Source organism: Aotus nancymaae, unplaced genomic scaffold, assembly GCF_030222135.1.
Source record: "Aotus nancymaae isolate 86718 unplaced genomic scaffold, 86718_ANA_hifiasm-v0.15.2.pri h1tg000051l, whole genome shotgun sequence".
NCBI lineage: Eukaryota > Metazoa > Chordata > Mammalia > Primates > Aotidae > Aotus > Aotus nancymaae.
The window spans coordinates 14,370,950-14,478,125 of record NW_026988465.1 but is presented as its reverse complement, the minus strand read 5'-3'; the positions used below and the strand labels follow the sequence as shown (position 1 = coordinate 14,478,125).

At 39.1% G+C, this 107,176-nt stretch overlaps 2 protein-coding genes, 1 long non-coding RNA gene and 1 pseudogene across 8 annotated transcripts; 1 reads left to right on the top strand and 3 right to left on the bottom strand.

Annotated features, from left to right (window-relative positions):
* The first annotated feature begins 11,918 nt into the window (after positions 1–11,918).
* NUP153 (nucleoporin 153) lies at positions 11,919–91,796 on the top strand. Of its 6 annotated transcripts, XM_064363020.1 has the most exons (23): positions 12,460–12,570; positions 25,370–25,592; positions 36,631–36,879; positions 37,030–37,169; positions 37,360–37,488; positions 43,241–43,357; positions 43,447–43,491; positions 43,753–43,806; positions 47,130–47,276; positions 50,595–50,647; positions 50,893–51,019; positions 61,235–61,327; positions 63,252–63,389; positions 64,332–64,430; positions 65,742–65,829; positions 68,098–68,223; positions 70,821–71,438; positions 75,414–75,608; positions 78,182–79,063; positions 81,633–81,989; positions 82,682–82,951; positions 90,178–90,343; positions 90,654–91,275. In XM_064363020.1, the coding sequence occupies exons 1-23, from the start codon at positions 12,460–12,462 to the stop codon at positions 90,736–90,738; spliced, it is 4,512 nt and encodes a 1,503-aa protein (XP_064219090.1). In that variant the 3' UTR covers positions 90,739–91,275. The 6 variants fall into 6 exon arrangements, with proteins under 6 accessions (XP_012331957.2, XP_064219090.1, XP_012331958.2 ...); XM_012476534.2 differs by lacking the exon at positions 61,235–61,327 and having other exon boundaries at positions 11,919–12,570; positions 90,654–91,796; XM_012476535.3 differs by lacking the exon at positions 61,235–61,327 and having other exon boundaries at positions 75,480–75,608.
* On the bottom strand, positions 62,946–72,257 carry LOC135269225 (uncharacterized). Its single transcript, XR_010337549.1, has 2 exons — positions 69,627–72,257; positions 62,946–63,182 (listed from the first exon to the last, which is right to left on the bottom strand). It is a non-coding gene; the product is annotated as an uncharacterized LOC135269225 (long non-coding RNA).
* Positions 87,924–88,023, bottom strand: LOC135269331 (U6 spliceosomal RNA; annotated as a pseudogene).
* A 2,347-nt stretch (positions 91,797–94,143) lies between the features above and the next one.
* FAM8A1 (family with sequence similarity 8 member A1) lies at positions 94,144–105,250 on the bottom strand. The gene is made up of 5 exons (XM_012476592.2): positions 104,433–105,250; positions 102,868–102,988; positions 100,332–100,455; positions 99,366–99,505; positions 94,144–97,614 (listed from the first exon to the last, which is right to left on the bottom strand). Exons 1-5 carry the CDS (start codon positions 105,142–105,144, stop codon positions 97,470–97,472), a joined length of 1,242 nt encoding a protein of 413 aa, XP_012332015.2. The 5' UTR covers positions 105,145–105,250; the 3' UTR covers positions 94,144–97,469.
* Positions 105,251–107,176: the final 1,926 nt, after the last annotated feature.

Genomic DNA, 107,176 nt, shown 5'->3' with positions numbered 1-107,176 from the left:
GCCTTTTGTACAGAAGAATTTATTTCATCTAAAAAAGGAGGCCAGGTGCAGTGGCTCACACCTGTAGTATCAGTGCTTTGGGAGGCTGAGGCAGGAGGAGCACTTGAGCTCAGGAGTTAGAAACCAGCCTGGTCACATACCAAGACCCATCTCTACAAAAAAAGTCAAATAATTAGTTGGGCATGGTGGTATGCACCTGTGGTCCCAGCTACTCAGGAGGCTAAGGTGGGAAGATCCTTTAAGCCAAGGAGTTCAAGGCTGCAGTGAGCTATGATTCTACCATTGCACTCCAGCCTGGGCGACAGAGTGAGACCCTGTCTTTAAATAAATAAATAGGCCAGGTGCAGTGACTCACGCCTGTAATCCCAGCACTTTGGGAGGCCAAGGCAGGTGAATCACTTGAGACAGGAGTTTGAAACAGCCTGGCCAACATGGTGAAAACCCATCTCTACTAAAAATACAAAAATTAGCTGGGTGTAGTGGTGCTCGCCTGTGGTCCCGGCTACTTGGGAAGCTGAGGCAGGAGAATTGCTTGAAACTGGGCAGTGGAGGTTGCAGTGAGCAGAGATTGTACCACTGCACTCCAGCCTGGACAACAGAGTGAGACTCTATCTCTAAATAAATAAATAAATAGCATTCTCTGCTAAAGAATCACTAAATGGTACTCACATTCTCTAAATTGAGTGTCCTGACTCCAAGCCCACCAAGTTGAGGAGGGGAAACCGTGACAGCTAATCTGAAGCTTTTATTCTGTAAATTGTTTAAAATGCTATGCAACAAATATTTCCAAAAGGAAATTTATCTTCATACATATTTACTCAAAATACTTAAAAGTATGACCACTTCTGGCCGGGCATGGTGGCTCACGCCTGTAATCCCAGCACTTTGGGAGACCTAGGTGGGTGCATCACCTGAGGTCAGGTGTCAAGACCAGTCTGGCCAACATGGCAAAACCCTGTCTTTACTAAAAGTACAAAAATTAGCCAGGTGTGGTAGCAGGTGCCTGTAGTCCCAGCTACTCAAGAGGCTGAGGCAGGAGAATGGCTTGAACCTGGGAGGCGGAGGTTGCAGTGAGCCGAGATCGTGCCACTGCACTCTAGCCTGGGCAACAAGAGCAAGACTCAGTCTCAAAAAAACAAAAAAAAGTACGACCGCTTCCACTTGTCCCTAAATGGCAGGACACATCCCATTATCATGTTTCCATCTGCAGAACACATAGCCTTATATAATTGTTGAATGCTATTTTCTGTACATATGTATTTATTAGAAACTGGGTCTCACTCTGCCAGGTAGCAGTGCAGTGGCACAATCATAGCTCACCGCAGACTCGAACTCCTGGATTCAAGTGATTCTTTTTCTCAGCCTCCTGAGTAGCTAGTATGACAGGTGCATGCCAACACCCCTGGCTATTTAAAAACTGTTTTTGGAGAAATGAGGGTCTTGCTATATTGCCCAAGCTGGTCTCAACTTCCTGGCCTCATGTAATCTTCCCACCTCAGCCTCCTAAAGTGATGGGATTATGGGCATGAGCCACTGTGCCTGACCTGAATGAATATCTGGGTTTTTTTGTTTTTTTTTTTTGCTTTTTGTTTTTTTGTTTGTTTGTTTTGTTTTGTTTTGTTTTGTTTTGTTTTTTGAGATGGAGTCTTGCTCTGTTGCCCTAGCTGGAGTGCAATGGCACTATCTCGGCTCACTGCAACCTCCACCTCCTGGGCTCAAGTGATTCTCCTGCCTCAGCCTTCCAAATAGCTGGAACTACAGGTGAGCATCACCATGCCTGGCTAATTTTTGTATTTTTAGTAGAGATGGGGTTTCACCATGTTGGTCAGGCCGGTCTAGAACTCCTGACCTCAGGTGATCTGCCCACCTTGACCTCCCAAATTGCTGGGATTACAGGTGTGAGCCATCACGCCTGGCGAAGGTCTGTTTTGAAAGTGCACATCCTTCTCTCTTCAGGTCACATCCTATTTTGGCATAATCCCTCACAGAAAGCACCATCTTGATCTGAGTCCATAAAAGTAATTTTTCTGTTGACCTCTGACACTGCAAATAATACATGGTTTCAGGTAAATTGTGCTTAAAAGCAAAGGGGAGATTACTAGTGTTCTAACAATAAAAGATTGTTTTAACAAGTTTCATTTTAAAGTATTCTTTTCCAAACACTGAAAACATTTGCATAACATCAAAGTTGTTAAGGAATTGTGAAACCTCCCATAAATATCCATTCATGCACTCAATAAATATTTATTCAATTTGTGCCTGGCCTTATGGATACAAAAGGTTAGGAAAATATGAAGTGACAATGACGAGGGTCTTTTCTTTCCCATGTTTTATTTATTAGTCCTTCATTATTTATGACGCCAGTAAGTGACACTCTGGGCTTCGGTAACACCATTTCTGCAAGGTATCACTCATCTTCGCTTCGTTTTTTAACAGCTTTTGAATTTAGGTCAACAAGGAGCCAATTTGGACCCAAAAGTCTGCCTTATAGAGGGAAGATACACCAAGGGTGAGTTCAGCTTGGCCGTGAACCTAGCAGAATGTTTGATGGTATTTTCAGGCATGTCTAGTGGTGACTATTTGCCAGAATTTAAAATTTGCCCTCCCTCCTTGCTCATCTCTGCCTCCCTCTCTTCTGTCTGACCTCATTCCTTAAACATTTCCCCTTTTCTTTTTCTATATTGCTTCCATATATAGGAAGTTTTCAGTGGAAAATTGCTGGAGAAATTTAAACAAGTGATCTGACCTGTCTTGTTTGGATCTGACGTAGAGCTAACCATTGCATTTTTCCTGTTCTTTTCTTTAACTTGAAATTAGGATACCCCTGCCTCTACTAAAAAATAGAAAACTTAGCCAGAAATTTTGGTGGCAGGTGCCTGTAGTCCAAGCGACTCGGGAGGCTGAGGCAGGAGAATCGCTTGAACCCTGGAGTCAGAGGTTGCAGTGAGCGGAGATCTCGCCACTGCACTCCAGCCTGGGTGACAGAGAGAGACACCATCTCAAAAGAAAAGAAAAGAAAAGAAATTAGGACAGAAGCCTTCTCAGAACTCTTGCATTTTTTCCCTCCATCTCAGTTTTGGATACTTTTTCTTTTTCTTTTTGAAATGGAGTCATGCTCTGCCGCCCAAGCTGAGAGTGCAGTGGCATGATCTCGGATCACTGTAACCTCCGCCTCCCGGGTTCAAATGATTCTCCTGCCTCAGTCTCCCGTTTAGCTGGGACTACAGGCGCATGCCACCACGCCCGGCTAATTTTTTGTATTTTCAGTAGAGACGGAATTTCACCGTGTTAGGCAGGCTGGTCTCGATCTCCCAACCTCGTGATCCGCCCACCTCCGCTTCCAAAAGTACTGGGATTACAGGCGTAAGCCAGTGTGCCTGGCCCTCAGTTTTGGATACTTTTCAAAGGACCCTATTGTAAAGTTAGTGATGAAGGGAAAATATCAGTTCCTCTTTGTAAACCAAAACCAAAACAAAAGGCTCTGCTGGTATGGGAGGAGGCATAGTTGCAAAGCCTGGGCCCTTATCATGAGGAGTCAAAGAGGCAGAGCTACAGTGGACAATAGTAAAAAGAGAAAAATGGGATTTCCTTCCCAGTTGTCTACTCCTGATGCCACTCTGTGGATTTGCCTCCTCCCTGCACAGCAGCAGACCATTCTTTGCAGAGTAACTGCTGGCTGGCATGGATATTCAGTGTGAGAGAGACAAGTGATTAAATTCAAGCATCAGCAAGGATGAAGCTAAAATCAATCCTGGGACTCAGCACTTCAGCTGGAAGGGATGGGCCTAAAGGCAGGTGCTTCTTGTAGGAAGTGCTTCTGAGCCACTGCTGACTCATCAAAGGGGCAAGATTTTATGTCCAAACAAGTAAAAAAGAAAATTTAACTGTTACTAACTTAAAAGCATTTAAGTTATGGCTTGGGTTTAATTGCGGCTGGTAGATGTTGCTTGTCTGTGGCCTCTTTGAAGAACTATGGTCTGCTTTGATGCTTTTATTCTGCACATCGTGTGCGTATATAGTGGAAGCCACGTCTTCATGGGGAGAGTGTTCTGTAGTTGGGGGTGGTTGTTTAAGTAGGTTTTGCTCAGCGTCTGCAAAGTTGCCTTCGATTTGTTTGGTGATACTGCCTTTTTAATACTGACTGTAGAATAATATAACCTCAGTCATCTTTGCTTTGGAGGATGTTTGAAGAGTTTTTTTTACTGGGATTTTTTGTTTGTTTGTTTTAAAGCCTGTTTTGGGTAGCTCATGATATCCTACTGTCGTTATAATGGATTCAAACAAGGTAAGCTATGTTGAAGTCACTGGCCATGGATTATAGGTATTGGCTTGGCATCATCTTAACTAACCATTATGCTTGTGTAATTGCTCTGTTAAATCAGCTCTGCTACCTGTGATGATACAGAATTAGAATGTGCTAAATCCAGATTTTCATTTCAGCGAATAGCCTAGCTTCCTTTGGAAAAAGAAGCTAATGAAAATAACAATTAAAAAATGGTTCATTTCATTTTTGCTCACTTTGTGGTAAAAGTGAAAGGTACTGAATGGTAAATAAGAGAAAAAACAGCTACATGATCAATAAGCTGTTGGCTCATCAGTTCTGACGTAAATTGTTGGTTGTTATAGATTAATAAGGAATAGAAATTCCTAAGCCTGCTCTTTATGGAAACTTCAGTTACCTCATTATCTTGCCTTGATGTTTAACTGTTCACATGAGCAAACAGCCTTCTATTTGGCCTAAACAAGGGGTGATGAATGTGAGTCTTAAATATGATTTTTCACATTTTGTATTGGACGGCTTTTTAGGCTTTCTCTATTGCAGGAGTCAAGAAGAACAGTAGGCACGTTGTGGAAAAAATACTTTTGATGACTTGCTTCTGGAAATTTCTAGACTAAGATGTCCATTATTGTTATCAAAATGAACATTTCCAGCAGTAATGTTTGGAGAAAATACAGTGTCCGATTATTGTCTTAGCTTCATAGCAGCTATTTAAGAGGTCAAGCTACTAGAAGTAGGTGATCTAATTGTTTTTATGATTTGTCAAGTAGAAAACTGCTATCATTCCTGCCTATACAGTTTAGAAAAATTACAGTTTATTCCAAGTTGCCTGAATTCTCATCTACCATTCCAGATATTAGATGCTAATCTAAGCCCAAGAATATTCCCTCCTAGAGTGCCTGCTTGTCTACCTTAAAAATGATTTTGTGACTACAACAGAAAGAGAAAAGTCATAGCAATTCTAAGGAACTAGCCTGATATTTCTCTCTGCTCATAACTTCTTGGATTAGGGTTTACGTTACTTCCGTGTTTTTTGTTTTTAATGAATTAATTCTAAAATAAAATTATTCTTTTTTCTTTTGCAACCAACCAATCATCAGTGACTAAAATAAAATTTGTACAAGAAAAGAATACATGGGAATTAGCAAGGGGTTCTGAAATATCTATGCTTAAGTATATTTCATAACTAATGCTCAGTTTTAGACCCTTAACATTTATGTTAATAACTTCTACTAGATGACCTTTTTCCTTCAGAAAAACGTTAGTGAAAATAATTCAAAAATGGTTCATTTCATTGCTGCTCACTTTGTGGTAAAGGAGAAAGGTACAGAATGAAAAATAAGGAAAACATCTACATGCTGTATAAGCTGTTGGTTCATCAACTCTTAAATTGTTGATTGTTGTAGATTAGTAAGGAACAGAAATTCCTAAACCTGCTCTTTATGGGAACTTAAGGTACCTCATTATCTTGCCTTCAAAGTTCATCTAATTTCAGATTAGCAACTTCTGTGGCATGGTTAACTTTTAAAACAATGCTTCTAGAATGTGATGTGTATGTAATTCACCTGGTGATCTTGTTAAAATGCAGATTCTGATTGTGTTGGCCTGGGACAGCAGAGCTGCTTTATTCTAGCAAGCTGCCGGGGGTTGCTGATGCTGCTTGCTGGTCAGAGAGTAGCAGTAAGAGGCCAAAAGTCACTGTTTAAACTGGGTAGTTCGTGCTTGTCTGGTGATGGTGGTAGGGTGATGTGTATGTTAGGGTTGTTTGTGTGTGAACTGGTTTGCATGCTTTTGAAAAGAAATGCCTTAATAAGTTAGGGTCTAATAAACTTACGTATTCTCTACAGATGCTTTTAAAAAATAATGAACCTTAGTGTTAGCAAACTAAGGTTTGCAAATGTTATAGTTTTACAGACTGTAACTTAATAAGTCCAGTTTTGCAATGTAACTGATGAATTATATTAATAAACAAAACTAAACCAATTGATTTCTCTTTTTTTTGAGATGGAGTCTCACTCTGTTGCCCAGGCTAGAGTGTAGTGGCTCAATCTTGGCTAACTGCAACCTCCACCTCTTGGGTTCAAGGGATTCTCCTGCCTCAGCCTCCTAAGTAGCTGAGATTACAGGCACACGCCACCATGCCCAGCTAATTTTCATATTTTTAGTAGAGACAGCGTTTCACCACGTTGCTCAGGCTGGTCTTGAACTCCTGACCTTGTGATTCACCTGTCTTGGCCTCCCAAAGTGCTGAGATTACAGGTGTGAGCCACCGTGCCCAGCTGCAACCAATTGATTTCTTGTATAGGATAGATTCAACATCATGTGTCTAGAATTTAGAGTGTAGTTTTGTTTTGTTTTGTTTTGAGACAGAGCCTCACTCAGTTGCCTAGGCTGGAGTGCAGTGGCATGATCTCGGCTCACTGCAACCTCTGCCTCCCAAGTTCAAGCAATTCTTCTGCCTCAGTCTCCCAAGTAGCTAGGACTACAGGCACGTGCCACTTCACCCAGCTAATTTTTGTAATTTTTCAGTAGAGACAGGGTTTCACCATGTTGGCCAGGCTGGTCTCGAACTCTTGACCTCAGGTGATCTGCCTGCGTCAGCCTCCCAAACTGCTGGATTACAGGCATGAACCACTGTGTCCAGCCTGGGTGTAGTATTTTTAAGGTGAATTATCAGTGTTAAGTGCTAATGGTTAGGCCGGGCGCGGTGGCTCACGCCTGTAATCCCAGCACTTTGGGAGGCCGAGGCGGGTGGATCACGAGGTCAGCAGTTGGAGAGTAGCCTGGCCAAGATGGTGAAAACCCATCTCTCTTAAAAATACAAAAATTAGCAGGGCATGGTAGCAGGCGCCTGTAATCCCAGCTACTCAGGAGGCTGAAACAGAGAATTGCTTGAACCCAGGCGGTGGAGGTTGCAGTGAGCTGAGATAGTACCACTGCACTCTAGCCTGGGCAACAGAGCGAGACTCTTGTCTCAAAAAAAAAAAAAAAAAAAGGATAGGGTCTCACTCTGTTACCTCGGCTGGACAGCAGTGGTGAGATCATACATAGCTCACTGCAGCTTTAGAGTCCTGGGTTCAAGCGATCCTCCTGCCTCAGCCTTACTAGTAGCTGGGACTACAGGTGCACACCACTATGTCCAACTAATGTTTTTTTCTTTTTTTTGCCCAACGAATATTTTAACTTATTTGTAGAGAAGGGGTCTCATTATGCTGCCCAGGCTGGTTTCAAACTCCTAGGCTCAAATGATCCTCCTGCCTTGGCCTCCCAAAGTGTTGGGATTATAGGTGTGAGCCACATGCCTGGCCAGGAATACACTTTAAAATAATATGGTATCAACAAGAATTGGAAGGAGTGCCTGTTTAAAAAAAGAAGAAGGTATAGTAAATACATAAACCAGTAACAGCCACTCATTTTGAAGGATTCTGTACTGTACATAATTGTACTGCTCTACTTTTACACAAATGGCAACACGGTAGGTTTGTTTATACCAGCATAACTGCAAACACATGAGTCATGTGTTGCAATAAGATCTTAGGACAGCGACAGTATCAATAGGCAAAAGGAATTTTTCAGCTCCATTATAATCTTATGGGGACCACCATTGTATATTGGGTCTGTAGTTGATTGAAACATTGTCATGCTGTGCATGACTGTGATAATTTGTTTTAATAGACATCATAGCAGTTAGCTCATTTTGTTTTGGTAGAATGAAATAGCTACATAAAACTTCCCAACTTCTGTACTTGTCATTTTTAAATATTCCTTTGGCCAGAATTGTATTATTACCTTCTGAAGAATGCATGATGGCTCTCTTTCAATCTGGGTTGGGCTTAGACTAAATTGTATTTCATTTTTAATTAGTGGATACTCTTTATCTATTAGAGATGGGTCAGCAGCCTATTTGCTGATTTATAATTGGCAGCTGGTTAAAAAAAATATATATATATTTGTTGTTTTTATTTTTTTGAGATGGAGTCTCACTCTGTGGCCCAGGCTGGAGTGCAGTGGCCCGATCTCAACTCACGACAACCTCTGCCTCTGTGGTTGAAGCGATTCTCCTGCCTCAGCCTCCTGAGTAGCTGAGACTACAGGCACCCAACACCATGCCCAGCTAATTTTTTTTTGTGACAGAGTCTCGCTCTGTCACCCAGGCTGGAGTGCAGTCCTGCGATCTCAGCTCACTGCAACCTCCACCTTCTGGGATCAAGTAATTCTCCTGCCTCAGCCCTCTGAGTGCTGGGGACTACAGGCACCCGCCATCACGCCCAGCTAATTTTTTTGTATTTTTAGTAGAGACAGGATTTCACCGTGTTAGCCAGGATGATCTCGATCTCCTGACCTCATTATCCACCTCAGTTGGCCTCCCAAAGTGCTGGGATTACAGGCATGAGCCACCATGTCTGGCTTGTTGTTTTTAAAAATGGGGTCTCACCATGTTGCCCAGGCTAGTCTCCAATTCCTGGACTCAAGCAATCCTCCCACCTCAGCCTCCCAAAGTGCTGGGATTACTGGTGTGAGCCACCATGCCTGGCCACTTTTTACTATACGGGAAAAAAATAAGACGTTTCTTGGCGGAAGACGACTATTGTAGCAACAAGCTTTTCATGAATTGTAGTGTCTCCCAATATGCCATTTGTTTTGGCTGAAAAAACCAGGTCCAGGTTGAATGCAGATTTCCTCCTCTTATTCCTTTTCTGCCCTCAAGCCTGACACAGCTTCCAATGACTCAATCACATGACTGTGAGATTAATGTATTATAGTTCCCTCAAATACTATTTTACTTCCAAGAAATAAAAGAATTGTGGAAGTAGGTAAAAAATTGAGAGCAAGGGTAAAAGGAATGTGGGTGTTCCCATATCTCCTCAAGTTCTACCAATTGTCTATTTCTGAAGCGCTGTCTACATTTGGCCCAATTCTTTCCTGTGTCTCTTCCTTTCAAAGGTTGGCTGTGGGGCCAGGTGCGGTGGCTCATGCCTGTAACCCCAGTACTTTGGGAGGCTGAGGGGGCGTGGATCACAGAGTTAGAAGTTCAAGACCAGCCTGGCTAAGATGGTGAAATCCCGTCTCTACTAAAAATACAAAAATTAGCTTGGTGTGGTGGTGGGTGCCTGTAATCCCAGCTACTTGGGAGGCTGAGGCGGAGAATTGCTAGAACCCGGGAGGTGGAGGTTACAGTGAGCTGAGATTGCACCTGGGCATGCAGCCTGGGAGACAGAGCGAGCCTCTGTCTCTAAATAAATAAATAAATGACTGTGAACGGTGTCTAGTATGTCAAATAATAGCCTCCAAGAAAGGAGTGACCTTTGATTCCAGTCAGTCCTCTGTTCTGTGCTGGAAACTCTGAGTCTGATAGAGTAAAGAGGCAGATGGGATGTGGCTGCAGTTTAATCTCTTCTATACATAACCCAATTCAAGACTGAGGTACAGATCCTCCCTATGAGTTAGCTTATCAGGAATTACTTTACTTGGCTGTCAAATATCTAGCTAGGAGGAAGATAGCACCTGAGAGAAACAATTATCTTTAAGAAGGACCAAGTGGGCTTCAGGAGGAAGAGCAGGCATACCTGGAGAATTTAGTGGGTAGTTAGTGGTGGAAGGAGGCATGAAGCTAGGACAGGAGAGCAGAAAAGAAAATAGATTAATCATATTTGGAAACTTGTCTTGATCTTTCAAAGGTTGGCTGTGGGGCCAGGTGCAGTGGCTCATGCCTGTAACCCCAGTACTTTGGGAGGCTAAGGGGGTGTGGATCACAAGGTCAGGAGTTCAAGACCAGCTTGGGTAAGACAGTGAAACCCCGTCTCTACTAACAATATAAAAATTAGCTGGGCTTGGTGGCACACGCTTGTAATCCCAGCTACTTGGGAGACTGAGGCAGGAGAATCGCTTGAACCCGGGAGGCGGAGGTTGCAGTGAGCCAAGATCATGCCACCACTGCACTCCAGCCTGGGTGATAGAGCAAGACTGTCTCCGGGTGGGGCGGGAGGAGGCCGGGGGCGGTGGCTTAAGCATGTAATCCCAGCACTACTATGGGAGGCTGAGGCAGGCGGGTAACCTGAAGTCAGGAATTTGAGACCAGCCTGGCCAACATATAGTGAAACGCTGTCTTTACTAAAAAATAAAAAAATTAGCTGGGCATGCCTGTAGTCCCAGCTACTTGGGAAACGGAGGCAGGAGAATCGCTTGAACCTGGAGGTGGAGGTTGCAATGAGCCGAGATAGCACTAATGCACTCCAGCTTGGGCTACAGAGCAAGACTCTGTCTCTCTCTCAAAAAAAAAAAAAAAAAAAAAAGATTTATAGTACGGCTAAAATTTTTCACAACAGATGTTTTCCTCCCTAATCATTTGGCTATTTGTCTTTAACTCTTACAGAAAAGTTGGGTCATAGTCCTGGTTTTGATTACCCATCTCAGTGTCATTGATTGTGCCACCTAAATTTTTCTGAACCTTTTGTTGGTTGAATGAGAGGGTTGGATTATGTGATCACCAGGACCTTTCTAATCGTCAACTCCTAGAATATACATTTTGTGGATTCAGTCTTTGAGTCTAGCCCACTTACTCGGTTTCCTAAATATAATGCCTTTTTTTTTTTTTTTTTTGAGACGGAGTTTCGCTCTTGTTACCCAGGCTGGAGTGCAATGGTGTGATCTCGGCTCACCGCAACCTCCGCCTCCTGGGTTCAAGCAATTCTCCTGCCTCAGCCTCCCGAGTAGCTGGGACTACAGGCGTGTGCCACCATGCCTAGCTAATTTTTGTATTTTTAGTAGAGACGGGGTTTCACCATGTTGACCAGGATGGTCTCGATCTCTTGACCTCGTGATCCACCTGTCTCGGCCTCCCAAAGTGCTGGGATTATAGGCGTGAGCCACCACGCCCGGTACAATATAATGCCTTCTATTTGGAGCAAATATGGTATACTTTTATTACTAAGAATATATCACTTACTCCTAATGTGAGCTGACTGCATAGGTTATAATTGTAATCGTTCATTGCATTTCTCGTCTATTTGCAAATATACGTGCTCTCCATAGATAATCACGTCTGCTCCTCACAACAGCTTTATAAGGTGGATTTTAAAGCTCCCATTTTATGGAGGAGGAAGCTAAGGCTCACACGGTTTTGATTCATCCAAGGTCAAATAGGTAGAGTGGCGGAACCAGAATTCCAGCCCTGTGTGTCTGGCAACAAAGCCTTTATGTTTAAAAAAACATTAATGAAGCCGTATATATTTTCTAATTCTAAGGATCATGGACATTTTTTTTCAACCATAGATTTTTTTCCCCCTTTCTTAAATCATTAGCTCTTGTCTTTGATTTTACTATCTGCTTACTTCCTGCCCACTTAACCAATCGACAGGGAAGAGAGTAGGAAGAGGTTACTGTTTTTATGTTAAGTGCCTTTTCAGAGTCTAATTTACAGCCAATAACAGCAAAAAGACCCCTTGGCTTTGTGCCTCTGCGGCGCTCTGGAGACCTCCCTCGTCCCTCTTCCTTTCCGAGAAGCCCCCTTCCGTCGTTGAACTACGTTTCCTAGCGTGCCGCGCGGCCGAGAGCGTGGGCTCGGCCAATCCTTCCTCTTTGCCTATCAGCTCGTCGCAGCGTGATGATGCAAATGCGTCGGGCGTTGGTGAGTGACGACATTCTGGCTCGCGACCGCCGCCGCCGCCGCCGCTGCCGTTGCGCCTATTACCGCCGCTAAGGCGGCGGCTGCAGAGACGACGACGACGACGGCAGGGCGGGCGCTGTGCGCACAGGGGAGGGGTAGGCGGGCGGCGCCAGCGGCTTCAACTGCGGCAGCCACGGCTAGGGCGACGGAAGAACCCCCCACCAGCCGGCGGTCGAGTTAGGCCTTAGCAGCGCCGGGAGCTGTTCGCGCTGTCCTCTGCGGGAGATCTCCATAGAGACCGTGACATACACAGAGGCGGGGGTCCGCAGAGGCGGCCGGACCGGAGCCAGCTCCTTGGCCTCTGCGGCCGCCACCCCCTTCCCGGCTGCCAGCACTCACCCTCTCTCCGCTCCTGCTCTCAACCTCGCGGTTCCTGGGGTGCCTGTGCCCACTGTGTGGACAGCGCGGGCAGACTTTTGGGCCGGGGCCGGGCGGGGGGGCGCTCAAAAGCCTCCGCCTCTGCCTCTCCCGCCCCCTTACCCGCCCCGGAGCGGGAAGCGGCGGAGGCTCCGCCATGGCCTCAGGAGCCGGAGGAGTCGGAGGGGGCGGTGGCGGCAAGATCCGGGCGCGGCGTTGCCATCAGGGGCCAATTAAGCCTTACCAGCAGGGGCGACAACAGCACCAGGTATGGGACCCGACGACGTGGTGGCCTGGCGGGTAGGGAACTCGGCAGGAGGGGACAGGCGGTTCGAGGCCCCGGCGCCCCACGTGGAGCAGACAGGAGGGCCTGAGGAAAGGCCCGAGTGAGGCTCCGGGGGAGCTCAAGCCATTGGGGGTGGTGACGGGAAGTGGGCTGAAACAGGCCCAGCCTTGCGGCGCGCACGTGTGGTTTGGGCCGCCTTTCCCCCAACTCTCTGGGCCAGGGGCTTTCCCAGGCAGGCTCTGGGCGGGAAAAGAAATTGTAGGCCTAGGGTGCGCGCGTTTCTTTTTTGGCGGGGATTGGGAGTTTCAGGGTATTACGTCCTTTCGAGGGAGAAAGGAAAAGATGTGATTGACGGCCCTTATGCTTACTGTTTTCTAGTGTCTCTCCTTTAGTGTGTGTGGGGAGGGGGGTAGCCCCGAAGAATCTTAACTCTGGGGCAGACGGGGAGTTGTTGGGGGCGCTGTTATATGGAAAGTGGAATAACTTAATCTCAGCCTCTGAATTAATTCTCTGTTTCCCCTCGTTTTGAGAACATTGGCTTATATTTTCCTAACCGGGTTATAGTTAACCGTGGCACTGGGGCATTTTGAAAGTCCCTCTCCACCCTTACGTCTTTTCTCTGCTGCGCGACTCCCCCCCTCTTATTTTGGAGGCTGGAATTGGCCGTTCTCCACAGTTGACCGGGACTCCAGCTCTGATCTCATACACAAAATATGTTAATATTATGGGGCGTATTTTAGAAGTTTAGTTACTTTCGACATTCCAGGAATGTTGATGATCTTATAGTTTAACCACTGTATGCACTCTTGGATATTTAAAATATAAAAAAAGGTGATCCTAATTGTAAATGGGATCGTTGATTCCGAGAAAATTCCATTTTTAAAATACTCCTTGTTAGAAGGATTAAAGAAATGTTACAACACCTACTTTAATAAAGCCACTTAAAAAACTTATCAATGATATAAGGTGGGAAGTGTGTGTCTTAAATTTGTTGAAAAACAAAAATATAGCAAAAGGATCTGATAACTTGTTGCCTACTGTTAAAAGGTAGACTTCCTAGATTGCTTTATTCTGGATGCTCATGAAGATTGCACACTTTCACATGTTTGATATTGTTAAATTGTGTCATTATCAACAGATTTTTAAAAGTAAAAATTTGAGGGATTTTTAAAATTTCGTTTTTTTCTTTTTTTTATTTTGAGGGAAATGTTTGAGTAGTAAAAATTGTGGTTCAGGTATTTTAAGTCGTTCTCTACTGATGGTTAGAAGGTTTGGCGTTGTTATTACTCCCACCAGTTTTCCCCCAGATATGTACATAAAGTGCTTGGTTTTCAAATTTGTGAAGCACAGGGGTATTTGCAAACAGATTTAAGATTATAATTCAGTTCACAAGCCTGGCCATTTAACCTAATCCTTCTGTAGAATGAAAGTTAGACATGCATGCTTTCTTTTCTCTTTTGAAGGTCTTTGAGTGCTTAGATTTTCTTGTATGACATACAGAAAAATGACATGTTTTAAATACAGGTCATTGGATGGTCTGGATAGAAGTTAGAAAGGAATTAATATTTGCCAGATGTCTGAAGTTAATCATGGCTTATTTTTAAATGTACTTAGATAAAATACAAATCTAATTTTGGGGAGATGATGCCTTAGCAGCATAACACCTATGATCCACGTTGTCTTAGAGTTGATGTGACTTCAGGCTGTTTAGTTTTGTTTTAAATCCTGATAATTTATCATTGCCTCCTGTCTAAACTACTTTTGCCTCTTGCTTCTAGCTATTAAAAAAGAAAACATATTTTAGCTTTTGAATTGGGAATTAAAGGTATTTAGGGGTTTCTTGATCAACACTGTAGGTGCTATTTGATATTGGCAGAAACTACCACTACCCAAGGAAATTATTCAGGTGTATTCAAAAGAATACTCTCCTTTTTTTTATTATTTAAAAAATAAGGACTTTCTTTAGTCCTTATTGGGACTTTGGTGGACCCGCTTGCTGTCAGCTATATCCTAGACTGTCAACTGGATGTTTTGCAGCAGCTGCTGAGTCATCATGAAGCAAGGAACTTCATGATGTGGGCATGTTTTATACTAATGTTATTTGATTAAGTGTCCAAGGGTTTCTGGGCAAAAATGAAGCTTTTGGTAGTATAGCAGAAAGTTGGAATAAGAAAGAATGAGAGGTCTGGAGCTGTTAGTTAATGGATGTTTGCCAGTGCCTGTCAGGCCCAGTACCTGTGATTTCTGTGTATGTTCATTTGACTTGTAATTTCCTGTTTTGACTTCTGGGTTTAGCTCTCCTGGGAAAAGCTGTAAATTTACCACTTTTCCTCTTTAACTTCTGATTTTTTCTTTTCTTTTTGAGACGGAGTCGCACTCTTTTGCCTAGGCTGGAGTGCAATGACGTGATCTCGGCTCACTGCAACCTCCTCTGCCTCCCGGGTTCAAGTGATTCTCCTGCCTCAGCCTCCCAAGTAGTTGGGTTTACAGGCGGCCACCACCATGCCCGGCTAATTTATTTATTTTTAGTAGAGATGGGGTTTTGTCCTGTTGGCCAGGCTGTTCTCAAACTCCAAACCTCAAGTGATCCGCCTGCCTCGGCTTCCGAAAGTGCTGGGATTACAGGTGTGAGCCACTGCACCCGGCCCAACTTCTGATCTTTAAAATGTCGTCTTGCTTGAAGTCATGCAGACAAATTCATTGTCTTGCTCAAATAACTGAAGGGTAATAACTCTTTTTTTTCTTCTTTTTATTCAACAGTGTTTCTCCATGATGGCCTAGGGTAATAACTCTTAAGAATTGTAGAAGCAAATATGAAGAACAGCCCTGAATAATGCAAGCTGATCATTTTCACTTACCTTCCCCCCTACCCTTTTACCTTTTTGTCCAGATGCATTTAGCAAATGGTGGTCATTTTTCTAGTTGGTATTGAATAGGTTACTGAAGAGAATGTGGTTAGTTCTTGTCTTCCTTTCCCATTTCCTTTTTGTGCAGATTGTCAGGCACAGAAAGTCAGCTTCTTTAGAGAGATCAAGCTGCTTGCTTTTAATATCCACTGCAAAAAACTTGAGCCCATGGGCAAACCAGAACCTTGCCTCTGGAAGAACTACTGCCACCTCCTGGTGAGAGGAAACCACTTATTTTTGCCCTTCTGGATGGGGATGGGGTGGGGTGGGGTGGGGCGTGTGCTTGGTTTGGAATCAAGGGACTCCACCTTTAATTCTCCTAGATATAACTTGTCTTACAAGTCAGTTCCTGCATTTAGCTTTTTCTCTCCTCATCTTCCCCACCAGACAAAGTCTTGCTCTTTTGCCCAGGCTGGAGTGTAGTTGCACGATCTCAGCTCACTGCAACCGCGGCCTCCCAGGTTCAAGCAATTCTGCCTCAGCCTCCTGAGCTCCTGAGTAGCTGGTATTACAGGCACACTATACCACACCTGGCTAATTTTTGTATTTTAGTAGAGAGTAGGTTTCACCGTGTTGGCCAGACTGGTCTCAAACTCCTGACCACGTGATCTGACCTCATTGGCCTCTCTAAGTGCTGGGATTACAGGTGCGAGCCAGCCACTGCGCCCAAGGCCTTTAGGTATTTTTTTTAAAAGGGGGAGGAAACCTCTTTAAGCTTAGATTTGGGGTCAGTAAACTTTTTCTGAAAGGGACACAGTAAATTTTTAGGCTCTACTCTGGCAAATTGTCCTTTGTTTTGTTTTTAACAATCCTTTAGCAAATGTAAAAACCATTCTTAGCTTGTGTAAAAATAGGCCAAGGTCTGAATTTGGCCCAGCCCACAGATCCTGGTTTGCTATACCATGGTTTATATAATAGTGTAGTTTTTATTTGTTTTGGTAGCTTCTTTGTGATACTTTGTCCCAAATAAGTATGTTCTACCTTGTATCTGATGAGTGTTCTCAGATTTGAAAAGGAGGGATATTTAGAGGCTGAATATTTAAATTATTCCAGAAGTCACCAAGTTTTTGACTTTTATTTTGTCCTTTGCTTTATCCTAGATGCTTAATACAGTCAGTGGGAATAGAAATGGAAACAGGAAAACAATATAGTGTAATGGAGTCAGCCTGAGTTTGAATCTGTTCTACCCTGACTTGGACAAGTTAATTTACTCATCTGTAAAGTGAAAATTGTTGTGGAGGTTAAATGAGAAATGTAAGGGAAGCTTTTAGAACAGGACCTGGGATATGTATATAAGTAAGGAGTTATTTAAAATTGAGTCCTTACTGTATATATGTCATTGAAATTTGAAATTAAATAGAACTATTTGATTTAGGGTCTCTTTTTTTGTGGGAAACTGGAGTTTGTTATTACTCAAATTAATCTCCTGATTTAGCATCTTTACGTTGTCTCTGAATTTTCCTGCCTTATTACAGGTTTTTTTCCTTTAGGTGACTAAGTTCAATACTTTCATGTATTTAATTGTTTAATGCAAAGTAGGGCTTTTGTTTGTGATAAGAGGTTTTGTGTGGTATTATATTAATTTACTTACGAATTTTTCTAATAAGTGATTTAAAAAGCCCACTTGCTGTATCCATTTTCTAGGAAGTACCTGACAAGGCAGTTATCATAGTTTGAAGTAAAATTAAAACTTTGGTCTGATGTCACTAATTAAAACCATTCTCTCTCTCTCTCTTTTTTTTGAGACAGAATCTAGCTCTGTCACCCAGGCTGGAGTGCTGTGGTGTGACCTTGGGCTCACTGCAGTCTCTGCTTCCCAAGTTCAAGTGATTCTCCTGCCTTAGCCTCCTGAGTAGCTGAGATTACAGGGGTGTGCCACCACTTTTGGCTATTTCTGTATTTTTAGTAGAGATGGGGTTTCACCATATTGGTCTGGTGGTCTCAAACTTCTAACCTCAACTGATCTGCCCGTCTTGGCTTCCCAAAGTGTTGGGATTACAGGCATGAGCCACTGTGCCCAGCCAAAACCATTTTTATTAGGCATAGAGTATTATTGCAAATATTGTAATTATCTCGTATTTTCTTTTCTTTTTCTTTTGACATGGAGTTTTGCCCTGTCACCCAGGCTGGAGTGCAATGGTGCGATCTCAGCTGACTTCAATCTTCGCCTCCCATGTTCAAGTGATTCTCCTGGCACAGCCTCCTGAGTAGCTGGGATTGCAGGCACCTGCCACCACGCCTGGCTAATTTTGTATATCTTTAGTAGAGACGGGGTTTCACCATGTTGGCCAGGCTGGTCTTGAGCTCCTGACCTCATGATCTGTCTGCCTTGGCCTCCCACAGTTCTGGGATGACAGGCGTGAGACACTGTGCTATTTTGTAATTTTTTTTTTTTTAAAGAAAATTTATTTGTAGCTATTTAGCTTATTTCATGGTCGTAATATATTTTAAAAAGATCTTGTGTTGGGAAGCCTGGTTTAAAGTCTTGCTGTCACATACAATTTATTGTTAGAAACAGGATGATAGGATGCCTTTTCTATCTATAGGTATTTCAGTTTGCTTGATTTTGCTTATCTTTTTCACAATGTAATTTAAGAAATAAACTCTTACTCCCAATTTTTAAACGTGTTGCATGAGAAAAAGTGTGATAGTATTTTGTAGGTAACTTTTAGTGAGTTGAACTACTGTGAGCTTTTATTGAGTTGTTTTTTTTTTTTTAAAGACAGTCTCGCTCTGTTGCCAGGCTGGAGTGCAATGGCGCGATCTCGGCTCACTGCAACCTTTGCCTCCCAGGTTCAAGTGATTCTCCTGCCTCAACCTCCCAAGTAGCTGACATTACAGGCATCTGCCACCACACTTGGCTAATTTTTCTATTTGTAGTAGAGATGGGGTTTCACCATGTTGGTCAGGCTGGTCTCGAAGTCTTAACCTCAGGCAACCTACCTGCCTTGGCCTCCAAAGTGCTGGGATTACAGGCATCAGCCACTGCGCCCAGCCTTATTTAGTTTTCTGTTGCTTGTTTGAAATGTCTTTTAGGGGCTCCTTTTCTTGTATTGGTTTAAGTACTGTTAACTATCTATTAATATCACCTCTACAGAGTGCATGACTAGAAATAGTAAGCCAGTTCATGTTTCTCCTTACTGCATTTGTGGCAGATAGTTTTGAAGGAAGTTGAAATTTGTAGCCAACTGTAGGTTTTTAATTCTTTAGCTAGAAAAATAGATTAAATGGCTAGAGGACTTGGGCTGATTGGATAGGGTAAACTTGGATGCTGAAGGACATGGGCTTATAAAATATAAACAATATCTTAGATTTGGATGTTAAATTCAGATGATTGAAACTAGATTCAGGGCCAGATATGGTGTCTCACGCCTGTAATCTCAGTGCTTTGGAGGCCAAGGTGGGCAGATTGCTTGAGTCCAGGAATGTGAGACCAGCCTGGGAACATGGTGAAACCCTGTCTCTACCAAGAAAATACAAAAATTAGCTGAATGTGGTGGTTTGCACCTGTGGTCCCAACTACTTGGATGGCTGAGGTGGGGAGATTGCTTCAGCCACAGGAGGTGGAGGTTGCAGTGAGCCATCACTGTACCACTGCACTCCAGCCTGGATGACAGAGAAAGGAGAAAAGAAACTAGATTCACTATGACTGCATTAGGATTTGAATACTTCATTACTTTTTTTGCCTCGTGGAAATAAGTGAGTGTTAAAATTATGACAGAGGATTTTTATTTTTTTTTAAATTTGAGAGGAGTCTTGCTCTGTCGCCCAGGCTGGAGTGCAGTGGCATGATCTTGGCTCACTGCAACCTCTGCCTCCCAGGTTCAGGTGATTCTTCTGCCTCTCCCCTTCCTAGTAGCTGGGATTACACGTGCCTGCCACTGCGCCCAGCTAAGTTTTGTATTTTTAGTAGAGATGGGGCTTCACTATGTTGGCCACTGGTCTTGAACTCCTAGATGCAACTGTGCCTGACCTGAGAAATTTTATTAAGAAATGTTAGATCAGATATAATTTTTAAAACTAGAAATAACTAAAAGGGAAGAATGACATGTGTTTTTACTACTATTTAGTTTTTAAGATGTTTTATAAGAAATAGGTGTGTTTTTTTTGTTTTTTGTTTTTTAATGGCCAGAAAAGCCATGGAAAGAAATAGGTATTTTTTAATCTCTGAGAGTTAAATGGGTAAGGAGATTGTGTATAGAACCTGGAAGAAAAGTAAGGGTCAGTGACTGGCTTCAGCACAATACGGGGAGCAGATAGAAATCCAGATAGCTGTGTGTTCTGGGAGAATAGGATTCCAGAACCTTTAAACTGATGATGGACTGTTTTTGATATTTATGGACAGTGAGATTATTTGAGAAAGGAGATTTTATAATCTGAATACTGCTATGGATAATGTGAAGAAAAGGCAGTTGAACAGAAGTGAAGTCAAGAAAACTAATAGGAAGAAAAGAGCTTTGTATATGAAGAAGAAAGGATATATAGAAATGACAAGGAGTTGGCCGTATTGAAAAGATACCTCTGGTTATTCATGTGAAAAGGTTTATAAGAAAAGAATGTTCTTAATTACAAATGAGTTCTGAGTTAGTGTTGCACAATAGCCTTCTCCCATCCCAGCTACCTTTCATTAATCCTTTTATTTTATTTTTTTTCTTTTTGAGATGGAGTCTTGCTCTGTAGTTCAGCCTGGAGTGCAGTGGCATGATCTTGGCTCACTACAACTTCTGCCTCCGGGGTTCAAGCAATTCTTCCTCCCTCAGCCTCCTGAGTAGCTGGGATTACAGGTGCCCGCCACCACGCCTGGCTAGTTTTTGTATTCTTAATGGGAACTGGGTTTTGCCGTGTTGTCCAGGCTGGTCTTGAACTCCTGACCTCACGTGATCTGCCTGCTTCGGTCTCCCAATGTTGGCTGGATTACAGGCATGAGCCACCACTCTCAACTCATTCATCCTTTAACTCAGGTTAAATACAATTTGAAAAGCTAACATATTCACTGTACCTTACACATTGAATGTTCTTATATGTATGTAGTATTGAATTTACTTTTAGTCCCCAAATTGGATTTTTAACTAGTCTAAATCTCAGTGACATTTTTGATATGTTTTGCCAAATGAAGAACCCTTCTTTCTTGGAGAGAGAAAACCCAGTGGATTTCGCCAGTTCACATTCTAAAATTCACTCCTTTAATCCTTGAATTTAAATTTATTATTTGTGATTATCTAGTGTAGACTTTGCTTTAAGGCTACAGAGAGCATTTTTAAAGTTTTTTTTGAGACAGAGTCTTGCTCTGTCACACAGGCTGGAGTGCAGTGGCATGATCTCAGCTCACTGCAACCTCCGCCTTCCAGGTTCAAACGATTGTCTTGCCTCAGCCTCCCAAGTAGCTGGGACTATAGGCGTGCACCACCATGCCTGGCTAATTTCTGTATTTTTAGGAGAGACGGGATTTCACCATGTTGGCCAGGATTGTCTCAGCTCCTGACCTCAAGTGATCTGCCCGCCTTGGCCTCCCAAAGAGCTGGGATTACAGGCGTGAGCCACTGTGCCCGACCTCAGCGGAAATATCTTTAAGAAGGGGTCTACTTATAGATACGCTAGTGGTTAATGGAATAAATACAGGATAGCAAGATACACAGAGACTAGTAATAGCAAAAGCTACTACCTTCTGTAGGACTAGAGGAATAAAGGGAAGAAATGCTGTAACTGGAATGGTAGTTTTGGAGATGGAGCAAGACTTAAGCAGGGAGGAGCACAGAAGAAAGACTCTCTTTACTCCCGTTCTCTAATACCTAGTGTTTGCTAATATCTCTCATGGGCCAGTCTCACCAGAAACCAGTTGGTTGTGCAGTCCATAGAAACAGCTTGTCAAAAATGGGCTGAGAGGACAAGTGGATACTAGCACAGCATCAAATCTGTGATTTTATAAGTTTATGTGTGTGTAGGAAAAAGCTAAATTTTAAGAAAAGTGAGTAGATTTAAAGAAAAACTTTAAATCCAAGTGAGTGGATTCAGAGAAAAACAGTACAGGGGAAAATCATGGCTAAAGTTTGGGAAACACTGGGAAAATAGTTTTATGAACTGTATCGTATTTAGCACAGTCTATGGTCTGTAAGATTTGTTTACCTGATTCACTTCAGAATATTTTCATTATAATCTTAAATATTGTCTGACGTGCTCCACATGTATATGTGTTCTAGACAACCGAAGATTAAGCCTTTCAAGAATGCACAATTTTATTCTCTGTTTTAGAGGGGCTTCTCTAAAATGTATCTTAATTTCCTGAAATGTATCTGATTTCCAATATTAGAATCACTTCAGAGGGCTTTATTAAACAGGTGGGAGCTACCTCTGGAGTTTATCTTTTAGTAGGGCTGGAGAAGGACCTGTGATGATGCTGATAATACTGCTAAAAAGGGATCACACTTTGAGGACTGCTCAATTATATTAAGCTTAATTTAACTTTTTCTTTTCTTTTTTCTTTTTTTTTTGAGACAGTCTCACACTGTTGCCAGGTGCCAGGCTGGAGTGCAGTGGTGCGATCTCGGCTTACTGCAACCTCTGCCTCCCAGGTTCAAGTGATTCTCCTGCCTCAGCCTTCTGAGTAGCTGGGACTACAGGTGCGCACCACCACACTCAGCTAATTTTTGTATTTTTTAGTGGAGACGGGGTTTCACCATATTGGCCAGGATGGTCTCAATCTCTTGACCTCGTGATCTGCCCGCCTTGGCCTCCCAAAGTGCTGAGATTACAGGCCTGAGCCACCTCGCCTGGCCTAATTTAGCTTTTGCTTAATGACCTAGGGTCATTTAACCTACGAAAGTATATTTGGCTATTGAAATGTAAGGATGTTTGTTCCTTCATACTGGTTCCAGTCAGTTTTATTTTTTTCCTTCCTTCTTCCTTTCCTCTCTGCTTTCTTTTTGTCCTGTCCTTTATTTGTTTTTGTTTTTAGAGACAGGGTGTCTGTCATCCAGGCTGGAGGGCAGTGGTACAATCATAGCTCACTGCAACCTTGAACCCCTAGGCTCAAGTGATTCTCCTGCCTCAGCCTCCCAAGTAGGTAAGACTACAGGCCTGTGCCACATTCCCACCTATGAAAATCTACATTCCTTTTTACTCTTCGTGCTGTCATTCACTGCACCACTGGTAATATCTCTGTCTCACTGCTCCTGTATTAAGCTCTTCTGGGCTGAGACTAGATAAGTTGGCTAAATTTTAGTATAGAAAAGAGGTCTGTAAGCAAAGTTTATGTATTTTAGTGAATGAGCTTTATTATATCCACTTTGACCAGTTTTGTTTTCTAATTATTTTTGAAGATACCTAATGCTGCCGCATAAGTGATCTGTGAGTGAGTATGGCGTCAATTTAAAGTTGTCCTGTTCTTGGCCTTAGATGGATAGGGATCACAGGAATGTCAGATACTTTTAGTAGCTAAACACCTTACCGAAAGTCCACAAACAAACTTTAAAAATCTACATTAAATTCTGTAATTGCCTTAGCTGGATGTGGTAGACGGCCTGTAGTCCTAGCTACTTGGAAGACTGACGCCAGAGGATTACTTGAGCCCAGGAGTTTGAGGCTGCAGTGAGCTATGATCATGTACCATTGCACTCTATCTGGTATGACACAGGTCTCTCAAGTCTTGAAGTATGGAAATGGGATAAGTAACTAGTATTAGGTGTGTTTTTACAAATATTAAATATTTTATGTAGGTATATAGTCTTTCTCTCCATAGTAACTAATACTGTGTAATATTAGCAAAGAAAAAGAGAACAATGAATTTGTGTTGTTCAGTAGTGAGTGTTCTAGAACTTGGCTTGATAGAGAGCTTGTGTTTGATAGAGAGCTTACCTTGTAGTTCTGTTGAAAATTTGGACAGTACATGGAAAAATAATTGCATGCGTCCCAGTTGTTATCTATACCTTTTCATATAGTAAGGAAATTACTATTCAAGTGCTTATATGAGAGTTGTCTTCCATTTTTTTCTGTTGGCAGGTTATTTTAAGGCCTCTGTCTTGAGTTTCCTTTCTAGGTAGATTTATATGTTCTGCCTTGACTTTATTGTTTTCCTTACCTACCGAGTCATTTTTTTTTCCCCTTCTTCGACTCTTTCTCTGAAACCCTACTAAATCTGCTTTGTGAAAGAAATTGTTGCCTAAAATTGATTACCTTACCCCAGTTTGTTTATTGCCAGCTTTTTTCCTTGTTAAAAAAGTCATCAGTATGTTTCTGTTACACCTTGTAAACTGATACATGCCTTCACATTACCTTATTTGATTTTCATTATAATTACTATAAATAATAGGTGGCAGTGTTATTCTTATTTTACCTAGAGTAAATCAAAGTACAGGGAGGTCCTCAAGTTTCATCTAGGTCCTGGCAATCTTAAAGTCCATACTTTTACTCTATCTTAGATATTCTGTGGTAATTGTGTTTGTACTTTTGGCAAGTTATTTAACTTCATTGTCTTTCTTTATCTGTAAAGTGCGAATATTAGGTGAGGATTAAACTGAACAATGTCTAAATTGCTTAGAATAGTGCCTAGCAATAGCCAAAATACAATAAATATAATACTGATAGCTATTATACCACATTACTTTCCCTTTCTCCCTTTAAAAGTTACCATTATAAAATTTATCTCTCAGATTTTCAGCCAACATTTTTTGTAGTGAAATTTCAACATCAGAAAATATCTTAGATTGTTTCTTTTTCTGTTTCTGTTTCTGTTTGTTTGTTTGTTTCTTTTTTTTTTTTTTTGAGACAGTCTCGCTCTGTTGCCAGGCTGGAGTGCAGAGCACAATCTCAGCTCACTGTAACCTCCACCTCCCAGGTTCAAGTGATTCTCCTGCCTTAGCCTCCTGAGTAGCTGGGACTACAAGCGTGCACCACCACACCCAGCTAATTTTTCGTATTTTTGGTAGAGACGGGATTTCTCTATGTTGGCCAGGATGGTCTCGATCTCTTGACCTCTGCCCACCTCGGCCTCCCAAAGTGCTGGGATTACAGGCATGAGCCACCACGCCGGCCTTAGATTGTTTCTTGAGTTTATTTTTGTTGGATTTTTTTGTTTTGTTTTGTTTTTGAGACAGAATTTTGCTCTTGTTGCCCAGGCTGGAGTGCTATGGCGCGATCTGGGCTAACCACAACCTCCGCCTCCCAGGTTCGAGTGATTCTCCTGCCTCAGCCTCCTGAGTAGCTGGAATTACAGGCATGTGCCACCACTCCCAGCTAATTTTTCATATTTTTAGTACAGACGGGGTTTCTCTATGTTGGTCAGGTTGGTCTTGAACTCCCGACCTCAGGTGATCTGCCCACCTAGGCCTCCCAAAGTGCTAGGATTACAGGTGTGAGCCACCACGCCCAGGTGGATTAATTGTTTTATTTCCTTTTTCTTTTTTTTTTAAAAAAAAGCCCCTCATATTTCTATTTATCTGAACTTTTATTTTTCTTAAAGAATGTACAGTAAAATAAGTGCTTAAGAAAGCTGTTGAAAGTACTGTTTATATTGTTTTAATATACTGGGAAAAAAAATGGATGCCTTTTCTCTGAGATTAAAATGTTTATTACATATTTTATTTGTAAATCTAACATCAATATTGCTTATTTGATGGCCTTTCAGGTTTTTTGAAGGATTAGAGTAATACAGCCATTTGGAACAATCACTGGCTTATGTATGCATATAGAAGAAAGAAAGAATTTCACATCCATAGAATTTGTAAAATACCGTTATGTCAGCAGTAACTTTAGAAACTGACTTTTAGCAAACTTGTTGGAAACCATTGTGTTTTGCTTGGCATGGCTTTCAGTAAGTAGGTACTTATTTTAAAAAGATAAATTTCTAAAACTGTCATAATGTGTTTTTTTCCCCCCAACAGGGCATTCTTAGCAGGGTTACAGAATCTGTTAAGAATATTGTGCCAGGGTGGCTACAAAGATACTTCAACAAGAATGAAGATGTGTGCAGCTATTCAACAGACACAAGTGAGATTCCACGCTGGCCAGAAAATAAAGAGGACCATCTGATATATGCCGATGAGGACAGCTCCAACATTACTGATGGGAGAATCACACCTGAGCCAGCAGTCAGTAATACAGAAGGTAAATACAGTGTGGCTATTTTGTCACAGGTTTTCATGCCCTAATTTTGAATACATTACCTTGTTATGGTAAACCTAATCAGGTGGTGCATAAACCATCTGGGAGGAGGGTGATAATCAGGTTCAAATTGGATGTCTTTTTTCATTTATCAGTGTATTATTTATTAAGGAAGGTTGATCAACTATATCAGTTAAGAGTGTAAGCTCTGATGTTGGATTTTGGGTTTTAATTTTCACATCACCAATGAGTCATGTGGCTTTTGGCAAAATACTAAATTTTCTTCTCTGTAATTATGAAGCCCTTAAAATAAATCCTAGTACTAAGGTAGCCTGTATAAATGTTAATCTTCCCCCACTCCCCAAAGACAGAGTCTTGCTCTGTTGCTCAGGCTGGAGTGCAGTGGCGTGATCTTGGCTCACTGCAACATCTGCCTCCTGGGTTCAAGCGATTCTTCCACCTCAGCCTTCTGAGTACCTGGGATTATAGGCACATGCGCCATGCCCACTAATTTTTGCATTTTTCGTAGAGATGGGGTTTCATCACGTTGGCCGGGCTAGTCTCGAACTCCTGACCTCAGGTGATCTACCTGCCTTGGCCTTCCAAAGTGCTGGGATTACAGGCCTGAGCCACTGCACCTGGCCTAATGTTAACTGTTAAATGAGACTGTGTTAGTGCCTCTCACAATTCATGAATTTGAGTATAACATAACTGTAATTGGCTCCTTCCCTTTTTGGAGCAAGCTCAACCGGGCTATTCATTAATCTTGCAGTTAAGTGACCCTAGACTTTAAAGGTTTGAACTTTTTAAAATCTACTTTCTCTTTGGCTTTGCTTATTCTGGACATTTCATTTTAATAAATAGACACATATGTGAGCTTTGTGACTGATTTTTTTTGCTTAGTACAGGGGTTCTCAACCCCTGGGTCACGTAACAGTATCTGTCCTTGACTTGCTGGAACTGGGTTGCACAGCAGGTTAGAGGAGGACTGGTGAGCAGCTTCATCTGTGTTTTCAGCTGCTCCCCATTGCTTGCTTTGCTGCCTGAACTTCGCCTCCTGTCAGATCGCCAGTGGCATTGGAGTCTCATAGGAGTGCAAACCCTGTTGTGAGCTGTGCATTCTAGGGATCTAAGTTTTGTGCTCCTTATTGCTCCTTGTGAGAATCTAATGCCTTATGATCTGTCACTGTCTCCCCTTACCCTCAGATGGGACCATCTAGTTGCAGTAAATGAAGCTCAGGGCTCTCCCTAATTTTACATTATGGCTAGTTGTATAATTATTTCGTTATCTATTACAATGTAGTAATAATAGAAATAAAGTGCACAGTAAATGTAAGGCGCTTGAATCATCCTGAAACCACCTCCCCTTCTCTGCGCCGTCCGTGGAAAAACTGTCTTTCACAAAACTGGTCCCTGGTGTCATAAAGGTTGGGGACTGCTGACTTATTACATTGTTTTCAAGGTTCATTCATATTTGTGTCAGAACTTCATTTTTTCCCTCTGGACAGTATTTCATTCTGTGGATAAACTACATTCCATTTATCCATCCATCAGTTGGACATTTGGGTTGTTTTCACTTTTAGACTATTAGGAATAATGCTGCTATGAATATTGGTGTTCAAGCTGTTTTTGAAATAGAGTAGCGTGTTCACAGCTCACTGCATCCTCAGCCTCCCCAGGCTCAGGTCATCCTTCAACCTCAGGCTCCTGAATAGCTGGGACTACAGGCATGCATCACCATATCCGACTAGTTTTTTTGTATTTTTTGTAGAGATGGGGTTTTGCAATGTTTCCCATGCTGGTCTCAAACTCCTGGGCTCAAGCATTCTGCCCACTTCGGGTTCCTAAAGTCTTGGGATTACAGGTGTTAACCTCTGTGCCTGGCAATGTGCATGCTTTTTTGTAGAGTAAAACTGGTGGGTCATATGATAAATCTGTTTAATGTTTTACCTTTCTCATTAGTGGTGCATGAAGGTCCTGATTTCTCTGTATCCTCACCAACACTTATTTTCTGTTTATTTTGATTTTATTTATTTTTTGAGATGGAGTCTTGCTCTGTCACCCAGGCTGGAGTGCAGTGGCATGATCTCTGCTCACTGCAACCTCTGCTTCACAGGTTCCAGCAATTCTCCTGCCTCAGCCTCCCAAATAGCTGGGATTACAGGCACCCAGCACCACGCCCAGCTAATTTTTTTTTTTTTTTATTAGAGACAAGGTTTCACCATGTGCTGCTCTCTCCCGATCTCAGGTGATCAGCCTACCTGTGCCTCCCAGAGTGCTAGGATTACAGACATGAGCCACCTGGCTGGCCTCCATTTATTTTGATTGTAGCTATCCTAGAGGGCCTAGTGGCCTCTCTTTGTGGTTTTGATTTGCATTTCTCTGACAACTAATGATGTTGAGCACCTTTTAATGTGCTTATTTTCCATGTGCATATCTTTTTGTGGGAGAGGAGTAGACAGGATCTTGCTCTGTTGCTGAGGCTGGAAGGAAGTGGTACAGTCATAGCTCACTGCAGCCTCAAACTCCTGAGCTCAGGCCATCCTCCCACCTCAGCCTCCTGAGTAGCTGGACTCCAGGCATGAACCCCACCATGCCTGGGTAATTTTAAAATTTTTTGTAGAGATGAGGTCCTGCTATGTTACCCAAGCTGGTCTTGAACTCCTGCCCTCAAGTGATCCTAAATCTTTGCCTCCCAAAGGGCTAGGATTACAAATATGAGCCATTGTACCCAGCCTTTTCCCATTTCTAATTGGGATACTTGTCTTTTTATTGTTGAATTGTAACAGATCTTTATATATTCTGGTTATAAGTCCCATATCAGTATATGATTTGTTAATATTTTCTCTAGGTTGTCTTTTTTTTTTTTGAGACAGAGTTTTTGCTCTTGTTGCCCATGCTGGAGTGCAGTGGTGAGATCTTGGCTCATTGAAACCTCTCTCTCCTGGGTTCAAGCAATTCTCCTGTCTGCCACCACGCCCAGCTAATTTTTTGTGTTTTTATTAGAGATGGGGTTTCGCCATGTTGGCCAGGCTGGTCTCAAACTCCTGACCTCAGGTAATCCACTTGCCTTGGCCTCCCGAAGTGCTGGGATTACTGGCATGAGCCAGTGTGCCCAGCCGATCCTATCGTTTAAAACACAAGTTTTTAATTTTGATGAAGCCCAACTTACCTTTCAGTGTATGTTTCTTTCAGTATATTTATTTTTTCTTTCACTACATATTTTGAAATATATGCTTACAAAACTTCTTGTAGCCCTATGTTAAAGTCTCAAAGTATTATTCATCTCAAGTAATACTATATCACAAATGACTTAACAGACATTTAATATAAATTTGTGAAAGAATAATAATTTTTGCAATAATAGAAACAAAGCATGATGTTGTGAAATGAATAACTTTTCTTCCAGTGTGAGAAATCAAATTGTTTGCAACCTTTTAATGAGATTGTTTGAGTCCAGTTGGGTAGAATTGTAAATCAGTGTCTGCATCTAGATGACCCATCACCTTGAAGGTCATCAGGAATGGTGACCTTTTAGCTGGTTTAGGAGGTTCAGCTCAAAGACGAACCCAGAAATGATGGAGAATTGATGTTAATTTTATAATCCAGCCTGGCTCAGTTAAATTCAGCTAATATCAGCCGAACTGCAGGTTACTTACAGATATGTGAGTGTAACATTGAATGTTTATTATTTTATCCACTGAGATCTTAGAATTATATGATATACAGAACTGTCACAGTGAAAACCTTTCTAATACGTGCATTAGTACTAGAGCTCTGGTCACCCAAGAGCTCTAATGAGATGTGCATGGAGATTAATGTTGTTCTCATGCTTGCTAATACAATGTCCTTCTGCAGCCATGGATCAAGGAGGCATTTTTGACTTTCTAGTCTTACTGTTTAAGAAATACCTTTCATATAGCTATCACTGTCAGTGTCATTCCTCAGATAGATCTGAGTAAATTGAAAACCTTTTGGAAAAGATTGACCATTCTAGATGACACTAAGAACCTTCGTTGAGTTTCAAGTCAAGGCTAATTGTGGGGAGAAAAACCATTTGTGATTTACAGGAGGAGGTCCAAATATTAACATGAATAGCAGTTTAGAGAAAATTGATTCCAATCCCCATGGATAACTTTGAGGGGTTCAGGACTTCAGTCTACAAATGTGGTGGAAATAGAAAGAGAACTAGAATTAGAAGTAGAGTCTGAAGATGTGACTGAATTACTGTAATATCTTATGGTCAAACTTGAATGGATGTGGAGTTGCATTTTATGGATGAACAAAGAAAGTGGTTTCTTGAGATGGAATCTACTCTTGGTAAAAATACTTTGCACATTTTTAAGATATAAAATAATTTAGAATATTACATAAACTTAGTTGATAAATCAGCAGCAAAATTTGAGAGGATTGACTCCAGTTTTGAAAATTCTGCAGTTAGAATACTATCAAAAACATTGCATGCCACAGAGAAATCTTTTGTTAAAGGAATAATCAGTTGATGAGGCAAACTTCATTGTTGTCTTATTTTAAGAAATTGCTACAACCACCCCAGCCTTCAGTACTCATCACCCTGATCAGTCAGTAGCCATCAACATTGAGGCAAAGACCTGTTAACCAGCTCAGAGATTATGATTTTCTGTAGGCTCAGCATATTATCATTTGTTAGCAGTTTTTTTTCCCCCCAAGACAGAGTCTTGCTCTGTTGCCCAGGCTGGAGTGCAGTGGCGAGATCTCGGCTCACTGTAACCACTACCTCCTGGGTTTAAGCGATTCTCCTGCCTTTGCCTCTGGAGTAACTGGGATTACAGGTGCACACCACCACGCCCAGCTGGCTTTTTTTTTTTTTTTTTTTTTTTAAAGTAGAGACAGGGTTTCGCCATGTTGGCCAGGCTAGTCTCAAACCCCTGACCTCGTAATCTACCCGCCTCGGGCTCCCAAAGTGCTGGGATTATAGGCATGAGCCACCGTGCCTGGTTAGCAATTATTTTTTTGATTAAAGTATGTACATTGTTTATTTTGTCATAATGCTAATGTACACTTAATAGGCTATAGTGTAGTGTAAACATAATTTTTGTCTGCACTGGGAGACCAAACACATGTGTGACTCACTTTACAGTCTCCTCCTGCCTCACCCTTCCAGGTAGCTGGGACTACAAGAGCGTGCTGCCATGCCTGGCTATGTTGTAAAAATTTTTAATAGAGATGAGGTGTCGCTATGTTGCTCAGGCTGGTCTTGAACTCCTGTTCTCAAGTGATTCTCCTACCTCAGCCTCCTAAAAGCATTGGGATTATAGGCATGAGCCACTGCACCTGGCCCATATTGGATTTCTTTTTCCTCTGTGGTTTCTGTATATACTAGACTTAGTTGACGTCTGCCAAGAGTTAGAAGATTATCATTATCACTTTTATCCTATAGGAGAAAGCGATGTAGTAGGGATGAGAGAATGGGATGAGTAAAAAGCATTCTCATAGTATAATATACTACAATACTGTTTGGAATACTTGCTACCCTGAGAAACATTTCAGCCTATGTGTATGTAAATCCTGATTGCAGAGAAATTGAAATATTTATAATGTTTAAATGCTAAGTGGTTTAAATACCTATACCAGTGGATTTCTGAGCCCCAGACAGTATCTCTGTTAACTTGAGCCTGCCTGATAAAAATTGTTATATATAAAACAAATTTAGATATTCTATCAGATTTTTTAAATGGGATTTTTAATAAATAATTATTTTAAAAATTCGTGGTCATTTTTAATGTGATGGAAACATTTGTTTTTGAATTGCAGTAAAATAGATGAAACATAATTTATGTTATTTTTCAGCATACAGTTCAGTGACATTAAGTATATTCCTATTGTTGGATAACCATTACCACCTTTCATCTCAGAATTTTTTTCATCCTAACTGAAAGTTTTTTTTCATTTAGCCGAAAGTCTATACCCACTGAACAATACCCCCTCATTTCCTCTCTCTCTCTCAGCCCTTGCCAGCCAGAGTTCTGTAGTACTGTCTCTCTTAAGTACCTCATGCTAATGAATCATACAGTTGCTTGTCTTTGTTATTGGCTTATTTCACTTAGCATAGTGTCTTCAAGGTTCTTCATGTTATAGCATGTGTCAGTTTCCTTTTTGAGGCAGAATAATATTATATTGAATGGATATATCACATTTGGATTGCATCTACCTGTTATCTCTTGTGAATGATGCTGCTGTGAACATGAGTGTACAAATCTCTTTGAGACCTTGCTTTCAGTCCTTTGGGTATATACCCAAGTGGAATTCCTAGATTATAAGGAAATTGTGTCCTTAACTTTTTGAGAAATTACTATTTCTGTAGTGGCTGCACTGTTTTATATTCCTACTGACAGTGTACAATTTCTTCACATCCTTGCAAACATTTATTTTCCCTTTTCCTGTTAGGAGCTTTCCTAATGGGTATGAAATGTTATCTCATTGTGGTTTTAATTTGCATTTTTCTGATGATTAGTGATGTTGAGCATCTTTTCATATACTTTTTGGCCATTTGTCTGCAATTTTAGAGAAATGCTTACTTTTGTTATTTGCCCACTTTTTAACCAGGTTCTTTTTTTGGAGGAAGGGGTTGTAGGAATTCTTTTTTATTTTTTGCTTAGATTTACCTTTTTTTTTTTAAAAAAAAGGTTTATGTTTAATTATTATGGATGCATATTTGTACCTATACAGAGAGTGCATGTAATATTTTGATATAAACATACAGTGTGTACTGATTAAATCAGGGTAATTGGGATATCCGTCACTCCTAGAATTTGTTGTTTATTTGTGTTAGCAACATTCTAATTCCACTCTTATTAGCTATTTTGAAATGGACAGTGAATTAGTTATATTTGCTATACTGTATGCTACCAAACACTAGCTATTACTCCTTATAACTGTATTTTTGTGTCCTCTGTTTATCTCCCCTTCCCCACCATCCTTCTGTCCTCTGGTAACCATCATTCTATTCTCTGTCTCCGTGAGTTCCTTTGAGTCCTTTGTTTTTTTAAAAAATTGAGACGGGGTTTCACCGTGTTGGCCAGGCTGGTCTTGGAACTGCTGACCTCAGGTGATTCGCCTGCCTTGGCCTCCCAAAGTGCTGGGATTACAGGTGTGAGCCACCGTACCCGGCCTGAGTCCTTTGTTTTTAGCTGCCTCATTTGAGAGCATGATATTTGTCCTTTTGTGCCTAGCTTATTTCACTTAATGTGATGTCCTCCAGTTCTATCTATATTGTTGCAAATGACGGGGTTCAGTTCTTTTTTTTTTTTTATGGCTGAATAATACTCCATTGTGTATATGTAGCACAGTTTTTTTTGTCCTATTTGTGGGTGGATACTTAGGTTAATTCCGTATCTTGGCTATTGTGAATAGTGCTGCAATAAACATGGGAGTGCAGATTATCTCTTTGATATACTAGTTTCCTTTATCTTGGATATATACCCAGCAGTGGGATTGTTGGATCATAATGTGGTTCTATTTTTAGTTTTTGTGAGAAACCTCAATGATGTTCTCCATAGTGTCTGTACTAATTGACATTCCCCCCAACAACAGTGTACAAGGATTTTCCTTTCTCCACATCCTTACCAGCATCCGTTATTGCCTTTTTGATAAAAACCATTTTAACTGGGGTTTTGAGTTCTTTTTATGTTTTGGATATGAATCCATTATCAGATATATGATTTGAGGATATTTTCTCCCATCCTGTACGTTGCCCTTTTACTCTGTTGATTACATCCTTCGACACATACAGGTTTTTACATTTGATATACTCCTGTTTGTGTATTTTTGCTTCTGTGGCCTGTGCTTTTAGTGTCATATCTAATAAATCATTATCAAATCTCATGTCCTGAAATTGTTTTATTCTAGAAGTTTTTTAGTTTTGGGTGTTACATTTTGATCTTTAATCCATTTAGAGTTAATTTTTGTATGTGATTCAAGATAAGGGTTCATTCTTTTCCATGTGGATATCCAGTTTTCCAAAACCATCTAATGAAGAAATTGTCCTTTCCCCATTGAGTAGTCTTGAAATCCTTGTTGAGGACTGTTTGATCACATATGATACTTTATCTCTGGGCCCTGTATTCACTTCCATGGTCTATATTGTCTGTCTTTATGATATGGTGGTATTGCCGACCACAGGCTCTTTGGTTCTCCATGTAATAGAAATTAACATGGAGCCAAGCAGATTTCCCAGACAGGTCTTTTATTTCAGGGCTTGTGCTTGAGCACAAGGGAGACAGTGAAGATGAGGCTCAAGGATCCTCTTCCTGGCTTCCTGGAAAAAGTCAGTACGAATTTTTTTTTAATTAAGCAAAGCTCAGGAATTGACATCAGGATAAGGTATGCAGGCTGGGCTGGGCAAAGCACCTGCAGGGTAGGGTATGCAAGGCAGCATATCTGGTTGCGATGATTATCTTGTGTAATGGACCACCTAGTGGTTTGGCCAGTGGCCACAAATGCTGTAAATCAGTTATTTAGCATTCCTTCCTGAGGTGGACTCTCTGCAACCTTGGTTTGATTTTGGATCTCATAAGACCAATTCCTGGAATTCTTTAAAAGGTACAGTTAAACATTATGAGAGCACAGAAGACTGGCTGTTTTCTTTGTGTGACTAAAGCCTCAGGGTTAGTATAGTGTGACATCAGCGAGGTAGCCTTCTGGGTTTTGTGAAGAGAAGAAAAAAATAATATATGAAGGAGAAACTGCATCTCACCTCCTGTTCTATCTCACCAGTGCCATATTGTTTTTATTACTGCACTTCTGTAATAAGTTTTAAAATAGGAAAGCATGAGACCTCCAACTTTGTTGTCCTTTTTAAATATTATTTTGGCATTTTGAGGTTCCTTGAGATTCCACATGAATTTTAGCATGGGTTTTCTGTTTTTGCAAAAAATGTCTTTGGGATTTAGATAGAGATTATATTGAATCTGTAGATTGCTCTGAATAGTATTGACATACTAACAATATTTAGTCTTCCAGTCCATGTACGTGGGATATTTTTCCATTTATTTATGTTTTCTTTAATTTCTTTTAGTACTATTTTGTAGTTTCCATGTGCACATCTTTTACTTTGGTTCATTCCTAAATCTTTTATTCTTTTTAATGCTACTATAAATTGTTTTCTTAATTTACTTTTCAGATTGTTCATTGTTAGTGCATAGAAACAATTACTTTGGTGTTGATTTTTGTATCCTATACTTGGCTGAATTTGTTCTAACAGCTTTTTTGCCTGAATCTTTACTGTTATTTACATGTAAGATTATATCATCTGCAAACATAATTTTTACTTTTTCCTTTTGAATTTAGATGTCATTCATTTATTTCTCTTCTCTTAATTAATGCTCGGACTGGAACTTACCATACTATGTTGAATAGAAGTGCGAAAAGTGAGAAGCTTTGCCTCTGGTCTTAGAGAAAAATCTTTATCATTGAGTATGTTAGTGTGTTTTTAGTATGATTTGGTATGTGGTAACAGTGGCTTCTCAATCATTGAGGAAAGGATGGCTTATTTAAGAGATTACCTTAGGTTATAAACAGGCTAACCATTTGGAAAACAGTGAAGATGAATCCCTCCTTTACTCCTGCCTTGTCACTAGTATCAGATGGGAGTCAAGATTAGACATTGAAATAAAAGCAACTATCAAAATGTGGGTAAAAGTTATTTTTTTTATTTTTTATAGTCTCAGAATGATAAGGCTCTAAATAAGGTACAAGTTATTTTCTGTATTACAAAATACACCATCAAAAAACTGAATGAGTTTATCAGCTGGAAAAGAATAGTTGTATTTCAACTATTGTATCGTATCACATCGCTCTTACTAATTTAAAAAAATTAGCTCTTATTAATCTTACTAAGAGAGACTACATCAATAACAGAAATATAAATGACCAATGCATATAGGGAAGGATGCTCAAAACCCATCTTATTTAAATACATGCAAATAAAAAACAGTGATGTCATTTGGCATATTAGATTGAATAGAAATCAGAAAAGGTTAATACCCAGTGTTGGAGATTGTGGGAGAAATGTATTTTGTCATCTGGAATATAACTTGGTCAGGAAATCCGTTGAATCACAATTTAATATCTGCCATAAGCAAAAATGAACATGCAGTTTGGCTGTGACAGAGCAATTCCACATATAACTGCTTCAGCTCATTTATGGGCCCAACTTCAGATGTACTGAATTATATTTTTTCTGGAAATAGCTCAGAAATATTTGTTTACTTTTCTCCTCATGATTCTCATACATAAAATGGAGAACTATAGATTTCTCTGAAAGAATATTCTTAAAAGTATGCACATGACAGTGCATGTATATTTGATGGGGTATTGGAAAAACAATTGAATAAATATTTACGAAGATATAATAGAATACAATGCAGTTTTGTTTCTTTAAGAGAAAGCATTTCACTATATTGCCTGGGCTGGAATGCAGTGGCTGTTCACAGATGTGATCATATTGCACTACAGCCCTTGACCTCCTTGGCTCAAGTGATCTTACCTCAGCTTCCCAAATAGCTGGGATTATAGATGTGTGCCACTGTGCCTGACACAGTGTTTTTAAAAGGAATGCTCTGAATGTAGAAACAAGACTATCTTGGTAAATGAAGAAACAAATCACAGAGCAGGATGCATAACATGATTGTTTTAGGGAAAATATGCATTCAGAAAACTGAGAGGATATACACATTAATTAGGGGTTATATCTGGAAGGACAGACTTATGCCTATTTTATGAGTTGCTTATGTGGCTTTTATTCTTTTATGGGCAGGTCATATAATCACTGTTCAAGTTGTATGTGATCTCTGAGCTATATTTTGACACAAGGTAAATTAATTTTAGTTAGTTGGAACCTTGTTTTGCCCAGGACTGTTATATTGGGCTTATGGGAGGCCTTAGTGATTTGAATTGAAGCTGTCACATACTGTAGTTTGTTTTCGTAAAGTAAAAACCATTTTTGTTGTGGTAGTGTATTGCTCTAAGTTGTATATTCATAATATTAATGCTTTCTTTTAAGAACCTTCAACAACTAGTACTGCTTCAAATTATCCAGATGTGTTAACAAGGCCTTCTCTTCATCGGAGTCATCTGAATTTCTCCATGTTGGAATCCCCTGCATTACACTGTCAGCCATCTACATCCTCAGCATTCCCAATTGGCAGTTCGGGATTTTCCCTTGTAAAGGAAATTAAAGATTCTACCTCGCAGCATGATGATGATAACATCTCAACTACCAGTGGTTTTTCTTCAAGAGCTTCTGATAAAGGTATTCTTGATGTGGTAGTACATAATTTGGGTAGTAAAATTAAATTTTACGGGATTTTTTTTTTCTGAGTTGTAATTTTTATTTTGTATTTATAAAAATCTAGGATCTTGTATTGGTGTTATTACTATGGATTATGTAATTTTGTTTTAGATATAGCTGTTTCAAAGAATATTTCATTGCCACCTCTGTGGTCCCCGGAAGCTGAACGTTCTCACTCACTCTCACAACACACTGCCACCAGCTCAAAAAAACCAGCATTCAACTTGTCTGCCTTTGGAACACTTTCTCCTGTGAGTACTAACTGGGTTGGATTTAATCCCATTAGTTTTGAGTGTTTATTGCTTACAATTTATTTTTTTTTTTGAGACAGAGTCTTTCTCTGTTGCCTAGACTAGATTGCAGTGGCGTGATCTTAGCTCACTGCGACCTCCACCTCCTGGGTTCATATTGCTTATAATTTATCATTGTGTTTCTGTGCAGTCACTTGGGAATTCTTCAGTCCTTAAAACCAGTCATCTTGGAGATTCTCCTTTTTATCCTGGAAAAACAACATATGGTGGGGCAGCAGCTGCTGTAAGACAGTCTAAACTACGAAATTCACCTTATCAAGTAAGTTCCAGTAGAAGGGTTGATGACCTTTTTCTTTCACTGTAACTTAATAATAAATTACTTTGTGCTAAAAAAAAAATAGTTTTGTTATAATGTTCTTTGGGAAAAATAGCAGCTATAGATTATATTTTTTTTCATGTAGGGTATTTTAGACCTGAGTAAACATTTTATGTATTAGATATATGTGTGTAGCTCAAGAAATGTGGTGATTCTTTTTTTTTAGATTAGGTAAAAATTACACACACTAAAATTTACCCTTGTTTTAGAGTATTTGAGTTTTAACAAAACACATTATTGTGTGTATAACCCCTTCTACAATCAAAATATTAATCAGACATTCACCCCAAATTGTTACCTTATGCATCTCTTGAATCAACCCTTCTTCCTCCTACCATCCTCTGGCAACCACTGATCTGTTTTCGGTCTCGTAGTTTTGGCTTTTCCAGAATGTCATAAACATTTATCATATGTAGCCTTTTGAGTCTGGCTTATTCTACATAGCATAATGCATTTGAGAGCCATCTGGTTTTGCATCTTTTTTTTTCTTCTTTTTCTTCTTTTCTGAAGTGAAGGAGTTCAACCAAAGGTTTTGTATCTTTTAATAGTTTGTTTTTATTGCCAAGTAGTATGGTTAGTACTTCTTATTCACCAGTGAAAAGACACTGAGTCGTTTCCAATTTTTGGCAATTATGAGTGAAGCTGCTATGAATGTTTGTGTGAGTATTCATTTTCATCTCTCTTGGGTGAATACAAATACTTAGGAGTTGGATTGATGGATCGTATGGTAAGTATACAGTAAACTTTGTAATAAACTGCCAAACTGTTTTCCAGAGTGGCTGGTACCAGGTTGCATTCTGACCAGTCAGTAATGTAAGAGTTGCTCTGCATCCTTGTCGGCACTTGGTGGTGTCAGGTTTTTTTGTTCGTTTTTGCTATTCTAATAGGCATGTAGTGGTAACCCCAACTTGTGATTTTAATTTGTACTTTCCTAATGACTAATGATGTTGAATGTCTTTTCATGTGTTTATTTGGTGCTTATTTGCTATCAGCCTATGTTTTGGTGAACTGTCTTCTTTGGTGAAGTGTCTGTTCAGATCTTCCACCCATTTTAAAGTTGGGTTATATTCTTATTAATATGTTCTGAGAGTTCATTTTTCATGGTATAAGTCCTTTGTTACATGTTTGGCAAGTATTTTCTCCCCTTCTCTGGCTTATCTTAACAGTATCTTTTGAAGAGCAGAAGTTTTACTTTTGATGACATTGTATGTGTGTGTGTGTGTGTGTGTATTTTTTTACCAAGACATTCAGTAGGCACGTGTGTGTGCGCGTGTGTGTGTGTGTGTATTAATGGTTTCATGCTTTTGGTGTCGTATCTGAGACATTTTTACTTAATTCCATGTTAGAGAGATTTTCTCTTACATTTTCTTCCACAAGTTTTATAGTTTTAGGTTTTAATTTAGGCCTATGATTCATTTTGAGTAAATTTTTGTGTGTGGTATGAGGTATTGGTCAAGGTTCATTTTTATTTTCTAAATTAAAAAGTTTTTTAAAAAATATAAAGATGGGCATCTTAGTATGTTGCTCAGGCTGATCTTCAACTCCTGGGCTCAAGCAGTCTTCCTGCCTTAGCCTCCCAAAGTGCTGAGATTACAGGTGTGCCTGGCCAAGATTCTTTTTTTTTTTATTTTTTCTAACATATGGGTGTGCAGTTGTTCTAGTACCATTTGTTAACAAGACTGTTCTTTGTTCATTGAATAGCTTTTGCACTGTCTTTGTTTTTGTTTTGATACAGGATCTTACTCTGTCACACAGGCTGGAGTGCAGTGGCACAGTCATGGCTCACTGCAACCTGAACCTTCTGGGCTCAAGTGATCCTTCCACTTTAGGCTCCTGCGTAGCTGGGACCACAGACCTGCACCACCATTCCCAGCTAATTTTTTTTTTTTTTTTTTTTTTTTTTGATAGCAACAGAGTCTCACTAAGTTGTCTAGGCTGTTGTTGAATTCCTGGGTTGAAGTGATCTTCCTATGTTGGCCTCCCAAAGTGTTCAGATTACAAGCATGAGGCACCATGCCCAACCTGCACCTTTGTTGAAATCCAGTTCACATGGCTTTATTTCTGGATTTTCTGGGTTCCCCTCTTCCCCTCACTGATCTGTGTGTCTTTCCTTTTGCCAACACTGCACTGTCTTGATTGCTGTAGGCTTACAGTAGGTGTTAAAATTAAGTGATATTTTTCAAGCTTGTTTTAGCTATTTTAGGTCCTTTGCTTTTCTATGAAAATTTTAAATTGGCCTGTTTGTTTCTACAGTCTGCTAGGATTTTGGAATTGCTTTTTTTTTGAGATGGATTCTTGCTCTGTCGCCCAGGCTGGAGTGCAGTGGCGCAATCTCACCTCGCTGCAACCTCCATCTACTGGGTTCAAGCAGTTCTCCTGCCTCATCCTCCCAAGTAGCTGGGACTACAGGTATGCGCCACCACGCCCGGCTAATTTTTGTAGTTTTGGTAGAGACGGGTTTTACCATGTTGGCCAGGCTGGTCTTGAATTCCTGACCTCAGGTGATCCACCCGCCTTGGCCTCGCAAAGTGCTGGGATTATAGATATGAGCCAGCTTGCCTGGTCGTGATTGAGATTGCATTTGAGTCTGAAGACCAATTTAAGGAGAATAAACATCTTAAAATTGAGTCTTTTAAACCATGAACATGGTATATCTTTCCATTTAGGTGGTTCATAAATTTTTTCATCAGTGTTTTGTAGTGTTCAACATACACATATTGAACATATTTTGTTAGACTTATACATAAAACTTACATGTTATTTGATATTAGTCAAGAATATATAACCTGAATAGTCTTATTTTTCTTTTTTTCAAATGTTCCATTTAATTGACATTGCTAGTCTTATCTTTTCAATAAATTGAGTTCGTAATTTAAAATACCTTCCAGCAAAGAAGCTTCAGGCTCAGATAGCTTTCCTGGTGAATTCTACGAAACATTTAAGAAAGAAATAATAGCAATTCTACATAAACTCTTATGTATAATAGAAGAGTAGGGAACACTTCCCATTACATTTTATGAGACCAACATTATTACCCTGTTACCAAAATCAGACAAAGACATTAGAAGACAACAACAGACTATTATTTTTCATGAATTATAGACACAAACCTTCTCAACAAAAATATTTGTAAATGTAATCCAACAAATTTAAAAAGGAAACTACATCATGATCAAGTGGGGTTTTTCCTAGGAGGCAAGGTTGACTCAGTATTTGAAAATTAATGGGATTAGTCTGGTTGCAGTTGCTTATACCTGTAATCCCAGCACTTTGGGAGGCCAAGGCAGGTGGATCACCTGAGGCCAGGAGTTTGAGACCAGCTTGGCCTTCCATCTCTACTAAAAATACAAAAATTAGCTGGATGCGGTGGTGCACACCTGTAATCCCAGCTACTTGGGAGGCTAAGGCAGGAGAATTACTTGAACCTGGGAGGTGAAGGTTGCAGTGTGCTGAGATCACGCCACCGCACTCCAGCATGGGTGACAGAGCAAGACTCTGTCTCAAGAAAAAAAAGAAAGAAAATTAATGGGATTTGCCATGTGAACAATAAAGAGTAAAAAGTATATGAACATCTCCATAGATATGTAAAATATTTTTTAAAAATCCAACATTTAGTCATGATAAAAATTTTCAGCAAACCTAGGAATAGATGAGAGCCTTCTACCTGATAAAGTGCATCTACAAAAAAAAAAAAAAAATCATCTAGCATCATACCTGATGGTATGAAGAAGAGAGCAAGGATGTCTGCTATCACTGCTACTGTTCAACATCATATTGCAGGTGCTAGCCAGTGCCATAGGCACAAAAGAGAAATGAAGACATACAGATTGGAAAGGATATTATTCCTTATACACAGATAACATGCTTATCTACATAGAAAATCCCAAGAAACTACAAAAAAAGCTACCACAACTAATAATAAATGAGTTTAACAGAGTCACAGGATACAAGCTCAATATACAAAAGTCAGTTGTATTTATATATGTATATTGGCAGCAATGAATTTGAAATGCCAGTATTTGAAGATTTTTGTCTTGTTTTTAGATGTTGTACTTGTTTTCCTAATTAGAGGATTCTCCCATATGTAACTAACAGTAATTGTGAGACTTATTTCTGAGTGTTGGTGGAGGACAGCATTGTTATAAATGAAGGGGTTAACAGAATGGTGTTAAGTACACAGAGAGCTTTTCCTAAAGCTTAAGCTAGCTTGTAGTACTCTTCAAATATTTTTTTTAATAGTCATAATAGGCTGGACACAGTGACTCATGCCTTTAATCCCAGCATTTTGGGATACCAAGATGGGAGAGGAGTTTGAGGCTGCAGTGAGCTATGATTATACCACAGCACTTTAGCCTGGGCAGCAGGGCTCAGACCCTGTCTCTAAAAAAGGAGAAAAAGAAAAAAGTTAGTTAAAATAGTTGAGCATGTTAGTAGAAGTTAAAATAAGGTAAGCCTGTGATGATAGAGTAGTATTAAGTGTAGGGTATGGGCCTACTTCCTCTCTTACTGCTAGTTTTGAGTCCTATAGTTTTAATGCTGAGTCCTGACATACTCTTAGAATCCTTTTCAACACAAGGTTCCAAATATTTATAATTGTCATTTAGAATGAAATCTACTTGCTTTTTCTTTCCTAGAGTATGAAAGTTGGGAGACATATTAAAGATTCTCTAATTTAGTTCCATTTTATTGATTAGTGAGAAGACAGACTGTCATATTTTCCTGGGGGATATTTAAATGTTTTCTCATCTTTGCCAAAGCTTCTGGTTGGATAGCAGTTGTTAATAAGCACTGAGTTCTTAATACCTAAAGTAGCATATTGTAGCTACTCTGAAAATGTAGTGAATGTTTGCTGTCTGATAGAGAAACAGTATTTATAGTGTAGTTGGGTTTTTCAGATGTCAGAAGTTGTTTATAAAAACTGGATTATATATTGGTTGTGATAATATCTTTTAAAAATATTATTGCTAAATTACTGCTTTCATGATAGCCACTTGTTGGAATGTTGTAAAGCATTCTTGAGAAAAGAAAGTGTTTTTTATTGCAATTTGTAAACATTGCTTGTGTATTAAAGGGTACTTGCCTATTTTTTTATAAGGTTTTTTCCAGACTCCGGTTTTCAGAAAGTTAAAATGTCATATATTAAGAAATAGCCTGATTATTTTAAAATACTGTTTTTGTGATACTAACTTTTGAGAAACAAGTCATTAGTATTAAAATCTTCGATTTTCATTGAAGTAGAATCTACCATCTCTTTGTTTAGCCATCTTGGAATTTACTCTAATTAAATGTTATTTAATGCTTAGGATAACTGATATCTTAATTTGTTTTTCATTAATTTAATGTTCTTTGATTTAAATATTATGGATAAATGGCTCTAAGGTGATACTAGAACTTTTTTTCAGTTGCCCCATTTATCCCATGTGACATAACTGACAGACTTTTCTTTAGAATGATGCATGCTCTCTTATCATTCTTTTATTATTGTAAAGGTAATTTCTCCAGCAGAGAATTGAATTTCCGATAAAGACATAAAAAAGTTTAACTTTTAATGATACCACCCAGAGATAAATTGCTGGTAACATATTAAATCCTGTTTCACTTTGGACATGTATTCTATTTTGTAAATATTTTAATTGCATGAAATATGTGCCTTAGATTTTATGTTGCAACAAATAATCTAGGGTTTACTTTATAGGCACCAGTTAGAAGACAGATGAAAGCTAAGCAACTCAGTGCACAATCTTACGGTGTGACCAGTTCAACAGCTCGGCGAATATTGCAGTCTTTAGAGAAGATGTCAAGCCCTTTAGCGGTAAATTTTAAAAATTACAATTAATACAGGAGTGTAACAAAACTTGATATTAGTGAAAAATCTTAATTTAATTTTTTCAACTTTAACAGGATGCAAAAAGGATTCCATCCATTGTTTCTTCTCCTCTGAATTCTGTAAGTTGAGTTTTAAACCTTTTTAAAACATATTTTTCATTCAAAAATTAGCCGGGTGTGGTGGCATATGCCTGTAATCCCAGCTACTTGGGAGGCTGAGGCAGGAGGATTGCTTGAACCTGGGAGGCAGAGATTGCAGTGAGCTGAGATCATGCTACTGCACTCCAGCCTGGGAGGCAGAGTGGGACTCTTGTCTCAAAAAATTTATATATATATTTTTTATAGCTCCCCATCTATTCTAATAGTATTTTCTTATTTCAGCCTCTTGATAGGAGTGGGATAGATGTCACAGATTTTCAGGCCAAAAGAGAAAAGGTAAGACTTCGTTAGCATTTAGTTATTTAAACTGTCTGCAATTTTGTTGTGTTTAAAGTTCAAGAGTACACAAATTGGATTTACTTTAGTCATTAGGCAACATGTTTGAAAAATATTCTTTTTCTTTTTAGCGCAATGGTGCAATCTTGGCTCATTGCAACCTGTGGCTTCCAGGTTCAAGTGATTCTTGTGCCGCAGCCTCCCTAGGTAGCTGTGATTACAGGCACACACCACCATGCCTGGGTAATTTTTGTAATTTTAGGAGAGACAGAGTTTCACCATGTTGGCCAAGCTGGTCTCAAACTCCTGAGCTCAGGCGATCTGCCCACCTTGACCTCCCAATGAGCCACTGCACCTGGCCCTGAAAAATAATATTCTTTTACTTGGTCATTTTACTCTCTTCTGCAGGCCTCAGGACATATTGTGTGTGTAGTAGATACTCATCCATACAATTTTTTTTTGTTTTGTTTTGCTATATAGCATTTCCATCTTTAGGATCTTGAGAGACTTTGTAGTTTACTATTACCTTTTGATAAATAAAAATAGGTGTGATCAGCCAGGCATGGTGGCTTATGCCTGTAATCCTAGTACTTTGGGAGGCTGAGGTGGGCGAATCAGCTGAGGTCAGGAGTTCAAAAAGAGCCTGGCCAACATGATGAAACCCCATTTCTACTAGAAATACAGAAAAATTAGCCGGGCATGGTGGTGTGTGCCTGTAATCCCAGCTACTTTGGAGGCTGAGGCAGGAGAATCACTCGAACCCGGGAGGCAGAGGTTGCAGAGAGGTGGAGGTTGCAGCAAGCCGAGGTCGCACTACTGCACTCTAGCCTGGGCTATAGAGCGAGACTCCATCTCGAAAAAAAAAAAAAGGAGTGATCAAAGCTTGAGGTGAGATGTTTAGACATTCAGTAAACTAAAGTCCTCTTGCACATCATTATCTTTGTATACTTTCCTCATTAACCAACATTATGTCAAATCTGTTGTGTGTAGTAGAATTTCAATTAGGCACATCTCATCAGCCAAACAAAATACTGTTCCAAGATAGTGGAACTAATAAAAAAAATTGATCATTATATCTTGCTGCCCTTTCGATATATTCTATTTGCTTAAAATTAACTTTGGAGGTTACTGTGGGAAAAAAATAAAATGTTTGATACTTTGGGTTAAAGAGGTATCTTTTGTTAGTTTATTTATAGCTAGTTAAGGATCCTTCAGGGAAAGCCGACTCTTGGATTCTTATTTATAAAAGCATTTTTTATAATACCAAGTTCCTCAACAGTATTTAAATTATAATTTCATGAATTAATTTCAGGGACTATATTTGAGATATTGGTAGATTATAATTATCTGTACTGAAATTCTTATGCAAAGAAAGCTAAACTTGAACTTTTTCTTGGAAGAGTGTTGCTTCTCAATTTTTAGAATTACCTAGACATTTGTAATTAGGCAAGAAGGTATCTATTATTAGCTTCTATGATGGGATTAATTTAAGCCATTAGCTTTTCTCAACCCCTCATTTATATCAGATTATTTTACAATAAGGGGTGAAATTTAAAAATTATATCGTAAGTTCTTATCAATAAGAGTTTTACTTGTGGTTGAGTATAGTATCCATAAAAATTTATTAATGGGTGCTAAGAAATAAAACCAAAATACAGTATCATAGCTCATGTTTCACAGATGTTATCAGAACAGTCTACAAAGTAGACTCTCTTATTGAGTTGTAAGGTCACATTTGCGAGGAGGTTTCAGGGAAGAGTTAGTAACTATACAGAGGCTTTGCCCTGGAAACCAACGTTGTTCACAGCTGCTGCTGAGTGAAAGGACTCTATTCATAGGATTACAGTCTTTGGACAGAGTTAGAAGCTTTTGGCTGTGTAGTGGTTTTATACCAACAGGATTTTTACTATGTTTCAGTGTAGCAAAGGACTATTGTTAACAAAACACTTGAGTACTTATATAATAAAATGAGTTCCTTTTACAGTTTGGAAGTCTTAACAGTTATTTACCATTTAGACTTAGATTGTAAGATTTTTGGTTTGGTTTGGTATTTAAATAACAATGGGGAAAATCAACTTGGAGAGGGATTTGCTCACATTTTTGGGAATTTAAATATTCTCATAGCAAGGTGTTTTTTTTTTGTTTTTTTTTTAAACTGAGTCTCATTCTCTCTCCCAGGCCAGACTGCAGTGGCACATTCTCAGCTCACTGAAACCTCCGCCTCCCTCGTTCAGACAATTCTCTTGCCTCAGCCTCCCGAGTAGCCGGGATTACAGGCGCATACTGCCATGCCTGGCTGATTTTTACATTTTTATTAGATACTGGGTTTCACCGTATTGGCCAGGCTGGTCTCGAACTCCTGACCTCAAATGATCCACCTGCCTCAGCCTCCCAAAGTGCTGGGATTACAGGCATGAGCTTCCACGCCCGACTCATAGCTAGTTTTAAATATCTTATTTGCAGCTAAAAAAATATGGACAGTAATTCGGGGAAAATGTGACAAAAGTGAATTTTAGTTAATGTATTTAAAATTCACCCTGAATCAGGCGCAGTGGCTCATACTTGTAATCCCAGCACTTTGGAAGGCTGAAGTGGGGGGATTGCTTGAGCCCAGAAGTTTGAGAGCAGCCTGGGCAACATGATAAGATCTCATTTCCATAAAAAATGGAAAAAAAAAAAAAAAAAGCCAGGCGAGGTGCCTCATGTCTGTAATCTCAGCACTTTGGGAGGCTGAGGCAGGCAGGTTGCTTGAGCCCAGGAGTTCAAGACCAGCCTGGGCAACATGACGAGACACTGTCTCTACAAAAAATACCAAAAACAATTACCCAGGCATGATGATGCACCCCTGTATTCTCAGCTACTCGGGAGGCTGAGGTGAGGGGATACACTCAGCCCAGGGAGGTCTAGGCTTCAGTGAGCTGTGATCTGGGCGACGGAGCAAGAGTTCGTCTCTGAAAAAAAAAATTCGAAAAAAGTAAAAATAAAATTAACTCTGTAAAAGCTTAAATTTGTAGTGCTGTTTTGAATATAGTTTTGTATGCATGCATGTGTGAAAAGTCATTAAGTCTGTAATGAAATATAGTGTATCCATGAAGCCATTTTAGAATTATTTGTGTATATTTATGTACATATACTTATAAATAGATACAAACCTTTGGTTCCACTATTACCAGATTTTCCTCTTGCTTGTTTGTAGCTACTGTATATTTCTTTAGGAAGTACTCATAGTCTTTAGGTCACATTAGCTATTGTCAAAATTTAGATATGAATCATTAATTTATGTGAAAATAAATGTTTGTCTTTGATTTCTGTTTACCTGTAAGGTGGATTCTCAATATCCTCCTGTTCAGAGACTTATGACCCCAAAGCCAGTTTCCATAGCAACAAATCGAAGTGTTTATTTTAAACCCTCTCTGACTCCAACTGGTGAATTCAGGAAGACTAATCAGAGAATAGATAAAAAGTGCAGTGTGAGTATATGTATATTTCCACCAGTCTTCGAATATTGATTAGAATGAATGAGACTAAATAATGTAAAATATAAGTACTCTACGATTGTATTCTAGCAACTATATAACGTATAAAGGTTGTGAGTTAGTGATGATTATGAATTGTTATACTTTTAAAATAGTTGTCACCTTGATCAAATCTTTTTTCTGAGACAGATCCTCTGTCGCCCAGGCTGGAGTACAATGGCATGGTGTCAGCCTACTGTAACTTCTACCTCCCAGGTTCAAGTGATTCTCCTGCCTCAGCCTCCTGAGTAGCCTGTTTCTTGTTTGTGGTATTGTTGAACTATCTGAAAATAAATTTCAGACATTATCTTTTGAACCCTAAGTACTTTGACATGCGTCCCCTAAGTGCTTTCTCCTATATTATCCCATCTACAAAAATTAATACTAATTTCTCAAAATTATCTAATATCTAGTCCATATTCAAATGGTTTTTCATAGCTGCTTTTTTGAACCAGGACCCAAGCGAGGTTCAGATGCTGCTTTTGGTTTTGTTTTTCCAGTTCTCAAACCCTCACCTTGGCCACATTGGTTTCTGTTTCTCGAGATAATTCACGTATCATACAATTCTCCTATTTCAATTCGGTGGTTTTAGCATGTTTAGAAAACACTTTATAAATGAAGTGGTGGTGGTTCAACTGTTCAGCCATCATAATGGTAAATTTTAGAACATTTGTATTGCTATCTCTCCCACCCTTCAAAACTCTCATACCCATAACCATTAGTAGTCACTTAGCATAATGTTTCCAAGGTTCATTCACGTTGTAGTTTGTTTCCTTTCCTTTCCCTTTCCTTTCCTTTCCTTTCCTTTTTCCTTTCCTTTCCTTTTTCCTTTCCTTTCCTTTTTCCTTTCCTTTCCTTTCCTTTTTCCTTTCCTTTCCTTTTTCCTTTCCTTTCCTTTTTCCTTTCCTTTCCTTTTTCCTTTCCTTTCCTTTCCTTTTTCCTTTCCTTTCCTTTCCTTTTTCCTTTCCTTTCCTTTCCTTTTTCCTTTCCTTTTTCCTTTCCTTTTTCCCTTTCCTTTTTCCTTTCCAACAGAGTCTTGCTCTGTTGCCCAGGCTGGAGTGCTGTGGTGTGGTCTTCACTCACTGTAACCTCCGCCTCCTGGGTTCAAGCGATTCTTTTGTCTCAGCCTCCTTAGTAGCTGGGATTACAGGTGTCTACTACCATGCCTGGCTAATTTTTTTGTATTTTAATAGAGACAGGGTTTCACCATATTGGCCAGGCTGGTCTTGAACTCCTGACCTTGTGATCCACCCTCTTTGGCCTCCCCAAAGTGCTGGGATTACAGGCCTGAGCCACTGTATCCGGCCCATTTCTTTCCTTTTTATGGCTTAATAATATTTCATTGTATGGATATACTAGGTTTTGTAGATATTTCATTATATGGATATTCTAGATTTTGTTTTATCCATTAATCAGTTGAGGGACATTGGGATTGTTTTTACTTTTTGGCTATCATCAATAATGCTTCTATCAACATTTGTGTGTAAGTTTTTTTTTGTGGACATGTTTTATTTCTGTTGGGTTTATATGTAGTAATGGAATTGCTGGATACATAGATTTTTGAAGAGACCAGGCAAATTGTCTTATTAAATGTCCCATAATCTGGGTTTGTTTTTTTGTGTCATTTAACTTGTGTTTATTTTGTTTATTTAACACCTTATTGTTTATGTCTTTGCTTAAATTTAATCTTATTTCTTGCAACTCAATTTCTTGAAAACCTTGAAACTTAGGTTACTACAGTGATTGCCCATGTACTTTGTTGATTCACCAGTCATTAACATTTTGTCTTGTTTTCTCTACCTCCATACTTTTAAGGTAACATTAAAATTTTGAAAAATATTTTGAACATAGGGTTGTCCTGGTGGCTCATGCCTGTAATCCCAGTGCTTTGAGAGGCTGAGGCAGAAGGATCACTTGAGGCCAGGAGTTTAAGACCAGCCCAGGCACCATAGTGAGACCTTGTCTCTAGAAGAAAAAATACTAGCCAGACATGGTGGTGTGTGTCTGTAATCCTAGCAAGGCGAGAGGCTAAGGCAGGAGAATCACATGAGAGCCCGAGTTCGAGGCTGAAGTGAGCTATGATTGCACCACTGAATTCTAGCCTGGGTGACAGTGAGACCTTCACTCAAAAAAAAAAAAAAAAAATTTTTTTTTTTTTGAACATAATTTGGATTTTTACAGATTTGTAAGAAAAATTTTAAGAACTTTTTACTACATTTGTTTTATCTTTTTCTCTGTATTCTTATAAACAAGGGATTTCCTTACATAATGTGTAACAGTGATCAAACCCAGAAGCCTAACACTGGCACAGCACTGTAATCTACAGATTTTATTTACATGTTGTCAGTTGGCCCAAAAGAAAAAATTCTAACATCATGTCTTGCATTTAGTTATCATGTCTCTTCGTCTTCATTAGCCTACAACAGTTCCTTTTGTTTTTTGTTCTTGTTTTGTGTTTCACAACATTGACAATTTGGAGTATGGAAGCCAGTTAATGTTCTGCAGTTTTATGATTATCTGATGTCTCCTCATGATTAGATTTCAGTTATGTACTTTGGCAGTGAAAATCATTGAAGAAGTGTGCTGAGCTGTTCTCAGTGTTCAGAAGGCACAGGCTACTAGTTTGTCCCATTCCTGGCAGTGTGGTTATTAAATAAAGTGGTGTCTGAGGATTCTCCACTGTAAAATTACGATTTTCCCTTTCGTAATGAACAAGTATCTTGTGGGAAGGAAACTTTGCCATTATATTCTTTTCAGCCACGAGTGTTAGCATTATTGATGATTCTTGCCTGTATCTTTTTGGGCACTTAATTGATTTTTCATATTATAAGGTAATTCAGGCTCATCGCATACATTTCCTGCCCCAGCCCTGTAATCAGCCATTTTTCCGAGGAGTCTTGATTTCTTTCAGTGGAAGTATTCGTACTTTAAGTTGCAGAGTGTCATTTCGAAACAAATTTTGCTTGTACAATTAACAGGACAGAAAGAAGGATAAGTAGAAGTAATTTTGTGTTAGGTTAGTGAGTGTATTGTCTCTGTACTACCATTTTGTTAAAATAATGGTTGTGCTCACTGACATTTTTTTGTATAATCTCACTGTAACTCTTGGTTACCATTCAGAAGGCAGGGTATAATTTCAAATTGTAGGACTCATTAACTAAAAAGCCCTCAAATTCCTGATTCTAGATGTTAAAATTAATGGGCAGCAAGGTGGTACTAAGAAAATTTTAACACATAAACAAACATATAAATATGTGTGTATTTCCCCTGCAGACTGGATATGAAAAAAATACGACACCAGGACAAAATAGAGAACAACGAGAAAGGTACTATCATTTCGTATTCAGCTGTACTGCTTTATATTTAATTTGTAAGGTCTATATTTGATTTACATGTACTTTTTGAAGATTAAGATCAATGAATAGAAACTTTGTACAAAGAAATCTAAGATTTTAGAATCACATTCGGCTGCCTGTTTTCTTGTTAGCAGTTCTAGTTTTTAGGTATTTAGTTAATAAGTTATGGACAAGAATAATATATCAATTATTTTAATTTTGTTTTTATTTGCCAGTGGCTTTTCATATCCAAAGTTCAGTTTGCCTGCAGCCAATGGTTTATCTTCTGGAGTGAGTGGTGGAGGTGGCAAGATGAGACGAGAAAGAACACGCTTTGTTGCTTCTAAAGCTCCAGAGGAAGAGGTAGGGTTGTATACTCATATACTCTTCAGGTTTATTTAAAAAGCGTTGGTGTGGTGGTGGAAAGGGGAGACCTGTAGGGGTGGGGTTTGAGGAGATCCAGAGCAAAATTAGTCTGCCCTCAAAACAATCCTTTCAAAATGTATGCTGAAAATCTAACCTAGTACCTTAAATTTCATGGGTATCATAGAACAAAACAAAACTACCCATACTTTTTCAAATAAGGGAATTGCAATTGAAATTATTTGACCCTTGGTATTACTGTATAGTTTTGTATTTGTAAAACTTGCTGTTTGTATTCTTTTTTTGAGATACGATATCGCTCTGTCACTGAGGCTGGAGTGCAGTGGCACAATCTTGGCTTACTGTAACCTTTGCCTCCTGGGTTCAAGTGATTCTTGTGCCTCAGCCACTCAAGTGGCTGGGACTATAGGTGTGTGCCACCACGGCTGGTTAATTTTTGTATTTTTACTAGAGATGGGGTTTCACCACTTTGGCCAGGCTAGGTCGAACTCCTGATGTCAAGTGATCCACCTGCCTCGGTCTTGCGAAGTGCTGGGAATACAGGCTTGAGCCACTGCGCCCTGCCTGTATTATTCTTACTTGCCTTTTCCTCTTTTTTTTGGTGTTGTATTGTGAAAGGTGACTAAATTTTTATCACTACTTACATATTTATTCAGTTTGAAGATTTACCATAATCCATTCTGCCATCAGGATACGTTTTGGTAGATTTTAATACACATTAAAGTGAATATGCACTTTTCTATCTGCATACTTGAAATATTTTCTCTTTAGCGTATTTACCTAGGAATGGAATTGTTGGATTGTAGGGGATGATCCACAGCTATAACTGTATTAGATGTTGCCATGCTTTCCCTTCAAGATAGTTTTGCAGTTTAACATTTCCAGCACATGACAGCGGGTAGATCTTTTTCTTTACCAGTATTTGATTTTGTTAGTTTTGAGTTGTTTTTTTTTTTTTTGAGATGGAGTCTTGCTCTGTCGCCAGGCTGGAGTACAATGGCATGATGTCGGCTCACTGCAATCATTGCCTCCTGGATTCAAGCAATTCCCCTGCCTCAACCTCCCGAGTAGCTGGGACTACAGGTGCTCACCACCATGCCTGACTAATTTTTTGTATTTTAGTAGAGATGGGGTTTCACCACGTTGGCCAGGATGGTCCCCATCTCCTGACCTCATGATCTGCCCTCCTTGGCCTCCCAAAGTGCTGGGATTACCGCTGTGAGCCACCACGCCTGGCCTGCTTTTTGAATTTTTGCCAGTATTATGGATGTGAGGTGGTTTGCCATTGGAGTTTTAGTTTGTATTTCCTTGTTCACTAGGTTGATGGGGGGCATCTTTTTGTGTGTTTTTGGACATTTGAGTTTTCTCTTGATCCATTTTTTCCTATGGGGTTATATATATATATGTCTGTGTGTATATATGTATTATTATGTATATTAAGAAATATGTATGTATATGTATATGTAATTTCTTATTAGAAAGAGTTCTTTATATATTCTGACCATAAATGTTTGGAAAACATAGGGACAGATATAAGATTGGTTAAATTAACCTTTCTGTCTATAGATTCCTCTTTTTTCTGACTACTTTGAGTTGAACACAAATCTCATTTTAGTTTTGTTTTAGATGCATTTCAGCCTAGCTTAACCATTTGAGTTTTGCTACAGAGTCCTTGTGTTTGTCATTAGTTTCCAATAAAAATTTCACCAGTGACTCCCTCATTGACCCATGAGTTTTAAGAGTGTATTTTTCGCTTTGTAAACATGCTTTTTCTATTTATAGTGACAGAAACAAAATCATGTTTTGGTTGAAGTTTTTGGATGTCTTAGTTTTCTTCATGTCTACTGGTATTTTGCTCTGCAGGATTGGCGTGGGATGTCTTGCTTTCTTTTTATCCCTGCTTTTCTTTTCCTAGTTAGCAGTCCTATATAGCTCACCAGAATCATGATTTCCTTGGCAGTTTTCACTTTCTGCCATATAAATAGACTTGTCATGAGATTTGGAATTATGTTGGTAGACATGGCTCAATTACTGGTCTGGAGGCTTTGTCTTTCCCTTAGGCTCTGTTTCTCATCTACTATAGTATTGTGAAGGGCGGGAATGTATTTTAGTGTATACTGTTACCTGGAAAGGAAATATATTCAATGCCATTGATCATACAAACAGTATATAAATTTTGTAGGTTTTGTAGCAAACCAATTTTCTTTTGTCATTAAAGCTCTTTATTAATTATATTTAAGAAATGGGTTGTCGGCCCTTCATGGTGGCTCACACTTGTAATCCCAGCACTTTGGGAGGCCAAGGCAGGTAGATCACGAGGTTAAGAGATCCAGACCATCCCAGCCAACATGGTGAAACCCTTCTCTACTAAAAATACAAAAATTAGCCAAGCCTGGTGGCATGCACCTGTAATCCCAGCTAACTCAGGAGGCTGAGGCAAGAGAATGGCTTGAACTCGGGAGGAGGAGGTTGCAGTGAGCCGAGATTGTGCCACTGCACTCCAGCCTGGTGACAGAGCGAGACTCTGTCTCAAAGAAGAAAAAATGAAAGAAAGAAATGGATTGTCTTGCCTTGTGGAAATAAGGAATTTATTAGGTTGGTATAAAAGTAATTGCGGTTTTGGACCATGAATTTTAAGTCCTTATAACTAGGCTCAAACACATCTTTATTAATCAAAACAGGAACCATTACAATCAACACATTTTTGCCAACAAGAAATAAATTTGCTTATTCCTGTAGTGCAAAAATCTGTGCTTTGGGATTTGCTGAGCTCTTGGAAAACATTTTCTGCATCCTGCTCTTACCAGCATTCTACTGCAAAAAGTTTTCAAGATGCTTGAAGAAGGGTAGTCAGTTGGCGAGAGATCAGGTGAATGTGGCAGATAGATGAAGCAAAACTTTGTAGCCCAGTTCCTTCAACTTTTGAAGCATTGCTTGTGCGATGTGTGGTCGGGCCTGTGGAGAAGAATTGGTCCCTTTCTGTTGACCAGTGCCAGCTGCAGGCACTTTACTTTTTGGTGCATCTCATTGATTTGTGGAGAAGACTTCTCAGATATAGTGGTTTTGCCGAGATTCTGAAAGCTGTAGTGGATTAGACCAGCAGCAGACCACCAGAAAGTGATCATGGCCTTTTTCCTGGTGCAAGTTTGGTTTGGGAGGTGCTTTGAAGCTGTTTCTCAGTTCAGCCACTGAGCTGGTTGTCACTGGTTATTGTGTAAAATCCACTTTTTATTCCATGTCACAATCCGAGAAATGGTTAGTTGTTGTTGCATAGAATAAGGGAAGACGACACTTCAAAACAACGATTTTTTTTATTTTCACTCAGCTCATGAGATACCAACTTGTTGAGCTTTTTCACCTTTCCAATCTCCTTCAAATGCTGAATGATCGTAGAATGGCTAATGTTGAGTTCTTTGGCAACTTCTTGTGTAGTTTAATTCAGGGGATCAGCTTTGATGATTGCTCTTAACTGACTGTCATCAATTTGCAGTGGCTGGCCATTATTACACTCCTCCTCTTCAAGGCTCTTGTCTCCTTTGCAAAACTTTGTGTGTTTTTTTCTTTTGTTTTTTGCTTCTTTGGGTGTTTTGTTTTGAGACAGAGTCTTGCTTTGTTGCCCAGGCTGGAGTGCAGTAGCATGATCTCATCTCGCTGCAACCTCCACCTCCTGCGTTCAAGCTTTTTTCCTGCCTCAGCCTCCTAACTGTGATTACAGGATGTGCCACAGGCCTGGCTAATGTTTTGTATTTTTGGTGGAGACAGGGTTTCACCATGTTGGCCCCACTGGTCTCGAACTCCTGACCTTAAGTGATCCGCTTGCCTCAGCCTCTCAAAGTGCTGGTATTACAGGGGTGAGCCACCATGCCCAGCCTCCTTTGCAAAACTTCTTGAACCACCACTGCACTGTACATTCGTTGGCAGTTCCTGGGCCAAATGCATTGTTGATGTTGGCAAGTTTTCTTGGCTGCTTTACAACCCATTTTGAACTTGAATAAGAGAATGGCTCGAATTTGCTTTCTGTCTAACATCATTTCCACAGTCTAAAATAAATATAAAATAAACAGCAAGTACTACGTCATCAGCCAAAAAACATAAAGAAATGTGTATTAAAGTGATGTATAATATAACCACATTTATTTAAGAATGTATTCCAGTTATCAAATGGCAAATTTCTATAATGCAAAATTGCAACTACATTTGCAGCAACCTAACAGTATCTGATTCATATAGCATGAGCTATATCTATATAGAATAGGTTTAGATATCCACTTCTATAGTTATTTTAAATGCAATGCTGCTTTTTTGTTTCAGATGTCAGATATGTTCAGACCACGAATCGTTTCTTTGTTCAGTTATAATTAGTGGAAATTTTTGGTAAAAGATTAAAAAAAGACTGGTTACAGTGGCTCACACCTGTAATCCTAGCACTTTGGGGAGGCTGAGGCCAGCGCATCACCTGAGGTCAGGAGTTCGAGACCAGCCTGGCTGTCCCATGTCTACTAAAAATACAAAAATTAGCTGGGTGTGATGGTGGTATGCGTGTAATCCTAACTACTCAGGAAGCTGAGCCACAAGAATCGCTTGAACCTGGGAGGGGCAGGTTGCAGTGAGTTGAGATTGCACCACTGCACTGCAGCCTGGGCAACAGACTGAGACTTCGTCTCAAAAAAAAAAAAAAAAAAAAAGATTAAAGATTATTTTTATTAGGGGAATGGGGAGTGTATTTTCATGGGCCTTTGGAAGAGTCAAACTGAAGAGATTTAATGAAGTGTAAACAGATTAGGCTAATTTCAGATAGTGTTGCTATTTACCAGGAATGGATATATTCTGATCCACTAAATTCAGGTTAATAGAACTCTATATGTAAAATTACCCATTTGGCAATATGTTTTACATTTCACTTTATCTTAGATTCTACAGTGTGCAGGGATTGTAGTCATTAAATATATTGGCCTTTTGCTTTTACTGTGCTACCAATCGTGAGATTTTGTTGTTGTTAAAAAGCTCATTGATAGAAAACACGTGGCAGTATATAAGAAAACTTGAGTCTGGAGAGACTTAATTGCTTGCTCTTGTCATGTACAATCCTGCCACTTACTAGCTGAGTGACCTTGGTCAAATTAGCCTCTTTGTACCTCCTCAGTTTTTATCTGTAAAATGGACATAATAATAAATACTGAGTTCATGTCTACCACTAAATGGCTGTATGGTATTATGCCGTATATCTCCCTGCCTCAGTTTCTTCATGTATGACATAAGTATCTACCTCATGAGATAACCCATGTAAGGATATTAGATAGTGAATTGTGAAATGTTTGTTCTGCTTGAGATGTCTCTAAGCATCAAGTTAGTAGAATTCTTGGGTTTTTTTTCTCTCTTAGATTCGTGGGATCCACTTATGATCTACTAAGTCAAAATTTGGGGGAGTAGAAATCAAATGATAGAATTGGTTCAAGGTTAGTAATATAAGGATTCAGTGTGGACAAGTGTGTGGCTTGAGGAGTTGGCACGAGAGTGTAGATTATACAGTTGATGTTGTTAGGGTTCTAGGCTAGAGGTTGGACAGAGAAGAGAAGCTTCCCAACAAAATAAGCTAGATGCATCTTTTGTTTGCTCTTCCTCTCCCAGTTGATTATGACAAATTTCAGACATAAAATGTTGAAAGAATTGTGCAGTGGATACACGTAGTAGCAGTTAGATTCCAACATTTTATGTTATATTTGCTTTATCAAAAAAAATTCTACATGTCCATCTCTTTTTTTTTTTGGTGCATTTTAAAGATAGTTGAAGACATTAGTACACTTTACCCCCAAATACTTCAGCATACATAGAATGAAGTAGAGTTAAATATTTGTTATTATTATTATTTTTTTTTTGGTAATTTATGAGATCTGATGTTATTTTTTATAATGTAGCAAAATTTACATGTAACGAAATGTTAAATTCTTAGGGGTGCCATTTAATGCATTTGGCAAATGCTTATACCTATGTAATCCAACCCCGTATCGATAGATTGAATATCTTCTCTATCTCCCTAGAAATTTTGTCTTCCTTCTCAGTCACTTGCCATCACCTCCCTCCCCAGAGGCAATCACTGTTCTCATTTTTCCCACCATATTTTGGCTTTGCTTGTTCTGCAACTTCATATAGTTACTCACTACAGTTTTTTGTCCCTGGCTGTTTTGAGTAAAGCTGCTATGAACATTTTTGTTCAGGTCTTTTTGTAAATAAATTTATTTCTCTGGGGTAAATACCTGGAGGAAGAAGTGCCAGGTTATATGTTTAACTTTTTAAGGAGTGTCATACTGTTTTCCAAAGTGTTTGTGCCATTTTATATCCCTCCCAACAATGTGTGAGCATTTTATTTAGTTTATGTCCTTACCAATAGTTGATAGTGATCTTTTAAATTTTAGTCATTCTGATTTGTGTGTGGTGGTATCTCATTGTAATTTTAATTTGCATTTCCTAGATGACTAATAATATTTTGTTCTTTTTTATGTGCTTATTGGCCATTTGTGTACTTTTTTTTTGTGAGATATCTGTTCAGTTCTTCCCCTCCCCCCGCCCCCAAGATGGAGTTTTGCTCTGTCGCCCAGGCTGGTGTGCAGTGATATGATCCCTGCAACTTTAGCCTCCAAGGTTCAAGTGATTCTCCTGTCTTAGTTTCCCAAGTTGCTGTGATTACAGGCACACACCGCCATGCCCAGCTAATTTTTTGTATTTTAGTAGAGACAAGATTTCACTGTGATGCCGGGCTGGTCTCGAACTCGAGCTCAGGCAATCCACCTGCCTTGGCCTCCTAAAGTGCTAGGATTACAGGTGTGAGCCACCACGCCTGGCCCTTCTGTTCAGTTCTTTTGCCCTTGTAAGAAATGGGTTGTCTTCTTTTATTTCTTTTGAGACAGTTTCACTCTTTCTTGTTGCCCAGGCTGGAGTGCAGTGGCGCCATCTTGGCTCATCACAACATCCACCTCCCAGGTTCAAATGATTCTCCTGCCTCAGTCTCCTAAGTAGCTGGGATTACAGGTGTGCCCCAACATGCCCGGCTAATTTTTTTGTGTGTATTTTTAGTAGAGACACGTTTCACCATGTTGGCCAGGCTGGTCTCGATCTCCTGACCTCAGGTGATCTACCTGCCTTGACCTCCCAAAGTTCTGGAATTACAGGCATGAGCCACTGCACCTGGCTAGTTGTCTTCTTACTGAGTTGTAGGAGGTCTTTATAAATTCTAGTCCTGGGTACTTTGTAAGATACATGTCTTTTTTTTTTTTTTTTTTTTGAGAGAAAGAAAGAAAAAGAATAAAGAAGAGGAGGAAAAAGGAAAAGAAAGAGAGAGAGAGAATAGGAGTATTGCTTTCCTGCCCAGGCTAGAATGCAGTTTAGTAATGGGTATTGAAAACCTCTTTTATACCAATAATTATACTTGATGTAAACAGGAAGGAATAAGGGAAGAAAATAACAAACGAGCAGCCAACCAATATTTCATTTAAACCTATGAAATGCTATGCGATTACTGAGGAGTGATTTACTTCCAATTATGTAGTCACTTATGGAATAGGTATGAGGTGGTAATGTATGTTTTATGTATTTGAAGTGGAGAGTTCTGTAAATGTTTATTAAGTTTACTTGTTCCGGGTCTGAGTTCAAGTCCTGGATGTCCTTGTTAATTTTCTATCTCGTTGATCTATAAAATCGTTAGCTTTTCTTGTTACATTGATCCTTTTGCCGTTATGTAATGTCCTTCTTTGCCTCTTTTGCTCTTTGTTGCTTTAAAGTCTACTTTATCAGAGGCGAGAATTGCATCTCCTGCTTTTTATTTATTTGTTTATTTTTACTCTCTGATTGGTTAATAAATCTTCCTCCTTCTCTTTGTTTTGAGTCTTTGTGTATCGTTGCATGTGAGATGGGTCTGGATGCAGCATACCTATGGGTTTTGGCTTTTTATCCGATTAGAATATATATAACTTTAATACTGGCATTTGATGCTAGCTGGCTGTTTTGCCCATTAGTTAGTGTAAATTTTTTGTTGTGTTAATGTTCTTTTCTTTTTGATATATTTTTGGAAAGACTGATATTGGTTGTTCCTTTATATGTATAGTGCTTCTTTCAGAAGCTCTTGTAAAGCAGGCCTGGTGGTGGTGAACTCTCTAAGTACTTGTTTGTTCGCAAAGGATTTAATTTTTCCTTCGATTATAAAGCTTAGTTTGGCTGGATAGGAAATTCTGGGTTGAAAGTTCTTTTCTTTAAGGATGTTAAATATTGGTCCCCACTCTTTTCTGGCTTGTAGGGTTTCTGCTGAGAGATCTGCTGTAAGTCTGATAGGTTTCCCTTTATGGGTAACCTGACCTTTCTCTCTGGCTGCCCTTAGTATTTTCTCCTTCATTTCAACCCTAATAAATCTGGCAATTATGTGCCTTGGGGTTGGTCTTCTTGAAGAATATCTTTGTGGTGTTCTCTGTATTACCTGGAATTGAATATTACCCTGCCTTGCCAGGTTGGGAAAGTTTTCCTGAATGATATCCTGAAGAGTATTTTCCAACTTGGATTCATTCTCTTCATCACATTCAGGTACACCTATCAAACGTAAATTAGGTCTTTTCACATAGTCCCATATTTCCTGGAGACTTTGCTCATTCCTTTTCATCCTTTTTTCTCCAATCTTGTCTTGTTTCATTTCACTGAGCTGGTTCTCGACTTCTGATATCCTTTCTTCTACTTGATCAATTCGACTGTTTAAACTTGTGCATACTTCGCAAACTTCTCGTGTTGTGTTTTTCAGCTCCATCAATTCACTTATATTCCTCTCTAAATTGTCCATTCTCGTTAACATTTCGTCAAACCTTTTTTCAAGGTTCTTAGTTTCTTTGCATTGGGTTAGAACAAGTTCTTTTAATTCACAGAAGTTTCTTATCACCCACGTTTTGAAACCTGCTTCTGTTATTGGAACACACTCGTAATCTATTAAGCCTTGTTCCGTTACTGATGAGGAATTGCGATCCCCTGTAGAGGAAGAGGCATTCTGATTTTGAGTATTCTCTGCCTTTTTACGCTGATTTCTTCCCTTCATTATATATTTATCCGTCTGTTGTCGTTGTAGTTACCGACTTTCTAACTAGGTCTCTGAGCAGACGTCCAACTTGTTGATTCCCAGCACTGAAATCTGAGCAAACCACTGCGCCGGCCAAAACAGCAGTGTTAAGATTGGTGGTGCTTTTCTGCCCGGGAATCTCCAGACTCTGCACCAAAAACTGGCGCGCTAAGGCACCAGCAAAACCGCCGCGCCGGCCACAAGAGTCGCCCTGGCGACACGTGGAGCTCCTCTGCTGGGAATCTCCTGGTCCGTGAGCAACAAATATTCGTCTGAAAGTGTGGCGTCCTCTCGTTCTCTGCGCTTTCACTGGGAACTACGAGCCTGAGCTGCTAGTGATCAGCCATCTTGGATCTCAAGATACATGTCTTAACATATTTTTCCCCCAGTCTGGCTTGCCTATTTATTTTCTTAATGATGTCTTTGATCGGCAGATGTTTTAAATTACATGAAGTCTGGATTTTTTTTTTTCTAATATTTTTATTCTTCTTTGTGTCCTAAGAAAATTGTGCCTATCCCCAGGCTGCAAAGATAGTTTCCTGTGCTTGCTTCTAGAAGCTTTGTAATTTTGCTTTTATAGTTTTTCTTTCTAATTTCTTTTGATTTTTATATTTGACCCATGGATCATTTAGAGATGTGTTGAATTTTCAAACATTTGGGGGGAGGATATTGATTTCTGAGTTAATTTCATTATAATTAGAAAAAGATTCAGATTATGTCTTTAGTGTTTTGAAATATATTGAGACTTGTTTTGTAGTTCAGTATATGGTCTACTTAATAATTCTTGAAGAAAATATGTTCTGTAGTTGGGTATAGTGATCTATAGAAGTAAGTAAGGTGACTGATAGTATTAGATCTTTGTTCTTACTCATTTTTCAGGGTATAGTTAGTCTGTTAAATTATTGAGAGATGGAGGTTAAAATTGCCAATTTTTAATTGGTGAATTTGTCTTATACCCTTAGTTATGTCTTTTTTTTTTTTTTGAGATGAGATGTCATTCTGTCACCCAGGCTGGAGTGCAGTGGTGTGGTCACCCGAGCCTCCCAAGTAGCTAGGACCACAGGCACGTGCCACCATACCTGTCCAATTTTTAATATTATTTGTAGAGACAAAGTCTCACCATGTTGCCCAGGCTGGTCTCGAATTCCTGTGCTCAAGCGATCGTCCCATCTCGACCTCTCAAAGTGCTGAGATTACAGGCACATGCTACCATGCCCAACCTCAATTTTTGTTTCGTGTATTCTGAGGCCCTCAAGACAGCATACCCTTTACATTTGTTCTATGGCTCCATAGTGATTGGTCCTTTTTAAAAAACCTTTGGAAATATTTTTTGTCTTGAAATCTACTTTGGTATTAATATAGCCATTCTTCTTACTAGAATAAGGCTTCTTATGCTTAGTTTCAGGGCATATCTTTTTCAACCCATATACTTTCAGCCCGTCCATGTTTATATTTAAAGTAGATCTCAGGTAAACAGCATATAACTGAGTTTTGCCTTTCTATCCATTTTCTGTCTTTTAATTGGAACACTAAATCCATTTATAGTTAATATAATTTTTGATATGGTTGGAATGAGGCTACCATTGATCCATTGTTTTCTGTTGTTCCTTTTGAAAGCTGCCATTTGGGGGTTCAGGGAATACTATATAATTATTTACAGTTTATTATTAGAATTCTGTTTTTGTTGGTTTTGATTTTGTTTTTTGAGATGAGTTCTTGCTGTCACCCAGGATGAAGTGCAGTGGCATTGTCATGGCTCACTACAGCCTTGAACTCCTGGGCTCAGGCCATTCTCCCACCTCAGCCTCCCAGGTACTGGGACTACAGGCATGCCACTGCACTTGGCTACTTTTTTGCTTGTTTTTAGTTTTTGTAGAGTCGGAATCTTGCTGTGTTGCCCAGACTAGTCTTGCACTCTTGGCCTCAAGCTATCCTGCCTTGGCCTCCCAAAGTGTTCGGGTTACAAGTCATTTTATTTGTTGGCATTTTAACTCTCCCTCTTTTGAATTATTTAGTGGTTCCTCTTGGGATTTCTATGTCTGTCCATAACGTTTTACAGATTATGTTACTTTCATACCACTTCCTGTAAAAATAACAAGATTGCAGCTGTGTAGTTAGATTGACTACCTGTCTTCCCTGACATTTATGCTTTACTTGTATTACCTCTGGATAGGCTGTAAATTCAATGTGTACTTTTTGCTTTATATAGTTACATATATTTTAAAGAAATTAAGAGGAAAAAAAGTTTTTGTTTGCTCACACACTCATTTCTTTCTGAAATGTGAGTTTCCATTTGGTAGCATTTCTTTTCAGCCTAAACAACTTGTTAGAGCAGGTTTTATGGAAATGGATTCTTAGTTTTATCTAAAAGTGTCTTTAATTTTGCTTTGGACTTTTGGATCAGTTTTATTGAGGTGGATTTATTTACATAAACTGCATCCATTAGAAGTATTCAAATTATTTTAGCTGGCAATGAACTTCTCTGAATTCATTCTGTCTCCCCTGTGGTGGCAGCAGCTGAATCTTTTTAATTTTATTTGGCTGCTTAGTGTCTATTTCACAGCTGTGAAGTTTACAGGTCCACCAGAGATTTATGTATACATCTTTATGATAAAGTTCAATGTATAATTAGGCACAGTCAGAAATTAACAACAACAATAATAAAATAGAGCCGTTATAACATTATAATGTAATGAAAGTTATATGAATGTAGTCTCTTTTTCTCTCACAATATCTGATTATATATAATATTTTTGGATTATGGTTGTCCATGGGTCAGGGAAATGGTGGAAATTGAAACCATGGATAAGGTACGACTACTATATATACCTTTATTTTTTATATTATACAACAGCTATAGTATAGAGTAAGAATTACTTTTTTTTCTCTCAATTTTACCAACTAGGAAATTGGTACAGAAGGCAGTTAGGTTCCTAAAGTCACATGGCTGGTTGGTGGCACAGCTGGGATTAAAAATCTTGTTTAGTTTTTCTGATTGAAGACCCGACAGTGTTAACACTACATGGTGTCAACTTCTTCCTGTTTACCTTCATCCTGAAAATAAGCAGAGATAAAAGAATGATGTGAAAGATTAAATATATCATACAATATGTTATGTTTTAGGAAATGGAAGTTCCAGTATTACCGAAAATCTCTCTACCGATCACCAGTTCTTCACTGCCTACCTTTAATTTCAGTTCCCCTGGGATCACAGCTTCCTCTCCATCAGCCATCAGTTCGTCTCAATCATTAACAAACAAGGTACAAAACCACAGTATAAATATAGGTGACATTCATTCTTTCTTAATTCTTTATTTTAAAAAATTCTCTACTATAAATGGTTAATTTTCATAATGGAAATTAATAACTCATAGTAAACAGAAATGGAAATGGTGTTTTGCTTTTTAAAAAATGTGCAGATATCTTGGATACATTATAATGGAGTATTCCTCAACTCTTATACAATACCATAGAGATGGAGATTCTTGTAAATTTGTTTCCAAATAATGTTTCCAGTAAGATACTTCGTGGGTAGGAGTGTACTCATGTTTCATGTTTTTACTTCTCAGATAGACTTAACATCTTTTAATCTACTCTTGAATTTTTTTCTTTTTTTCTTCTTTTTTTTGAGATGGTATCTCACTGTGTTGCTGAGGCTAGGGAGCAGTGGCGCAATCACAGCTCACTGCGACTTCCATCTCCTGGGCTCAAGTGATCTTCCCACCTCAGCCTCCTGAGTAGCTGGGACTACAGGTGTGCACCACCACACACAGCTAATTTAAAAAAAATATTTTTATAGGTGAGGTCTTGCTGTGTTATCCAGGCTGGTCTTGAAATCTTGGGCTCAAGTAATTCCCCCGTCATGCCCAAAGTGCTGGGATTACAGGTGTGAGCCACTATGCCTGGCCTGCTCCTGAAATGTTAATGCTTGCTTTCACTTTTTCTGAACATATTCTTATAGATGTTACTTTACTTCTTTATCCGAATACCCACCTCTGAGATTGTGTGTGCTCCTAAGAGGAAGCCAGATTTTATAGCACTTACAGTTCAGTGTTTTTCAGAACTTAAAGTGAGATTTTTAATTTAAAAGGAAAAACATACTTAGTGTCTTCGGAATAATCAGTTTGCTTAAGGTCTTTTATTGTCAGTTTATATTTCTAAGCAACTCTTTTTGTGTCATTTCTTAATAATTTGGGAAACCAGGTACAGATGACCTCTCTGAGCAGCACTGGCAGTCCCATGTTTAGATTTTCATCTCCAATCGTAAAATCTACTGAGGCAGATGTACTACCTCCATCATCTGTAAGTAACAAGCAAGGAATAGTGTATTGATTTCGAAGCCATGTTATACTTTTATCAATTCTAAGATGCCTTTGGTGGTGAGAAACACTATTATTTTTCTTCCAACTTGAAAAATACTCCGTGGATAAAACTTTTGAACAATCATATTCTTCACTGCGTATGTATACATATATGCATATTCATTTTCTTCTGTACCATTTCAAAGTTAAAATGCAAACATCTTGATTTTCTTAATGATTCTCCATATATCCCATAAGAAAAAAGACATTCCTTTGCATCCTCAATACAACTATCATACCTAAGAAATTTAACATGATATGATATTGACATGGTCTGTATTCAGATTTCCCCATTATCCTTAGACTGTCCTTTAGTTGCTGTTTTATTTCCTAGAGCCCATTAAAGACTAGGACCTAATCAACTAAATTATGTTGCATTCAAACATGTCTCATAATTTACCTTTGATCTAGAAAAGTTCTGGGAATTTTTTTCCTTCTTGATTGAGAAGTAAATGTTTTGGTTAAGAATAATACATAGCCTAATATTCAGATTGCCCCAGATTTGGGATGTTTGTTATTTTAATATGTCACTTTCTGTTTTTGACTCTGTCCTTGTTTTCTGACATAAGTAAGTAGATGTTACAGATCAAATGTAATGTCCTTGCCACATGCTGAAATCCACCAGAAGTCTCATACTTTTTATTAGAAAATGGCATTTGAGGCTGGGCACAGTGGCTTATACCTGTAATCCCAGCACTTTGGGAGACCAAGGTGGGCAGATCACTTGAGGTCGTGATTTTGAGACCAGCCTGACCAACATGAAGAAACTCTGTCTCTACTTAAAAATATATATATGTCTAACAAAATTAGCCGGGCGTGGTGGCGCACGCCTCTAATCCCAGCTGCTTAGGAGGCTGAGGCAGGAGAATTGCTTGAATCCGGGGGTTCCGGAAGTTGCAGTGAGCTGAGATTGTGCCATTGTACTCCAGCCTGGGCAATAAAGTAAAACTCTGCCTCAAAAAAAGGAAGGAAAAGAAAATGGCATTCAGAAACCTGGAACTAGGCATGAGGAACACACCATTATTTTTTTAATATACTATTTTGATAGAAAAAATGCCTGAGAAATTTAAAATGCTGCCTGTTAAACTGTGACATTGCCATTCAATGTAAGAATCTCACTTTTAGAGATTGTGAAATATGATAAATATGTCTTAAAATAGGTGAAAGTATGTTTTTTGACTTGGGATAAAAATAAGCTCTATATTTGATACTTACTGAAAACTAAGTATAAGGATATTCTTTCTCTATACAGATTGGATTTACATTTAGTGTGCCTGTTGCAAAAACAGCGGAACTTCCTGGTTCTAGTAGTACTGTAGAACCAATTTTAAGTAGTTCAGGTAAGTAAAAATTTCTCACATTTTTACATAAAACAGTTGCATACAATAGATTAATGTTTCAAATTCTTTCGCCTTTGGTAATTCTTATACATGCCTTCATTTGGATGAAATAAGCTCTGAAAAGCAAGCAGCCTTTCAACAGTGCTTTTTATTAATGATTTTTACAGATACTTTGCTCCCTAAATGGAAGTGTCAGTTTGGTTTTGAGAGAGATAGGCACAGTAGCAAATTTATCCACTGTCTTTGTTTATTCAAAACAAGATGACAAGTTAGTTATAAAGCAAGTCTCATTATAAGAAATTTGTGGGTTGTCTACTTTTAATGTAGTAGATTTTATTTCTAGTTTTTACTGTTGAGTTCACAAGCATTTTTATGTATAAAGGTTATGCAGGCTCATGCAGATTGTGATACATAATTTCTGAACTGAAGAAATCAACATCATTGAAGGAAGGAGGCCCTGGCTCATGCCTGTAAGCCCAGCACTTTGGGAGGCCAACATGGGAGGATTGCTTGAGGCCAGGTGTTCAAGACCATCCTGGGCGGCATAGCAAGACTCATCCCTACCCAAAAAAAAAAAAAAAAGGAAAAAGAAATAACCAGGTAGTGGTGTGAACCTGGGAGGCTGAAGTGGGAGAATTGCTTGAGCCCAGGAAGTTGAGGCTGCAGTGAGCTGATTGCACTACCACACTACAGTTGGGTTACAGAGCAAAACCCTATCTCAAAAAAAGCGGGGTGGGAAGAAATGAATAATCAGAGAATTAAAACATGGAATTATTGTTTTTATACATATATGATTTTGAGATGGAGTCTCACTCTGTTGCCCTGGCTGGAGTACTGTGGCGTAGTCTTGGCTCACTGCAACCTCTGCCTCCCTAATTCAAGCAATTCTCCTGCCTCAGCCTCCCAAGTAACTGTGATTATAGGTGCCTGCCACCACACTGGCTAATTTTTTGTATTTTAGTAGAGACAGGGTTTCACCATGTTGGCCAAGGCTGGTCACGAACTCCTGACCTCCGATGATTCCCCCAACTAGGCCTTCCAAAGTGCTGGGATTACAGGTGTGAGCCACCGTGCCTGGCTGCATCTTGTTTCTTATCGTTTCTTTTGTTCCATCCCTCCTTCTCCCCATCACACACAGAAACACATTTCAGGTCACTTTGAAGCATTACCAAACATCTTAGTTTCATCTGTAAATAGAAATCTTCCCTTAAAAATATAATCGTAAAACCATTATCGCACTGAAAATAGAGATCTTATTTTAAATATAAGGATGTAAGCTTGGAAAGCGTAAAAAGTCAAATCAGTAAGTCACTTATCTTACTTCAAACAGCAATTATTACTCATTAGATGTAAACATTCTAAATCTAGACTTTCTAACCTGCTTTTACCCATTACTGTGCTTTTGAGAGTGATTTTTTTGGGCCGGGCATGGCGACTGATGCTAGTAATGCCAGTGCTTTGGGAGGCCGAGGTAGGATTAGCTCTTGAGGCCAGGAGATTGAGACCATCCTGGCCAGCCATAGGGAGACCCCATGTCCACAAAAAAAAATAAAAAAAATTAGCTAGATGTGGTGGTATGCACATGTGTTCCTAGCTAGTGGGGCTACTTGGGAGGCTAAGGTGGGAGGCTGCATTGAGCTATAATTGCACCACTGCATTCTAGCCTTGATGACAACAAGACACCCACTCTGTTTTGAAAAAAGGATGATTTTTGTGGCTACATAAGTATTTCATCGTGTCACTGTTATATAATTTATGTAACCAGACCTTTATTGAATATTTTACCATATGGGTTTTTCAATGTTATAACTGAAGGATATTTTCGATTATATTAGTAGTGTGAATTTCTAAAAATGAAATAATTGCTCAGTTGAAAATTACTTTTTTTGATTAGTTTTGTAAATTGTTGTGTAATGAAATACATATTTCATGCAGTGGATAGACTTGCCCCAGTTGCCATACGGTCTCCAGTTTTTCAGTTTGACTTTTTTGATTATCAGTGAATTCATTGGATGACAGTTATAGTTTATATTTTTTGCCTTTTTATTTGGGGGTGGGAGGTATACAGTATGGGTAATAGTGTTTTTATTTCCTTGTAATAGCAAATTAACCCCGTAAAGTCATTTGTTTATTGAATTGCAGTGACTTTTTTTTATGAACTTTTACAAATTAATCTAAAAGGTGGTTTTGAAAGATTTTTAAAAATGCATTTAAGAGTTCAATGCTTTTATTTGAAATAATGTTTTTTACAATTAAAAAATATTACAGCTGAAGATGTGACTGCGGTGAACAGTACAAGTTGTAAGAAGACACCACCGGAAGATTGTGAGGGTCCTTTTAGACCTGCAAAAATCCTGAAAGAAGGAAGTGTTCTAGATGTTCTAAAAAGCCCTGGTAAGATAATGGCTGCCTTTGAGAGTCAAGAATCTTAATTACAAACTCATGATCTCATTTTAATGTCCTTTGTATTATACTTTAGGCTTTTAAAAATTTATGACTAGTTTGGTAGGAGATTTACTTTTGCATAGAGATGTAATCAGGTGTAATTCTTTTGCTGGAAATATCTTAAAATCCTTACTTCCTTGGAATTTAAGGACTCTATACTAAAATGAAATCTCTGAGAGGCAAGTATAGGAGGAGAAAATGGATTCTCCATTAATAGAGACAGGCCAGTGAGGAAGAAGAGTGAGTAAACCTGATGATACACATAGACATGTTTTTCTCTTATGAGAGCATTGAGCTGCTGCGTTCTTTTTTTTTTTTCCTGAGACGAGTTTCGCTCTTGTTGTCCAGGCTAGAGTGCAGTGGTGTGATCTCTGCTGACAACAACCTCTGCCTCCCAGGTTCGAACGATTATCCTGTCTCAGGCTCCTGAGTAGCTGGGATTACAGGCAAGCACCCCCACACCCAGCTAATTTTTGTGTTTTTAGTAGAGACGGGATTTCTCCATGTTGGTCGGGCTGGTCTCGAACTCCCAACCTCAGGTGATCCACCCGCCTTGGCCTGCTAAAATGCTGGGATTACAGGCGTGAACCACTGGACCTGGCTGAACTGCCTTCTTGAATTATTCCCCAGTTTGGTAAATACGGAACAAGGCCAGGTGGAAAGCATTTGCTGAATTGTAACATATATACATAAGGAGCAGTACTCAACTGAATTGAAATAAGATTTGAAAGCCAGTAGGTAATAATTAAAAAGGAGATAAATAGTTCTCAGGTGAGAGTGAGTTTTTAGTTTGAAACCAGAGGATATTTACAATTCCATTTGTGATGTGTAGTATAAGAGTGTAAAACTGGCCGAGTGGGGTGGCTCACACCTGTAATCCCAGCACTTTGGGAGGCTACGGCAGGCAGATCACCTGAGGCCAGGAGTTTGAGACCAGCCTGGCCAACATGGCAAAACCCCATCTCTATTAAAAATAGAAAAAATTAGCTGGGCATGCTGGTGTGCACCTGTAGTCCCAGCTACTCAGGTCGCTGATGCAGAAGAATTGCTTGAACCCGGAAGGCGGAGGTTGCAGTGAGCCGAGATTGCACCACTGCACTCCAGCCTGGAAGACAGAGCAAGACTTTGTCGAAAAATATAAAACTGTTTGTAAAATAGTATAATAGCTCAGAAAGAATTGAAACGTACCCAGCAGATGTGTTTATGTGTAATAGGATAGGTTTTTTGTTTGTTTGTTTTTTCCCGAAAATAAGGTTGACTTTTACGATAGGATTTAGAAGGATTAGATTTTTCTGGTCCAGCTTTCTCATTTTACAGATTAGTTTACTGCCTACAGAAATTCATTAGCTTACCAGTAGCTTAGACAGTTTCGTGCAGTTATGGCAAAACTCCAGAATGCTTGTAGTAGAATTCACCAAATAGTAGGCAAGCATCAAATGTGTATAGTCTTGTCTTCTTTATCTGGGGTTACACTTTGCATTCATGATGCCATCCTCCCCTGTTCCCTTTTACTTCTTAAATAGAAAATGTATGGGGAGAATCTTCATTTGAGTGAAATTAGGAAGATCTGAAAAAGTGGAAGAAACATCTGTAATGCCTTGAGCTGGTTACTGTTAACATTTTGCCAATCTTAGTGATTTAAACTAGTTATAAGCAAAATAGTACATTGTTAAACACTGGAAATAATTGACGTTTGTGGTATCACTAGAAAGTCTATAATAACCTTTAACATCTTCTTGTCTTTTAATTTCTTTTTCTTTGGCAGGTAAAGGCTAGAGAAACAGATCATAGATGGTGTATGTAAGACAAAAGTTAACTGGTCCTAAGTAAACAATTACAAAGTCATTCTCATTAGTAAAATATAGCTTGAGTGAATGAATTCATTGACAGCAGTTTTGGTAACACAAAGACTTGCTCAGCTGGTTTTATTGACCAACTTCACCATGTTGGCCAGGCTGGTCTTGAACTCCTGATATCAAGTGATTGGTCTGCCTTGGCCTCCCAAAGTGCTGGGATTACAGGCTAGGGCCATTGTGCCTGCCCTAGAATCTTTATTATGAAGTAACTTATGAAGGTAGAGGATACCACAGCAGTGGATTATGACTGGACAAAATTCAAAGATGATATTGAAGCTATTTGACATAGACAATGGAAAACTTAAAAGAAGAAATGGATGAGGGAGGGAGAGGACTATGAGTATTCTGTGTTTGTAGAAAGACAGAATGTAGCAAAATGTGGATGACAATAATACATATCAGTAAGTTAGTACCAGTAGAAACATCAAACTAGAAATTCCTTGAAGGAGAAGGTGACATCCTGTAAACAAAACATGTTTTGTAGAATTTTAACTGGTTTAAGTGTAACTTATTAGGTGATTGAGAAATATGATTACTTAAGTGAAAAACAACTCTTAAGTAGTTCATCTTGGATTGTAGGTAGGTGTGCAATGAGGTGAATGTCTTCTCAGTAATAATAATCAAATTAATGCTTTGATTTAGAAAGCTTCTCTAACATTGTTTTTGCACTCTCTCCTTTGTTCATTGTAGGTTTTGCATCACCGAAGATAGATTCTCTTGCTGCTCAGCCTACCACAACAACCCCAGTAGTTTATACAAGACCAGCAATAAGTAGCTTTTCTTCGAGTGGAACTGGGTTTGGGGAAAGTTTAAAAGCTGGGTCATCATGGCAGTGTGATACATGTCTACTCCAGAACAAAGTTACAGACAACAAATGCATAGCCTGTCAAGCAGCAAAATTGTCACCCAGAGATACTGCTAAACAGACTGGAATTGAAACACCAAATAAAAGTGGCAAAACAACTCTTTCTGCACCAGGGACAGGCTTTGGAGACAAGTTTAAACCAGTGATAGGCACTTGGGATTGTGATACCTGTTTAGTGCAAAATAAACCTGAAGTGGTAAAATGCGTAGCCTGTGAAACACCAAAACCTGGAACTGGTGTGAAGCGAGTCCTTACATTGACAGTGGTTTCTGAAAGTGCTGAGACTTTGACTGCTTCATCTTCAAGCTGCACTGTGACCACTGGTACCTTAGGATTTGGAGATAAATTCAAAAGGCCCCCTGGATCTTGGGAGTGTTCAGTATGCTGTGTTTCTAATAATGCAGAAGACCATAAGTGTGTGTCCTGTATGTCTGAGAAACCAGGTATGTTTTTGGCTTGATGGAGTAATGTTGCTTATTACTTTTGTAGAACATTTTAATTTATTCTAAGAACCCCTATTTTAGATGTTTCAAGATGAGAATTTCTCATACATACTAATTTTTCTTAATTGTCTTGAGGTAAAAATGTCTTGTTTGGGGCCAGATCTTTATGTTTGTTAGGATAGGTTATGTGTTAACTGGTCTGCTATATATGCCGACCTCTTTCTGTGCCATTTTATCAGAAATTTCTTGTTCAAAGTTGACTAATACAGATGCTGAAAGATCTTAGAATTGGGTAATATTTCTCAAATCTTTGAACAGAGTAAAATAGTATTTTGTCTATTTTTCTCCAAATAGTGGTCACAGGGACTGTTTCTTTAGGGGATAGACCGTAGTCATTAATGAAAAGGCTGTAGCCGTTGCAGTGATAGTAAATTACCAAATCACTAATGAAAAATTCTAATCTAGGCAGCCAGAAACATGTAGTTCATTTTGAGTTTTTTCTGTTTCTCTGTTCAGAGTTGGAAGAATTACTGAAGATTCATATTGAATCTTTAATTCATCTGGAAGTGGCTCTGATGGTTTTATAATATTACATAATTTTATGGTACAGATACATGGTAACATGGGTATCCTGGGAATTACACTGTTTTCAATGCATTATTCATGCTTGTGCAGTTTTATGTCTGTAATGTACAGTTCTGAGTTATTAACCTAGACACCTTGCCTGAGCCCTTGTGCATATTTGTAATTCCTACTGGATACTTCCTTATGAGTAAGATTTTAGAATCCTCATTTCTTTCTCTCTTTTTTGAGACAGAATCTCACCCAGGCTGGAGTGCAGTGATGCGATCTCGGCTCACTGCAACCTCCACCTCCCAGGTTCGTGGAATTCTTATGTCTCTGCCTCCTGAGTAGCTGGAATTATAGTTGATTGCCACGATGCCTGGCTAGTTTTTTGTATTTTTAGTAGAGATGGGGCTTCGCCATGTTGGCTAGGCTGGTCTTGAATTCCTGACATCAAGTGATTGGTCTGCCTTGGCCTCCCAAAGTGCGGGGATTACAGACTTGAGCCACCGTGCCCGGCCTAGAATCTTTATTATGAAATATCTTTGTCTTCCCATCTGGTACCCTCTCCTCACCTATAGAAAGAAAGCCCTTGATATATGCAGGAAAGCAAAATTAATTTTAAGTTGATGGGGAGTAATAAAACTTTGAGTCAGGAAGTAATCTGTTACACATGAACAAAGGAAGCTCATATGTATTAAAGAACTTGGATTTCATCCTTTCAATGATGAAACATAATTTTCAGCAGAAGAGTGATACAGTCAAGTTTGTATTTTTGATGAATCACTCTCGCTTTTTAGAGAATGGATTTGAAAACAACAAAATTTGGAGACCAGAAGACAGATTAGGAAGTGGTATTAATCATATAGGCAATAGGCCGGACACGGTGGCCCACACCTGTAATTCCAGCACTGTGAGAGGCCAGGGGGGCTCTATTGCTTGAGCCCAGTTTAAGACCAACTTGAGCAGCATGGCGAAGCCCCGTCTCTACAAAAAACACAAAAATGAGCCTGGCTTGGTGGCACCTGCTTGTAGTCCCAGCTGCTCAGCAGGGTAAGGTGGGAGAATTGCTTGAGCTGGGGAGGCAGAGGTTGCACTTAGCCAAGATCATGCCACTGGACTCCAGCCTGAGTGACAGAGTGAGACCCTGTCTTAAATGGTAATAATAAGCCAAGCTTGTCCAACATGTAGCCTATAGGCTGCATGCGGCTCAGGATGGCTGTAAATGCGGCTCAATATAAATTTGTGAATTTTCTTAAAACATTATGAGATTATTTTGTGATTTATTTTTTATTTTTCTTTTTTTCTGAAGCTCACCAGCTGTTGTTAGTGTTAGCGTATTTTTTGTGTTACCCGAGACAATTCTTGTCTAGTGTGGCCTAGGGAAGCCAAAAGATTGGACGCCCCAATGGAACTGAATAAGGATTAGGGGACATACAATTAAAGATGTTGATTTCAAGCTGGCCGAAGTCGACATTCAGATGTATGTAACGTGGCCAGGCATAGTGGCTCACGCCTGTAATCCCAGCACTTTAGGAGGCTGAGGCAGGAGGAACACCTGTGGTCAGGAGTTCAAGACCAGCCTAGCCAACATAGTGAAACCCTGTCCCTACTAAAAATACAAAAATTAGCCAAGTATGGTGGTGGATGCCTGTAATCCCACATACTCAGGAGGCTGAAGCAGAAGAATAGCTTGAACCTGGGAGGTGGAGGTTGCAGTGAGCTGAGATTGCGCCACTATACTCCAGCCTAGGCAACAGAGCAAGACTCTGTCTCAAAAAAAAAATATATATATATATACACACACACACACACATACATACACACACACACACATATATATATATGTATGTAAGGCCTTTGGATACACTCTGGGTGGAGATACAGATTTGGAGTCATTGGTCCATAGTTTTTGGTATTTGAAGTCATGAGAGTAGAGGTGAGTGAGTCGAGTGAATAGAAAAGATGGCCTAAAATGGAAGTCTGCTAACTTATAGGGAGTGGCAGGAATAAAACTTTTGAACAGTTAATCTTTTAAAGGTGTAACCAGAGAGGAAAAACAAAACCTACATAACACTGGTTGCTTCAGAAGAGGATAGATTTCAAAGGAACAAGATCAGAGGTTTCCATAAAAAGCAGGAGATGAGGTAGTGGTGGGGATAATGGCAGGGGTGGGTTGTGAACCAGAATAGCAGTAGAAGAGTCAAAAATTGATTTAAATAGATTTAAGAAAAAATGTAAAGGAGGGAGGAGTATCTAGCCAAGCTAACCAAGTGGACAGTGCAGTCACCAACTAAAAGACTACAGTGACAAGCTCAGAAGTGTAGATTGAATGTGTAGATTAGGAAACTGGTTTTTTGGGATTTAAAACCACTGGAGCAAATGAGAGCTTCTGAGGACAGTGGGCCAAGATAGAACCCCCGGGAGCAGTTTGGTTGGCAAGATGAAGAGAATGCACCTGTAAAATTTAGAGATGATTTAGGTAACTATGGAAGAGGTGGCAACGGTTGTAGGCCATTTAAAGAAGTAGGAATACCAGAATGAATGCCCTCACTGTCAGCACTATTTTTTTGTGCCATACTGAGCCATTCTTCCTGTGCCACCTCTCCCACAAACATGCTATTTCTGCTTAAGATTTGTCACCTCTGTGTATCCTTTTCCTGCCTCTTAGTCATTTCTTCCTTCTTGGCACACTTGTTTTAGGTTATCACTTGGTGATGGTGCTACTGTGCTTTTATTTTCCCCCTTTAAGACCATGAGCATCTTTCAAGTTAAGCAACATTTTATTCATCTTTAATGTCCCTAGAACCCAAGTACTTAATAATTATCTGTTAAATGGCTAGCATGTAACAGAAATATCATGAATATAGTAGGTGTCAAGTTCAATTGTGAAGTGGATGTGAAGTAGATGGACTTCTATGCAATAACTATCATTCAGAGGCAGACATCTATGCTTTGAAATCTTAAAGTTAATATGGTCTGTGACTGTGTATTTTATATGTTAGGATATTGCCTACAATTTACATCTTATGTCTCAGAATGCTTGCTGTTTGAAGAATTTTGAAAAAGATTAAGAAAAATTTAGTCTTTGAGCCCCTAATTTAAGAGCATGATTTTTTTTTTTTTTAAACGACAGCAGTTATGTGGTTAAGAGTTACCTCACCAGTGAGCAAGGTTATTAATAGCTGCTCATTTATAAGGTTAAAAGAAATCTCAGAAGTCTATTCTTTTTTTAACAATGTAAATATAAATAATTATTCGTATTTCTGGCATAGTCTATATTTTAACAGAAAATGTTATAAGAAATTGAACACTTAAACTTAGTGGTGTCATTAAGATGCTGACATATATTGTAAATTAAAATTTTCATGAATTCCCCACACACTCGCCCCCGCCTTTTTTTTTTTTAAGGAAATTCAGTACCTACTTCAAGTAGCAGCACTGTACCTGTCTCTCTGTCTTCTGGGGGCTCTCTAGGATTGGAAAAGTTCAAGAAACCCGAGGGAAGCTGGGACTGTGATGTGTGCCTAGTGCAGAATAAGGCAGACTCTACCAAATGTGTGGCATGTGAAAGTGCAAAGCCAGGCACAAAATCTGAATTTAAAGGTAAGGGCAAAAAAATAAAAATAAAGATGATGGTAAAGCACCTCTTTGTAAAGCCATTTAAAAATGAAGTATTTGAGAACAGCTTCAGTGTTCACTCATTCTCCGTTGAAAATTAATGTAAAATGAGATTTTTGTGAGATCTCTTAGTTATATCTGTCTTTGAATTATTGTAAAGGCTGATTAGTTGCTTGTCAGCAGTGAGGTATCTTTTCTCCAGCTGGGTAAAGAAATTTCTTGTGTTATTGAGTCTCAGAGAATTTTTATTTGTTTTTAATTGCTAACCCCCTAGATGAACTTACTAACTTTTATTTGACTGGGAGTACACCTCTAAATAATAAGTGATACAGGCTTGGGCTTTGGCTTCTCAAAGTATGTCCCAGAAAAAGAACTCTTAATATTTTACTGTGTAAATACAAAGGAAGACTCTCAAAGTAATTAATGCTAAACTATCTGGAGGCCAGATTTTTCAAATCTTCATATCCCTGTAGGAATTACTTTAATTATGTACACATTTCAGTCAAACTTTTGACAAAAGTTTAGTGAGATTGTAGATGTGAAGAACCAATCGGAGAGATGAGAAAGATTTTAATCTGTAAAAGAGTACACCTGCAAGGTGAGAATGTGTGGGGATTAATGTCTTAAAACAACTCAGAAACAGACACATATTTCATCTTCTCACTTACAGGTTATAGCTAAGTAATATGTACTCATGGACAGAGTGTGAACTCCTAAAAGGGTGAGAGGGTGGGATGGGTATGGATGATGAGAAATTAATTAATAGGTGAAATGTATGTTATTTGGGTGATGAATATACTAAAAGCCCAAACTTCACTGCCAGGCAATATATCCATGTAACAAAACTGCATTGGTAATCCTTAAATTTATACAGATTAAACAAAAATAATACCAAGCTTTATCTACTTTGTAATTAGCTTTCAAACTCTTGATTGCAAACCAAAAGTCAGGAATAAACCTTTTCATATTGTGAGCCATCACCTGCACAGTGTATATGTCTATATGATTGAAATCAGTTTTGCAAAATAATACTTGCCTCTGGTAGGTGTAAGGTTCCCTGGTATTTTTTTGTTTTACTTCATTTTAAAAGAGAAATGCGGGTTACAGCCCGCTAAATTAATTGATGACTAATGGTATACAACTAGCAGTTCTAGAAACACTGCATTTAAGTGTTTTAGAAGTTCACGGGGCTTTATGGTTCATTTTATCTCATTCTATAGCTGTTAATGCATGGTCCCTTTTTTATACCATTCCTTACCTGTAGTATGGTAATCATACTTCTAAGTATCTTAGTACTTTTTAATGATCTTTGTTTTGAGCCAGTAGGTCAAGTACTTCATTTCTTATTTCCTCAGCTGCAGAAAAGCGTTATGAAACCAAGAATTCGATCTTGTCAGTATGATGCTGAACGAACTTACTTATTTATTTAGAGATGGAGTCGTATTCACTGTGACCTGGGCTGCAATGCTGTGCAATCTTGGCTTACTGCAACCTCCACCTCCCGGGCTCAAGCAATTCTTCTGCCTCAGCCTCCCAAGTAGCTGGGACTACAGGCACGAGCCACCACTCCAGGCTGATTTTTTTTTTGTATTTTTAGTAGAGATGGAGTTTCACCATATGTTGGCCGAGCTGGTCTTGAACTCCTGACCTCAGATGATCCCTGCCTTGGCCTCCCAAAGTACTGGGATTACAGGTGTGAGCTGCCACGCCCAGCCTAATGGTGAACTTTATAAACATTGCTTCAACTATGTAATTCTTCTGGTTTTTTGTTGCCTTTTTTTTTTTAATGCTTGACTGAATAACACATTTATTCACAAGATTTAAAAATCAAGAAATTGTGATATGGTTCAATCTCTTCTCTTCATTGGCTCATTTCACCCTTTCTCCCTCTTGCAAATGTAACTATGTTTAGTTTCTTATAAATCTTTCAAAGTTTCTTTATGCCCATCCTAGGCAAACATACTCGTATATATTCTACTTCCTTTTACCTTGTTAGAAAAGTCTGTACACCGAACTCCCTTTCTGCCCCTTTGATTTTATCAGGGATTATCTTGGACGTGTCTTTGTTCTTCCTTCTTCATTTGTGGCTACCTGGATTGCATATGACATTTTGCATGTCTGTTAGCTTATCTTTAAAACAAACTCCTAGCTATAGAATTGCAAAGTCAAAGGGTAAATGTGTTTGTAATTTTTGGTGACTATTGACAAATTGCTCCCTATGAGTTTTGTGCTCATTTGTACACCCATCTGCAATATGTGGTAGAGCTTGTTACTCCTAGTCTCAGTGCCAATACAAACTTTATCAAACCTTTGTCTAAGCCAGTCTGACAAATGAAAAGTGGCATGTCAGGATAGTTGTGAGGATTGAGATAAAATTCTCATACCGAACAAATAGCAGTCACCTGGGATTATGTTTACTACTTCTGGTAATACTCTTCCAAGTACGCCTTTTTAAAGTTATTCCTATGTTTCTTTGGCTTTCAAGGTGTTTACATTTTGTTTGAGAGGACAAGTAACATTAATTCAGTGTCTATGTGGTGTCTTTTGTATTTTTGCAGGCTTTGACACATCTTCCTCATCTTCGAACCCAGCGGCCTCCTCATCCTTCAAATTTGGTATCCCATCATCCTCTTCTGGGCCTTCTCAGACTTTAACAAGCACTGGAAATTTTAAATTTGGAGATCAGGAAGGATTCAAAATAGGTGTGTCATCTGATTCTGGGTCTGTAAACCCTGTGAGTGAAGGCTTTAAATTTTCTAAACCAATAGGAGATTTTAAATTTGGAGTTTCATCTGAATCTAAGCCTGAAGAAGTTAAAAAAGACAGTAAGAATGATAATTTTAAGTTTGGACTTTCTTCTGGTTTAAGCAACCCAGTTTCTTTAACTCCATTTCAATTTGGGGTATCTAATCTTGGACAGCAAGAAAAGAAAGAGGAACTGCCCAAATCTTCATCTGCAGGTTTTAGCTTTGGTACAGGTGTTATTAACCCCACCCCTGCTGCTGTTAACACCGTAGTGACCTCTGAGAACAAGAGCAGTTTCAGCTTTGGAACTATAGAAACCAAGAGTGCTTCAGTGGCTCCTTTCACATGTAAGACATCAGAAGCTAAAGAAGAAATGCCTGCCACCAAAGGAGGGTTCACTTTTGGCAATATGGAACCTGCCTCTCCGCCATCTGCCACAGTGTTTGTTTTGGGAAGGACAGAAGAGAAACAGCAAGAGCCTGTCACTTCTACTTCCCTAGTTTTCGGGAAGAAAGCTGACAGTGAAGAGCCAAAGTGTCAACCAGTGTTTTCTTTTGGGAATTCAGAGCAAACCAAAGATGAGAATTCTTCAAAGTCCACATTTAGTTTTAGTATGACAAAACCATCTGAGAAGGAATCCAAACAGCCAGCAAAAGCCGCTTTTGCCTTTGGAGCTCAAACTAGTACTACGACTGGTAAGTATTAACTTTTCTTTTTTTTTTTTACAAGTTGTCTTGACAGATGCAGCAAGTCAAGTAATGGTTTACTCTGAACATAGTTGAGAAGTACAGAACTGTTGGGGAAGGAACCTAGGATTTTCAGTTTGAACTACTCTAAACCCTCATGCTTCTGATGAAGTCATCTGTGGGTCTAATCTTGAGAAATACAGCAGTAATACAAAGCTGAAAATAATGCATCTTTATGTGTGTCTTCCTCTCTTCCGTTTGGACTTTTATAATCAGAATTGCTACCTACTACCTGGAAAACAAGGATTCTTAGCTTATGAAGTATTTTCTAACATAATCTATGTGAAGGCCTTTATTTACAAATAGTTAGAAATAACCAGTCTTCATCAGACATTAAGAAACATAATAGACAACAAATGTAAAATCCTGAGAAGATGAGATTTTGAAAGCTAAAGTCCCGGGGGGAAAATGACATAGCACCCTTAAAGGTTAAAAGCATGGTTGTTGGTGGATCATGTTAAAGTCATTTTGTGGACTGAATAGCAGGAAGAACATAGCTGATAATCAGATTAGTGAACTAGGATTTCCCCAAACTTAGTACACAAGTACAAAGAGTGATCCAGGTTAGATCCACAAGTTCCTTTGGAATAGAAGTGGCCTAGAAGATAGGAACAGTTTTGGGGGAATATCGGAGAAGTGACAGAAGGAAATTTTCTAGATTTAAAGAAAGACATTGGTCTTAAAAATGGAAATTACCTATTCATTGGCAAATATCACTGAAATTTTAGGACACCAAAGCTAAAACCCTGAATGCTTTCAGAGAGAAAAGCTATTTTCCACAAATAAACAGGTATCAGATTAGGATCATCTGACTTGCAACATCACATGCTAAAAACAGAACAGTCAAAGTGAAAATCATCTTGAACCTAGAGTTCTGTTTCTAGCCAAATTTGTTTAAACATAAAGGCAGTCTGAGTGTGGTAGCTCACACCTATAATCCCAACTGTTCTGGAGGCTGAAGCACAAGAGTCTCTTGAACCTGGGAGGCAGAGGTTGCAGTGAGCTGAGATTGGCCACTGCACTCCAGCTTGAGCAACAGAATGAGACTCTCTCAAAAAAACCCAGCAACAAACCCAACAACAATAACAACAGAAAACACAGACATAAAGGCAAAATTTAGGTGTTTTTAGACATGCAAAAGTTGACTATCCACGAACACCTTTGAATAACAAATTGGAAACATTCAAAATTAACCTTTAAAAAGTATGGAATTCAGCAAATAGCTGTGAGCAGTTTTTTGTCTGTCATATATTTACCTAGAAATATAAAGACAAAATCCAAGCTAAAATTACATATTATTTGGAAAGCAACAAAAACATGATAGGGTCTAATCAGATTTGATGATGAAAACACCAGGCTGTAGTAGACACTCTTAAACCATTCTTCGATTAGCCAGCTTGAAAGTCAGCCAACATGTTCCATTTTCTGTAAGTTATACTAATGCCCATATCATACTGTGACCAGCTCTGGCTACTGTGCAGTATTGGAACTGAGATTATTGAAATAGTTTAGAAAAAAGTGTTTAATAAGGTGGCTGGCTTCAGAATCACCATATAAAAATCAAAAATTTTCTTTAAATCAGCATATCTCACTTTTTTCTAACATTTCTAATTTGTATTTTATAACAGCAACAGAACTTGTAACATACTAAATAACTAAAAGAACACAAAAGGCATACTTGTTTGCTGGGTGAAGGTATTCCTTTTCTCCTCCCATAATTTTAGTTCTTAGGGGAATTTTTTAGAGCTGGACAAGCTAAGCTTATTCTAACATTCACATGGAAAGCAAATTATACAAGAAATTTGGGGAAGAAGGGCAGGCATACAGGCAGCTTTGTCCTGCTAGTATCAGTCCATGGTATAAATTTATAATAATTAAATAATAATTAAATAATAATTATTATTATATTAATTAATATATTATATTAATTATATATTATATTATATATATAATATAATAATTATTATTATTATAATTAAATAATAATTAAATAAAGAAATAATAATTAAAACAGTAGAGGAAACAAGTATATGCATTTTAGAAAATTTGTTGTGTCGTAAAGGCAGATTGCAAATCAGTACACCAAGGCTGTACTAGTTGATGCTGTGGAGAAATTTGGCTATCCATTTAGATAAATTGAAGTTATGATTTTGCCACATACGGTAACATAAATTGCAAAATAAAATATATAAAAGTATAGCTGTCTTCCACTAGCTAAACTTGCTATTCGGATAGAGTATCCAGTTAGATTTGGATTGGAGGGGCATTTTTATTAATCTGAATGCCAAAGGCCTTCTTATGAAAGACATAAAATATGTAAGCTGTAAAAGAAGATGAATATATGACTTTGTCAGAATCTAATATAAACAGATGTCTATTTGATGAATTAATCTATATGAAAAACTTAATCTATTTTCTAGCAAATTCTAGGGTTGGAAAATTCTAGCGATTATAGGGTTAGGAGGAAGTACTTTCTGAGACTATTAAGGATTTTTGTTTCTTAATTTCTGTCTTACAGATCAAGGTGCATCAAAGCCAGTTTTTAATTTCTTGAACAACAATTCCTCTAATTCGAGTACACCAGCCACTTCTGCTGGTGGTGGCATATTTGGTAGTTCCACCTCTTCCTCCAATCCACCTGTAGCTACCTTTGTGTTTGGGCAGTCCAGCAATCCTGTGAGCAGCTCTGCCTTTGGTAACTCTGCTGAATCCAGCACCTCTCAGTCGCTGCTATTTTCTCAAGATAGCAAACTAGCAACCACATCCAGCACAGGTACAGCTGTCACCCCCTTTGTCTTTGGTCCAGGAGCCAGCAGTAATAGTACTGCCACCTCTGGTTTCAGCTTTGGAGCCACAACCACATCTAGCTCTGCAGGTACATTTACAAAAGAAAAAAATGCATTGTAATTGGATGGGCTTTATTTATTAGCGTGTCAATTCTGAGCAAATAACATATAGCAGGTTATCACAAAATAGTGTGAATGCCTTTTGGTCACCTATACCAGGGTTGTTGTTGTTGTTGTAATTATTCACTATGTGGAATAATGTACACTCTGTTCAACTTTAACATATTTACCTCTTGGGAGCAATTTTTCTAATTGTGGTAAGAGTGTAAAACTTAATTTTTCTAAACTTTGTCTTTAAAATGTTAGGTTGTCAGTAACCAGAAAGTAGAAGTTATTTTATTAAACATCAGTCTTTATTATGCAGTGCACACACACACACACACACACACACACACACACACACACACACACGAGAATTTCTGTGCACATTAAATTTCTGGTGGGAGATTATTCTGAGATATGTTTCTTTACCGAAAACTATTGGCTGTGAAGATGTGTAGTAGTTGTTAATTGCAGTTTTTGTTTATATGAATTCAATTGTTTCACTAAATAATGGTGGAGAGAGTTGTATTCTCATGATTTAAAAACTTGTCTTGATGGAATTTGGTTAGCAAGGTAAGAGTCTGAAAAGAAACTTCACATTTGCTTGTGGGTTTACAGAAATTTCTTGAGGACTGACATTAGTCACCATGGTGACTTAAGTGTTTCTTTGGGCCTCCAGGATCCTCCTTTGTATTTGGAACTGGACCCTCAGCACCTTCTGCCAGTCCAGCATTTGGTGCTAACCAGACCCCAACATTTGGACAAAGTCAAGGTGCCAGCCAGCCTAATCCCCCAGGCTTTGGATCTATATCATCTTCCACAGCATTATTTTCCACTGGTTCTCAGCCTGCACCGCCTACTTTTGGGACAGTGTCAAGCAGTAGCCAGCCTCCTGTGTTTGGACAACCTAGTCAGTCTGCATTTGGCTCTGGAACAACTCCTAATTCCAGTAAGTGTACAGTGGTGCTGTTAGTATCTATATGGGCTTTGTGTGTCTTAAAATCTTTTCCTTTAAACTTGGAAACCATTCATATGTCTGATTTTTAGATTATCTCTTGTACTTGGCAAAATAGAGAGGTAATATGGTTGGATTTATATATAAACAACATTTCTCAGATTTCACAGAATTGGAACTTTTTTAAGGTAGTAGTGTATTTTAAAGTGTTATTTTTTACTCTGACTTAGGTATGGGATTCATTCAATCTCATTTCTTCTCAACTCTGAATTTTGGGGCTCCCAAGGCTAGATTTGAAGTACATTTTCTGATCCTCTTCATGACTGGATTTGCTACAGGAAGTTACCCCCAGGTCTAGTACCCTCTCCTGGGGCAGTCCTGCTGAGTTGCCTCATGACACTTTCTATTTACTGATACCAGCCTTTCCATTTGACCTGCATACTTAAACAACAGGTCCCATGACTTTTTAAATAGGACTAATCAAACTGTATTATAATCATGTATTTTCTTAAAATTGTTGATTTTTTTCTAATTGCGAAATATAACCTCATGTAGAAAGGGGTGTAAAATATAAATGAACAGTGTAATGTCGAAGCAAATGCTGTATAACAACCACCTGGAAGCCCCTCATGTATCTCTTTTTGATAACACTTCTTTTTCTCCACTCTAATGATGACTGCTGCCTTGTCTTTTATGGTAATCACTGTTCTTTGGGTTTTATTACTGCAGTTATTGGCTAATATATGCATCCCTAGAAAATGTAGTTTTAACTACTTTTATATAAATGGAATATTACTGTATGTAATCTTTTGATTGTTGATTCTTTTCCTCTAAGGTTTATAAGGTTCATCCATGTTTTGCATACAGTTTGTTATTGTCTTTGCCATAGAGTAGATCAGTGTATGAATATACTGCAGTTTACTTACTGTTGGTGTATATTTCAGTTGTTTAATAACTACCAGGAAATGCTACTCTGTACATTCTTGTATATGTACCTTGGTGCTCATATGCATGTTTTTCTAGAGTATGTACACTGGGATGGGATTGCTGAATTTAAAAGTTTGTATATCTTATACTAGAAGATAATACAAACTTTTCCTGATGAATTGTGCCAATTCATATCGTACCACCATTGTATGAGTTTTTATATGTGGATTCTATTTGATTTCTCATGTGTGTGAATTCTTTTAAAAGTTTTTGGGGCCATTTTTCAGTTTGGCTTTTGTGGATGGGTTTGTAAAAGTTCTTTATGTATTCTGGATATTGGTACTTTGTCAGTTAATGTACATACCAGAATGGCTCCTGTTTTCTCATATATATTAACCATTTTGGTCAGGATTTTTTTCTCCAATATGAAATTGGAAAGTTTATATTTCTTTCACACAGGTAACATTTTCCTCTACTTTTTTTTTTTTTTTTTTTTTTTTTTTGGGTGATGGAGTCTCGCTCTGTCTCTCAGGCTGGAGTGCAGTGGCGGGATCTCAGCTCACTGCAGTCTCCACCTCCCGGGTTCAAGAGATTCTCTTGCCTCAACCTCCTGAATAGCTGTGACTACAGGTGCGTGTCACCATGCCCACCTAATTTTTTGTATTTTTTTTTTTTTTTTTTTTTTTTTTTTGAGACGGAGTTTCGCTCGTTACCCATGCTGGAGTGCAATGGCGCGATCTCGGCTCACTGCAACCTCCGCCTCCTGGGTTCAGACAATTCTCCTGCCTCAGCCTCCTGAGTAGCTGGGATTACAGGCACGCGCCACCATGCCCAGCTAGTTTTTTGTATTAGTAGAGACGGGGTTTCACCATGTTGACCAGGATGGTCTCGATCTCTTGACCTCGTGATCCACCCGCCTCGGCCTCCCAAAGTGCTGGGATTACAGGCTTGAGCCACCGCGCCCGGCCAATTTTTTGTATTTTTAATAGAGACGAGATTTCACCGTGTTAGCCAGGATAGTCTCGATCTCCTGACCTCGTGATCTGCCTGCCTTGGCCTCCCAAAGTGTGGGATTACGGGTGTGAGCCATTGCGCCCAGACTTTCCTCTATATTCTTAATGTAGAGACACTGTATGGTTAGATCAGGATTCCGATTATGGAGATGTTGGTTATTGCAGAGCCATATGGCAGACTATTAACTTTCTATCCTATACAGAATTTTGTTTCTCTGACATTATTAACTTTCTCTCTTTGTTAATGTTTTTTTTCATTTAAAGAGCAATCAATTTTATAAACTATCTAAAAAATCAACTTTAGGAGATCTTTCTTCCAGTTAAAGAATTGAGAAAAGGCCAAAATGGCCCTGAAAATTAGAGTCACATTGTTGTTGAAACTTGGGGAAAGACAGCATTTCAGGGTTGAGAGGTTCTCAGTTCTATAACAAGGTAGACCTGGATAGTAAAGATGTTATAAAATCATTTTTTAAAAATTTTTTGAGGTAGTGTCTCACCTTGGCACACAGACTGGAGTACAGTGGTGGAATCTCGGCTCACGATAGCCTCAACCTGCTGGGCTCAAGCCATCCTCCTGCCTGAGTCTGCCAAGAAGCTGGGACTATAGGCACACACCACCATGCCCATCTGTTTATTTTTTTGTTTTTTTGCAGGGTCGGGGGTTGGTTTGTAGAGATGGGATTTTGCCATGTTACCCAGGCTGGTCTCAAACTCCTGAGCTCAAGCAATCTACCCACCTTAGCCTCCTAAAGTGCTAGGATTACAGGTGTGAGCTACTGTGCCCAGCCAAGATGTTAGAAAATTCTAGGCTCTGGGTAGCAGCATAACTGTCAACAGCAAAAACAACTAAAAGGCCATACTACAAAGTCTAGTGAAGGTCAGTCCCACAGAAAACATAAAGCATTCATTTTGTCATACATAGAAATACAGTTTTAGTAATAATCCAAAAACATTTTTTATAAAAATGAAAACCATGTTTTAAATTTTTTCATTTTTAAAAACTGATAGGTGTTATTTTGTTACATACATACAATGTATAATAATCAAATTAGGGCATTTAGGATATCCATCACCTTGAACATTCATCATTTCTTTGTGTTGGAAACATTTCAGATCTTCTAGCTATTTTGAAATAAACAGTAAATTATTGTTAACTGTAGTCACTCTCCTGTCCTCTCAAATACTAGAATTTATATTCCTTCTATCTAGCTATATGTTTGTATTAACAACCACCTTCCATTCCTACCACCACCCCAACCAAGCCTCTGAACCATCATTCTATTCTCTACCTTTATGAGATCAACTTTTTTTTAGCTCCTATATATGAATGAGAACATTGAATATTTGTCTTTGTGCCTGGCTTATTTCACTTAACACAATGTCATCTTTCAGTGCCATCCATGTTGTAGTAAATGATGGGATTTTAATTTCTTTTAATGGCCAAATAGTATTTTATTATATATTAAACCACATTTTCTATATGCATCCATCTGTTGATGAACACTTAGGTTGATTTCATATCTTGGCTGTTGTGAATAGTGCTTAAACATCAGGTACAGGTATCTCTTTGATACACTGATTTCCCTTTTTTTTGGATAAATTGCCAATAGTGGGATTGCTGGATCATATGTGATTCTCTAGATTTTTGAGAAACTTCCTTGCTGTTTTTCATAATGGTCATACTAATTTACATTCATACCAATAGTATATGAGTTTCCATTTCCTTGCCAGCCTTTGTTAATTTTTGTCTTTTTGATAATAGCTATTCTAACCAGTGAAATGATACCTCATTGTGGTTTTGATTTGCATTTCCCTTATGATTAGTGATGTTGAGCATTTTTTCATGTCTATTGGCCATTTATGTGTTGTGTTTTAAGAAATGTATATTCAGATTAACAAATGTCAGAATAAAATTTTGAGGCCATACATGCCTGCTTTTCAGTGGGATTATTTGGGTTGTTTTTTGTTTTGCTGTTGAATTCTTTGAGTTCCTTGTGTATGCTGGATGTTAGTCCCTGTTGGATGAATAGTTAGCAAATATTTTTTCCCTTTCAACAGGTTTTTCACTCTGTTTATAGCTTCTTTTGCTGTGCAGAAGCTTTTCAGTTTACTGTAGTCCCTCTTGTCTATTTTTGTTTTTGATGCCTGTGCTTTTGAGGTCTTAGCCATAAAATTTTTGTCTAGACTCTGGGGGAGGGGTCCATTCTTTTGGCTTCCATGGGCCACTTCGGAAGAATTGTCTTTGGCCGCACATGAAATAAACTAACAATAGCTGAGGACTGAAAAAGGAAAATTGCAACAACAACAAAAAAATTCATAATGTTTTAAGAAAGTTTATGAATTTCTGTTGGGTGGCATTGAAAGCCATCCTGGGCTACACATGGCCTCTGGGTTGGACAAGCTTGGCTTAGACCAGTGTTCTGCAGCATTTCTACCTATGTTTTCTTCTAGGAGTTTTGCAGTGTTGTGTCTGACATTTAAGTCTAATCCATTTAGAGTTGAGTTTTGCATAGAGTGAGAAGCAGGGGTCTAGTTTCATTCTTCTACATAAGGATCTCCAGTATTCCAAGCACCATTTACTGAAGAGAGTATCGTCTTCCCAATGTGTATTCTTGTCATCTTTGTCAAAAATCAATTGGCCATAAATAACGTGGATTTGTTTGAGTTCTCTATTCTGCTCCATCGGTCTATGTTTTTATACCAGTCCCATATAGCTATATAGGGTCACTGTAGCTTTGTGTAGTATATTTTGAAGGCAGATAATATGATGCTTCCAGCTTTTTTCTTTTTGCTCAGGATTGCTTTGGCTATTTGGACTTTTGTGGTTCCATATGAATTTTAGGATTTGTTTCTATTTCTATGAAGACTGTCATTGGTATTTTTGTTAGGGATTGCATTGAATTCATAGATTGCTTTAAGTAGTATGGCCATTTTAACAATAATAGTTCTTCTGATCCATGAATATGGGATGTCTTTATATTTGTTTGTGTTCTCTTTAATTTCTTTCATCAGTATTTTCTAGTTTTAAAAATACAGAACACTTCACGAATTTGGGTGTCATCCTTGTGGAGGGGACCATCCTAATCTTCTTTGTTCAAGTTTTGGGTATGTGCTGCTGAAGGAAGCCCCAAAAGAACTTTTCTCACAGGGTCTTTTGACCTGTTCCTCCTACCAGGCTTTCTAGGCTTGCTGTTTAACTGTGCTCTTGGGAAGCCTCTTTTTACCACCCTTCTCAAGATTCCTTTTAGCTTCTTAGAGGAACCCGTTTCCTGGGTGTCATGTCTTTCCTGTTACTCCCTTTTCTGATACAGCACATCTTCCAGTGATTCTTGAGGGTTCAGGGATGAAAATTTTGAGGGCATACATGTCTGCAAGGATCTCTATCTCTCTCCACGTTTGGTAAGATTTTGATTGAATATAGATGTAGATTGGAAATGATTTTTATAATTTTGAAGGCATTCTCTATTGTAGACTTTCTGGCTTCCAGAGTTGCATGAAGTCTTGATCTTTGCTCTTTGGCCTGTTTCTTCTTTCTGGAATCGTTAAGACTCTTCTCTTTTGCCTCCAGGGTTCTGTTACATCAGGACATGTCTTGATGTGGGTCTGTTTTTATCATTCGTGTAAGGAGTGCAGCATGCTCTTTTGTAAACTTCCATTTTGGGGAATTTTCCTGAATTATTTATTTGAAGATTTTGCCCTTTATCATTCCTTTCTCACCTTTTATCTTTTTGTTGTACTTTCTGAGATTTATCTTTCATTACCTGTTGTGTTGAGATTTTAACTTCCACTATTGTGACTTTAATTTCCAAGTACTCTTTTTATTTTCTGGATGTTTCTTTTTTATGCTCTGGGTTCCCCACCCAATCCCCCAGTGGATGAAGTATTCGTAAAAGATACCAAGTTTGGATTTTTTTTTCCTTGACGTTTTGTTTCCTCGCTGAGTCAGTTTTCCCAAAATTGCTTTTATTATTTTTGTCTCAGTGTTTCTTATTAAATACTGTCCTCAAATGTCTGGTACTCCTTGACTACCTAGTTAATGTTTTTATGAGTGTAGGACACTTAAATGCCACTTAAATCCTTTCTGCGTTGATAGGGCTTGCAGATCTCAAATTTCATTGTAGATTTCTCTGGTTTCTCTGTTTTACTTCAGAAAATTTGGATGCTACTATCCTTTCTTTCCACTTAGTCTGTCAGATTCCCCAGAGAAGATGCATCCAGTCTCCTGCTTGGAGGGCGTCAGGGAACTTCCATTTACCAGTGTTCTGGGAGCTAAGATTGGGAAGATGGCTGGAGCTGTCAGTATTTAATGAATATTGAACCTACTCTTAATTCCCATTTTCAAAATGATATTCTTGCTGTTAACTATATGTGGTGTTCCCCAGTCCAGACACTTCTACAAAGACTTCTGTTCTGGTGGGGTGGAAGAGGAGAATCACTGTCTTTTTTTTTTCCTTTTGAGATGGGGGTCTCACTCTGTTGACCAGGGTGGAGAGCAGTGGCACAATCAGGGTTCACTGCAGGCTCGACCCCCTGGGCTTGAGATCTTCCCACCTCAGCCTCCTGAGTGGCTGGGATTACAAGTGGACACCATTATACCCAGCTAATTAAAAAAAATTTTTTTATAGAGATGATGTCTCTCCATGTTGCCCAAGCTGGTCTCAAACTCCTGGGCTCAAACAATTCACCTGCCTTGGCCTCCCCAAGTGCTATTACAGGCATGAGCCACTGCACTCCACTGAGAATTACCATCTTGGTGTTGGGAGGGATTGATCCTGGATATCTGCTATCCTTCCTTTTTTCTCTCTCTCTCTTTTTTTAATTCCTGCCTTCTCACTTCCAGAGGTCTTTGGAACCTAAACGTTTTGGGTATGTTTGGTATAAATGCTTCTGTTCTTTCCCTGCTGCTAGTTCTGTATCAACTCTAGTCAGCCTTCCAGCTTCTAAACCTTTGTTGATGTGGTCACCTCTCTATCTTTGTAAAAATCCCTTGTTTTAATGAACTGTTCAAAGAAGATAGAGCTAAATGTGTTTATTGATGTCACTATCTTTAACCAGAAGTCCAGGCTGCCCTTTTCCCCTTGGTCATAGGTAAGTTGTGTGATTTGTTGGAGGTGTCAAGTATGTACTGTGTGTTAGTGGAGAAAATATTTTAGTTTTCTCTGGATTAAGAGACCAAAATATCTTAACTGTTTGCATGTTTTTATATATAGAGGTCAGAGTCATTAATTTCAAAACGTATCATTTTGCCCTAATGAAGTATTTCTGCTTCAACTGTTATAGGTTCGATTTTCCAGTTCGGCAGCAGCACTACAAATTTCAACTTCACAAACAACAATCCATCAGGAGTGTTCACATTTGGTGCAAATTCTAGCACACCTGCAGCCTCAGCCCAGCCCTCAGGCTCGGGGGGCTTTCCGTTTAACCCATCTCCAGCATTTACAGTGGGGTAAGAGAATTTTTTATTGAAATGGAGAATTTACATTGGTAAGGGTATGTACATGTATATGCTTTGTTTTTAAAAGTTATCAAGATCCAGTATGGTTTGGGTAAAATTAAATATGTTTTCCAACATAAATTTACCATACTGCAATTCTGGAGGATTATATTATAGTTTGAGAAAAAAAAAAACAGTAATGTGTGTGTTAGGTATAGCAGAAAATGTATATTAACAGTTGCTGCTGCTCATGGTAAATGTTAGGATTCGGAAATTTTGCTCTGAGCATCATACCACATTATGAAGCTTTTATTTTTTACAGGTCAAATGGGAAAAATATGTTCTCATCTTCTGGAAGTTCAGTCCCTGGCCGCAAGATAAAAACTGCTGTCAGACGCAGAAAATAAAGGTCACATTGGTGTTATACGCAATTTTAACAACAACTGGTGCCCTGCTTTCAGATACTGGATTGTACTTTGTGCTGGGGTTATCTGAAGTCAGATCTGCCTAAGGACTTCTTTAATTTTGTATTTTTCCTCCTTTCCCTTTCTTTACAGAAGCCCCACCCTGCTTCACCCACCCTCTTTTTAAAAATAATAGCTAGACTGGTGACTGATTCTGCAGCAAAAATATTTTATGATCCAGCAGATTATTCACTGATTTGACATAGTCTGGCTGTTCCCAGGAATGGAGCCTGCACGGCGAATGGCTTTGTATAAGAACCTCTTTGTCTACACCATTATGTGCGCTGATAAGCGTTTACGGAGCGCATTGAAATTGTAATTATATCTGAGGAATTCTGTATAGATTAGAATTCTGTATAGATTAGAGAATGTTGAAACGGATGATTTCTATGCTGAGTTTGTGCTGGTGTATGTGTGAAGTGAGTGAGTTGGGTGTATTGTGCACTAAACTTTTCTGATAGAGGAAGCCTGAATAAAGAATGGTCCGTGCTAAGGACTTGTTAGATCTAGTTCATTCTCCATTTAATAATTATATGCTATTTCTATATTTTCATTCTTCTATCACCTGTCTTGCCTTTTTCATTATTTTATTATGAAACTTGTGTAAATACAGTTTTGTTTCTGTACTTTTTTGGCATAACATAAATCTGTGAACTTGAAATTTGAATTTTGTGTTAGAGTTTTTTTGTTGTTTGTTTAGTCTTGTCTCAGATTTTATTATGTAAATCCCATTATTCAAAGTTGCCTAAATCCATTTGGAAATCTTTAAAAAAAAATTGGGGATTCTTAAAGTTGAATTTATTGGCTTTTCTGATCCAGTTTTGTTTGGACCAAAAACCAGTATTGTACAAAGTATTAAGCATATATTTTTATATTTACTAAAATGGACTGTGGTGACTTTGGATAATAAGGAAAAGTTTAATATTAAAGCCATGTTTATTACAGTATAATTAACATGTTAAACCATGGGATAAATGCCATCAATAAAAAATTATGACATACTTTTTATTCTAGTTTTACCTCATAATGAAGGTACACAGTCTTATTGGGACAGGCCTTTTTAAAGTAAAGGTTAACAGTGGCTCATTAGAAGATAAATTCCAAAAAGTACATTGACATGATTCAGATAACTCCTAAGAGAAGGGGAAAGTAATTTGCACATCAATATACATAGCTTTTTAAAAAAGTTGGAAGTAAACACACATCCGTTTCTCTTTGTGCTTGTATCTTCCTTGGTAAGTTACTGGATAGTGTAAGTATTATTTTATTCTTTTTTTAACTGGATTGTTTTCCTGTGGTTCACAAAATAATTCTTGGAACAGTATTTGATAATTTTATTTTTCAGTTTGAATATAGTTATTTTGTGCTCAGTTTTAATTTGCTGAACTTCTGGTTGGTTGAAGTTTCTTTCTTTTCCAAGATGGAGTCTCTCCCTGCTGTCGCCCAGGCTGTGGTGCAGTGGTGTGATCTTACCTCACTGTAGCCTCTGCCTCCCGGGTTCAAGCAATTCTCCTGCCTCACCCTCCCGAGTAGCTGGGACTATACGTGTGCACCACCACACCTGGCTAATTTTTGTATTTTTAGTAGAGATGGGGTTTCACCATGTTGGCCAGGCTGGTCTCGACCTCCTGACCTCAGCTGATGTGCCCACCTCGGCCTCCCAACTGCTGGGATTACAGGGGTGAGGCACCTCACCCGGCCTTGCTTTGGGTTGTATGCTACATACACAAGTGAAAATTGAAGCTATTTGTAGCCGGGGATTGGAGGGGGATAAATGTTGGAAAGAAAATAATAAAAGCCCATACTTCTCATGCTGGGCCAATGAGTAATGAAGATGGATTGATTGACAGTGTCTCCCTCTGTCACCCAGGGTAGAATGCAGTGGTGGTGTGACCATAGCTCCCTGCAGCCTTCAACTCCTAGGCTCAAGCAGTCCTCCTGCCTTGGCCTTCAGAGAAGCTGGGGACTACAGATGTGTACCACCATGCTAACTTTTTTTATTTCATTTTTTGTAGAGAACAGGGTCTTGCTATGTTGCCCAGGCTGGCTCACTTGAACTCCTGGGCCCAAGTGATCTTCTTGCCTTCCAGTGTGCTGGAATTACAGGTGTGAGCTACCAAGCCCAGCCAGGAATTGTTTTTAATGAAAAAGAATCTCTGAAGGGAGGAAAGTCATGTTCAGAAAATTTAATCGAATAATTAGGTAGGTATGTTTTTATAATTTGGTTGATTGACCAGAGGATCGGTGGCTTGCACTGAAGGTACCATTAGTAGTATTTGGGGGGGGGTATGTCAGATATATATTCTAGGACCTCATCACCAGAGACTGACTGGGTCTGGATAGGGTCCAAAACTAAATAAGCACCTGGCAGACTTATACACTGAGGTTTGGGGGTGTCACTTTAATTGCTAGTTTTGAGTAATTACAATTCTGGGCATTGAGATAAGGGTACAGTTCTGACCACTGAAAAATGTCTTTAAGCTGCTCATTAATACATGTTACAAATTCTCCCCTGAAATTGGCTTGTTCATCTAATTTTATTATTTGAAATTAATTATTGAACTAATTTTAGCATATAACCAGGCCATATGCTGGTTAAACATGGTGAGAACTTTTTACTTTAATTATATTAGCATGTTATTTTCTGTGCCTGTTTTAAACTTTGAAGTTTAATGGGAATTTTATAAAAGTTATTTTAGCTTGTGCATTTAATGGAAACTGACAAATCTGGTGTAGTAAAATTGAGAAAATAGGGGTAGCAGGTCTAGCTACACACATCAGCTGTATGACCACGTCAGCCAAAGCCTTCATTTCTTTGTTACATGGGACAACTTTTATAAACTTGTCTCAAAAATCCACTGTAGTTCCAAAACATACATTTATGACTAGGCTCATAACAGCAGCACGTTGTCTACAGGCTCAGACCATCTTTTAGCTACGCTCTAGTTTATCCTTTATTGTCTTTGCCCTTTTTGAGGAACCAGTTGTTTTGCATCTGGCCCTTTCTCTCTGGACCTGCTCATAAAAGTTAAACAGGAAAGGCTTTTAAGGTCAGAACTATATTTAAATTGCCCAGATGAGATTTATGTGGTGGTTGTGATGGTTAACAACTCTTAAAGGACTGGATTAATTTAATATTAAGCTTAATTCATGTACAAGGAACTTCTGAGTGTACTTGCTAAAAGAACATATTCCTAAAGATGGATGATTCCTTTTTCATAGATCTCTATTTCTGAAAGTATTTTAGTTTACTGATATACCCACTGGAAAAACTGTATTTGGAAGCAAGGTCTCCCTAAGCAGGAGATTCTAGAGCAAACTGTCTCAAAGAAATAGACAAAATATAGATGCGTTGATGCCTAAGTATTTATTGAGACAAATACTACAAATTGGTGGCATACAAATTATTAAAAATAGAATGCTGAATTTTATTTATAGATAGGCCATCAGATACCGTTTACAGGTCAAGCCTTACTATAATGAACCATAAAGAAATATGTACACTGTTTGAAATGAGGAACTTTATCCAGGCAAGCTTGTGATATCGTGAGTGGCCTGCAGTACTGGGGACAAGGAATGTCAGGTAATTGACATGTTTCTTGTCAGATTTTAGGAATATTGTTATTTAGGCATATTCAAAGAAACAACTGCCTATCTATCTTAATAGGGATAAGTATATAATGGAAATATTTAATATCCATATCCCCCTCAAAAAGCCCTTTATTCCCAAGTAGTATAATTTTCAACTCCTTTCTACCCTTCCTTGGCTGGAAACTTATGCATAACTAAAATACCCAAACAAGTCACTGAAGGGAACAAATCCTTTCTTTTTACTGTCCCTTGAAACTAAAAACACTGACTTATTTTGTAACGTGGGCGAAGTAGCTCTCAAATATAATGCATTTTTTTTTTCTATCCTAAATACTTGGGTAAAATTGGAAGGTGAGTGCTTAGGCAGAAATAAATACCGAGCTGGTGGGAGCAAAGTTCAGTTGGGCAATCCTCTTTATGATACAAGTTAAGGCTATTAGTTCCAAAAGTGCTGCCTTTATTTCTGCAGTCACAGTCTAAAGGCAAGCTAACCCAGCTTCTGGCTCCCACATGAACATTATTTATTTATTCAGTATGTCAGATTTTTCTCAATGATGTGCATTAGCCCCTCAGCATATTTTTACTGGTGGGAACTGATTTTCTAGACACCGAAATCAACTGCCAGTTCTGGTTTAATCTTAGGGAACATGCTCATTGAAACAGTATTCTCACTCAGCTTGAATCCTAAATTTTGTTCCTTTATTATTAAAATGATGAATATGTTGTAGAATGAAGACAACAACTTTCTTCTGCCTTTTTTAGGCTAGAGCTTCAGCATGAGAATTATACTTTGACACAGAAAATCAGGTGTGTAAGTGAAATACAATGAAGTGTTCTTGAAAAGAGACTCTACCTTACAACCCCACGAGAAAAATATGTGGCACTAAGGCCTGGCTCCTTCCCTCATTGTTTTGTCATTCTTTCCCAAACTTTGGGAATCAAAATCTGTTTGTGCAAAAGGTGAATTCATAAAGTGAAACAGACTCTTGGGTTCTGTTATAGAGGCAAAGTAATAATACTTTTATGTATTTTATAGGGTTATATAGTACAGTAACTCGAATCCATGGTTGGATCTGACTGAACCTACATAGATAGTAATCTGAATGACTCGTAGAAAATGGGCAATATTCTAAGCATACAAAACTAAACTGGACTAGCTTGCCTTTGTTTTATAGTATGAACAAAAATAATAACCTAGGTGATGGCAAGGTATTATCATCTGAGCAGAAATTATGAATGAAAGATATATTCCAGAGCTCTATGACTGAGGGACATTTTCCCAGTGGCAAAAGTAGTGTGTAAACTAATGCTAGTGTTTGCACTACTAAAGTGCCAAGTTATGTAACATTTCCTAATCTAATTTTAAAAATGAAAGATTTTTCTTTTTTTTACTATGAAGGGCAGTAACACCAAATCTTCCCTATGGGTGCATGTGAATGATTTATTTAGTACACTGACATACTTAAATATTAGTGTTTCTGGGAAGCTGGATTTGATATAAACTTGTTTTGAAAAACATAGTTTATGAAATTTTATAAAAGTATTTTAATACATTAAATTTCTATAATCAAATGTGTAATATCTGTTGTCACAGTTTTAAATGTCAAAGAAAAATCTTTGAAAATACAGTGGTAATAGACATGTATTGTGTTTGTTTGCTATTAAGACCAAGAACAAATGCCTAGATCCCTTAAATAATCAAATTTTGAACTGTGCAATACAGTTTAGTGTGTCTTTGGAAGACAATGTCAGAGCTGGAGAAAAATACCTACGAATCAAAACTTAAACCATAAATAGTACAGGGACATCTAGCAAAATCACACACATGTAATAAACCCTACAGTTTTGCTTCAACAGAACAATAAAGCAAAATGGCAGTATACACAGTATTACTTTGCTTAACATTTTCCCCCAAATTTTATCCCTAGGAGACCCAAAATGAGCTTACAGAACCTTAGAATAATGACTGGGAATGACAGTCTCCCTTGCTTTAGAGAGAATAGTCCATAATGGGAAAACGGCTAATATTTCACAAGCTAGTAATAGTATTTAGAGTTAATCATGAGATATTAAAATTTTTTTAACTTCTTGATGTTGCAACAGTCATGGAACTATATAAAATATAAGGAAAGTAGTATGTGAATATGCTGTATATAAATAGAATTTACACTCATTGAGAACACTGAAAAGCACTAATACTTTCTTCATGCTGCACACATACTGGAAATACTTTTACAGTAAATATGCAATAGTTTGATGGAAGTAATTTCTCCCCACATACTTATAGTTTGATTCAGGGCACTGAAAACACTTGCACATAAATGATAAGTTAAATGTACAGTGAAAATTTACTCCTCCCACCATTAAACGTACTAACTTACCTTTAAAAAAATTAATGATAACATAGCAGTATGACTTAATACTTTTTCATCATCATGAGAAACTTGTCCCCAAATACATGTTCAAGCATTAAGAATAGTTGTAAAGTTACATCATCACCAGAGGGAACTGCAGTACAGACTGGAAACTTCAGGTAAGGGAACTGCTAGGCCTGCCGCACTTGTCCCTTTCTCTTGCAGCTAACTCACCATCTCCTGGGTTGGGAGAGAGTGGATTGTCCAATTTGTCTTATTCCCTCCCCTAAACACCAAAGACAATTTCCCCAGGAATTTGAAAACTAAAAGATGAGTTACATAGGTGTTTACAAAACACAGCTGAACATTTTCCATTATTTTGGGGTAAACCAAAACAAATTTTAAAGTTTCATTTGGAGATTTCAAAGCTGAAAATGCTTTCAGCAAATCCTAATGCCTTAGATCTTAAGAAAGTATATATTGTCTATTGTTTATAAAATCATTTGCCTTTTTGATCTAAAAATTTACTTGAATTTAATAGGTTTTTCTGCTGGAAAAGTTCTTTGGCATTCGAGTAAAATCAGTACTTTTGGAATAGTCACCTGCGTCATACTGGAGTGACTGCTTTAATTTCTAAATCATCAGTTAGTGTAACCCAGGGATACTGATGGCCTTGATACATAATTTAGTCTTGTCATTACAGCGTGTGGATATCGGCTTTGGGGGACATCATCTGACCCCATTTCTTCTTACCACAATGGTTCCTGCTACAATGTCATAGGCTGTTCGATTATGCTGAAAAAACAGCAGTGTGATGAAAGCAGGGAAAAAAGAAGCAATAGAAAAATTCTTGATCAAAGCTCGTATAGTGGACCTAAAAAGTTAAAACAAAAATATAAGTTACATATCAAACCACATACAGATTAATGGTATCCCATCAAGTTCAAAATAGATATTTAAAACACGGTTCTACTTCTCTACAAAAGTCCACAGGGAAAAAGACATTCAAAGCATAGTTGAGAGAATTTTTGCCTTTGATATGAGTTATTTTCAAGTAGCACTGTAGCATGATCAAACCACCTGGACTATTTCTAAAGACTTCAACAACATAAAAGACCTCAGAACTTGAATATAAAAAGCAGTAATAAACATGTCTTGGAATACAGAATAAGGGTTGACAGTACTTTCTAGTATTTTCTTAGAAGAAATGAACATGAATTCTGAGTATGCTTACTGTAGTCCCATTTATTTACCTTACATAAAGAACTTGCATTTTAAAGTACTGTGTGTTCTTTCATCAGCATTTTCCTTTGTGGTATCCAATGATTAAGGAAAGCTTTTAAAAGCTTTCAACAATCACTCAGAATGGAGAATTATCCTACTTGTTAGATTTCTGCCTTTTAGTGCACTGAAGGGCTGCAGAAACGTTCAGTGGTTGTGAGTGTGGGTTCTGAATCCAAACTAGTTAAATTAAGATCCATCTTCTACCACTTACTAACTAGCTGTATTCCATATCTGCAAAAAGGGAACAACAGTATCTATCTTATAAGGTTATTATCATTAAATTAGTTAATATACATGCAGTGTTACAGTGCAGGTATATAAAAAGTACTCAGTAAACATTAGCCATTACTGACTTTTACTAAAAGAAGTAGGTAGGTTTACAACTATGGAATTTTAAGAAAAATCTGAAGATGGCAAAACCAAGGTTTCTAGAGTCACCTATTCGTCTTCCCCCCCCCCCCCCCCGCCCCGCCCCAAGATGGAGTTTTGCTGTGTCCCCCACACTGGAATGCAGTGGTGAGATCTCAGCTTACTGCAACCTCCACATGCCAAGTTCAAGCAATTCTCCTGCCTCAGCCTCCCGAGTAGCTGGGACTACAGGCATGCACCACTATGTCCAGCTAATATTTAAATTTTTAGTAGAGACAGAGTTTCACCATGTTTGCCAGAATGGTCTTGATCTCTCGACCTTGATCTGCTTGCCTCGGCCTCCCAAAGTGCTGGGATTATAGGCATGAGCCACCATGCCTGGCCCATAGTCCTTGATGTAACAATCCAGCTCTGAATCATTCTGGCAAAAATGGCAGCCAATATCTTGTTTGGCTCAACTGACTACCAGCCACTCGCCTCCACAACTTCCATTATCACTAGTTGTACCTTCCCCCAGAGCTAGATGCCAACAGCTAACCTTGAGTACTGACAGTACTGCAAGCTCTCAGCAGCAGAAGGATGTACGAATGCATAGCTGTCAAAACTCTTATTGCCTATTCAAGATGGAATAATGATAGGTATGGCCAAAGGGAGACTCAAGACAGATTAGAAACTGACCTAATGTCCACAGATCTAGAGAATAATAAAGATAGTCACGGAGCAGTAAGATAGCATCAACACCCAAATCATCCTCTCATACTGTGACTTGTAATTCATAAAATGATCATCTGGAAAATGTACACTGGAAGAGAGGTCTACAATCATATAACACAACTGAAATAAATACTCATAAACTGTTTTAAACTTGCTAAAATATAAGCCTATCTTATGCCACAAAGAAAAAAACCCCAATATTCTAAAACACATTATTTTCTTAAGTATGTAGTAGATTAAGCTAAGAAAAAGACTTACATTGTAATGCTAACATTTGAGGAAGGAATCACTAAAACCCGACTTGGTGCAATAAGCACTGATGTATCGCACGTCACAACTCGAAGCCCCAGCAGGAACTTCCCTGGGGTAGCTCCACCTGCTCCCCAAATGCAAATTATCTAAGGAAAGAAGGATAATTTGAAAATAACTTACTAGTTCATCTATACCAATTTTAAAGTTTTCCTACCATATTATTTCATGTTTTAACATTTTCAATTTGGAAGAATTGCACAGAAACGTTAACCATTTAACTTAATGCATTTCTGTAGGTTTCTAACATGTCCAATACTACAAGATGTCTGTCTCCTGTAATATTTCTCTATGACTAATTTGCAGCAAAAGAAATACATTGCAAGTTCCACAACCAATTTACAAGTACATTTTTGGACCACAATCTATGAGTGAAATTTTGACTTTCTAAAACTGAAAAATATTACAAGAAAATTGTAAAATGTCTCTCTTCCAAAAGTTTTTGCTTAATCATTAATTAAAATTTGGAAGAAAACAGAAAAGTAGACATATGGAAAAGACATGAATAATTATAAATTTCTCTTACGTTTTTGTCTTGGGCTGATACTGTTGGCCAGGTGCAGTGGCTCACATCTGAAATGCCAGCACTTGGGGAGGCCAAGGTGGGTGGATCACCTGAGGCCGGAAGTTTGAGACCAGCCTGGCCAACATGGTGAAACCCTATCTCTACTAAAAATACAAAATTAGCTGGGTGTGGCTGTATGCACCTGTAGTCCCACCTACACGGGAGGCTGAGATGGGAGAATCACTTGAACCCGGGAGGTTAAGGTTGCAGTGAGCTGAGGTCACGCCATTGCACTCCAGTCCGGGCAATAAGAGTGAAACTCCATCTCAAAAAAAAAAAATAAGATAAAAATAAAATATAAAACCATCAAATTAGATAAATACTAATACTTGCTGAACTTAGTAGCTTACCTCATAGAAACAAACCAATAATCTGTATATAAGAGCCACAACCATCATTTTCTGCAAGTCTTCCATTGATGTGTCTTCATCTATTTCTTCTATTATATAATGCATAGCAAACTTAGAGATATCCCTACACAAAATAATAGTAAAGAATTAGTTACCAGAATAGTTGTACTAATTTTTTTCATTAGTGTAAGTCATATATTTTAATTGAAATTGTAAACTAATCTTTAGATTCCCAACCATCTAGTCTCATAAAGCATTCAATAATTTATTCAACAAATAAGCAGCATTATCGTGAGCAGACACTGTACTCGCCCTGGGGAAATATGGGTGAATGAATTCACATAGTCTCTGCTTTCGTGGAGGGTCTGATCTGCTGGCAAAGCAGAACAATAAGTAAGTAGCAATAATAAAGTGGGATGAGTGCTGTGATGGGGAGCCTAGGATACTATGGAAATACATACCAGGTACACTTAACCTTGTGAAGCTTTCTCAGAAAAGACAATTAGATGAGAATCTGAAGGATGAAGAAAAGTCAGCCAGACTAAGAAGGAATAATGTTTCAGAAAGGGAACAGCAGGAGAGCAAGTCTTGGAGCAAGAGGGTATGTGACAGAAGCTGTAAGCAGTTTGGGATGGCTCATATACTAAATGTGAGAGGTGGCAGTGATTAAGAAATAAAGGCATCTGTTAAACTACATGATGAAATTCAGACTTTATCCTGCTGGTAATGAGAAACCACTGAAGGGGCTGAGCACGGTGGCTCACGCCTGTAATCCCAACACTTTGGGAGGCTGAGCTGGGAGGATTGCCTGAGCCCAGGATTTTGAGGCCAACCTGGGCAACACAGTGAGATCCCCATCTCTGAAAAAAAAATAATAAAAATTTTAAAAAGAGAAACCATTGAAGGGTTTTAAGGTAGGAGAGGGGCAGAACCAGGATTTATGATCACTTTGGTTTTATATCAGAGACTGGACTGAGATAAAACAGGAGACTGAGTTACCACTAGAAGATTTTTGCTATAATCCAAGCAAGAGATGACAGTAATTGGAGTAGGGAGAAGCAATCACGATTAAAAAAAAAATGGGCCAGGTGCAGTGGCTTATGCTTGTAATCTCAGCACTTTGGGAGGCTGAGGCAGGAAAATCATTCGAGCCCAGGAATTTGAGACCACCCTGGGCAACACAGGGAGACCCTGTCACTACAAAAAAATTTTTTTTAATTAGCTAGGCATAGTGGTGCAAGCCTGTGGTCCCAGCTCTTTGTGAGGCTGAGGTGGGAGTATTACGTGGGCACAGGAGATCATAGCTGCAGTGAGCCGTGACTGTACTACTGCACTCCAGCCTGGGTGACAGAGAAAGACCCTGTCTCAGAAAAATGGTCTGGCAGTGAGGAGGTCTGGGGTTGAAAGCTATTCAGAAAATTGAACATAAAGGAGTTAGTATTTCACTGGATGTACAGTGAGGTGAGAGAGGGAGGGACAGGGAGGAATCACAGTAACACTCAGGTTCTGGCAAGGACCCTAAAATTTAACTGCATAGGTTTGTATCTTGACTCTGTCACTTACTACCTTTGTAACATTTTAAGTTCTGGGCTCAACTTTTCATAAACCCAAATTTCAGACTCTATAAAATGGAGGTATTAATCTCAACATCTCATCTTGGTATGAAGATTAAATAAGAATCCATATGAAGAAGTGAGCAAGCGCAGTACATGGCATATAGAAAGTACTCAGGAAGTGATAACTGCTATTATGATTACTGGTAATCTGGAAGGATCACTCAAATAAATGTCTCACTTTGAAGTTCACTTGGGACTTGCCCCACAGTATAAGCAATCCCATTTGGAAGCACCATCTAGTTGATTATTAGTTCACCTACCAAAAGTTCTTCATATCTTGTCTTTAGAAACTCCACAAGATAGCAAGAGGGAACAGGACAGGGACAGGCAAATTAGTTCCTGGCCTAAAAGAACGGTTGAGGCCAGGCACGGTGGCTCACAGCTGTAATCCCAGCACTTTCAGAGGCTGAGGTGGGCAGATTGCCTCAGCTCAGGAGTTTGTGACAAGCCTCGGCAACACCGTGAAACCCAGTCTCTACTAAAATAAATACAATTGGCCAGGCGTGGCAGCGTGCACCTGTAGTTCCAGCTACTTGGGAGGCTCAGGCAAGAGAATTGCTTGAACCCGGGAGACAGATGTTGCAGTGAGCCAAGATCCTGCCACGGCACTCCAGCCTGGGCGACAGAGCGAGACTCCATCTCAAAAAAAAAAAAATAGTTGAATAAAATCAAACCAGGTTTGGAGGCTCTTTTTACCTATTTTTGATAGGTGAGATTCCCACACATCATAGAATTCAGTAGAAATTTTTAGTTATTTTTTAAATCAACAAGAAAACCATAAATCTGACAAAGCTCTCATAAAGAAATCATGACACTGACAAGCTCATTATCCATATAATCTCGTGTAGACAAACAATGTAACAAAACAATAGTTTTAAACAGTAGAAATAAAAACCTTTCTGCAAATGTCCTCAACTTACTTTATCCCACTGAGGTGCATAATGCTTAAGACAATGGTTGCTTTTATAAAGAAGAGAATAAAGAAATCCACCATCTCTGCCATAAATCTGTGGGCCAAGGATGGAATAACATATTCTCTGCCTGCAAATTAAAAAAAAAAAAAAAAAAAGTTAGGAAAAACTAATCATTTCACATAAGCCTTGGAACACAAGCCATGTAATGAATTGGTAAAGAAAGTCAAGGTACAACTTAATAAAAAATATAACCTTGCAGCAACTATTGATATCGATTCCACCAAGAATCCATGTTATTAAAATAGAGTAACAGTACTCCACTATTTACTGAACTTAAAGTTTGCTTTCCTAACTTTAACCTTTAAAAATTGATTTCACACAGCTGGGTGCAGTGACTCACATCTGTAATCCCAGTACTTTGGGAGGCCAAGGCAGGCAGATTGCTTGAAGCCAGGAGTTCGAGACTGGTCTGGCCCTGGCCAACATGGCGAAACCCCGTCTCAACAAAAAATAAAAAAATTAGCCAGGCATGGTGGCACATGCCTATAGTCCCAGCCACTAGGGAAGCTGAGGTGGCAGGATGGCTTGAACCTGGGAGGCGGAGGTTGCAGCAAGCCAAGATCGCGCCACCGCACTATCCAGCCTGGGCGATAGAGCCAAACCTCGTCCTCCACACTCCCCCCTCCCCCCGCCAAAAAAGTGATTTCACAGACAAATCTGATTAGCCAATAAATTTCACTAAGAACTCTACTGAGAATCCAAGTGATCACATCTAAGTGACAGAAAATGGATTTTAGTACAAATCAAGGTTATACATTGGCAATTGGTATAAAGTAAATCCCTGTAACCCCTCCTATTTGTTTAGTTTGTTCTGCTTTCTCTAAACCCAATGAATATGAATCTGTCATCCTAAATTCTGCTGGGATCAGAGGCATCAAGTAGTTCTTGTCCCTACTATCTGTGGCTAAATAAACGAAAAGTCTGATAGCTTAAATAGTAAACTAATTCAAAATATTCTAGTTCACACACACAAGCAAAAACAATTACACAATATACAAGATCAATAAGCCAGGGCTTCTCGATCAAATGAAGTGAAGCTTTGACCCAATCAAAGCTTCCTAACTCCACTCGTATCCATGTCAATCTCTTTTTATGTCCGTTCAGTTCCACTGTCCTAAGCAGCCAATGTCTGAATAATTTCCAGCATTAACAGTTGAACCCCTCCAAAAGTGAGTTTGCCATCTGCGAGTTTAGCTTTGGACCTCACTCTGCAGAGCGTGAAAACCAAAGAAAGAGGATGGATTGAAGAGCAATTTCTTTTCACGTAGAAACAACTAGTCCCCATGAGTAAGGGAATCAATTCGGAGTGCCAGGTCTAAAGGAAGAAGAAACTGTATTGCCTCCTTGTACATTTTGGGGATTTAGGGCCTGGACAAACGATAGCTAGTGCACGGGCAGGATCGCTAATCGGAGTAGCAGCAGCAGTGACAGGTCTAAAAAGCGTGCCAGCTCTACTCACAGGCCCCTGAAGACCCTTCTACGCCGCCCAGCCTCCAGCTCGCGCGTCTCACCTGCCTGCTGCCTGGTCTCGCTCGGGCTTCGCGAAGGGGCTGCGGATCCTACCCTCGTCACTGGAGTGGCCCGGACCGACGACTGCACTTGAGGAGCCCGGGGTCCCAGGTTCGCGACTGGAGCAGGGGTGCTGAGGCCGGCAGCTGTCCCCGAGTCGGGCCCCGCAGCTCCGGGGCTCAGGAAGTAGAAGGAGTTGTAATAGCCCAGCTGCGGGGCCGGCGGCAGCGCCGCGGCCTGGGGGACTGCAGCGCCGCCCGAGGGGAAGCTCTGCGGGGACGGCTGGGGGCTGCAGTAGGCGGGGAGGGCGGCCAGGCCGCTGTGCCAGGTGAGGTAGCCGCAGTAGGACTGCCACAGCCACTCGTGTACTTGCCGGGAGTACTCACGGGCGCTCAGCCGCGCCAGTCTCTCCCGCGGCGCCGCGGCCTCGGGCGCCTCGCAGCCCGCCTGCTCGGGCGGCCCTGCACCGGAGCCGGAGCCCGCATCCCCGCACTTCCCAAGCTCGCGCGGCGGCTCCGATTCGTAAGCGGCGGCAGCTGCGAGGCCCGGAGCTGTCGGCCGGCCCGGGGCCTGCGGTTCGGCCTGGGGGTCGTCGCGGGGGCATGGGACGGCGGCGGTAGGAGGCCCTCTCAGGGAAGGGACGGGCTCGTGGTCCCACCCGCCTTCGTCCTGCCCAGGCGGGCGGCCTCGGGCTTCCTCGGGCCCCTCTGCCATCGTCGCCTCAGCAGCAACCTCCGCGGTACCTGTCACTGCTCTGTCTTCCTCCCCCAATTACCCCTCCCCAACAGTCCCGTCGCAACCCCCGCAGCCCCAGCCGCAGCCGTAGGCGTCGGCGTCAACAATCCCCGGCCGGAAGCGGAAGCCCCGCCCCTCAGGAGCGTCGCCCGCCGCCGGGCGGAGCTGGGAAAAGAAGGTGGGGAGGTACGGCTGCAGTCCCCGGTTCGGTCGATGGTAGTCGCTGGCTAGTCGGCTGCGACCAGACCGTCGTGGCCCCCCGCCCCGCTGTTGCGGCTTTAAGTCTGTGGCCCGAGGACTCTGTATATTCCCGTGGGGTTGGACCTAGGTTTTCCTGGGAGAAACAGCAGATGGATGAGGAGCATTTCCGAGACAAGTCTCAGGGCCAGCGCAGCGTTTTCTGTTGCAGAACCGCGACTGTTGTTTTGGGCTCCAGAGTAGCGGTTGGTTGCTTTTCACTCCAGTTAACCGTTAGTACTCGAGAAGGTGGCACAGAACGCATCTATCCCCTTAGAAGATAAGAAATTAAACTAAACCGGGACATATATTAATATATATATATTATATTTTTTAAATATTTTTTATTTTTGTTTTTTGAGACGGAGTCTCGCTCTGTCGCCCAGGCTAGAGTGCAGTGGCGCCATCTCGGCTCACTGCCAACCTCTGCTTCCTGGGTTCAAACTATTCTCCTGTCTTAGCCTCCTGAGTGGCTAAGATTACAGGTGTGTGCCGCCACACCTGGCTAATTTTTGTATTTTTAGTAGAGACGGGGTTTCACTGTGTTGGTCAGGCTGGTCTCGAACTCCTGACCTCGTGATCCACCCACCTCGGCCTCCCAAAGTGCTGAAATTACAGGCGTGAGCCACTGCGCCCGGCCAGGAAAGTATATTGAAATGTAAGTAATGTGCTATATATAATTCAGAGGAAGGGGAAAATATGCATGGACTAGAGTACTAACAAAAGGCTCTAAAGCCTGGGATATGCTCAGGGCCTTTCCATAACAGAAAATGAAAAAGCACCTAAATTTGAGACTGGATTTGAAGAAAGGCATAGTGCGGCTGGAGTAGAAAGCTTGTGTCTACTGCAGTGGAAAGTAAGTTTTCATAAATGCAGACTAGCTCCAGGGTGAGGACAGAATCTAGCTTTTAAATCAGTATAATCCCTCTTCTTTTACATTTGAAAATCTCTGCAGTGTTATGTCTGTGTTATCCCCAGCACCATACAAAGGACATACGAAGGCCAAATACTGTGGGAATGTTTATTAATGATATTAATGATGATGCTTCCTCTTCACCCTCGTTCACTGAAAATCACCGATAGGAGGCAGTTAATAGGAGAAAAGGCATAGACATTTATTTGATCATCGTTTTATGTGACACAGGAGCCTTCAGAATGAAAATCCAAAGATAACAAGGGAAATTGTGGATTTTTATGCTTAGGTTCAACAAAGCATGGACAGCCAGATAGAAAAATGATTGGACAGAAAGGGTACACTCTAATGCAAATATGCAGGAAACCCAGCAAGGCATCTGTCTAGATTATTCTGGGGCCTCTGCGCAGCACTCCTTCCTCCTGGGTATGAGGAAATTTTAATGTTTAAACAAGCATTCCAAGTTGGGGTGAGAGAAGCAAGAGAAACAGGAACAAAGAAATGTGGCTTGGAATTAGTGAAATATGATTATTGAAGACATGGACTTTGTTTTGAATACCACTGTTCATGTAACACCTGGCACAGTATCACTGTAAAGATATAAAATGATATGAGATATGAAACAGCAAAATAAGCCAGAATAAGAAAAACTCAGGAATGAAGTAACAGAATTTGGGAAAGTGTTAGAAATAAAAGAAAAACTTATTTCAGTAAAGTGGACTGAAATACAATGAATAAAAGAATAATAAAATACAATAGTGTCTGAAGAGAACTACAATTTGAAAATAATTTTTTTATCAAAAAGAAATTTAAACATAGAAATAACTTGAGAGAAATGATAAATATTGAAAATAGGCAAAG

What these genes read in the sequence shown, in the direction of transcription:
- NUP153 (XM_064363020.1), top strand. Translation starts at nt 12,460, where the DNA reads ATGGCCTCAGGAGCCGGAGGAGTCGGAGGGGGCGGTGGCGGCAAGATC. An exon ending in TTCAAGAGCTTCTGATAAAG is followed by an intron (nt 36,880 to 37,029) that starts GTATTCTTGATG and finishes ATTTTGTTTTAG; the next exon opens with ATATAGCTGTTTCAAAGAAT. An exon ending in AATAGAGAACAACGAGAAAG is followed by an intron (nt 50,648 to 50,892) that starts GTACTATCATTT and finishes TTTATTTGCCAG; the next exon opens with TGGCTTTTCATATCCAAAGT.
- FAM8A1 (XM_012476592.2), bottom strand. Translation starts at nt 105,144, where the DNA reads ATGGCAGAGGGGCCCGAGGAAGCCCGAGGCCGCCCGCCTGGGCAGGAC. An exon ending in ATGCACCTCAGTGGGATAAA is followed by an intron (nt 100,456 to 102,867) that starts GTAAGTTGAGGA and finishes TATTTTGTGTAG; the next exon opens with GGATATCTCTAAGTTTGCTA. An exon ending in TATTGGTTTGTTTCTATGAG is followed by an intron (nt 99,506 to 100,331) that starts GTAAGCTACTAA and finishes TTCTTTCCTTAG; the next exon opens with ATAATTTGCATTTGGGGAGC.